Here is a 144,179-nt window from a genome sequence, read left to right on the forward strand (position 1 = left end):
CACATACTGGTTGGATCTGGCGCGAGGGTGAGTGTGTGTATATAAAATGTTATTAACAAGGGATTTCACAAAAATGAAATGCACTGTCAATGATTGAAAGGACAAAAAACTGAATCGGTGACTCACAGCTGCTGAGCTGTAAAGCTGTGTCAAGACCCCAACCTCTTTACAGGCTATTCATACCCCTTTCGAAGGTGTGACACATACAAAACCATTCACACTGCCAGCCACGGGCCCATCAAATTACAACACTCACACCAGCAGACAGCGCCATTCAAGAGCCCATCACTTTCACACACCCACATGCCTGACACAGCAACCACACTGGCTGACGGATTGTGTGGATTGGCGTTTGGCTACTCATGTGTGTAGTGACCAACAGCAAGTCACTACTCACACACCGCCAGCCAAGTGCAAGTCCATGCACACTGCCAGCTAAGTGCCAGTTCATGCACACCACCAGCCAAGCACCAGTCCATGCACACCGCCAGCCAAGTGCCAGTCCATGCACACTGGCAGCCAAGCGCCAGTACACGCACACCGCCAGCCAAGCGCCAGTCCATGCACACTGTCAGCCAAGTGCCAGGCCATGCACACTGGCAGCCAAGTGCCAGTCCACGCACACCGCCAGCCAAGCGCCAGTCCATGCACAATGCTAGCCAAGCACCAGTCCACACACACCGCCAGCCAAGCTCCAGTCCACGCACACCACCAGCCAAGCGCCAGTCCACACACACCACCAGCCAAGCGCCAGCCTCCACACACTACCATCAAATATAGGGCTTTTTATACAAAAAAAGGAAACACAAACAAATTGTGTGTAAGTAGATACAATCTTCTAACACAAAAGTTGGAACAAAATAAAGTGCACTAATGCCAGTCTTGAAACTGAAAAAAATACATAAAGCAATACAGACAAGGCAGTTCACTTTACCACTCACATATGGTCCCAAAAATTCTTTTGTGTGTGGTACTTTCTACAAACAAGCAGGCACACACAGCACAGGGTTAGAAGGACACTCGGGCAGTACATAGGAGTTTACTTCTGCGTACCTCTTTGTCAACAGACTCTACATCTCCTACTTGGAAAGTCTTTTGTGCGCGATCGTGCAGCAGAAATGCCCTGCAAAGAGACATCTGGGGAGAAGAAAATCTGTCTCCTCTCCCCCAATGCCTCGATACTCCATAACCCCCCTTCGCGCCCCGTCCCTGGGAGCCGGAAATACTCACCTCTCCTCTCCGACGCCTGGAAGCAAATGGCTTCCACTCCGTCCGGCTGCTCCTTATGTTGTCAGCGTGCGGTGTGTGCGCTGATGTCATAAGATTGCCAGGGGGGCATGGGTGGCAGCGGAAACTCTTCCGCTGCCATCCCTGCTTGGGGGTGTAGATGGGCTGCCCATGAGAGGAGTGCCAGAGCTTCATCCATTGTGGGTGCCATGACGGAATGCTTCCGTCATGAGCACACGCCCACCGCGACTCATAACGGAAATGTTCCGTCATGAGCATAGAAGGGGTTAAATATCTCATTTAAAAATAAATACACATAGAGAAATATGTTATTTATTACGATTGTCTTCAAGGTGCCTAGGTGTGGAGTAAAGAATAATAAATATACATGTATCTATATGTACGTTCCTCAATGATACAGTGGTAGCTAATATACTGCACTCAATAATATAGTCATTTGAATAGTGTGACATACAGCTCAACAAGTGTCCTGAGTGCAAGGGACCTACGTTTTGGTGAAATTGGCCATCACAAACAAGGGCTTTACTTGTGTCTATGGGTTTCTAACACGCCACAATTCACATTCGCTGGAAGCCCAAGGATATGCTGCATCTTTTAGTGGTTCTACACAAGGTTCTTACTGTTTCTGATTGTTTAGGTGTATCTGTTTTTATTTTTTAATAGAACATATTATCCTTGCTTGCCTTATTTCCTCACCAGGAGCAGTGGTGGCCCCTCCATTAGGGTGGAGGAGCACTGCCCTCCTGCCACCACCTGTACATAAAACGATAATAAAACAGGTTTTAAATCTTTTTTATTATTATTGTTTTATTTTAATCCCCCTAGACCGGCCCCCAGCACTCTGACAAGTCTGATCCCACAACTTTCCCCACACAGAAATTTGCGAAAATGTTTATTTTTTCAGCTAAATTTGAGGTTGGCGGGGGATTCTGTTAGGAAAACGTTTGGGGTCCACGCAAGCCTTACCTCCCTGAACTCCCCCAGGTGTCTAGTTTACAGAAATGTGTGGGTTTGGTAGGTTTCCCTAGATGGCCTCAAAGCACTGGGCCAAAAACCCAGGTGACCCCCCTTCCAAAACCAGGTCGTTTTGTGATAGGGAATTTTGATATCTCCACAATACGTTTTCGGCCTTTGCCTGTTGTGGGTACTTGATCCAGCCACATGAGTGAGGTACCATTTTTATTGGGAGACCTGGGGGAACGCTGGGTGGTAGGAAATTTGTGTCAGCCTAGTGTTCCCACAGCTTTCTCACACAGAAATTGTAGAAAATCCTATTTTTTCAGCTACATTTGAGGTTTGCAAGGGATTCTGGGTAGGACACGGGGGGTCCACGCAAGCCATACCTCCCTGGTCTTCCCCGGGTGACTAGTTTGCAGAAATGTGTGGGGTTGGTAGGTTTCCTCAGGTGGTCACCGAGCACAGGGCCAAAAGCTGAGGTGACCCACCTTCCAAAAACCAGGTTGTTTTGTGATAGGATTTTTGATGTCCCCATAATACATTTTGGGCCCTTGCCTGTTGCGGGACCTTGGCCCACCCACATAAGTGAGGTACCATTTTTATCAGGAGACCTGGGGGAACGCTGGGTGGTAGGACATTTGTGTCAGCCTATTGGTCCCATAACGTTTCTACACAGAAAAGTGAAAAAAATGTGTTTTTTAGCTAAATTTGAGGTATGCAGGGGATTCTGGGTAGGAAAACGTTGGGGGATCCACACAAGCCATACCTCCCTGGACTGCCCTGGCTGTCTAGTTTTCAGGAATGTCTGGGTTAGGTTGATTTCCCTAGGTGGCCGCTGAGCCTGGGACAAAAAACGCAGGTGACCCCCTTTCAAAAGCATATCGGTTTGTGATAGGTCATTTTGATGTCTCCACAATATGTTTTGGCCCTTCCTTGGCACGGGTACTTGGCCCACCCACACAAGTGAGGTACCATTTTTATCGGGAGACTTGGAGAAATGCTGGGTGGTAGGAAATTTGTTGTTTCTTTTTGAAGCGTGAACATTATGGCACAGTAATGCAAGGAAAATGTGACAGTCACATTTTGAGGTTTGCAGGACATCGTGGATAAGATAACTTGTTGGGATCCACGAGAGAGAGACATCAACATGTACTCCCCTGGATGTTTAGTTTATGAAAATATCCAGAGTTGGTAGGTTTTTATTTGATGAAATGTACACCATGGCAGAGAAAGACAGAAAAGACAAATAATACTGCACAACCATCTATTCCTCAAGCTCACACACATACTGGTTGGATCTGGCGCGAGGGTGATTGATGGTTAAGTATATAAAATGTAATTAACAAGAGATTTCACAAAAATGAAATGCACTGTCAATGATTGAAAGGACAAAAGACTGAACCAGTGACTCACAGCTGCTGAGCTGTAAAGCTGTGTCAAGACCCCAACCTCTTTACAGGCTATTCATACACCTTTCATATGTGTGACACATACAAAAGCATTCACACCGCCAGCCACGGGCCCATCAAATTACAACACTCACACCAGCAGACAGCGCCATTCCAGAGCCCATCACTTTCACACACCCACATGCCTGATACAGCAACCACACTGGCTGACGGATTGTGTGGCCTGGCGTTTGGCTACTGGTGTGTGTAGTGACCAATAAGCAAGTCACTACTAACACACCGCCAGCCAAGTACAAGTCCATGCACACCGGCAGCTAATTGCCAGTTCATGCACACCACCAGCCAAGCACCAGTCCATGCACAATGCTAGCCAAGCACCAGTCCACACACACCGCCAGCCAAGCTCCAGTCCACACACACCGTCAGCCAAGCTCCAGTCCACGCACACCACCAGCCAAGCGCCAGTCCACACACACCACCAGCCAAGCGCCAGTCCACACACACCACCAGCCAAGCGCCAGCCTCCACACACTACCATCAAATATAGGGCTTTTTATACAAAAAAGGAAACACAAACAAATTGTGTGTAAGTAGATACAATCTTCTAACACAAAAGTTGGAACAAAATACAGTGCACTAATGCCAATTGTGAAACTGAAAAAAATACATAAAGCAATACAGACAAGGCAGTTCACTTTACCACTCACATATGGTCCCAAAAATTCTTTTGTGTGTGGTACTTTCTACAAACAAGCAGGCACACACAGCACAGGGTTAGAAGAACACTCGGGCAGTACATAGGAGTTTACTTCTGCGTACCTCTTTGTCAACAGACTCTACATCTCCTACTTGGAAAGTCTTTTGTGCGCGATCGTGCAGCAGAAATGCCCTGCAAAGAGGCATCTGGGGAGAAGAAAATCTGTCTCCTCCCCCCCAATGCCTCGATACTCCATAACCTCCCTTCGCGCCCCGTCCCTGGGAGCCGGAAATACTCACCTCTCCTCTCCGACGCCTGGAAGCAAATTGCTTCCAGTCCGTCCGGCTGCTCCTTATGTTGTCAGCGTGCGGTGTGTGCGCTGATGTCATAGGATTGCCAGGGGGGCATGGGTGGCAGCGAAAACTCTTCCGCTGCCATCCCTGCTTCGGGGTGTAGATGAGCTGGCCATGAGAGGAGTGCCAGAGCTTCACCCATTGTGGGTGCCATGACGGAACGGTTCCGTCATGAGCACACGCCCACTGCGGCTCATAACGGAAATGTTCGGTCATGAGCATAGAAGGGGTTAAATACCTCATTTAAAAATAAATACACATAGAGAAATATGTTATTTATTACGATTGTCTTCAAGGTGCCCAGGAGTGGAGTAAAGAATAATAAATTTACATGTATCTATATGTACGTTCCTCAATGATACAGTGGTAGCTAATATCCTGAACTCAATAATATTGTCATTTGAATATTGTGACATACAGCTCAACAAGTGTCCTGAGTGCAAGGGACCTATGTTTTGGTGAAATTGGCCATCACAAACAAGGGCTTTACTTGTGTCTATGGGTTTCTAACACGCCACAATTCACATTCGCTTGAAGCCCAAGGATATGCTGCATCTTTTAGTGGTTCTACACAAGGTTCTTACTGTTTCTGATTGTTTGGGTGTATCTTTTTTTATTTTTTAATAGAACATCTTATCCTTGCTTGCCTCATTTCCTCACCAGGAGCAGTGGTGGCCCCTCCATTAGGGTGGAGGAGCACTGACCCCCTGCCACCACCTGTGCATAAAACGAAAATAAAACGGGTTTTAACACCTTAGCTGCTTCGTAAATATCCCTCTCCAGTGCTGCGCTGTCCATTGGAACTAGTGCTGAATGGACGTCCAATGGTCGTGCGCATCACTGGGGAGGTACCGCTCGTGACGACCGTTGGCCGTCAGCAGCACTTAAGAGGTTAAATCTTTTTTATTATTATTTTTTATTTAAATCCCCCTAGACCGGCCCCCAGGACTCTGACAAGTCTTGGGGGCAGGTCTAGGGGGATGACAATGTGGTAGGGGAGTGGTAGTGCACTCCCTTCCCCTTCACTGTAACTGAGGTGTTTGGCCGGCCGATTCAGGCCAGCCAAACCCTCATGCACAGTGAAGCTTTCTCCAGCCCTAGCTGAGTTGCTGGGGCTAGAGAAAGCAGGCACAGGCTCCAAGTCTGCCTGGGAGCGCAAAGTCCCAGCGCTTAAGCCAATCCTGACGCTTCTTTCATGTAGCATCTTGATTGGCCACAGTGCAGTCTGTGAGCTTGTCCCAGAAGCAGGAAAAGAGTGATGGAGTAGACGGCGGAGGTGATCAGATAAGTAATTATGTTTTTTGTATTATTATGTTGTCCCTGACCCCTTTCCTCCCTCTCCAGCTCTTTCCACTAGCCTGCCCCACCACTTTGGCCGGGGGCGGGCAGCGGCTGACCAGGAGCAAGGGCCAATCATAACCTGCATTACCTCCTCATCCGTTTTCATTGCCAAAGTAATGACGCAATGAGCTTTAGACTCACGCACAAACTCCAAAAATTAAAGTCAGCATACCAGCCTCCCATCCCTCCAATATGGCTGACTTCATCATCCACCAATGACATAAAAGGAACGCCACCCCCCAACGTAAAATTCAGTAACCAAAGCCACAAGAAAGGTGAAGCCCCACACAAAACTGTACAGGGAGGAATGCGAAACTATACTGTGGCGAGGAAGACTAGAACTCGAAGTAATGAAGATTACTGGTAAGTAACCGGGTCATTCCACAGCCTCTATCTGTCCACCCACCTTACTAGGAAACATCGGGCCTTAAATGCTGGTGTATCACTAGCAGGGGTCAGCGAAGCTCCCACATTACCCCCATTATTACAAACAGCCAACCTTGCACAACACACATCATTCACAGGAACTATAACAAGCATGCGCTGCTCTGTCAGGAGGGCCTGACGATAATGTAATTTGCCAACTGTACCTTAACAACCTTCATTCACAGGGCAAATGACTTGGATGGCGTCGCTGCAGTGCATGCTGTACGTGTGCTCCCCTAAGCTGCGCAGCCTGCAGGAGCTGGAGGAGCGCCAGATGCACCTCTCAGACATCGCGCAGCACGACACCACGCGGGATCTCATCCTGCTCAACCAGCAGCGTCTGGCTGAGATCGAACTGTCCAACCAGCTGGAGCGGAAGAAGGAAGAGCTCCGGATCCTCTCAAGGAATTTGGAGATCGAAAAAAAGAAAACCGAGACCTTGCTCTACGCCATGTTGCCCGAGCACGTGGCCAACCAGCTGAAGGAAGGCAAGAAAGTGGAAGCAGGTACAGAGCTTTGTTTACTTCCTCATTGTATTATCACAAGGGTTCTATTTGAAGATGGTAAGAACAGAAAAGTAAATTATTGCTATTGTAACAAGTACAGTACATTTATAAGTGTAGCCCGCAAGGTGGCTCTGTGATGTCTGCTGCTGCCCAGTGGCACAGCACGACTGTCACTGTCCCTAATGCAACCAAGTACAATGTTGTTGCTATGCTCCTGTTGGGTTTTAACAATGAGAAATTAGGTGCAAAGGGCCTCTCGCACCCATGGACTCTAACTGGTAGGTACTTGGTTCACTGCTGGACAGGGGCACAGCTTGGCATGCAGTGACATTCATTCATCCTTTTGATTATTTCTTTAGCATTTCTAGATTTTTGAATGGCATTGCATTTCAACATCGCTAGCTACTTTCTTGAACCCAGAACACTCTATGCTTTGTCCAACATCTTATGCATGTATGTAAGCAGAGCTGGACAGTTTTCTCTCCCTTGTTGCATGGCCCTGGGCGTCAGTCATACTTCTCCAAACGTATACCTCCCCACACCCGCAATGCACCACTGTGTACCTTTTGGCATGGATGTCTCGGTCAGAATCAGATGCCTGAAGTGGAGTGCAGGCCTTCAGGTCTGGCCCATGGCAGAGTCTGTTGTGGCCTCATACCTTTGGTGGGTTAGAGCTCACAGTGGCAACCATAGGTGCCAAACTTCCCAAATCCATGCATGATTCGTTAGGTCAGTCCCCTATTTTTCTTAGAATTATGAGACTTGTAGTCCTGGTTTTATACTGGTTGAATAGGACTACATTTTTTTAAAAACTTTTTTTAAACTGGGACTGATATAGCTAGTCACACATTGAACTGGGAATCTTGGCAGCTGTGGCAATTGGGAAGCAACATGGGGAGGTGGAGTTAGTTTATGTGTTGCAGGGGACTAAAGATTTGAACCTTGGGACACGGAAAGATGCATAAAAAAAATAATTCTATGTCAGGGATGCCGAATGTAAGACCTGTGTCTTAGAGCTGCGGCCAAGCAAGATATTCAAGATAGATAAAGACTATGCAAACTATTCTCATTTGCAAAAATTGTATATACATTTATCTCATGTGGATATCCTAAAAAAAAAATAGGCTTGAACCTGACCTCTGTACCATGTGTTCATGACTTCCTGGTTACCATTTGTCTTTATCCGCTCAGAGCAGGAGGCAACCAATGGCTGATTCCCAATGGTGACCCAATTTTAAAAAACAGTAACTTTCATCATAGGTTATTAAAGATGTGAGTGGGTCCTGCTTGTTATAGGGGCATCATGTGTATAACATGTAGTTATAATTTCAGAACTAGTACAGGGAATAACAATGAATGGATCAAATATTGTGAAACGCCTTAGAGCAGGATCAACATCTGGTGCAAAGATCAGGGTGGCAGTACAGGATGTAAGTACATTCATTATACAGTGCCAGAAAACGTTCCACTCTGTTTTCAGTGTACACAACCACATTTGGTGGGGGTGGCATAATACAGATAACATGCAGGGGTTTTCATTTTTAGTAATTGGCTGTGGGGCAGGTTAGAGCGATCACATTCCAGGTAAAGACAGACACTGTTTACACTCACTTTTGTGTGATAGCCTAATGCATTCTGGGTGTTGTAGTTTCGTTTTGTTTCCACTGAGCTAATTAGGCCAACACACCTGGAATCAAAAATGTATATGTGAAAAGTTCAGGACTGGAGACAGTGTCTGTAATTACGTGGATTGTGGTGGTCACTCTAGGGCAGTTAGACCAAAGCGTTACTTCTTTTAATTTCTGGAACAAACCTGGGCGATATAGGGTAACCATTGCATCTTTATCGGGATAACCAGGACAGCAACAATTGGAGCTACTAAAATGAGGCCGACCCCATCCTAAGAATTAAATAGACACTTTAATTTCTACATTTTATATTGCACCCCAAAGCAACCCTGCAGTATGTTGCGTGATGCGCTTATGTGACGTCATCTACACACACACCATGCACAATAAAACAGACCGTGAGACTTAGGTAACGGGTCAAGGTGCTCATACTGTACTACTTGCTAAATTGATATGAAAAGTGTTTAAAACGATTGTTTGCCACGACCTTAGATGGAAACAACAAGGTAGTGCGAGTTTGCAAAGTTACTTTCCTTCAACCATCACATATTTTGTGCACAAACTTTCAAAAAATACACAAAATATGCAACATTTAGATCTTTCATGTGAACATAAGGAACTTTACGACCTTGTAATATTGCATACTCTGCTTTTGCATAACAAAACGTCCCTGTATCTGATAAACGTCACAGGAACTCGCTTTAGGCCCCCTTTAAACATACTTTTCCTCAGTGTGGGACTGTAGTTTGGGGATGCTTTCCCTCACGATTCACTGGCAAGAAATACCTAACCAAAGACATCTTGCTTCACTGTACATTTGCAAAAAATAAGCACATCCTGTTTCAGTCCTATTCTAACATCACAAGAAAAATATTTGCACAGGCAAAGTCGAAGGGAAACACTGCCACCAAGGGAACAGTGGTGGCTGACACGGATCAGGGGTGGCAGGGCAGAGGGGGAAAAGGGGTAAACAAATGAAAAAAAATTACCTCCGCACCACGTCACTCCTCCGTCGTCTCCCTGCGTCCGGCCGGAACAGGAAGCACCCAGGCTCCCCTAAGCCATTGCAGCGTTGTGATTGGTCTGAGTGCCATGGTTCGTTGCTCAGACGGGGACTGGGAGCCTGGGCATGTTCTCCCCCAGGCTGTATTACAGCCTGGGGGAGAACATGTAAAGAGTGCATGACTGTTTGACCGGCCCAAGACAACCGGCCAAACATTCATGCGCACTTACAGAATGTCAACCACTCCTCCCCCTGCTCTGTGAGCAGAGCAGCCCCGCCCCGCAAAGCTGCCGCACCAGGAAAATAAAATGATAGTAACATTGAGTTATTATCATTTTATTTTTCCTTTACACTGCGAAAAGCAACGGGGCGACTCTCCTCCACCTTAGCAGAGGAGCCGCCACTGAAAGGGATGGGTAATAATCGTGAATATCGCTTTCCTTTCCTTGTAACCTACACAATATCTGTGCCGTGTCCAAAAGGTGAGGTGCAATTATTTAAGTTAAATATCATCCACAATAATAACGCATACCACTAGGACGCAAATAAGCTGATGGACTTCTCGCACCAAAGACTCAATTCATGAGGGTTGTATGACATTAAAACGCGGGCTTTAATCCCGCGGGCTTTTATCCCGTGCCATTACGACGCTGTTTTTACAACGCAAGTCGTTACAACGACTTGCGCTGTAAGCGCTGGATAGTGGAATGGTTTAATTTTCTATTCCAACTCCAGCCCACGTTACAGTAGGGAAGGTGTTGGGATAGAAAATTAAACTCTTCCTTTCCCCACAGCGCCCTCCAGCGCAAGTCCTTGAAATGACTTGCGTTGTAAAAGCAGCGTCGTAATGGCAGCGCGTGGTAATGCCCGCGTTGTGATGGCTGCTCACCCTTCATGAGTGGCAACATTTCATCCAGGGTGTTCCTTCTGGGTGGGACTCTGTCTCTGGGCCTGTGAGTGTCAGTGTAGAAAACTCTAGGCCTGATAATTCCAGGCAAGGAGACACTGGACACTTCTGCATTTTGCAGGGGCAGCCAGGGGCTGTGGTTATCAGTACCACCCTCCTGTCACAGCAAGCGGGAGCAGACAGTGCTCCTCTCTGGCGAGCCTCTCCCGAACCACGGCACCCACTTCCCACACCCCGTTTCCCCAGCAGTGGCCCGTGCAGGTAAGAGCGATTGGGCCGGGTGGGGTGGGGGATTTCGACAGACATAAAAAAATCATTTATTTAATTTTCCCTCGTGGTCGTCTGTTGAATCCTCCCCAACCTGGCACCACTGCCACACCGCTCTTACCTGCACAGGCCACTCCTGTGTTTCCCCCACAGGACCTCCACAGGCACTTTGGACATGTCTGACAAAGTTAAACTGCATTTTTATGTATGTTTTAATTCATTTTGGTATTCACAAATGACAATTTAATAGTAAGTTTACGACTGAGGAGACTCTACGATCGGGGCGCAGAACTCCACACATAAAAAGATAGGCCTGTCCTATCTTTTTAAGTGCAAGGTTCTCTGACCCGACTGTGGAGTCGCAACAGTCGTAAACTTATTATTAAAGTTTTTGAACTCCAAAACAAATGAAAACTTCTGCAAAAGTGTAAGTTTACCTTTGTGAATCAGGTCCTTTCTATCTGTTCTTAGAAGGTGGAAAATTACAGCAGTTTTCTCTCCAGTATTGGAATGAAACGCACAGAAAAGGGCCTGGCATTACCATTTTAAGGAGATAAGTTATAATTATCAGAATATGGTTCAGAGTTATAGCTGGAATCAGAGATTCCAGTCCCACTACATCCTCACACTAAGTTAAAGCAGACCAATAATGAGGGTCTTAGAAATACTCGCTGCAGGCTGCTGTTTGCAAGAAGCCGGTTCTGTCAATGCCCAAAGCTGCGTACAAAGGATTTTTAAATCCTTTTCTGTAGCGGTCGCTTCTCCTTTATGGCAGGGGAGCGTCGCCCGCCTGCCCGCAGACAAGATTTTTTTTTATTTCAACATGTTTTTTATTGTTTTCACATACACACAAAAAACATAAAACAAACAGTCATCTTTAGACTTCTCGTTATAGGGTTTCAGCCAAAGGTCGCTGGTATGGTGGCGCCACATTACAGATTTTACGTGCTAGGCTGACCCCCTTATCCAATTGCCCCCTTAGAGGGTAGGGGGAGGTGTGAAAAGGAAAGGAGGAAAAAAGGAGAAGAAGAATACAAGAAGTTTGCTGATACTTGCTACTGACTTGGGTGGGGTTATGCTGTGTTCAAGCTGGTTGCTTGTGTTGGTATAGTTTAAGGTGGGTCATATGCATCTAGATATTTGCCCAGGGCATCCCACATGCCCCTGTATGGTTGTTTCCACAGTGAGTGCTGGAGGGCGATTGTGTCAGCCCCCCTCATGTATGTCACCCAGTTGAGCCAGCCCTTGAAGGTTGCCTTAGAGGTGTCTTTCCATTTGGTGAGAATTATTTTTACCGCCGCTGTCAATAGCAGGTCCAATAGATCCCTATCCTGTTGTGAGTCTAGCTCTGTAGTTAGAAATGCAGTTGTGAGAGAGGTGAATTCTGGTTTGAGTGTACATCCTAGTGTATTGTTTATGAAGATGAAGATCTTATCCCAGAATTTTCTGACCTTGGGACAGTGGTATATTAGGTGTGCAAGGTCACCCTTCCCCTTGTGACAGTTCCAGTAAAGGTCGTTTTCTCTGAGCCCTAAGGTCGCCAAACGAGTTGTTGTCCAGTAGATCTTGTGTAGAAGCCAGCATTTTGTCTGTGCTAGTACCGGGGAGATTTTGTTCTGTGTGGGGGAAGACCATAAAAGGTGTTCTTTCTCGCTGAGTGTGGCCCCTAGTTCTTTCTCCCAGTATGAGGATGCTTTGTCGTTTAGCTTTGTGGAGCTGGGTCGTAGTAGCCGGTATAGGTGCGACACCTGGTGTCCTGTTCTGTTAATGTTAGTCATGTACTGAATGATTGAGGGTTTGTGCTTGTTGAGTTTCGCTTTCGTCAGGGCGGTTCTAATCTTAAGGAAGTTATAAAATTCTAGGTCAGGGAGGATAAGCTTTGTTCTTAGCATGTTAAAGGTGGATGGGTTATCTTCCTCATCTAACTGGATTAGGTAGGAGAGGCCCCTTCTTTTCCATATCTCTATGGATAATGATTTTCCCCTGTACCTTATCTTCCTGTTCCCCCAAAGAGCTTCCCATCTCGTGTTTTTTATACTGATGTCCATTTTCTGGTCCACCTTGAGCAGATGTGTATTTTTGAGTGTTGGATTTGTCGATTGTGTGCGTTTGTTGGCCGTGAGGAGGGTTATGGGCTCTAGGTTATCTAGTAAGCCCCTCTCAATCTTGAGCCAGACTGGCGTATAGTCTTGTTCGGGGAGAAACCAGTATGCCCCTTGTTTTGCCAGGAAGGCAGTTAGGAACGTTTTGAAGTCTGCCAGGTTAAGCCCTCTCAGATTCTTATGTAGCCTTAGCTTCTTCAGGCTTATCCTCGCTCGCTTGTCCCTCCACAAAAATGTGTTGATCAGCTTGTCTATTTTTTGGTGGAAATCGTCCGTTAATGTTAGGGGAAGGATGTTGGCTAAGTAGTTGACCATTGGCGTGATCATCATCTTTATTGTCTTAATGGATGGAGGTAGTCTCGTACGCAGACGACACTCAAATCCTCGTCTCTCTTCCCCGTTCAGATGACCTAATCGCCTCCAAGTTTAGATCCTGCATGGAGGCGGTTGGTCAATGGATGATCCGGAACTCTCTGAAACTGAATGGGGAGAAGACAGAGGTGATGGTGTTTGGGGGGAAAGAAAACATCTGGTCAGCCAATTGGTGGCCTGACTCCCTTGGAACTTGCCCTTCCCCCACATCCTCTGCTAAAAATCTCGGGGTGTTAATAGATCCCTCCTTTGACTTAGGCAACCAGGTGAGCAGAACTATTTCCACCTGTTGGGGCTTGATCCACACTCTGCGCAGGGTCAGGAAATATCTCTCTCTCCAGGCAAGAAAACAAATAGCTGTTGCTCTTATCGGCTCGCGTTTGGACTATTGTAATGCGCTGTATGCTGGACTTAATAAAGGTCAGCTGCAGCGCTTACAGGTAGTCCAAAACGCCATAGCTAGATTTGTCCTGGACTTACCCAGACGCTCTTCTGCCACTGCAGCCAGGAAAACACTGCACTGGCTGCCGATGGAATATCGAATCCGGTTCAAGGTCCTTTGTATGACCTATAGAGCCATTGCTAAAAAGAGTGACACTGGAATAGGATCCATCATCTTCCATTATGTCCCCCGAAGGAACTTGCGCTCCTCTGGTAAACTGCTTCTGACAGTCCCCCGTGTACGAAGAGCCAAGTGGGGAGGCAGAGCCTTCTCCACCCTTGCTCCTAAATGGTGGAACGAACTCCCTTTGGACTTGAGATCTCTCCCGTCCCTTCAGAACTTCCGCACTGCCTTAAAAACCCTTCTCTTCAAGCAAGCCTATGTCTAGGGTCCTAAGCTTTCTTGATCATTCTCTGATCTTCTGTTAGGCGCCTTGATACCTGCGGGTTATTGTTCTGCGCATTATAAATTATTTTTCAATTCAATTCAATTCAATTAATACTCCCCCACCATGTTATGTATCTGGGTGACCATGCTTCCAGGAGCCCCTTTTTTTTGTGCAACTAATTGACTCTCATTGTGATCTAGCATGCTCCTGAGGTCCCTGCCGAATTGTATTCCCAGGTATTTAATGAATCCGGTCTGCCAGGCAAGGCCCGAGTTCCCCAGTGTTTATTTGGTGATGCGGATGTTAAGGGGCTTACATTCCGATTTGTCCTTGTTTAGCTTGTATCCTGAGTGGTTGGAATACTTTCTTATGGTCTCCATTAGGGCATTGATAGATGATTGGGGACTCTCCATGATTATGAGGATGTCATCCGTGTATGCTGCTAGTTTAACCGTCAACTCATTGATGGTAAAGCCCCTCATCTCGTCATTGGCCCCGATATCTCTGATCAGTGGCTCTAAGGCCAGCAGGAACACTGAGGGTGACAACGGGCAGCCCTGTCTTGTACTCCGCTGCAGTTTGAAGGGTTCTGAGACCGCTCCGTTGATTACTATCCTTGCACTTGTGTTTTTGTATAGGGCCATTACTTTATTTATGAATGCCTCCCCCAGGTTGAATGTCCGCATGCACTGCTCCAGGAAGTGCCAGGATACCCTATCAAACGCTTTCTCTGCGTCTAATGTTATAGCCACCACAGGCTCATCAGTCACCGCAGCTCGCTCTAGTATGTGCACAGGAGTCTAGTATTGTCAAGTGGCATGCACGTCTTTAGGAATCCTACTTGTGCATTGCTTATTAACTTTGGCAGTACCTTGTTCAGTCTTGAGGCCAGTATTTTTGCATAGATTTTACAATCGACATTGATTAGTGAGATAGGCCTATAATTTTGGGGTAGTTGTGTGTTTTTGCCTTCTTTTGGGATGACTACTATATTTGCTTCCGCCATGGAATGTGTCACTGCTCCTGCCTTTTATTGGTGGTTGAACACTTTCTTCATGGTAGGGCTCAAGAGGCCTAGAAATTATTTATAAAATGTGGCTGTGTATCCATCCGGGCCCGGGGCCTTGTTGTCTTTAAGAGACATCACTGCCCCCTCAATTTTTGCTGCGCTTATCTTCTGCCCTAGGGTGCGTGCTTCCTCATCTGTTATCTTTGGTAGATTTAGTCTTTCTAGGTATCCTGTGCATCCCTCCACATCCAGGAACTGGTCTTTTTAGGTCTCGCCTGGAATAGCATCCGAAGGATGCGTCCAGCTGGAGACTTATAGCTGCCCGTCTCGGGGGAATGAGGGACAAGAGGGTGTTACGAGCTTTTCTGCCGGATTTGGGTGCGCGAATGCGCACGTCGGCTCCCTCCACCTTCTCAGCAACATGCGTGCGCATACACAGACAGACACTCGCTCGCTCACATGCGTGCGCATACACACACACACACAGACAGACACTCGCTCGCACCCCCCCACACAGTCATCGGCCTCTTTTAAACACACACACGCATACACACAGACTCCAAGACACATACACACATGCACGCTCACACACATACAGAGCCCCCCGCCGCCGCACGCGCACACACACATGCCCCCCGCCCTTGCAGCTCAGCAACAAGGCGAAGCTCCACTCACCGGCTTCCTTGGTGCGGCGGCTCTCCTCTCATCGGCAGCTGCAGGGCTCCTGCCTGCTCCGGTGCTCAAAACAGCCACGGCTCTTCCGTGGGAGGCGGGGTAGGCTCCCGCCCTCCTACTTCCGGTTTCCGGTTGTCCCGCCCGGCCTGCCTGACTTCCTGGTCGCAGGCTGGCGGCGATGTTCGGTTTGTCCCGGGCTGCGGCGGTGATGCGGGGGGGCACACGAGGGGTAGGCTCCCTCAGTGCTTAATTTGTTGACAGGGCCGGGTCTAAAGCATCTCGCACGAGCGCCATTGATGTTTTTAAAATTTACCTTAAGTAGTGTACTCAGCGTGTTCACTGAGCGTTTAACAATGACTGCGTGCCTGAGACGACTAACACACACTTGCTTCTCTTAATTAGCTGCCGGGCACGGTGCCGTCCAAGATAGAAGAATACATTATTATGTTGTGGTGGCGCTTGTGATCATGGCGGCCGCAGCCCTTCTTGGTCACTTATTCAGTCACAGTACACAGTGAGTGGGCTGTGCGTGTTCACTTTACTTGAAGGTGGGCGGGCGGGGACCAGTACACAACACACACTGGCAGCAGCAGTACTGTTTGTCGGACTGACACACTGGTGTATTGGAGCGCCAGGGACGGGCTGGATTTGGCTTCTTCTGACTGTTCTGATACGGGGGTAGGTAGGGGTCGCTGTACGTGCAGCGCGTGGAAGCGTGCGCAGATTTTTGTCACATGACCACGAGCGCGCCACGACCCAGCATAACTACCGCAGCCAGTATCACTGCTAACGGCTCTGGTAGCATTGTTGGATACTGCTGGGTAGAGCAATGAGCAGCAGCAGTACACCAGGTCCACCGCCTAATTGCATAAAAAATTCAGTTTCTCTGAGCCGGACCGTCCGCCCACCACACGAGTAACGGTAAGATTGTAGTTAGTTAATAAAACAGTGAGTTTGTTACTAACTTCTGAGTGAGCTAAGCAAGCACTGTAAGCGGCTAAGCAAACTGAACGAACTTCTTGCCATCCCAATACCGTCAGTACTGAATACCGTGCAAAATCAAACCAACCCTGTATTTTTATTTTTGGTATTGTGCGACTGAGGGTCCGGTTGTAAGATCACCGGTGTGGGGAGGGGGGGGGGGGGAGGGGGGATGAAGGAAGGGTGTGGGAAAGAGGCAGCTCCATAATACTGTTTATTTATTAGGAATAAAAATAGGATGCAAATGATGCAACAATTCAGATTCAATAAAGGCCCCCCGGCTGTAGCGGTGTATAGTTGTGCTGGCGCCGCAGTACTTACTGCTGTACTGACCTGCACAGGCTGCGGGTTTAAGTAAAACTACTCGGCCCTGCTGCCTTTATCTACCCACCCAGCCGCTCGCTGACTGTCTTGTCCAAACTGGTGCGATCCCGCTGGTAATGGTATCACTTTCTTTCTCGGGTGTGGTGTGGCGTTGTCGCAACGGATAGTGATGCAGGCAGCAATATATAACTTTTTAAATTGATTCCCGCAGGGTTCATTGTTCTTGTGTTTAGTCGTTGTCGACATCTGAGTGCAGAGTGCACATCCTGTTGATGGTATGAATATTACTTAAAGCTCTAAGCCATCGAAGTTGCCTGCCCTCATTTGCAAGGTTTGCATTACGGGATTCTGAGTCATGTGGTGGGGTGAAAGGGTGCAAGGCAGAATTGGTATTGAAACCTCTCCTCTTGAAGTATTTTTGTTTCCTTCTTGTCAGCCCCTCCCGGACCCGAAGCTCCAGGGAGCTCACATCTTTATAGCAGCCAGCAGGGGTTGCAGCTGTAGGTCTGGGCGTCTTATTCTCCGATTGCAGGTGTAAGGGGAGCAGGTGGGGGTTAAGGGGTGGGGGGGTTTAGGAATGCTGCATTTCCTTTCTTTAGTTGCTAGACTCTTAGAAAGCACACTTCCTGTCACACCCTTCCGGCTGGCATATTAAGCACAGCTGGGCTCCGGCAGGCACTGCTGGGGGCGCGAGGGTCTGGACCCAGGGCGCAGCCCCCCTCACCCATCTAGGAGGCAGGGTCCACGGGGAGATGCGTGGTATGCATTTATATAACCCGAAGTAGTCTACAAGGCACTACTGAAGATAGCAATCTACCAGGTCGATTCAAAAACTCCCAGAATTAAAGCTGCGCATTTTATCACGTGGTTTAAATCTATGTTTTGAGCGAATGTACAACTTTCATGGCATTTGAAGGATGTAAGGTGTGGTCTTGGTAGTAAGAATCTAATGCTAGCCTAACCCCTACCAAATTCCTAATATTTTGTAGTAGTATGTTTACCCACACTGCTTAGAACAAGCACACGTGACTGACACAAATTTCGATCAGCAGCTGAACGGCTTTCTCATGGGAATAAGGACATTGAAAAGTGAAATGCAAACTCCAAATGCAGAGCTGGTTTTCGGTGATTCCTTGCCAAGCACTAGGGGGCCAGACTAGAGACTTCAGAAGCCACTGAACTGACAATGTATAACATCGCACAATACAAAAATCAAAATGGTATCAAAGTAATATGACAGTGACATCAGTCAATATGGTCATTTTGAAAGCCATTTCCGTGCCAATCCGCACCAAGTTGTAAACGTCTTCTTTCAGGTCACCGTTATTTATCTGACCTCTTATTTTTGTTAAAGCAAAGTTTCAATCAAATGAGGTGTTCTTATTAGTGCAGTAATCGATCTGTTCAATATTTCAGCTTTACTCTAGTGATTACTTGGCTATGGCTTGATTGATATGTTCAAGACAGTCCATCTTTAGCTTGGGTAAAATCAGTACTGGGTAAAATGTCTAATTCAATGTACTGAGTGAGTCTGAGCGGCATGAATACTTTTAGTGTGGCTAGAATTGTTTTACAATTGCTCGCACGACGCACTCTGTCTTTTCGCAGTGCCAGTTGAGGATGTGAGTGGAGCTAATAGAGGAAGTGGGTGGGCCAATTGAGGAAGTGGGTGGAGCCAGATAAAAGTAGGTGTGGCCTCTGACAAAGATTTGAGCACCTGCACTTAATATTTTACAAATTAAGCACTGCTCCCTCCAGAATTTAATTATAAAGCGAGGTGACACTCGCTACAAGTGGAAATACGCTGCAATATGTGGCAAATGCCTGGTGGGCACCGGCTTGGAGCACCACGCGCTTCAACGGCAAACACAGCGCTCTCAAGCGCTAAGGAGGCAAATCCCACGGCCAATGCCAGGTGGGCACCGGCCTCCTGCAACAAAGCGCTCCCAGGCGCTTCAGGGAAATGAAGCGCTCCCAAGCGCTAGGCTGGTGAATACAGCGCTCCCAAGTGCTATAAAACTTGTCGCTTCAGAGCCCCCACATCCTAAAAATCTCACCACACACTGGAAGGGAGCAGGCTCTAGGGTCATCGGTCTAAAGCACTTTTCAAGTAAAAACATTATTCCACACAAACTGTCATCCAGAGACCCAGTACCCCTGGTACTCTCCTGCAGAACTCTCACCACAGTGAGACTCGTGTGAAACCAATGACGTGTCAGAGGGAGAATGACACCAAAGGATGAAAGGCAGAGGCTGCCAAGCAGAGATGTGAACCTATAATCTGCAGAGAAACACACACACACATACATACATACACACATACATACATACACACACACATACGCACACAAAGTCACTGAAAAAAAGGACAAATTAACACTAGGTATCAATTACACACACAAACAAACCCAAACACATAAACACACACACACACATACATATATGCACACACACGCATGCACACAAAGTCACTGAAAAAAAAGACAAATTAACACTAGGTATCAATTACATTAAACAATGTTCCATGTGCGCTTAACACAAAAAAGAATGAATAGCCCCTGACAACTATCAAACACTGCCAGCTCTTTCCTGTATACCCGACCATATTGTATAATGCTATTAAAACAGAGACTTTTTAGGTCGATCCTGAGCAGCGTATGTGCTGCTCTTCGAAGCACGCTGTATTCAGGTATGGACTTGCTAAGATAAGCTTGCAGTTTTGTCCTATAGCTGAAGGTTGGTAGGTTGGGGAAGAAGTATCTGGGGAGTCCTTTAAACAAGCATTTGCAATGCAATAGGTCTCACTTTTGCGAGAGTTTAAGCTATTAGCATTGTAAATGACAATGCCTTTTATTTATGTTTTAAAAGCAAAAACATAAATAAAAGGCATTGCCATTTACAATGCCAATAGCTCTAACTTTAATAATGCGAGACCTATTGCATTGCAAATGCTTGTTTGTATAGTTCTTGATAAAATTTGCTGACGGTTCTTAATATCTCCTTCTGCCTCGTGTGTGTATTGTTTTTGAGTCGGTGATTGAGGATATGGTGTGTTGCTTTTGTTTGTGCTTTAGATAAGAGGCTAGAATCTTCCCTGCTTTGTTTGCTTCGCAGAGGTTGAGTACCTTATACTTGTTTACCCACAGTCCTGCCCTTTGACTCAGGATATTGTTATACTCGTATTTCTTCCTTGTGATTATTGCTAAGGTGGAGCTGTTCTTTGTCCCTGTAATATGGGCTGTTTCTAGTCTTTTTATCTCTTCTTCTAGTTGATCTAGCTGTGCTTTTGCTCTCTTGTTCATTTTCCCTTTAATCTCTATTATTGTGCCCCTGATTGTTGCCTTCAGTGCGTCCCATACGGACCTAGGGTCCATGTCCTGTGTGTCGTTAAGTCTTATGTATTCTTTTATGTCTTCTTCTATTTTCCTTTTGTTACTCTCTTCTGCCAGGAGTCGCTGTTGAACCTCCATCTATGTGGTAGGTCCTCGTTATGCAGTCCGCTCAGCGATAGGCTGGTGCATGAGTGGTCTGAGATAGTCCTAGCCGCAATTTCTGTGTCGCCTATTAAGTGCGTGTGCGTGCTTGAGACTAAAATGTAATCTATGTTGTAGGAGTTGTGTGAGTTGGAGTAGAATGTGTAGTCTCTAGTGACTGGGTGTTGTAATCGGCAAGGGTCTTTGAAATTGTATTTGTTGCAAATGTTCCTTAAAATGCCTTGAGCTTTGGGCCGTATTGAGTGGCAGTGTGATTGTCTATCTAGGGTATGATCTAGTGCTGTTTGAAATCACCCGCCAATACTAGTAATTCGTTTTGGGGGATTACCTCCAGTCTCCTCTAGACGCCCTCGCAAAATTCTGGGCCATCTTTGTTCGGACCGTATAGGTTAGCGAGATGTATGGTCTCTTCCCCTCTTTTCAACTGAGTGATTAGAATCCTCCCTGTATCATCTTGTTGTTGGTCAACTATTTTAATGTTGGAGTACCTGGATACCAGCGTGATCACCCCCTGCTTCTTCCCAAATGCTGGGGAGCAGGCTATCTGACCGATCCACCTCGCTCTTACTCTATCTGCGTCACTTGTGGGACACCCCCGCGCCGCACGGCCACCAGCTGCTGCGTGTGCCCCTTGCCTGCCCCTGCCTCGCTGCTGCCTCGTTTGCCGGCCGCCGCCGCTGCGAGTGTTTTTGCCATTTGTTTTGACGGTTTTTTGTGCTTGTTAAGGTTTTACTGTCTTTTTTCCCCTGTTTTGTCGTTTCTTTGTGCCTGTTCCACTGTTTTGCATTTTCCCCGTGTTTGGCTCTCCTTCCTTGTTGTCCGCCTACCTCGCCGCCCCCCTCCCTCCCTTCCCGCCACCGCCGCTTGTCCCCGCCCCTTTTTTGCCTTCTGTAACCCTCCCCGCTCCCGCCTCCCAGCTGCTCCGCCCACCCGCGCACTTCGCCTTAAATGGCGACCGTGCGAACGCGCAGCGGTTACGCGCAGCGGGCGCGCCGATTGTGCGCCGAAGGCGCGCCAAAGGTAAGCCCGTCTGCGCCCGTCCGCGACCGGATCGCGACCAGCGCCAGGACCCCTGGTCCTCGAGCACCTCGACGCACCCGCCTGACGTACTCAGCCGCCACCCTCATCGCTCTCAACACCGGCCGACCCCCAGAATGCCACCAAGCCACTCCAAGACGCACCCACGGACCTTTCAGCTGCCACGCCTGCAAATTCTCCTGCATCCGGACCAGCCCCGCACCAGCACCCGCCAAGTCGAACACCAACAGCTCCCACCTCAAGTGCATCCTGCTCAACACCCGCTCCGTCCACAGACACGCCATCGAACTCTGGAACCTTCTAGACGCCACAGCCCCTGACGTTGCCTTCCTCACGGAGACCTGGATGAACGCCTCCTCAGCTCCCGACATCGCCATCGCTATCCCAGAGGGCTACAAGATCGTCCGGAGGGACCGAAACGCCAACCAGATGGGAGGAGGCATCGCCATCATCCACAGGAACACCATCCGTCTCACGACCAGCACCGACAACACCCTGACCAGCGCCGAACACCTGCATTTCCAGAACCACACCAACCCGAACACCACCCTCAGAGGCACCCTGATCTACCGACCCCCGGGACCACGCACGCAATTCAGCGAGGACATCGCCGACTTCGTCAGCCCGCACGCCCTCCCGTCCGCTGACTACATCCTCCTGGGGGACCTCAACTTCCATCTGGAGAACAACAACGACCGCAACACCAGCACCCTGCTCGACAACCTCGCCAACCTGGGACTCAAGCAACTGGTGTCCACCCCCACCCACCTCGCCGGACACACACTCGACGCCGTCTTCTCATCCAGCACAGACATCGACTTCAGCCACGCCACAGAGCTTCAATGGACGGACCACAGCTGCGTCCACTTCTCCTTCAAGAGAACGACGACCCACCAACACCATCAACAGACCGCCCGCAGAAGCTGGAACAAGATCACAGCAGACCAGCTCGCCACCTCCCTGAGCCAACACCCTCCTGCCAGCTCAGCGAACCCCAGCCAGGCCGCCGACAACCTCACGAAGTGGATCAGCAACTGCGCGGACGAACTCGCCCCGCTGAGGACCCCGCCCAGCAGACCCGGCAGCAAGAAGGCCCCATGGTTCACCGACGAACTCAAAAGCTCCAAGAAGAACTGCCGAGCCCTCGAGAAAGTCTGGAAAAGGGAACCGACACCGGACAACAGAACCTCCTACAAACTTGCCACCCGGAAACACCACCAGCTGATCCGCGCCGCCAAGAAAACTGCATTCAAGGACCGGTTGGACAACAACGCACACAACTGCAAGGAACTCTTCAACATCGTGAAAGAGCTTTCCAACCCCAGCGCAGGAAACAACGACATCACCCCATCGCAAGACCTCTGCAACTCCCTCGCCTCATACTTCCACAACAAGATCACGGACATACACAGCAGTTTCAACAACCAACCAACGCACACCACGACCGACCAGCCACCCCCCCCCACCACCACCCTCCACGCCTGGACCCCGATCAGCACCGAAGACACCATCCGCACGATGAACTCCATCCACTCCGGATCACCGACCGACCCCTGCCCTCACCACGTCTTCAACAAGGCCGACGCTGTCATCGCACCCCACCTGCGAGACACCATCAACACCTCCTTCGACACCGCCATCTTCCCTGAAAGCTGGAAACACGCCGAACTCAGCGCTCTACTCAAGAAACCAACAGCGGACCCCACCGACCTCAAGAATTACCGCCCCATCTCGCTTCTCCCGTTTCCAGCCAAAGTCATCGAGAAGACCGTCAACAAGCAGATGGCCGCCTTCCTCGAGACGAACGGATCCCTCGACCCCTCACAGTCCGGCTTCCGAGCCAAACACAGCACCGAGACCGCCCTCATCGCCGCCACCGATGACATCCGAGCCCTGATGGACAATGGAGAAACAGCGGCCCTCATCCTCCTAGACCTCTCCGCGGCATTCGACACGGTCTGCCACCGCACCCTAGTACAGCGCCTCAGCAACATCGGAATCCAGGACAAGGCGCTGGAATGGATCATCTCCTTCCTGGACGGAAGAACACAGAGAGTCCGCCTACCACCGTACAAGTCAGAAGCCTCCAAAGTCATCTGCGGCGTCCCCCAAGGATCATCCCTGAGCCCCACCCTCTTCAACGTCTACATGAGCCCCCTCGCGGCCATCGTACGCAAACACCACCTCAGCATAATCTCCTACGCCGACGACACCCAGCTGATCCTCTCCCTGACCAACGACCCCGCCGCCGCCAGAGCCAACCTGCACGAAGGGATGAAAGAGGTAGCCGAGTGGATGACGACCAGCCGCCTGAAACTGAACTCGGACAAGACGGAGGTCCTCATCCTGGGCTCCTCACCCTCCGCCTGGGACGACTCCTGGTGGCCTCCCGCCCTGGGCACCGCACCCAAACCGACAGACCATGCACGAAACCTGGGCTTCACCCTGGACTCCTCCCTCTCCATGACCAGGCAAGTCAACAGCGTCTCCTCGGCGTGCTTCAACATCCTACGCATGCTACGGAAGATCTTCTGGTGGATCCCCACAGAGACCAGGAAGACCGTCACCCAGGCCCTCGTCACCAGCCGACTGGACTACGGCAACGCCCTCTACGCCGGGACCACTGTCAAGCTCCAGAAGAGACTCCAGCGGATCCAAAACGCCTCAGCCAGACTCATCCTCGACATCCCACGTTCCAGCCACATCTCCGGACATCTGAGAGACCTTCACTGGCTCCCCGTCAACAAAAGAATCACCTTCCGCCTCCTCACCCACGCACACAAAGCCCTACACGACCAAGGCCCGAGCTACCTCAACAGCCGAGTCAACTTCTACGCTCCCAAACGCCACCTCCGATCAGCCAACCACGCCCTCGCCGCCGTCCCCCGCATCCGAAGAGCGACTACAGGAGGAAGGTCCTTCTCCTACCTGGCCGCCAAGACCTGGAACTCCCTCCCGTCCGACCTGCGCCTGACCCAAGACCACCTCTCCTTCAGGAAGAAGCTGAAGACCTGGCTGTTCGAGCAGTAGCGGCACCCCCCCCCCCCCCCCCCCCAGCGCCTTGAGACCCTACGGGTATGTAGCGCGCTTTATAAGTGTATTTGATTGATTGATTGATTCTAACGACAGCCTAGTTTCCTGCAGCAGGAGGACATAGCCTTTGGTCTTGGCCAGGTAGTCTAGGATCTTTTTTCTTTTTACTGGGTGGTTGAGGCCATTAACATTTAGGGACACTATTTTTAGATTAGCAGATAGATGGTTTGTGTTATCTTGCAATATACAAACAATAATATGTGATATGCACTCCTTATTTGTAACAGTTTTATATAACTTTCAACAATTATATCTGGTGCTGGCCCATATCTTGACTAGCCCCTAATCAAGTTAGTACAAATGAAAGAAATTCACAGAAGCCTGTGTTATGGGGAGCACTGTTCACTTATTCACAATTACGTGATTCGTTTTTTCTTATTTTGCATGCATTTTCAATCCAATTTAAACATAGTAAATTTGTTAACCTTACGCTTCATCAAAAGTTCAAACAAGATGTCTCCACAGTCTTATTGATCAGACTGCTAACATAAACCAGCAAAAAGGCAAAACAATAAATTCTCATCAAACGGGGATTGTATTTCCTTTCTTCAAGGTTGTTTTTATTCTTCTTTTTTCATCAGTAAATACGACAATTTGAGTTCTTCAAACAACTCTCCATCATTTAACAAGTGAAGACATATCCCAATGCATTTCGGTATGCACCTTCATCAGGGGAATGCACTATAAGTAACAAAAAATCTGTCATATATATACCAAAGGGGATACACTATTTACAATCACAAACCAACAGATTCATTATTTTGTGAACTAAACAATAACCAGAAGATCTCCTCATGTCATAAACACATCATATGTGTGATTAAAAATCATGCTCACAAAAGTTCACCTGTCACCTTATAAACCAAACCGAAAATCAAGTGAGCAACCCAATGTTGAACTCACCTCCTACTGACTGCATGCAAGAAAGTAACCTTGTTTCAACATAAAGCCATGCCAATCACCAAACATTCCGAAATTTCAGTAGTGCTGTGTCTGTGCACTCTTACCTTCAATTAAAACAATAAAGCCGGCAAAAATCAAAGTCCGTAATTTCCTTATTCTGAAACAACATAGTAGCAAGACACTTAACGCACTGACTTCATAATAACATAACTAGCTTGTACATTGCTGCTGGAACCGGTACTTACTCGGTCTTCCTGATCCCACTATTGAATCCTTATACCGCTACTCTAGTAGAGTCATACCATAGATCTGTAACACAACGGAAGAAAAACTCCTTAGTATTTACGTAGTTTGTGTTACACTGTATAGTTGTCCCTAATCTTTGCTGCTTAGCCTTACCTTTCTCTTTCTATTCAATCGCGCTCCGTGGAACTCTGAATTGCTCTCGCTATGTCGCTCTATCGCTAGAACGAACCGCGTTAGAACCGCCAGTATGTGGCGTCTGACGTCAAGTTGTAAGAAACATGGAAAACGGACTACTAGCTTTTTCGTACTCATCCAAAATGGCGTGCGTGTGTTTACTAATCGGGAAAATACGAATGAAAAGTCGCCTAATCCCATTCAAAATACTAAAAATGAAAAAAGAGCTATACTCACATTACAATAGAAAAATTCAAAAATAATAAATGAATATCCCAGTAAAATTCGTGTTATTCAGTTGTGTGAGATTTTATGAGCATGAATATCAATGACATCTGAATATAGTAGAAAAAACCATTAAAATACAATTACCAAGCATATCTATTACAACACAATTTTATAGGAAACAGATCATTTCGATCTTGTCATTGAGACCATAGGGGGTCAGCGTCCTAAGGGACTTTATCCAATAAGTTTCTCTTTGTGCCAACAGTCTAACTGTGTCAACATGTGGTTTTTCCACCAGTCTCTCTAGCACAGTAAATTTCAATTGAGGTATCGTATGCCCCCTCTCATACCAGTGCACAGCCAAACATGATTTCATGTTTTTTGTACGTATCATACTCTTATGTTCGGTCATCCGAACCTTCACCTTCCTTGTGGTACGTCCAACATATACAAGTCCACAAGGACATCTTATCGCATATACTAGAACACTTGAATTACAATCAGATGTATGTCTCAAGGTTATATGTCTTCCTGTTTGGGGGTGGGCAAATGAGTTTCCTACCAATACATTTCCGCAATGGCCACAGTTTTGACATTTCATCATACCTTTCTGACCCAGTTCTATACTTTCATGCCTGCAACCTTTCAAAACCTCCTTAATATTCCTTGATCTGGAGTGTGCAAATAGAGGTTTGTCTAGAAATACCTGCTTGAAATCGGGTTCTTGCTCAATTATCTCCCATCGTTTCCTTATACATTTATTTATAGCCGCTGTGGCTGTGGAAAATTTCAATACATAGACTTCCCTCCTATTTTTACCCCTTGCGCTTTTTTCCAACATAGTGGATCTGGGCATAGCTCTTACTCTGTTCTCTGCTTGGTCTAGAACTGTGTCTGGGTACCCCCTTGCTTTATACTCTCCACGCATTCTCATGATAGTATCAAACCCTTGCTCCTCATCTGAACAAATTCTTCTTGCCCTGATGAATTGTGACAGTGGTAGGTGTCTTTTTAGTGATTCTGAATGAAAACTATCAAAATGTAAAGCGTTATTTCTGTCTGTTGTCTTTTTGAATACACTTGTCACAAGTGTGTTCCCTTTTCTTGTGATCATGATATCAAGATAGCTTATCTGTTCTGAACTGATGGTATATGTGAATTTAATGAAGGCATGACAGTTGTTTAACTCATGAAGTTGTGCCCGTAACGTTTCTTCTGATCCTTTCCACACAACCAGTATATCGTCGATATACCTTAGGTATAGTGCTAAATGTGTTTGCCATTTTTCTTTCTGTAATATGTGCTGATCTTCAAATCTGGACATGAACATATTTGCATAGGTAGGTGCTCCAGTAAACCCCATAGAGGTACTCGTCTTTTGTAGAAAAAAACAATCCTGCCATTGAAAGTATCCATGATATAAACAAAATTGGAGTAGTTTGAGAAGAAAAATGTTACGACTCTCCTCATACTCATGTCTCAATAGCATCCACTCTGCTGCCTCTAGACCTTCCATATGTGGGATCGAGGTGTACAGGGCCGAAACATCAACCGTGCACAGCCACAGTTCCTCATTCTCACAGATTGGCACATTCTGTAATTTTCGTAGACAATCCGTGGTATCTTGTACGAAAGTTGACCATTGTTGCACCAAAGGTTGCATGAAATGGTCTAGGTATCTCCCTAGTGGTTCATGTAATGACCCACATCCCGCTACAATGGGTCGGAATGGTGGGTCTTCCGAATATTTGTGCATCTTAGGCAACATATATATATGTGGCCTGTTGGGATGTTCTGTAGTCAGGTACCTACTTGTTTGTTCATCAATTCTACCTAACTCAATGGCTCTTTTTAGGATTTCAGATAAAATCCTCTGGAACTCCATGGTGGGGTCTGTCTCTAACTGTATGTAGGTGTTGGTGTCCTTCACATGCTGATCTACCTTCTGATGGTAATAGGCAGAATTGAGCACAACTAGTGCTCCGCCTTTGTCCGCAGATACTATAGTCAGTGTCTCATTGGAAGCCAGTTCATTAAGTGCCAAGGTCTCTTGTCTAGTCAAATTCCTTTTCATTTTTCCATGATGTTTTAATTCAGCAAAATCTTTTTTACCAATGTTTCAAAAAGATCTAGATCTTTATGTGTCATAGGTGGCATAAATGTGCTTTTTGGTTTAAATACTTTGGTTCCTGAGGTGTCTGCCATAGGTTCAGGGTTCTCTGTGTTTATTTGATGAAAGAACCATCTAAGTCTCAACTTCCTCATAAACTTAAAAAAAGAGACTTCAGTCTCAAGATCATTGCTTTGATATGTTGGCACAAACGACATGCCCTTATTCAAAACTGCTATTTGTGTCGAGGTTAATACAGTGTCTGAGATTTTCATGATCAATTCCTCTTCGGGTTGCGTCTTACTCCGTCTTGTTTTTTTGCCTTGTCCCCTCCTTGTTCGTTTGTTTTGCTTAGTGTGTGTTGTGCTTGTTCGTCCGGTGGATGATTGGAACTGTGGCCCCCTTCTAAAAAAGGCTGCCTACTTTGATTGCTTGTCATGCTTTCTGCACATACACCTGCTGCTGTTGTCTCTACAGAGGGACGTGTGGGTAAAGTGTCTTGATCTGTGGCCAAGCTTTCTTCAGAGGTATTTTCAGTCGGTTTTCTAAATGCCCTTCTCTGTGCATAATTGTCGGCCCAGCTGTACACCTCATCCAGCTTATAATCTAAGGTATCGCGCTTAAATTTTCGCAATTTTCTTTCATGGACTTCCTTGGTATGTTCATCTAGTTTATCATTAATTTCTTTCAGAGTCTTGTCCATATCATCGGCAGACATACGTGTAGACAACTCGGTTTTCATATCATTAATCTCTACCTCTAACTCCTTCAAAACATTGGACAGCTCTTCTACTATAAGAAGTACTAAATCAAGTGAACATTTGTTCAATATCGCAAACCATCTTGCTAAAAATGGTTTATTAAATTTGAATAGCATTGGTCTTAATGAGATTCGCAGTCCCCTAGGGATGCGTTTAACCCTATGGTACTGTATCAGAGTTGTGGCATGAAGCCTCTGATTAATTTCTTTGCGTAAAGTGTATTGCAGTTGTTTAATTAATTGTGCAGTAGTGCCTGGTTTGGTTTTTAGATCTCTGGTTTCTTTAATGAGAGTGTAAATGTTCTCCGCTTCCTCAGCTGTGTAACCTTTTACATCCGCTTGGTTCTTTGTCATTTGAGCTATTTCATCAAAATCCATCTTTACACGTGGGTGCAACTCACAAACGGAGCTAAAACAGTACAATATTCAAACAATATTATGTGATATGCACTCCTTATTTTTAACAGTTTTATATAACTTTCAACAATTATATCTGGTGCTGGCCCATATCTTGACTAGCCCCTAATCAAGTTAGTACAAATTAAAGAAATTCACAGAAGCCTGTGTTATGGGGAGCACTGTTCACTTATTCACAATTACGTGATTCGTTTTTTCTTATTTTGCATGCATTTTCAATCCAATTTAAACATAGTAAATTTGTTAACCTTACGCTTCATCAAAAGTTCAAACAAGATGTCTCCACAGTCTTATTGATCAGACTGCTAACATAAAACAGCAAAAAGGCAAAACAATAAATTCTCATCAAACGGTGATTGTATTTCCTTTCTTCAAGGTTGTTTTTATTCTTCTTTTTTCATCAGTAAATACGACAATTTGAGTTCTTCAAACAACTCTCCATCATTTAACAAGTGAAGACATATCCCAATGCATTTCGGTATGCACCTTAATTTTTAGTATTTTGAATGGGATTAGGCGACTTTTCATTCGTATTTTCCCGATTAGTAAACACACGCACGCCATTTTGGATGAGTGCGAAAAAGCTAGTAGTCCGTTTTCCATGTTTCTTACAACTTGACGTCAGACGCCATATACTGGCGGTTCTAACGCGGTTCGTTCTAGCGATAGAGCGACATAGCGAGAGCAATTCAGAGTTCCACGGAGCACGATTGAATAGAAAGAGAAAGGTAAGGCTAAGCAGCAAAGATTAGGGACAACTATAAAGTGTAACACAAACTACGTAAATACTAAGGAGTTTTTCTTCCGTTGTGTTACAGATCTATGGTATGACTCTACTAGAGTCGCGGTATAAGGATTCAATAGTGGGATCAGGAAGACCGAGTAAGTACCGGTTCCAGCAGCAATGTACAAGCTAGTTATGTTATTATGAAGTCAGTGCGTTAAGTGTCTTGCTACTATGTTGTTTCAGAATAAGGAAATTACGGACTTTGATTTTTGCCGGCTTTATTGTTTTAATTGAAGGTAAGAGTGCACAGACACAGCACTACTGAAATTTCGGAATGTTTGGTGATTGGCATGGCTTTATGTTGAAACAAGGTTACTTTCTTGCATGCAGTCAGTAGGAGGTGAGGTCAACATTGGGTTGCTCACTTGATTTTCGGTTTGGTTTATAAGGTGACAGGTGAACTTTTGTGAGCATGATTTTTAATCACACATATGATGTGTTTATGACACGAGGAGATCTTCTGGTTATTGTTTAGTTCACAAAATAATGAATCTGTTGGTTTGTGATTGTAAATAGTGTATCCCCTTTGGTATATATATGACAGATTTTTTGTTACTTATAGTGCATCCCCTGACGAAGGTGCATACCGAAATGCATTGGGATATGTCTTCACTTGTTAAATGATGGAGAGTTGTTTGAAGAACTCAAATTGTCGTATTTACTGATGAAAAAAGAAGAATAAAAACAACCTTGAAGAAAGGAAATACAATCACCGTTTGATGAGAATTTATTGTTTTGCCTTTTTGCTGGTTTATGTTAGCAGTCTGATCAATAAGACTGTGGAGACATCTTGTTTGAACTTTTGATGAAGCGTAAGGTTAACAAATTTACTATGTTTAAATTGGATTGAAAATGCATGCAAAATAAGAAAAAACGAATCACGTAATTGTGAATAAGTGAACAGTGCTCCCCATAACACAGGCTTCTGTGAATTTCTTTCATTTGTGTTATCTTGCGTCATGTGTACTTGTGAGCAATCGCCTCTTCCTTTACGCTCTCTGTTTGTGTTTTGCTCGGCTCCCTCTTGTGTTATCAATGTGTGGGTCCTACTCTTCCATGTGCCGGATCTGCGCCAACCCCCCCTCCCCCGGCTTTGGGTCAATGTTCCTTCCTGTTTTTAGAGGTATAGTGTGTAGCAAAGTGAAAGGACAGGAGACAATGGATATCAGATATAGATTTAGACGAGACAGTCAATACAGGCAACCCCGACACCCCTCCCTTACCATCCCTCCTACCCCTCCCTACCCCCCTAGCCAACCATCGTACAATGGATGTGCGACGGCAATATCCCCACTCATGGGGAGATTCTAATTTTAGCGAATATGGATGCTATAAAACCTTCCCAGCATACACTGACCGTCTACCAGGCGGCTGTGCTATGACGGGTTCCCTTATGGTTCCTGTCTTTCCCTCCCCCCCTACCCCCCCCATTTTGCTGCCTTTAGTACTCCAGTTACTAGGGAGAGAATACATTTATCGGGTATAGATTGTTTGTTTCAGTGTCACTGGATGAACAACATCATATTGTCTCTGCCATCGTGGATGGTCTATTATATATTTCTCAAAGATTGGGTCCCCATGTGCCCTGCCCCACCTCCCTCTTCCCCCTTAGCTTTCCCTTAGGACCATGAAAAATGTAGGAAAAGGATATATTGCTCGGCAGAGATTGCCTAGTCCAGCGCCTCTGGGTAGGCAACATATACATGTCTCTGGTATCTTGGCTGATCTGTTGTTGCGGTTCCTTCATGTATGGTTGTCTGATTTGAGGTAGTTGCGCTGTAGGTTCTTGGTCTGAGGTAGATGATGCTGTTGGTTATCTGAGGTGGATATGGTTATATCTCGCGTAACTCGTAGTTTTGTTTCTTCCTTGCTGTTACTCTACCCTTAGTTCTGGTGATACTCTTATTTTGCTTGTTCCCACTTGCGAGGTTTACATCTCTTGTTGTGTAGACCCTTTTAGATATCTGGTCAGTTCTTCTGGCTCTTCAAAGATGAATGTCCTTCCTCTGTCAGTGATTTTGAATTTTGCTGGACCGGCAAAAGAGAATGTTATGTTCTCTTTCCTCAGCTTGTCTCTCAGGGCCAGGTAGCCTTTTCTGGTGTCTACTGTAGTCTTGGAATAGTCCTGTGTAAGGATTATTTTGTGTCCATTCCATAACAGGTTTTGTGTTTTTCTTGCAGCTCCAAAAATAGCATTTGTGTGTTGTGAGCGCAGCGGCTTGCAGATTATTGGGCTCAGGCCTTCCCGGTTCATCGATCTGACCGCTGGTACTCTGTATACTATGTCCATCTCCAGTGGTTGGGTAAATTTGATGCCCGTTATTTTGGGGATCAGCTCCTCAATTAGGGCCATGCATGATCCTGATTTGTCCTCCTCCCCCTCTGGGACACCTAGGATTCTTATGTTGCCTTTCCTGTTTTTATCTTCCAGCTCTGCCGTCTGCCTTAGTAGCACTGACGTCGTTTTGGATAGAGCTTTAAGGGTCGTATTTGTTCGTTGGTCCCTGTCTTCAATGTCGCTAACTCGCTGCTCCACTACTGACAGCCTGTTGTTTGCAGCATGGATGTCTGCTCTGACTGCCGCCAGTTCCAGCTAGAATGCGTCTGTGGTTTGTTTTGTTGATTTGGCTAGGTCATGGACCTCAGCCAGTTTCCTTAGGATCATGTCTAGAGTGGCGTTGATATCTTGCTTTTGTTTGATAGGGGAGTCAGTTTGCAATTCCCCTTTCTTCTTCTTTTCTTGCTGCTGGAATTTCCCCTCGGTGCCTGCCATGGTTATCAGGCCTCTTCTGGTTTGTTGGAGCCTGTATGTCTTGTCCTCTTTTTGTGTTGACTCTAGTTGTCTCTGCAGCGGCAAGAGGATGATGGTGCTCCGTTTATGTGTGGTGTTTCCCTGGTATGTGAATTTTGTCTCTTGTGTCTTCTCCTGCTCCTGGTTCCTACGCGAGGATCTTGTAGTAGCCACCTCCCTTTGTCTCTCTGTTCTGGGGTGTTCAATTTCTTGCCTTTGAGGTTTTCCTCTTCTTGGCCTCAGGTGTGATCATGCTGTGTATGTATCCTGTGGCACCCCCTAATCTCCGACCTGTCGTTGGTTGACGTCTTCTCTCTTTGGATTTGTTTATTATCTAGTTGCAGACTCTTGGTAGTCTCGGTGGAATGGTGAATGATGCCAGTGCTGTCTAACTCTCATTTTCTTTGTTACCAGCTGGTTCCTAGCAGGACCCTGCCTGTTAAAGACCCGCTCTTTAGTGTCTGTTTCTTGCTTGACGTCGTCGTGCTGATATGTTTGCTCCTTTTTCTTGCCTTATATTTCTGCACAGGCGCCTCCGTGGTTGCAGGCTTTTCTGGCTCTTCTTGATGTGCCTCATTTTTTTCTTTTTTCTAGCAATATCTGCCACTGGTTCAGTTGCACATAACTATTCTTCCTCTGTGCCGGTATTTCGGGGGTCTAGCTTCCCAGCGCTGTGACCTTCTTTGCGTACCAGTGTCAGCGCAAAAGGGGTCCCTCTCTCTTAGTGCCGCGTCTAGCCCTGTCACTAAGACCACCTTCTGGTTTTTTTTGTGATTGTTTTGGGCTTCTAGGCACCTTCTGAAGCGTCTTGGGTTATTTTCGGGTGCTTATCTCTGCGAGTCCTTACGTTGATCCCGTTTCCGCACCAATGGCCGCACAAAACAGCACTTTCAGTTTTGTATTGTCGCGTCGGGCCCCAGGTGCTAAGCCCACTTTCTGTTTTCCCAGTTTTTGTTGGTCTCAGAGCAATCGGCGGCCACGCACTCTCCTGCGACTCCCTTTGTATCGCCTTTGTTACTACAGCTGTTGATGGGACTCCATCTGTTTCCGATGCCTTTACTCTTTCCGCTCCTACCGCTCCTTCGGCAAGATGGCTGCCCCCTCATATAGTTGCGGTTTCGTTTCTTTTTTATACAGGTCTATGCAGCTGCCGCTTTTCTCTAGTTTTCTTGGGAAGCATGCAGGAGACAGTGAAAGCCGCCGTGCTTGTTACCTTGTCCCAGGCTGTTGCTTTCATTTTCCCAGGGTTCCCCTGAGGTTGTGCTCGCCCTTCTCGTATGGCTGATCACTTTCGGAGACTCTTTCAGATGTGCGCCATCTTGGTATCCCACCTCTTTCTTGTTTCTTCTACTTCTTCCGGGGATTACTCTCATTCATGACCCCTTCAGTATTCCGATGTCAGCCTCTCCACCACCGCCTCTTTCCGACGTCCTCTGCAGTAGTTCTTTCCCACTTTAGTTCGGTACTAGCAGCATAATTCTTGGTTCGCTCCCAGGGTACGGCGGATCGCTGATCTTAGGTGACTTTCACCATTGCCGTCCAAGTCCGCCCCCATGCCCCTGCAGACAAGCTAATCGGAAAATATTCTTAGCTTTGTCATAGTTGCTGAATGCTCCTTGGAAGGGGCTGTCCATTTTCACGTCGCCACCCAGCTGCCGAGTATTTGGGGAGGAGCCACACCACTGCATAGGTAGAGGAGTAGTGGTGGGCGCTGCTGTCAGTGCGCATGACTCATTGGCCGGCCGTCGTAGGGTGGCCAAACAGTCATGCGCACTGACAATTCTCCAACCCAGCTGTGTTGCTGGGTAGAGAGACCAGCAGGCAAAGGCTCCCAGGTCCAGATGGAGCGCAAAACAAGCACGCTTTTACCAATCCCTACACGGTATGAGAGCAGCATCTGGATTGGGCGTAGTGGAGTTTGGGAGCTTCAGCCTGTTCCCAGAGGAGCAGAAGAGCCGCGAGCCGATTGCCGGCAGGTGCATTTTTTTTCTTGCTTATTTTGTTTCAGCACCCCACCCCACGCACTGCCTTACCACATTTCCCTCACAGCAGCCGCTACTGCTTTTCTATGACATAAAGAATTATAAAGAAACTTTCCTTTACAGGTGTATTATATTACATTAAAGGGTTAATAAGTTCATTTTCGGTTTAGGCATTCATACAGAAAGTTATGACATTAAAATTGCTTTCAAATAAATATATACATTTTACGTTGCTTTAACACTGTTATTCTTTGCAGTGTAAGATCTGTTTATCTAAGTACACATTGTGGATTTCCTTTGCAGGGGAGTTCAGGCGGTGCACTATTTTATTCAGCGATGTTGTAACATTTACCAATATCTGTGCAGCCTGCGAGCCAATCCAAATTGTGAACATGCTGAATTCTATGTATTCAAAGTTTGATCGTCTCACCAGTGTTCACGATGTGTATAAGGTAAGTACTGCCCGCTCTGAACTTTGGAGCACATGAGCGAGCAGGTAATTGGACTTGTATTGAGTGGGGTATCGAGTAATGGTCAGTAGTCTTTGCCTGTATACTGTATAAGAGCACACAAGAGCTCGCGCTTCTAAAATAAATGGAGATCAATTTTCAGTGATCCCTAAATTGGTATGAACTATTACCATACTAACAGAAAGTGAAAGCTTGTTCCAAAGTGCGGAAGCTACAAAAGTGAGAATCAGCGACCTCTTTGTATTCAAAGTTCAGTACGCACTTTGGGACCGTACAAATGGTGTGAATGTATTACATACATCTGTGTATCGTATACCACACCATGACACTCAACACCACAGTATAACAAAACATATCACGTAACATAACATGACATAACATAATACTCTAAGATCAAAGAGTGAGTATCCTCTCATAAATGGATTTATAGCCTCTTGATGTATCGTAGCGTTCTATGATCTGCTCCAAATATGACAGGACTATTTTCCCTAGACCCACATGCATAAAGGGTAGACTCTGAATATGGTCTGCAGTGACCTGGTCTTATTTATTCTTCTTTCTCTTCATGGTTTTAAGGGAAGCTTTGGAGACATCTCTGATTCATAATCATGGGTATAGTCAATCCTTGGACTGAGAACCTATCCGATGATAATGCAACGAATTTTGGCTGAGATATCAAAATTAGAAGAAAAAAAAAATCTGGAACATATGTCATCTCACTTGAATATTCAGCAAGTTTGTGTACATGTAGGCTAAATTTACTTCTTCTAGAAAGTCTGGATACTGAAGAAAATAACGTTAGTTATTTCAGCATTGAGATACAGTCAACTCTGGGGCACATTTGAAAACGAAATTTGATTGACATAATACGGCTTTATAGCCTTTTACAGAGAGCTATAATGCTTCTTAAAGGCCTTGAGCCTAAATTGTCAGCCTGGGCTGCAGGAAAGGGCTTGTAACGAGGGCGAGATCCTTTAAAAAACAATATTACCCAAGAAGAAGGGCCTATTCAAACTTTACACCTACTGGGGGTCGAATGTTCTAAATTTAAAAGGGAGAAAAAGAAAGATAAACATTGCAATGCTGAAGCAGAAGTCTTATACCAGTCATTATCCACCCAGAGTCACTTCATGGTCATCAGTGGAGCTCCCAGCATTCCAATGTTCTAAATATTATTATGCCCAGTGTCTACAAAGTCATTCTAAGTACTGTTGATTCACATCAAGGGGTTCATTCACAAAGCATGTTTGTTCAAGTAAGTCATGAATTTGTCCATAAAAATTGATATCTGTGCTTGGAAGTAGGAGAATGCTAATTCACAAACATAGGATATGCTCATTGTTCTATATGGAGATTAAATCTATGACGGCAGAAAATCCACCACATATGTGGATTCCACAAAGAAGCAATTGGGTGGGGAAAATGATGTTCCCTTGAGAGTGTTAGGGAGTTGGTATGGCTAACTTGATGAACACTTAACTATGTGGATATTCAGAAATGCTTGCAATGCAGTTTGCACAATAGTTCCAGACAAGCGTTCCAAACTCCCCCATATTTCAAGTCTTAAGGGAAAATGTTTCCCTCATATGAGTAATGTTTTCTATGTGAAAAAACAGGATAACATAAATGTTTAAATGTATGCTTACCTTAATCTAAATCTGGGTGGCAGCGTCTTGTCACTGACAAGGTTTAATTTTGCTGGAGAAGTGAATGTGCAGTCTAGGCTTTCTTTTCACATCGTTGTTTCTTGAGGGGGAAAGAGCAATTACGTGCTTGCTCAAGTGCATAAAGCTCTCTGTGGTATCGACTCAACCAAATCGGCTCGCATTCTATATTCCAAAAGCAGCAAAAAAGCACACTCACTTGTTTGCCTCATTGTTTCGAACGAGTGGAGTTTCTATAATATCTTGCCTACAAAAAGTTCAGTTTGGAGCGAATACCATCCACTTCATTTTGAATATCACAAGCAGAAAAAAGAGTGACTTTGGATTTCCCATGATTGTTTGTACCAGTGCAAAATATCTGTGATAAAGTCTCTTGTTTTTAGAATTTAAAGTAAGATTTAGTTGGTCTTTGTAAACTTTGTAACAGTTATGTTTGTTGTGAACATGCGAGAAAGGAGTCTAAACTCAACTGTCCTCTCCCACCCTGGCAGGTGGAGACGATCGGTGATGCGTACATGGTGGTAGGAGGTGTGCCAATTCCCGTTGCAAGCCATGCTGAGCGAGTAGCCAACTTTGCCTTGGGAATGAGGATTGCTGCAAGGGAGGTGACGAACCCAGTAACTGGGGAACCAATCCAGGTCAGCAAGTCAAGCTTGGACATGTACCACTAAAATATCACTAAAAGGTGCATTTATGCATAGAAAATAAGCTCTGAATTTTAACAAATGCAAAGGGGAGGTGGGGGCGTATGAATTAGGGGTCATATCCTAAGGATATTCAAGTGTTTAAAATCCATAACCTGAGCGGATATTCATATATCAGTGAAATTATATTAGTGGCTGGAATTATATATCCCATTTAGTGCAGTAGAAATGGGAAATGAGAAAAAGGACCAGCCCTGATATCAGATTCACTCTTCAACCTTGGCCTCTGTGGATGTCAAATCATGGCAGTGACAAGGTCATTTGAGATCAGATGATTCTGACTCCTGTGCAATTGAGGTTGAGAGAACATCTGCAGTTTCTTCATTGTTGCGCATGACCATCATTCTTTGCTCTCTACATCTAACATGTCCTTTTTTAGGTCTCGGCATCGAGACCTATTGTCGCCGAGTTGCTCCTCAAGGGAGATAGAGCGGTGCACAAGCCGACCAGGGTCTGTGGACGCGCACGCACACACACAGGCACGCACACACACAGGCGCAGACACACAAACACACGCAGACACACACACTCACACACGCACAGACATACACACACACGCACAGACACACACGCGCAGACACACACACACACATGTGCCAAACCCCCCAAGCCCCACTTACCGCATCAGCCGCCACTCCTGACTTCTGCTGCCACCGCGCCTCTGGGCCATCCACTCCGTGGGCGCGGGCTTCTCGCAAAGACGGAAGTCCCGCCCCACGACAGCCGTGAGCGTGCACATCCCGAAACCGGAAGTTCGGGAGCGTGTTTGATTGGCTTTTATTTCCGTGTTTCAGCCACTGCTACTTGTGCTCCGACAGGTACCATCTGATAATTAATAGGCGCGCTCCCCTCGGAAGTGCGTGCGTGGTAGGCGGGCTCTTTCTGCACGTGCCATGGGCAGGGGACAAGTCAGGGCCTGCAGTTTACACAGGGCAAGATTTATCTAACGGAATCTGCAAACTCTTGGAGCAAGAGATTCATCTGAGAATTAATGAGCGCGCTCGCTTCTTGTTTAAAGCCTAACTCTCGGAGGGCGCAGAGAGTCCGCGGGCGGGATTTAAACCCCTGCAGCCGAAGGCGGCCCTTGCTTCCAGAAGCCGTGAACCCCGGCCATGCCACACTGCGTGTTGAAACCTCTGGCTTGCCCAACCCCTGCGGTGTGCCCTGCAGCGGGCCCGCTCCAGCACTATTTCCCATTTTAGAAGCCTTCGTCTCCGGGCGCCTCAGATCTTACGAGACTTTAGACGTGTGTCGGCGTGGGATGGAGGCAGCGGCCGCGGGCTGAGAGGTTGACCTCGGCGGGCTGAGGGGGTGACCTTGGCGGGTGCGGACTGCTCCGAAGGCCACGGCCGACTTCACCCCGGGTGCCTGGGCGTGTGAGAGCAGAGCGGGCCGATGGGAGGCTGTAAGTATGGCTGGCGCCTCGCAGCACTGTGTGTCCGTCACTAGGCGCTGCTGACATGCTTGTGCTCACAGAGGACTTGTGTGCTCGGTGGTGCTGTGTGCTACTGCATCGAAAGGTTTGGTTTGTTTGTTTTTCAATAGGAACTCATCTTATAAATGTAGTACGTTCTTTTTCTGTAATGTAAATGCCGATATTTGTTTCTCGTTGGCTTTACAAACAACAAATCATTGTGCCAAAAACGAGGAAGTGTGGGAACAGGAGGGGAGGTCAGTAAAATGCAAACGTCGTCTTGAAATATGTTTGGTAAAGCCTGGTGTGTGCTGTGGTGATTCTACACATGTTTCCCTGGAGTGATGGGGCCACCAGAAGCAGAGGGCGTGGTTTAAGTCATGTCGTGGTAATATTATCCATTGATTTGAAGCATTAGAAAACAAGCATTGGAAATGCAATAGGTCTCGGATTTATTTGAGTTTGAGCTAATGGCATTGTAAATGGCAATGTCTTTTAGCCATGTGGTATGGAGTGTATGCATGTGGTGCGTAGTGGAATTATGTGGGTTGGATTGGAATTGTAGCAATAGTGGCATGCTGCGCTTTAGATGAATATGTTTAAAAGTAAAGTGCACCATACTGCGATTGCTACAATAGTTAATTGTGGATGCGTTCACAATTGATGTGTGCACTGATCGCTGGTGGTGTGTGTGCCTGGTGGAAGCGTGCACTGCCGGCTGGAGGTGTGTGTGCCTGGTGGAAGCGTGCACTGACGGCTGGTGGTGTGTGTACCCTGTAAAAGCGTGCACTGATGGCTGGTGGTGTGTGTGCCTGGTGAAAGCATGCACTGACGGCTGGTGGTGTGTGTGTGCCTGGTGAAAGCGTGCATTGACGTCTGGTGGTGTGTGCCTGGTGGAAGCCTGCACAGACGACTTATGGTGTCTGTGTCTGGTGAAAGTTTGCACTGACGGTGTGGTTGTGTGTGTGTGTGTGCTTGCATGTGTGGTTGTGTGTGGTGGTGAGTGTGTGGTGGTGAGTGTGTGTACTGGTGGTGAGGACTGCATAATTTCAGTGGAGTTGTGTGTGGTGGTGAGTGTGTGGTGGTGAGTGTGTGTACTGGTGGTGAGGACTGCATAATTTCAGTGGAGTTGTGTGTGTGTGTGTGTGTGTGTGTGTGTGTGTGTGTGTGTGTGTGTGTGTGTGTGTGTGTGTGTGTGTGTGTGTGTGTGTGTGTGTGTGTGTGTGAAAAGTCCTGACCCTCCAAATCCGAGAAGGGATTACTCACAGGCACAGCCCACAACAGAATTCTCTTCAAAAAGCTACGCAAGCTGGTTTTAAAGTTCAATCGTGCAGTTTATTCATCACCCAAATTGAACAGACAAGTGTCCGCCTCAGACGCTTTTCGATCGCCTCCGTGATCACCTATATATATAATATATATACACACAGCAGTGTGTGTGAGAGAGACAGCAGTGTGTGTGTTCTAGGGAGAGCATGGTGTGTGAGAGAGACAGCAGTGTGAGAGACCTTTTATTTATGTTTTGGTTTTTGAAACATAAATAAAACGCATTGATATTTGCAATGTCAATAGCTCAAACTCGCGTAAATACGAGACCTATTGCATTGCAAATGCAATAGGTCTCGCATTTGCGAGAGATTAAGCTATTGGCATTGTAAATGACAATGCCATTTATTTATATGTTTTCCAAACCAACACATAAATAAAAAGTTTGTAATTTACAATGCCAATAGCTCTAACTTTTGCGAAGGCGAGACCGTTGCATTGTAAATGCTTGTTCTCTCTAGCTTCCCAGCAGCTTCTACCTCACCTGACACAATCATTGTTCCTGCCCTGCAAACTGTAACACCTGCTCTTTGGCCTCCAATTTCAGAGATAGTACAGTCTGTGCCTGATCAGCACAATACAGTAGACATTGAGATATCAGATTCCACAACTGATTCCACTATTTATATGTGAACATTCTGCACAGCCCCTTCCCTTCGATCACAAATATAAAAAATATGAGAAAATAAGGAAAACAGTTACATACAGATTCATAATCATTAAATGCAGAGCCATACACACATATTTATATTGTCCACCACTTGCCAGTAGCCCCTTATTGGATGTGGGATTCCAGGGTACCAGAATATCAGCTTCTCGCAAATATCCACACATCAAATAACAGCCGTCTTTGCCCTTATCCTTACTCACACCTGCACATGTTTTGCCACTGTCCTCTGTCCATACAGCAACTTTTACATCTGCTATGCTTTTTTTAATTTTTTCCTCTCATCTCCACAAAAGACCAATTTACAACCCCTGCCTGACTCATATACATAGTGACATTTTGGTGGTATTTCATAAGGTCCTATTTCGTAAGGTCACCGGTCATCGGTTTTCATAAAAAAAGAGAAATGACTCCTTAGCCAGGCATCAAAGATGCCACCTTTGATACTTTTAACCTTCCTATCATGATCCCAAATGAATAATAACTAAGGGTGTGTGTGATTTAGACAATGCAGGATGGGCTTTACTCTGTTAGGTGAAAATACTCCATCCCCTGATGGAGTACCTGTCCTCTAAATCTAAAGGTGTCTGCTGGTCTCTTACATTGGTAGAAACTGCCGTCATGTCACTGTCTATGTGCTACAGGTTTGACGGACTGCTCTGTCAAGATCATGATACCATTAGTCAATTTTTTTTATTTTCAAAAACAATATCCCAAACCAGGATTTTGTTTTTGAAAATAAGAAAACAAATGTCCGTCTACCCACACTCCGAGAGTTGTCTCCTATGGAGAGGGGGTCGTTTTGCAGTTTTAACTGCCTCTTGCCACCAGGCATTAGCTGGCGGGGATGGACAGTGAAAACTGTCAATTTGAACAGCCATACTAAATCAGGGGTGTGGTCAAATAGCCAAACCTTCAGCAGCCCGTACTCCGTCGGACCTTCGTAGGTGTATGTCAGTGGTGGAGTCAGAGTAGTTGCCTTTACTGACATGCTGACGTTCCGCCCAACTCTTAATGAGGCGAGCAGAGCTTCATTTGGGCGAAGAGGTTACTCCGTCGCTATTGCAAAAGAGAACCCTATCCACAAAACTGTACATCAGGGCCTTCGGCATCTCACTAGTTGCCACACAGTATGCTTTTCATTGGTAGATGTACAATTATTTTGGTTACTTGATTAGACAAGTCCATTTCTACCTGGATGATATGGTGATGTCAACTGATGTTCAATTTCTAACTTTTTCGAATATTCCTTCATTTTGATTTCACTCAAGAAAGCCCTTTCAATGAAACTCAAACCCGTTTCAGGGTCTGCTATTTCAACAGCCTTGTTGTTACCTTCCTCTGACTGAATATTTTTTTCTATTTCGACAGCTATATTTTCACAAGGCATCTTAAAATATGAAAAAGGGCACCAAGTTGTGCATAATGTTTAGTGTAGTTTGTCCACATATTCACACTATCGGGCCTATTAGGATGGCGGACGGACCTGCGTCCGTCCGCCACCCCAGAGTAAGAGGGATGGTCAGCAGGGGCAGCGGCGGTCCCTCCATGCAGATTAGGATGTGACCGCCACCCTGGCGGTCACATCCTGTATATTTAACATTGCGGCGGGTGCTGCTTAAAGCAGCACACGCCGCAATGTTAAAAAACCATTTTTTCCTTTGCGTGCACGAAGCTGCAGGCACCGCGTGGTGCCTGCCGCTTCGTGCACGCAAAGGCAGGGGGGTACCATAGGTACCCCCCATGTGCACCCCCCACCCCCCCTTCACCCCTGGGGGCCTACAACGGGCCCCCAAAGAAAAGTCCGTATGCCTTTCCACGGCGGAAATGCCGCTGTGGAAAGGCATAGGACCGCCGCCATCCTAATATGGCTGGCGGTGTGTGATAGACACCGCCAGCCATGTTAGAGCTTTTCTGCCGCGGTCGGAAGGCGACAGCAGCGGAAAAGCGGCAGAAGGAAAAAAGATCCCCCAGCCATCCTAATCTGGCAGGGGGTCTTTTTTCTGTCCGCAGCGGTTAATCCGCATCCTCCGGGCCGGCGCTGGCTTCCGCCGGCCCGGAGGATGCAGATTAACCGCAATTATAATGAGCCCCTTAGTTTGCACATTTCCTAACCACTTTCTTAATTTCCTGGTTTGTACCTGGCTATTAGTATGTGTCTCTGGCCATTGTTTTGGGCGCACTAACCCAATATGGCCTTAATCTGTAAGGCACATTTGTTTTCATGATCTTAGATTGGTATTTTAGGAGTGGAATATTTTTTCCCCTTCTCATTACAACCACTATTACATATATTTTCATCTTGATTTTAAAAGGGCCTTTTTTCTACCTCTCAATAATATTTCTAGCCTCTCATCATGTTCCTTTATTAGTTTGGAAGGATCGGAATAACCTTCACATAGTGTAAAACTCAGACAGTGAGGGACTAGTAGTATTAGTGATCGATGTGGTAACACTGGCAAGTGGACATATATTAGAGTAATTCCTGAAGGTTAGCAGCAGGAAAATTCGGCAACAAAGGAGCCATGAATAGAATAAGTGTCAAAGAGGATGCCATATCTAGAGTACACAATATGGGAAATATCTTAACCCTGAAGGATGAAGTTGGGGCAGAATTAGAAAAACTAAAGGAGCAGGCATTATTGAACCCTTAAATGTATCTTCATGGGTGGCTGTTTCTTTTTGGTTGCACAGCGGGACAATGGAAAGGCTAGTATGTGAACACCTGAGGCATAATGAAAGTGCCAATCTCATACTACAATATTCCACTGAAGTCCTTTAACAGTTCATGCATTGGTCTTTGGAAGACTGCAGTGGCAGATACCAATCCAAAGGGCATCTATCGCAATTGAATACAACCTACTATTGTTATGATTGCGGTGAGTTCCTAGGGTATGTTACCATTAATTCACAGGTGTTACATAGGGTGTCATTACATCACGGTCAGTACTTTGAGAGTCTTTACTTTGCTGGTAAGTTTTCAGTCTTTTACTTTGCAGGTAAGTTGCTTATTATTGTAACAACATATGTGTAAATATGGCTATCCATCTATATGATTATATGCAGGTTCATATACATAAATATGTATTGTTACCGTAAACAATAAAAGCAAAAATAGATTATTTTAATTTTAATTAAAAATATTACATATTAAATTAGTAAATATAATTAATAAAATAGAATTATTTAATGTGTTTACATTTTTTTATTAACATATTTTAAAAGAATAATCTATTATATGGTTTTAATTAATTTTACGTTTTATGTGCTTTGGAACGGTTGTAAGGACCTTTTAGGGTTCAGAGAGAGGCAGCAAGGTTTTTTGTAGATCTGAGATGGGGACTGTACAGCTGTAGTAAGAAGTTTTTAGAGCTCAGAGATGGATAGTGTATAAAATAGTAAGGAGGTTTAAGATTCAGGGATGGGTGTGTATAGATGTAGCGAGGAGATTTTAGTGTTTAGGGATAGGTAGTGTACAGAGGTAGTAAGGAGTTTTATGGTTCAAGGATGGGTACAGAGTAAGGTGTTAAGGAGTTTATTAGGGTTCAGAGATGATAGTGTATAGAGCAGTAAGGGTTTTTAGGGTTTGGATATGGGTAGTGTATAGGGGTAGGAAGGGTTTTTTAGAGTTCAGTGACAGATATCGTCTATGGGTAATAAGGAGTTTCCTGGATTAAAGTTTGGATAGTCCATAGGGGTAGTAAATGCTTCCTAGGGATCAGTTTGTATAGTTTAAAATAATGTTGATTTAAGTAAATGTAATAACATTTAATACAATTGAATTTAAAGTAATAGCAATATAAGTGTTTACTGATATTTTTGTTAAATATTTATTTACTTGTAAATTAAATTTAAAATTAGTTTAATTATTACAAATAAATAGAATTATAAATTGAACGTCTTTATATCTAAATAAATTAAGTTATATGAAAAAAATAATAAGGATAGATAAATAAATCTATATATATATATATATATATATATAGATTTATTTATATGCATGTGTTAAAAAATAAAGTTATCATCTTACCTGCAGAGTCAAGATGTAAAAGACAGTGATGTACTAACTCTGATTTTACGACTCCCGATGTACCTGTATATGGAGTAACAGCTGACATTTTTTGCCTGCGAGCAGTATGTAGTGATACTTTATGATAGGCGGCTGATAAATCAAAGGTTGAAAGCCAGTTTGCACCTTTAACAAGCTCAAGAATTTCTCCTACTTTACAAAATGCAAACCTCCTTATTACTAGGTTTTCCATTTTCATTAAAAAATCTCAGGTGTTCACCTCCTACCCTTTTCACTATTCATTTGGGCAAGATGAATCTATGGGTTCAATAATACCTCCTAACTTCAGTTTTTTCTGATTCTGCTACAACTTTATCCTTCAGGGTTAAAATATGTCTCATATTGTGTACCCTAGCTATGGCATCCCCTTTGACCCTTATTCTATGCATGCATCATGTGTTGCCCAATTTCCCTGCTAAAAGCTTTTAGGAATTTCTTTAACATTCACTCAACTGACAGTTTTACCTCATCGATCACCAATGCTGATCCCTCACTGTCTGAGTTTAACACTAGAGGGCATATTACGAGTATGGCGGTCCTCCTGTCGGACCATGACTGCTGCGCTCACAGAAGGACCACCAAGCTCATGGAGCACCCGCCCACCTGATTCCGAGTAGAATCCAGGGCGATGGGCAGTGTGGCAGCCTTCCCAATGGGGGCGGTATGCTTTGGCTGAGGATTATAGCCAGAAGCCATGGCCCCACTGTCGGACCACTGCCACGTTGTGTGCACTGTGTGGCATGCATCATGTTGCGCAAGCCACACAGTGCACACAGGAGCAGAGATTTGTCGGGGACACATCTTGCTCCCCTTGCTCCCACCCCCATGATTTGCCAGGTGACCCTATTGGGGGCCGCTTTCCCTACCTTTCAACCAAGCATTTCATGGTGCGATTACCACCATGAAATGCTTGGTGGAAAGGCAGGTGGCAATTCACTCAGTGGTGCAGATATTGTCACCGCCGCAAATACGTCTCCCAATCCACACCGCCACAGGATCCTGGATCCTGGCGGTGGCAGCGGTCCTGTGGCAGTCCGACCACCACACTAATCATAGAGTGGGCAGTCCCAGAGGGGTGAACAAAGCATACACAAGGAGATGATGGAAAGATCTCTAAAACGTTTCAGACACTCACCCCCAAGCACCGATCTGGGTTGAATCCACCATCGTATTTTAGCTCACTTTGCCACCCCAGTTCAAACACAGCCATATGCAAATCAGTATTGACCCTGTGCCTTATGTGAACAGTCCAGCCCGAACTGCCAATACATGTCTTCCCTGGACCGGAAACAAGCATCCTGGGACCAGTTTCGGGGCAACACCCCTCATCAGCCAGGCTAGCTTGAATCCAGTGGCAAAGTGAGCAAGGGACCTATGTCTTGGCATACCCGGCCAACTTAGGGTGAACAAAGCAAACACAAGGAAATGATGGACGGATCGGTGAAATGTTTCAGACACTCACCACCAGTCACAGATCTGGGTTGAAACCATCATCATTCTTTAGCTCACTTCACCACCCTAGTTCAAACACAGCCATATGCAAATCAGTCTTGACCCTGTGGCTCTTGGGAACCGTCCAGCCTGAACTGCCAAGCCATATCTTCCCTGGACCGGAAACAAGCATCCTGGGACCGGTTTCGGGGTAACACCCCTCATCGGCCAGGCTAGCTTAAATCCAGTGGCAAAGTGAGCAAGGGATCCACCTCTGGGCACACCCTGCCAACTTAGGGCGAACAAAGCAAACACAAGGAGATGATGATGGAAGGAGCGCTGAACTTTTCAGACACTCACCCCCAGTCACAGATCTGGGTTGAATCCATCATCGTTCTTTAGCTCACTTCACCACCCCAGTTCAAACACAGACATATGCAAATCAGTCTTGACCCTGTGCCTCATGGGAACAGCCCCACCCGAACTGCCAAGCCATGTCTTCCCTGGGCCGGAAACAAGCATCCTGGGACCAGTTTCGGGGTAACACCCCTCATTAGCCAGGCTAGCTTGAATCCAGTGGCAAAGTGAGCAAGGGACCCACGTCTGGGCATATCCTATAGACCTGGGTAGTAAACTCCATTCCGCTCACGGAATTTGGGTAATTTTGCGTTCCCAGGAGAACACGGAATTGCCCATAAATTCAGCGATCCGCTGCTTTGCTGTATTTTTTGCTTGTTCGCACTTTCAAAATGCGTGTTTGCGAGATATTTCCCCCAGAGCACTCAAACAGCGTTCGCGAACAGGAAAAAAGCATCACGAATGGGCAGAAGAAGCAATTCCTTGTGTTCATGGAACTCTGCTTGTTCGCTGAGATTTTTTTACCATTTTGCAGAGCTTTGCGTAGCATGACTACACAAATTTCATCCACCCCTAATACCCTGCCAACTTAGGGCGAACAAAGCAAACACAAAGAGGTGATGGACGGAGCGCTGTAACTTTTCAGACACTCATCCCCATTCACAGATCTGGGTTGACTTCATCATCGTTCTTTAGCTCACTTCGCCACCCTAGTTCAAACACAGCCATATGCCAATCAGTCTTGACCCAGTGCCTCATGGGAACAGTCCAGCCCGAACTACCAAGCCATGTCTTCCCTGCCCCAGAAACAAGCATGCTGTGACCGGTTTCAAGGTAACACCCCTCATCAGCCAGACTAGCTGGAATCTAGTGGCAAAGTGAGCAACGGACCCACGTCTAGGCATACCCTGCCAACTTAGGGCGAGCAAAGCAAATACAAGGAGAGGATGAACGAAGCGCTGGGGGTGACAGTAGTGGGACCACTACCGTGAGTATGGCGGTCCCATGACCACTGTACTCGTTATAAGGCTCTTTGTGAAGTTTACTTTAACCTTCCAAACCAACATGGACAGCACATTTTTGCCCTGTAATCTCTCTGTTTTTAAAATGAAAAATGAGTTTTCTGCATCCTATTGTATGTAAATAATCAGCAATTTACACATGTGGACTAATATCAGCCAGGATTAATGTGCCTTACATATTTTCTACACAACTCCTGTTCCACATGCTTACCATAAAAATTTGTGAGGGCTTATCTAGAATCTGCTAAATTATGTATTCCTGCAACATCAGTTGCCATGAAATGATTTCTCTTTTGCATCCACCACTTAAATATTAAGATATTTTTTAATTAAAACTTTAATTAATGGAAATACATTAAATTAAAATGATTTTTCTGAAGTTTAAGTTAAAAAATAAATTCCCACATACAGAAAAAATATTTTTTTAAATCTTCCTTATTAATTATTTAAAGTGATGGATGTATAGAAAGAATACAAATTATTGTAATTATGTTTCATTAAATGTATTGTTACATTATTCATTTATTTACATGTATTGTTACATTATTTTTTAAATTCAAAATACGTTATTAAAATATTTTTAGGTAAATAATAAATATGTACAATTTTTTATATATTTTCTAAATTTAATTTATATCTATTTACATTTTTAACTATTTTGAATAATTCAGTGTAATTTAATATTATTTTTCAAGGGTGTTTTTTTATTCAATATTTTATTTTCTTTATTGGGAAAGATAGCAGTGGCGAGCCTGTACATGTATCAGCACAAAGGAGACAGTTTACATTCAAATTCCCATGGTCCCTACCACAATGATGTTTAATGGGATGGTTCTGCAGTACCAGGGGTAGGCTATGTCTGGCACTGAACATACCACATTTTTTTTTGTAGTAACTTATACTCGGAGTTTGTGAATACTGAAAAGTAGTACACTTGCTCATAAACGTAATCTGTTTCTAAAGGTTTACTTACAGTCGCGGCTGGCATGACTTGCGGGTAGCGGGCTGTCTTTGCGCGGTGAGCGAGGTCTCGCTGGGAGGGGAATGGCACAGGGGGGTCAGGTCCGAGGTAGCTGGTTTAATTTAATATAAAAAAACGTACCTTCACGCTGGCCGGGTCCCGCGTAGTCTCTGCTCCTCTCCTGCCAAGAACAGGAAGCAATGCGTCAGTGGGTGCTACAGTCACCATTAAGCCATTTACGAAGAAAAAGAAAGAGAACACATATCCAATAGACTGTGAACACAAAACGTGAGTCCTATCCAGAAGCTGGTCGACAAGATCCAGACCATCTCGTAGTGGATAACCATCAAACAGACCAGGTGATCAGTCATATCATTTGGCCGTCCAACGTGTGAATTGGCAGGTCCCTTGATCATCGAGACCAAATGCCACACAGTAAGTTATCGATACTGGATCTGGTCCATAGAAAACTATGAACGGCCAAATGATATGACTGATCACCTGGTCTGTTTGATGGTTATGTCCTTCCAGTCATATCCCACATATCAGTAGGCCTTGGTATCTTACCAGCTATGTTATGCCCTGGTATTGTGGTGTTTGTTCTGTCACTATCTATTGTCTAATGAGTACCTCTGTGTTATTAGTTTTGGATGCTTATTGTTTGAATACAATGTACGGCAGCTGGTGAGCTGCATCTGTTTCCTGTGATGTAAATGTACAGGAATTTATATAGCGCAAATCACTGAGCAGTTTCTAAGCGCTTGCTTAGGGAACCCGTCCTGGTATTCCCCTGTGAGATAACCCCGGCAGGGTATCCGCAAGGTGAAAGCCAGGCATCCCACCGCGAGGGGCCGTTGTGGAGATTAAGCAAGCTATTGCCCAGAGTTGCAGAGTGTGAACTTGTGAATCGAGTAGGCACTGGAGCGAGAATTGTCGAGTCCCTGGACATTTTAGGACTCAAGACCCCACCGAACCGGGAATTGAACCCTGGTCCCGGCTGACCTCTGCTTCCAGGTCCGCCTCCTCTAACCAGTGAGACACACTTCTCCACTCAATGTCAATGTGGGCTTATAGTAAGGGGCATACAATAAGGAGAATTTGGTTTAGTTTGAGCCTCCTTTTTTTCATTTTCACATTATCAATTATCGGCTATGGTAATTCAAGAGAGTGAACACTAGCTGGAAGGTTTCAGGGGGAAGTGTAGATCTTGTATGTATGTATGTATGTATGTATGTATGCATATGGTAATTATATAGTAAGAACCTTGCCAAAATATTGAACTGGTCCATTCTTCTGGCTATCCAGGGCAGGATTGTGCAGTTGGAGAAATGTCCTCTCAGCGCAAAAACATAGTGTCATGGGGACATAAGCCAGGGCAAGAGAAGCATCTCAACCCCATAAAATCATAACAGGGCAAAACATTTTGCAAACAGGAGAGGCCCTACAAAGGGAGATTGGAGTACCAACCACAGAGGCAGCATCCTCCACTTAGGTACTTGATCTGAAGAGAAATAAAATGGTGCAACCACAGAGCATACATTTCCGAGCAGTGCTGTGTGCAGGTCATTCACTAACTCATAGAGTTACCATGTGTGTGTATGCACAGTAGGCAGAGCAATTTTGTTGAAAACATCTGCCTTCTGCGCAAAATGTCATCATCATAGGTACCCTGGTGACTAAAGCCTGCTTCGGGACTTGACCAAAGTTGTGTAATTCAGAACAAATCATGCTATTTTTTATGCCTGAAATAGCAAATACATGTAATGTAAAAAATAGTGCATTTTGGTCTTTTAGTCGTCCCCACGAACTAAATAATTAATTCTTAATGCTTACCCATCACATCTTTGCTTCCGTAATACTGTCTCGACTGGATTGGCCACAGCGTACTGTTCTATATACAGCAAATCATGCTGGAGACGAATCCTGTGGAAAGTGTTCTCTGTCAAGCATTCTATCGAGTTAGGTGTGCACTATATGAAATACCTAAAGCCGCATATAATAAGTGGAAGATGCTAACCTCCCTCTCACCTACTGATTATTTTTTGCAAACCTGTTTTGACTTCACAATGTGCATTTAGCAAGAAATGACACCACTGGTGGTTCAACATTACTTAGTACAAATGAATAGTGAGGCCCTTTTAGGACCATTTATTTATTTTCATTATTTATTTATAAGTTTTATATAGTGTTAGATAGACACGAAGGTGAGCGAGCACTTTACATGATCGTGAGCGAATCCACTAAATCAGGAACGCTATAACATATGAAGCGAGACTCAATAGATAATAGTTCACATCAAGGAACAATAACAAAAACCAAACCAAGAGAACAATTCGAGAGGATCAATAGACAACATAAGCAAACAGACAAACAGCTGACAGAGAGTCTAATCCTGTGCACGAGATAATAACCAAGGTCTGTAGTCTAAGAATAAAAGAATTTGTTGAGGAGGAGGAGTTTCCGGTCTCTTTTGAAGCAAAGGAAGGAGAAGTTGCATCGCAGATCGCTGGGTAGAAAGTTCCATATGCTGGATGCATTTCCAGAAAAAGAGCAAGACTTGGCAGATGAGTTTTTTTAGATTGGGAGGTAGGACCGAAAGTGCTTTGGAGCTTCTCAAAGATCTAGAAATCCCTGCTTTCGTAAGCTTGTTTTCTAAGTAGTTGGGTGTACGTGAGTGAAGGGCTTTGTGGATGATACAGGCAGTCTTGTAAGTGCATCTTCCGTCGATAGGCAGCCAGTTGAGGCTCTTGAGAGCAGGAGTGATGTGTTCAAACCATTTTACATCAGTAATGAGCCAGGCGCCCATGTTTAGAACTGATCTAAGGGGGCGAGGTTAGATTTTGCGATGGCATTTCCATAGTGCAGTCTGGAGAGGACCAAAGATTGCACCACAATCTTGAAATCATTGGAGGTGATGAATGGTTTAATTTTCTTGAGATGTTTTAGGGCGTAAAGCGCTCCTTTGGCCGAGTTTTTGAGGTGCTCTTTCACTGACATGTTGTTCTCCAAGAAGAAGCCAAGGGACTTAGTGGAGTTGGATATAATGAGAGAGCAATTTAAAGCATTCAGGTCACTGATCCATTCGTGAATAGGTTGGTGGTTGCATTTGGGGGAGAATAGAACTATTTCTGTTTTGTCATATTTGCAGCCGCTTTTGTCATATTTGCAACGGCTGAGAAGCCAAGCACACGGACACATTACCCTGGTGTTATGTTATGTTATTGTTTATTTGGAAAGAGCGCAAACACCAAAGATTCTTGGTGCAAAAGGCAAACTTGTTACTATGATGAAAATAGAAACAAAAAATGATAACTAATGAGAAAATGTTGTTAGTTAAAGCCAGGTTTTTACCTAAAGTCTAAAACAAAGTAGGTGTGCTTTGGCCTGGAGGCCCAAAGGATGGGAATTCCAGAGTTTGGCATCGGTGATTCAAAATTCACATTCCTTTAGATGATTGCTCTAGTTCTTGAGGAAAGCAAACACTAGAAGACTTGCAGATTGAAGGGAGTGAGTGGTTGGCAGAAAAATACTAGCCAAGAAATTGGATGATCTCAGGTGTTTGGCTATATTTACTAAACTCATTTACTCTTGTTAAAGCCCTTAGAGCTACCACGATCAAATGGGCAGCCAGAATTGGCAATACTGGTAAGATACCGCCTCTTCTAGCTGTTCCTGTAAATACCCAGTCAGCTGTGTTCTGAACAAGGCTTAACCAATGTAGGATTTTATCTGGAGATCCTAAGTAGATGGAATTTGTGTATTCAAGACATGACCGGATAATGGACTTGATAACTGAAATATGTGGAGTGGAACCAATGATGGGAAATATCTTCTTGAGGAAAAAAAGTTTGGTAGAGCAAGTGTGGGCCACTTTAGTTGAACTGGACTTGTAAAGAACAAATGTTGATAAGTAGGAACCCCTTTGATGTTGTGTGAGTGGCAATATATACAGCCATGTGATTGTATTCCATTCGATGACATCTGAAGCCAGTGTCACTAAATCTATGACTTGGTAAGGTTCAGTCTAAGGAAATGTTTAGCCATCCACTGCCGTAAAAGTTAAGGCGTACTTTTAATGAGCTCAGTCATTGGAAGAGTGAATCATTTGAATCTGATAGGCTGAGGGTGAACTGAATGTCATCAGCGCACATGTAGAATCAGGCCCCCATCTGATACATAATTGGGCTAGGGGTCCACATGGACATGGTGAAATATAATATGAAGAGAATGGAACCTTATGGTTCATGGTTGGTGGAGTTTGCCTTAGAAATGTTATGTGGTAGGGCAAAGGTCTGAGGACTCGCATAGATTAATTACTTTATCTACACACAGGTAGGGCCAGTGATACCAGATTCTTCCAGTGTATTGAACAAGATTTTAGGGTTTATAATATTGAGAGCAGCTGAGGGATCTAAGAGTGCTAGTATGCCTACTTTGCCCCATTGATGAGCTGCCAAACATCATCGACTGCCAATAAGACCACCAGTTCATTGCTGTGTTCCTGGTGAAAACCAGTGTGATATCCATCTATTAGACCATTTGTTTTAGCAATATCCTGAAGCCGATGCAAGATCTCTTTCTCCAGTGCTTCATCCTGATATGGGAGCTGTAGAATGGGGTGAAAATTGTTCATATATTTGATACTTTCTTATGCCTTTTTAACAGAGGTTTCACCAGTACAGTTATTCAGAGGCTTGGGAAAACACCTTTTCTTAAGGAGTGTCAGACCTGGCATCATTGGCGTGGGTTTCTCCTGTATTTTTGCATTTGCCTCCTGTGTTTTTACCGTGTGATAGATTGCGTTTTGCTAGTATAGATGCTTTGGGCAATTTGCCTCTGCTGGTCAGTGCCAAAAGTGCAAGTTCTCCCTTTGTAAATTGTTGTTATGGTTTGGTGATTTCATGATTGGCATATTTGATTTACTAGTCAGTCCCTAGTACAGGGCACTGTGTGTGCCCAGGGCCTGTAAATCGAATTCTGCAAGTAGGCTTGCAGCAATGATTTTGCCACCTACACAAGCAGCCTAGCAACAAGGTCTCAGGCCTGCCATTGCAGTGCCTGTGAGCAGTCTAGTACTGCCATGTCGACCTGGCAAGTGCACCCACTTGCCAGGTCCTAACTTTCACTTTTCTTACATGTTAGTCACCCCTAAGGTAGGCCCAAAGTTCCCCTCAGTGCAGGGTGCAGTGGATGTGAAAGGTAGGACATGCCCTGATGTGTGTGGCATGTCCTAATAGTGAAATACTGCCAATTTTGTTTTTCACTATTGTAAGGCTATCTCTCCCCATAGGATAGAATGGGGAGTTTGCTCATAACATCTTATGAACATTACTGCCCTTGGGAACCAGATAGGAAAATAAAGTTTGATATGCCTGAACTCAGAATGTTAAGATGCATCTTTTAGTGAGGGTGATTTTTACATTCTGAGTTTGAAAATACCACTTTTGTCAGTAAATAAATATCTTGGAAATGAAAAAAGGCGTGGAGAAAATTCTTCGGTTGTAATCTCAAAAGTAATAGAAATTGGATTGTGATCTGAAGTTACCCTTGGATAAATTTCCATTGAGCATTTATTAAGGTTGAGGATGGAATCTGAGACCCAAATCATATCGATGCGTGAGCATAATTTATGAGCGGCGAATAATATGAGTACCCTGCAAGTTTATGATTTAAGCATCTCCAAGAGTCTTTAAGAAAATGATTAGATGCTAGATCCAAAATTGCCGCTCTAGTTTTCCGCATTCTCTGAAAGGAGTTTTTCCTAGTTGTGTCCAAATCATAACTCATAATACATTTGAAATCACCCAATTTGTGAGTCAACTTAAAAAACATCTAAAACAATTTGTTGATATAAATATTCAGTCGAGCCAACCCCTGATAGTATGGCATGCTTGTAAAGCTAGTATACGTGGTTTTACACAGCAATATATATGGCGCCAAAATAAAGAACACCGAATATTGAATGAGAAAAGGCTTGGTGAAATACGTGATATTGAACTTCAGTTATCAATGGCTTTGTCTGATGGGGTACAGACTTCAGATATACTTATTCTTAAACTAATCGAACTCAAAGTTGCACTAAAAGACCTTCTTAGAACTAAAAGCATTAACAAATTAAAAAATATCAGCTTAATCAGTACGAAAACGCAGATAAAATTGGTAAACTTCTGGCTTATAGGGTTGCTGAAGATCGGGCACAGAATATAGTTAAGGAAATCAAAGGAGACAATGATCAACTGGTTAGCGATTCTAAATCAATATTGCTACAATTTGCTTCTTACTATCAAGCTTTATATACTCCAGAAAACGTAACTTCGGAAGATAGTATTAAAAAGTATATAGAACTTAACACAGTGAATGTCTTAAAATTAGAACAAACAAAATATCTAGAGGAAGACATTACAGACAGGGAAATTAGAGAGGCTATTAATTCCTTAGCAATAGGGAAAGCAGTAGGGGAGGATTCTATTCCTCTGGAACTATATAAATGTTGCGCTGAGGAATTAACACCTTTATTAATGGAAGTGATTTGGGCAATTGGTAATGGACAACAAGCACCTAAATCTTGGAATTTAACACAAATCATCTTTTTTCTAAAAAAGGGTAAAGTACCTCAAGAGAGGGGATCATATAGACCAATCTCACTTATTAACAGTGATGCCAAAATCTTTGCTAAAATATTGGCCATTAGGCTTGCGCCAGTTATGTCTCAATTAGTATCTTCCCAACAACACGGATTCATTCCAAAACGCGATACAACTGCGCATATTAATATGGCCATTTCTGCCTTTGATGCTGCACGGATTCAGTCCGCCCCACTCGGTATGATCTTACTAGATGCAGAAAAAGCATTTGACCGAGTGGGGTGGGGCTTCTTATGGCCAGCCTTACAGGCATTTGGCATCAATGGTCAATTTCTGAGATGGATTCAATCACTCTATGATAACCCAATGGGTAAAATATCTTACATGGGGAAATATTCTCCTATGTTTCCAATTAAGAGGGGGACAAGACAGGGGTGTCCTTTATCACCCCTGCTTTTTGCTTTGGGTATGGAACCTTTTTTAATTGCACTCCAACGTCAGACTTTAATTAGCCCATTCTTTAATGGTTTAAGTAAATTGGACATCACTGTATATGCTGATGATGTAGCAGTGTTTTCCTCGGATATACCACGAGCGTTGAAAGGCATTTTAATCAAAGCAGGTATATATGGATCAGTCTCTGGTTATAAACTTAATACCACTAAAACTCAAATTGTTGCGAATCATTATCTTCCTGCCTCGATTTCAGGTATTTGTGGGGTCGCAACATATCTTGGTGTCAAAGTCTCCTCAGATATTGACTCTGTTGTGGCATTAAATTATGAAATATTATTAAAAGACACTGCAATGCAATTTAAGAAATGGCACAAACTTCCTCTTAATATCATTGGACGTATAAATCTAATTAAAATGAAAATTCTGCCTAAATATTTATATTTATTTCGTGCAATTCCTTTGCGTGTTAATAACTCTTATTTTGTCAGATTAGAAGGGATCATTAGTAGCTTTATATGGGGTTATAAAAAAGCCCGACGGGCAATCTCCTCACTTAAATTTCCTTTTAGTCAAGGAGGCTTGGCTCTTCCAGATTTCAAACTTTATTACTGGTCGGCTTTTTTAACCCGCTTTCGTAGTTTAACAATTTTGGATAAATGTTTGTACTTTCATAAATTTTTGTTAGGACAAGATGTCAAAATGTTTATTTACAGATTAAATGACCCTAATTATTTCAAAAGGGTTAAATTTAAGACTATACGAGATACTGTTAATATCTGCCGCTCCATCATGATGAAATGTAATGTCTCTTATCTTCATTATAAAACACCTCTTTGGGGTAATCCTGGATTTCCTTCAATTTTTCATGAGCCAATATGCAGGATATATTTAGAATCTGGTATTAGATTACTGGGAGATCTGTACGATCATCAAGGATTTATGACATTTGAAAAATTAAAGCAATGCTATAATCTATCTGAACTGGCTAGGTTTAAATACTATCAAATTAAGGATTACTTAGTAAAAAAATTAGAACTTAATCTGGTAATAGATTCGGACTTCTGGAATTGTATTTACAGTGAATCAGATCAAGCTTTGATTAGTATAGGATATAAACTATTCTCGGAATTTAATACTAGCGATGTGATAAAATTAACCGAGGAATGGAATACAAGGCTAACCGCAAATGTACCACCCAATTTAATTAACTTATCTTTTAAGAGTTTAGATATGTCAGTTCACTCTTCTAGCCTTAAATTGCAAATGTTTAAAACTATATGCCAACTATATCATACCCCAGAGAGAATTCTTAAATGGGCAAGGAACAATAATTTTAGTGAACGCACGAAATGCCCTAAATGTGATCTAAATGGGGCGGATATCGCTCATATGTTTCTATTTTGTCCTATGCTTAAAGACTATTGGAATGGTATACTTAAAGTGGTCTCGGATAGACTTAATCAACCAATTTCTTTTTCTCCAACTGATGTATTGATTGGTACATGTGTGGGTCAAAACTCAGGTAATGACTTGTTGAACATTTTAATTTCGTGTGCTAGACTTATTATTGCCAGAGCTTGGATTCAGAAAAATACACCAACTGTTATGGAATGGTGGAGCTTTGTTAAAGAAATTTATGCTATGGAGACCACTCTTGCCAACTCAAAGGGCCTACGGGCTAAACAAAAAATGGACATAATTTGGGGAACATTTATGTCTTAACTATTGACATCTTTTCTTTCTTTTTCTCTCTTTTTTTTTTCTCTTCTTTTCACATGTCCGTAATTTTTGTCTGTGATTAATGTAATGCCTAAATGTGATTTTTGTATATTTTTGATTTATTTTTTTTGTTGTTGTGTACTTTTGATGCAAATAAAAAATACTTACAAAAAAAAAAATGAAAATACCACTTTTAGAAAGTATGTATTTTGTTGCCTAACCATCCAGAGCGCCTTTGCTAGGTTGTGTATTAACTGTCTGGCTTTGGAGTGACAGGGGCTGTGGATGTGCATTCTGTTCAGACAGCCACTTGGAGGGGTTAGGTGTGTCCTGCCTTTCCAGGGTGAGTCAGGGCTGGGCTGAATAGACCTGGGCTGCATTCAGAGTAGGGGGTGGATATTTCTTTCATACCTGAATGGGCCTGGTCTGCCAAGGACAATGCTGTCTCCATCTCCTGCCACATAGGCAATTATTGTTAATATGTATAGGTTACCAATATCCTACCTGATCCTTAAGCCCTGAAGAATGCTCCAGACTTGTTAGGCTATAATTTGTCGGCAGAAACATGTTGGCAGATGAGAGACAGGTCTAAGTCATTGTCCTCTGTGTTCCCGCCTGTCTTTGTTTTTAGGTATACCTGGGGTTCTCATCAATTAAGGTGAAATGCTGAGGAAACCGGAGGTATTTTTAGTTAGTCTAGATCCCTCCTTGTCTAGTAGTTTTTATCTAAGAACTCCCTTCATCCTTAAAGTCTTCAAGGAGGTTGAGTCTGGTCTGGTGGCACTGACCTACCAGGGTGGGTAGAGTATGCCGATGATGAAGCATGACACTATTATGTGTATGACGTTTCCTCTTCCATAAAGGATGACTTTCTTCAAAGCTTGGCAGAGATCCTGTGACAGCAAAATATTGGACTCTCATTTGTTTCTGTAAGGTTGGAAATTATCTATCTTCTATCTCTCTTTTCTCGTTCCTTGTGCTGCCAAACTCATTTCTTTGATTACACAGAAATAAGAATAACTTCTTTAGGGTACTATTACCGCAGGAGCACTTGGCATTAATCTATTACCATGATTCTTTTCAGCGACAACAATTAAAGCAACAGCTTATTCTCTCTCCTTGATTTGTAACACAGCTGCCTTCTGGTGAGATTCATAACTGACTAAATCTACAGGCTTGGCTGTCGGAGAAGGTTGCCGCAAGTACATTAGCTGCCATGTATTGCCTAACCGTAAGACAATGTGGCCTAGATTTTCTACTCTCACTATTCCACACAAATGTTAAAATATCACCATTGAAGTGAAGCTCTCCATACACTTGTGATAAAAAAGTAAACTCTTCTTTACTCAAGCTTCTAGCAGAGCCATGGAACCATCCATGCCTGTCCGAGTGCAACTGACCGAAAGCCCCGCACAACACAACTGTACTAGGCTGATGAAGTGCCATTAAATCTTAGCTTCTATGTTTATAAAATTACAGTGAACAAGGGTTTTTTAAATTGCTCTTCTTCTTCTTCTGACAGATCAGAGTTGGGATACACACTGGACCAGTCCTGGCTGGAGTAGTTGGTGTCAAGATGCCCAGATACTGCTTGTTTGGGGACACTGTCAACACAGCTTCTCGAATGGAAAGTCATGGGGTACCAGATAAAATACATCTCAGTCCAACTTCATTTAGGTACAAGAGTTAATAAAAATGTAAATGTATCTCAGCCATTAAAGCCTGGTGTTATCTATTTAAAAGTATGGCTTTGTAAAAGATCAGAGCTTTAAGTAAATCACCCATCTATGTTTAATTTATTTTGTGAACATAAAGACGAGATTCTTATTATAATTTTGCATCAATTGATAATTTGAAATATGACCTTCGGATCTGCCGTTGATTCGTCTTGAATAAGCACAATCAGTTTTGATAGCTTTAGAAGAAACTTATAAAATAATGCTCTTGAATCTTTCGAGGATTTTGAAATATTAAAGATCTTTCAAATACGTAATATAGTTATGTTCTTCTACCATACGGAAAACCCATGCTATTTCATTTACTAAGCCTTAATTTCAGACAAAATAGTTCCATATCTTGACTCAAGATCAGTTCTAATGTTGATGAAGCAGGTTGCAATAATGGTCTTCTGGAGAAAAAAAACATGACCTCCTAAACTCTCTAATTTGGGAGCTATAGCAAACATGTTGTTCCTTGAAAAATTACTAGATGGTGACAATATCTATTTGATTCAGGATTTCATGGAAATTAAACCTCTTTAAACCTTTTCAGACAGACTGTCACGCTTTCAGAGTAGTGGAATTGGTGTTGGTTTACATTTTGGAAGACCGATTGCGCCATTATTAGTATCTTAATTGTTTTGATGCTCAGTATCTGTTCTTTACCATGGACAACAAGTACTTCTTGGCTGCCTACATGAGATTGGAATTAGGGAATGTCTTCTCTTACCCTCATTCACCACCCTGCAGGGTGTCCCAAGACTTGGAACTTTTACCCTTTTTATTAACCAGCCTCTGAAGATATTTTCTTTTGGCAAGAATATTGCATGCTTTCAAAGAATAGCAATTCTTGTGAAGAGGGGCAGGTGTGGGTTACATTATGAGCCTGATAATAATAAGAAGAAAAAGAATAAGTATGAAATTACAATAATAATAACATAGATTACAATAATTAGTATTGTTATTCTTTTATTATTATTGTTATGGTTATTGTTATTATTATTTCAGTTTCAGTTTAAGCTTTATTTCGATATAAAAACATATCATAAAAGCTGCACATCACATCAGTAAAAACATTATTGGCACAGGCAGTAAGATAACCAACATAATTAACAATATACATTATAAAAACAGTCAAAATAGTTTTTAAGAGGGAGCAAAAAAGGGAAAAAAAGCATACTACTGTATCAACAACAATTTTTTTGCCATTCTTAGGCGCCAGGCCCAGCCTAAGAATTTTGCCAAACAGCAGGCAAAAAAGGGTCTCGCATCAGAGCACAATATGCGCAGGGCTTCCAGATGAGATCTTGTTCCCAAACTCCTACATAAGGGTCTCAGCCACATCTTTCTAGGAGCTACATAGGTATTACATTCGAACAACAGGTGTGCGACAGACTCACCCCTTATATCACAAAAAGGACAAAATGGCACAGTTTGTAAGGGCGGCTGCCAGGTTGAGGTAAATTGGCCAAGAGGGAGTACACCTAACCTGAATTTGATGTACAGTGCTCTGTCACCTGAATTGTGGATAGAATCCAAATAGGGTTCCCTAAAAGGGAGTTCTTTAATTAACAGAAACTGGGCGACTGATTTACAATGATTAGAGTTGCACATTCTTTCGTTGTCCACCCAAGACCAGTAAGCCTTTTTTAGTAATTGTTTTGGGGGAGCTGATTTATTGTCCCAAGCTTCTCCTAACCCCAATTTGTAGAGAAGGCACTTAACATCCCTAAGCCAGGTAATCTTGTAACATCCTGGAAGGGACAGAAGGTCTTCCAGTGCATCTGCGTAACTGTGGAGTTCAGGGACATTCCATATTCTGGACCATAGTAAAAGAGGGCGTAATTTTGCTTGGTCACATATTGGGCGGGAGCCCGCATCTAGCAAAATGGGGATTGTGGGAGTACTGTGGGGTAGCCTCATAAGATCTTTATGAAAATTATTATCAAGAGAGGCCAAGGTATCAATTTTCTGCAAACCCCACAGTTCCGCGCCATATAGTGCTGCGCTTACAACCCTTGCCCTATAGATATCTAGGACAGCCCCAATGGGTTTCAATGGTGAGGCACGCTGTTGTTTAAGCAGGGCTCCAGCTACCCTCTTGTGAGCAAGAAACACCTTCTGATGGTGTGCCCTCCAGCTCATAGAGTCGGATAATCGTATGCCCAAATAGTCGAATTCCTTGACTCTCTCTAGATGGACGGAGTCTAGAACGGGGGGAACAACTGCTTTTTTGGGGGGGTTGAGGACAAGGAACTTGGTCTTGCCTATATTTATGGCCAGACCTTTATCATCACAGAAGGACTTAAAGCTGGATAGCAATTTTTGGATGCCCACTGGGGACTTAGAAATTAGAAGGGTGTCATCCGCGAACAGGAGCGTCGGAATTTTCTTCCCCGCCAGGGTCGGTGCATCAGATGGATGTTGTAAAAGATGCTCCACCACTCCGTTAACATAAAGAGAAAACAGAGTGGGGGCAAGCACACAACCCTGGCGGACGCCCCTGTTCACCGGAATGCAAGGTGTTTTTTCGCCCTGAGAACCCCATCTAATTTGGGCAAAATTACTATCGTGGAATTTTATGAATAAGGCTAACAGGTAGGGTGGTAAGCCTAACTCATTAAGGACATTCCACAATAAAGCTCGTGGGACCAGGTCGAACGCTGTGCGTAGGTCTATGAAGACCAAGTACAAACTGCCCCCTCCCAGCACCACAACTTTCCAATAGAGCATGAGGAGGCGAAATGTCTGCTCAATGGTGCCAGTCCCCGTTCTAAAACCTGCTTGAAGGTTGGACAGGATCTGATTTTCCTCTGCCCACTGCAATATCCTGGTCAAAACAACTTTGCCCGCCACCTTTTGGGTTGAATCCAGCAAGCTGATGGGGCGATAATTTGCCGGATCGTCTCTGGAGCCTTTCTTAAAAATAGGAACCACTTCCGCACCCCTCCAAGAATCAGGGAAGGAGCCTCTCAACAGGGCCTCATTTAGGAGGGAAGTGATCAGTCTGCTCCACCACGCCGGATAGGTTTTCAGCAAATCGCCCGGAATCCCGTCAGGGCCAGCAGCCTTATTGGAAACAATGCCCTTAATTGCATTTTCTACCTCCTGCCTGGAAAATGGACCATCACTGCTTGTGAGATCAGCTGTAGGGCAAGGTAAAGGAGCTAAGATATAGTGGCAAGCCCCCAGTGGAATGGAGTACAATTTAGAAAAATGTTCCAACCATACAGCACCGGAGATGTTGCAGGTTAGTTGCTGATCAATAGGCTTTTCCCTGGCTCTTAACAGATCCCAGAACTCCTTGGCATTTTTCCTTTTGCTTGCTTCTGCTAAGTCCCGCCAGAAATTTAGATCATGTGCCTCTTTTGCTTCTGCCACAACTTTTTTATAAATCTTCCTTGCAGCTCTTATTTTGTCTGGCTCTTTATTTTTTACTGCAAAGATGAGAGCCCCCTTCGCTGCCCGGCATTTCGAGGAGTACCACTTGCCTCTGGTCATGGAAGCACCTTTTGGACCCACCTTGGTGCTTGATTGGGAGATAATAAACAAATCACTCAAAGCCACTATGGTCTCTGTAAACAGTGGTAAGGTCTTTTTACCAGTGGGGCTTAGTGTATCAAGCTTGGAATCAGCCTCTAGCAGAATAGACCCAGCTTGTACTAACCTCTCTTCGTCTGCCGCGACTCTTGCCCACTTCAAGCGCCTACTACAGTTAGAGGGAGCGATTTCACGTGAGGTTTTCCACTTATGGTCTGAGGTAACATGAATCCCATCTTGCCATGGAGAGGTGATCAGAAGAGAAAGTGGGTTATGGTCACTGTCACCAGATACAATGACCTCCATGTCTTGGTGGAAGGGCCAAAGATTAAAATTAAGCATGACAAAGTCAATTCTGGAGGTTCGCCCCGTCCTGTTATATGTATGGGCTCCCATAGAGTCTGATTTGGAACGGCCATTGGCTGGTCTCAGATTGTGTTCCAGACAAAGGGCATTAATGTCTATTGCGCTTTGCGTCCATTTAGGGATCGGGTCAATGGTTAAAATAGGGATACCTCTCCTTGAGTCCTCTTCAAAAGTATCCAGAATGTCTTCCCTGGACAATGGCTCAAAGCAACAATTAAAATCGCCCGCAAGAAGGACATAAGAATCAATGTTACAGGAGGCTAGAACACTGCTTAGACCTGTTGATGTTAGACGTGAAGCCCCACCATTAGAACCCCTCAAGTAGATGTTAAAGACTTCTAGGGTCCTCCCTCCTTTGCGTTGTAGTGATATCCATTGTAGGTCTGGTGATTTAGTGGACCTTTGGGTAACACCTAGCCTTAGAGCGATGCTGATCCAAATCAGAAGACCGCCAGAAGGGCGACCTTTAGAGCCAACTTGTTGAACGGCTGGGACAAAGTGGGTCGTAAACCCCACTCTGTGCCTTGGTTCTTGGCACCAGGTTTCCTGTAGAAGGCAGATACTGTAGGGTTCTAGGAAGGCAATCCATTCAGGATTCTCAAAGTTACGGGCAAGCCCAGCCACATTCCAACTCAGTATCTTCATTAACGGCGCGCCAGAGGTGGGCTGTGGGAAGGGATTAGTTGGTGGGGAAAATTTAGATGCAGCCCCTCTAAAAACATTACACAGGGGTCAGAATGCTGTGGTGTAGGAGCCTTGGTTGTATTAATCCGGTTCACCTCTGCTGCGCCCCATCGGATTAGTGGTCGGGGAGTCATACTAGGTGAAACTGAACAGCCTTCCAGAACAAGTAGGTCAGAAATAACAGGAGGCATCAACCCTTCCTCAGTATCTAGGTTATTTGCAAATCCTACTGGGACCAATGGGGGCTCTGGGGGTACATGCTCAGCTGGCCTTGGCGTATGCAGAGAAGAGGAATTTTCTAGATTATGTTGAGTGTGCTGGCTAGAAAGTCAATCCACCTCCTCCAGGCCACCATATCTATTTGAAATTGGGAAGCCGTTCCAATGTGGTTGGATTTGATTGTAGGTTTTAGGGTGGCTCTTCCATGGTTGGTGCTGAACTAAGGACCAATCGTCCGCCGGAGTATGTTGGAAACGCGGTGGATAGAAAAAAGACAGAGGTCTGGGTATGACCGGGGAACCTTCAGAGCCAGGCCAGGAGCAGATGAATTGTGCCGTATGTGGATCCTCAAAGGTCACCACTATACAGTCCCCAGGACTGGATTTCTTTGTAGGGCCCACCCAGCGAGTTCTACGAACCATCAGGACTCTGCTTCTCCGGCCATTAGGGATAGGTCTATTTATATTTAACCAATACATTATTTTATTTTTGAGCGACCAGTGGTTCTCATGCTGGTCTACACCAATCTGGGGAACACCCGTTAGTACCACCACATAGTCATTGGCCTCAGGGGGAAGGTCGATGTACCCCCCTCTAAAGTTATCCTTTATGGGTGGATCCTGTACGGTACTCGGGGTAGGTTTGGGCTGGGCGCCAGGTTTAGGCTTACCTAGTTGGGGGTTATTATTATTATTATTATTACTATTATTATTATTGTTGTTTTTGGTGGTTGTGGTGTTGTGGTTGTTAATAATAAGTCATCGCTGTGATAAATGGCACCAAAATCCAGCACTCTACTCCAAGCTGCATACTGAGTACAGCTAACAAAAGCTTTGTTCATGTCACACTTTTAGTACTGCTCCTTCCACACTGGCCTTCCCCGGAAGCTTATCATCAGACTTCAAAGTGTCTAATTATACAACAATATACAAAATAAACATCTATCCTGCTGTGAAAGCACTCCACTGGCTCCTGACAGAAGCCATAATCAATCCAGGGTTTTCTGCATCACCCACAAGCCCAAGTGAGCAAAGGTCCAAAACAGCATCAGAAAATGGTGCCACAGCATGCCCTCCCATTCAGAAAGCCCGGAATATAGTCTGAACACCTGATCCATAGAGTCATTCAAGAGCATGAACTGCAGGGGTCATCTCTAGGTTATAGGGTTCCATAGTGTGGAATACTCTCTACTCAAGAGTGAGATCTGAACTCAGGCACCTACAATTAAGAAAACACCTAAGAAACCAAACTTATCAGCGCTGCCATTCAGTTATAAACTCATTGTCCGGGATTGTGATGGGGGATATCAGATATGGATTCCAGCCTTGTAACTGGAGTCGCAGCCCCTGTTTCTTCACCGGAGCGTATGGCATCAACTTCTCTAGTGCTCTGAAGTAAGCAAAAAGCCTGGGCAGCAGGCTCCGGTGCTCTTCAGAGTCATACCCATCAGCATTAGAGCAAAAAGTCTGCGTGTGTGGGGGGGGGGAGGGGGGTACCAAACAAAAAGGGCACTTTCCTACAGTCATGGAGTAGGGATCCATCATGACTGCACACTTGAACAGAAGGGCTGCATTGGTTATGCAGTGTAGTATCACGATCGTTTTAAAAGTGTTAAATGGAAGCTTATTCTTGTGCATCCATGACTGAGCATGTACCAATTAGTAGGCAATGTATAGTTGAGCACCAAATTCTCTTTGGATTTATATATACCGATCTAGGTGTCGTTGACATGAATGTGGCAGGCATCTTGGTAATCAGCTTGGATATGGGGGTAGTGGGACAAAATTAACTTTGAACATTATCACTAATAGAGGAAATCTTGTACTCCACAATAAATCTTGAGTGCAAGGATGAGCAGGAGGACAGACAAGAAAAATGTTTAAATCAGGTCAAATTTGGCAGCCAAGCTAGTTGCAAAATCACCTGCACTGCAAGAGGGCATTGTTGTAAATATGATTGTACTTTGTTTGTCACGGAGTGTCTGTCTTCTATGTCTTTAGTAGTTACTATAATAGAATACTGTGAATATTCTGTTCTGATAGTGACCTGGCTAGTATTCTAGTGGTGGTCAGTTGGAGCCTAGCCAGATGGTGGGAGGCTCATTTGTTCCTGTGCTGAGAATAAACTCCTCAACTCTACAAGAAGTCTCTGCTTGATCCCTGACAACCTATGTACAACAATTTGGCGAAGAGGACGTGATTAATATCTGGCTTGGCAGTACGGTTGATGAGCAACACAGCGGTGTTAAATTACAGAGAACAAACGGTGCGATCACGTGAAACAGAACCACAGCGTGTTATTGTAAGTACTCTTATGTTTCATACCAGTTGGAAATGCAGCGTGGATGAAATTTAGCAATTTTGCTAAGCGGAAGGACAACATTTGTTCTAAAGCGACATTTAAACGCTAGCGTGAGCATCTAGCGCGAGCATTCCTTTGACATTACCGGCAACGTTGCTAGGTTACGGTGTCATTGTTGATTTCCGTGAAGCCAGTGACGCTTCTGCCAGCCAGCTTCAAGCGCCCTTCATAGTGAAGTATTCCAGCAACAGTGATGATCTGGAATCGTGCGAACATAGGGAGGTGACTTTTGACCCTTGCGTGAGCGCGTAGGACGTCGGTGGCCATCTTTGGTGAGAATCATCATTACTTACGGCACTTCGGTTTACAGATGGAGCTTTCAAACTTGTGCAACTCTTATTCGTCATCATAATTAAGAAGAGAGTCATCGTCGGAGGGTAATGTTTAATCGCTTATAACACGTTCTTCTTTATTTTCGTATCCAAATATTGGAAATACTCAAAGAGGAAATTAAAAAAAATTAAAAAAAGGAAAATAAATAAAGAGGAACATTAACTCATCTATTTTTATCCTGCATTTAAACATCAGAATTACTTGAGAACGGAAAAGGAACAGTAAGACTATTGTTTTATATGCTTGCATGGTTATTAATCTACAAATAACTGTCATACTGTAGCAAAATTAGTACAATCAGTTACTTTGAGTGTAACATTATTATTGTGTTTTTCTTGTAATTTGCTTTACTCCTTACCAGTAAAATGTCTCAACAAGTCAATGTAGCGTTGCCACCCCAATTCCTGAGTGAACCGGGAAACCCCAATATTTCATGGGAAGATTGGATAGCTATGTTTCATGTTAATACCATTTTGTTATGTTAATAACATTTATTAGGCGCAACAGCTGCCCCAGCAAAGGGGCGTCCTGGCGCCAGATCATGTACACAACACAACAGATCAGAGCTGAAAAGAGGGGAAATCAGATAACAGGGGAAAACAAGTGGGTTTTGATGGCCCGTCTAAAAAGAGTCAGACTATTAAGGGCGCGAATGTGCACAGGAAGGGAGTTCCACAAATCAGGCATTAGATGGGGAGGATTTTTCTCCTAAACACAAGAAGGCTTTGTTGATGACAGCGTTAGGGAAAGAAGGTCAGCGAATTTTCAAATATTTACCTCAAGTGCTACCTTCTGGCTCCCAATCTGCTCTGAATGAGTTTAAGGAGGCCATTGCCAGACTTGAAACAAGATTTGCGAAAGAGGAGAACCTGGTGATGAACAGGTACAAATTCTACAAGAATAAACAACATGAAGAGGAATCTATTGATGATTTTGTTGCTCGATTGTGCGAACTCTCAGTGAAATGTAATTTCGGCCAAATGACTGACGAGCTCATACGTGATCAACTCATCGTTCAATGCAACAATCGTAAAATACAGGAGAGATTGTGGGCAGCGAAAAACAAAACTCTGAAGGTTGCAATAGACTTGGCAAAAATTGTTGAGGAATCCGAAAAATGTATGAAGGAGGTACAAAAAAGTAGCTCTGAAATGAAAATAGGTGAATTGTCTCACAAATGTTTAACCAATAGCGACAATAGTGACAATGAGAGTGGAGCTGTAGCTCTTGTCAGAAAAAAAGGGTATGTTTTACAAAAGAAAAATTTCAGTCAGCAAAATAGCAAATAGCAAAGCAAAGTATGCTCAAGGTGTGGCAGTAACGCTCATACCTCTGACGCAAAGTTTTGCTTTGCAAACTACAAGGAGTGTTTGAAATGTGGCAAAATAGGGCATTTTGCTAAAATGTGTAAAAATAAGATTAATGCCAGAGTGACTGTTGTGAATAATCAGCAAGATTTAAAAAGAGATGTGAACAAAATTCTTGTCTTAGGTGACACCATGGTAGGTTCCTGCCAAGAAAAGAGGGAAAAGCGTCCTAAGGCAGATTTTGTCATTGATAAAAAGAAAATGAGTTTAATGGTTGATTCAGGATCCAAATGGACCATCATTCCTGAGTCATTATTGAAGCTAATTTGGGGCCATAGATCTCTTTTGAGTTGTGATATCTTCCCCACAGGCTACCAGGGTGAAAAGATAGATTTACTTGGCTATTTTGAGAGTGAGATATGTTTCAAAAACAGATCTAGGTTTGGGAAGGTTTACATTTCAGTCGATGGCCCAGCCATATTAGGTTGGATGCATCAATACGACCTTCACATTATTGTCAACCCCAGGGCTGAAGAACCAGTTATGGTCGTAGACGATTTTAGTATCAATGACATCTTATTGAACTTCAAACAGGTTTTCAGGGAAGAACTGGGTGAGTTGCAGGGGTATGTACATAACATTTTATTGAAAGAAGGTGCAATCCCAGTCCAACACAAAGCTAGAAGAGTGCCGCTTGCTGTCAGGGAGGATGTCAAGGGTGTACTGGAGGAGATGCTTCAAGGAGGGATAATTAAGCCAGTTGAGGCGTCTTCATGGGTTTCTCCAGTGGTTATTTCCCAGAAGGCTGAGATGAAAATTAGGTTTTGTGTGGACCTGAGATCTCTAAATAGATGTGTTGTGGCTGATGTCTTTCCGTTGCCAAATATTGGTGAACTGGTCTCTACTTTGAGAGGAGCTAAATTTTTAAGTAAACTGGATTTGAAACATGCATATAACCAGATACGACTTCACGATGAGTCAAAACATCTCACAGCTTTCATAACTGGTGAAGGGACATTTCAGTTTACAAGATTGCCATTTGGGCTGATATCCACAGCCAGTGTGTTTCAGAGAATGGTTTCGGAAATCTTCAAGGGTATAGGGAAGGTCATCTTCTTTCAGGATGACATACTGATTTTTGGTGACACTATGGAGGAACACAATGAGATTCTTAAACGTGTGTTACTTAGGATTGATGAGGCTGGTCTCACCCTGCGTAAAGAAAAATGCTCATTTTTAGTTAGTGAAATAGAATATTTAGGTTACGCTCTCTCCGCGGAAGGTGTTAAACCTAAAAGAAATCTGCTGTCAGCGATTGAGTTAGCACCCTATCCTGCTGATAAAGATCAGTTGAGGTCCTTCATGGGCTTAATTGAATTTTATTCCAAGTTCGTGAAAGATTTTTTAAGCAAGACTGCCGTCTTGAGGGCTTTGCTTAACAAGCATTTACAATGCAACGGTTTCGCCTTTGCAAAAGTTAGAGCTATTGGCATTGTGAATGACAACATTTTTATTTATGTGTTGGTTTTGAAAACAGATAAATAAATGGCATTGTCATTTACAATACCAATAGCACATGCATTTGAGGCACGGTCCCCGGCACAAATAAACCTAAGCTCACATAAGCGCCACGCTCTCATAGGCCCACGCATGCTACCTCATGTCAGTGATACACCCCATGGTCGGCTAGGGCACGTTAGGGCCTTGAAGGGCGTGCCTGGTTCTATGTGTACGGACCCAGACACAATGGTATTGCGTTCACATCCCCCATTCACACACTGCTTTTCAAGAGCCCGGTCACAAAGGTAACCAGCACGTTCAGGTCCCAAGCACAAATGCCTTGCCCCGGCTCAAGTGGACCCACACTCATATTACCATTCGCCTGCCCACTTCATTCTTTCATGCTGCCCACTAAACAGCTTGCTCCCCACGGGTCAGGGCACAAACCGTGGCCACGAGGCTCGAAGATATATACACACCCATTCCCCCAACAGGGCCCGGATGAACATCCTGTCATCACGGGACACAGCCACAGAGTGCAGTGTCTTACATCAGCCTTAAAAACATTTCAACCTTTTCCACAGCTGCCAGGCCGACCCAAACTTCCACCACCGAGAACTGAACGCCTAGTATCCGGGGCGAGCTCTGGTTACCCCCGCAAGCGGGATCACATAATGCCTTAAAATAGCAGGGAGCACTCACTGCAAACCCCACTAACAACACTTTAAGAGCGATTGCGGCAATTAGCGTCCTTGTGTGCATATTTTACAGCCCCGAAATGTGCACCTCGGTCATAAATCATCCATGAACAGAGGAACCCAGCAACACAGCCTGTGCTCACACCTGCAGATACTGAAATTCACCAAAGCCCTCTGTTAAACACAAGTGAAAGGGTATATCAACGCTGGTCACTTTCAGTGCACACCCACACCCGCCAAAAGAAGAGAAAGTGAGAACCTCAATTCACCTCTATTTGCCGCAACATTGGTTACGGCTGTGTCGAAACACTGCGGCGCTGTATTCACTGGTCCCACATCCAATCCAAGAATGTACCGTAACAGACACTGAGAAAATGCTGCTCGTGTCCGCTACTAAATTGCAATTCTAACATTAATTTCCCTGCATCTGTATAGTTCACAAACACCAACTAGTTAAATAACCAAGTACGGACAGAGCTTGCGAGGCAGCCATCCCCATCCAGCCATCTGTTACCCAGAAGAAGGCCCAGTGCAATGAAGGGAAACTGACTTTGTTTAGCTTCTGGTCGGATTTTAGCAATATTGATCCTGTATAAGATTAACCCTGGGCGTAGTGGGCGTAGTGGGGCTTCACGAAGCTACCCGAAGTGGGCGAGACACTACGTCCACCTACGCACTTCGCGTAGCCCCACTACGCGCCACCCGCCTCCCTCCCGCCCTCCCTAAATACTTAAATTACATTTTAGAAATGATTAAAAACCACTTACCTTCTCCGCCGTGTCCCCGGGGCTTCCTCTTGTCATCGCGCGATTCGCACCGCCGACTTGGATAGTAATGCGCATGTGCGGCCGCCCGCGCATGCGCATTTCTCGTGAGAAATGCGCATGCGCGGGCGGCCGCGCATTCGCATTACTATCCAAGACGGTGGCGCGAATCGCGCAATGACGAGAGGGAGCCCCGGGGACGCGGCGGACAAGGTAAGTGGTTTTTAATCATTTCTAAAATGTTATTTAAGTATTTAGGGAGGGCGGGAGGGAGGCGGGTGGCGGGCAGCTGGCGGGCAACTTCGCTACGCCCGCGGGGTGGGCGTAGTGTTGCCTGCTAGGCCTACTTCGCAAATGGCGAAGTAGGCAACACTACGAAGTGCTACGACCAGGGTTAGATAACATAATCAGCGGAAAGCCTCAGCTATTACAATCTGTTCCCCGCAAATTAGCCGAGGGGGAGCCATGCGTGGCCATTGGCTTCCTAATATTTTGCAGGCCAGCCTTATTACAGTTCTATATGCATGCATATCTCACTCAGTTGGCCTGCGCATGGCCGATACATTGTGGGTTTAAGTTGTCCCGCAGTGAACATTCCCAATCACTGTAACCTGCACCAAACACCCTCACATCCACAATGCACAGGCCTTGCGCACAGATACACCCGGACCCTCCCTCATCTGCGCCCAATAAACATTTCAGACACGATTACTGTGAGTAAATAACCCTGCTCGGAACTGATAATGTAGTGCAGTCAATATGAAACTGACGTTGTCGCTTAAAAAAAAAAAGTCTAAGGGAGTTGAAAGATTAATGTTTTTTTATTGTTTTTACCACAGTGGCTTGGTCAAGGTACAGTGTTCAGTTCAACCAATGCCAAAGGGGTCCTGGACAAACATACCGGGATTTAAATCAATTTCCACAAGGAAAGGCTAAACGTTCGCGGCTTCCCATGTTCCTGCAGATATAGCAAACTGGAAGGGTGAACTTTGAAACATGAGGCAAAAGTGACAATTGTGAGCAAACAAAATACACGACACCACACAGACTCTCACTAGCAGGCTGAAGTCACCAGTCAAACGACCCCCAGTACCTGCTTCAACTCCGATCAGCGTGAAGTCTTCATCCGAGTTCCGACTCGCTTCCAGGCCGTCCGTGCATGTCGAGTATCCGGCCCTCTCAGCGAGACCTTGCAGGACCACTAAAATCGCGCAGCCCATCCCGGAAACAGACACGTCAGAAATGACAATAACATGCCGAGAAAAAAAAAACATCCGCCCACCGCCGCAATGACGTTAACAAAGGAGCGGAGAGCGAAAAAATCACCGGAACGCCCACGAATCTGCAAGTAGCATTGGGTTAGGTGCAGTGCTTTTACAGAGACATGGTAATGAAGAAAAAACTATAGCGTTCGCTTCTCGACCTTTGACTTCACCTAAACGTAATTATTCTGTTATAGAGCGTGAAGCACTTGCTGCTGTCTGGGGCACCTACCATTTCAGGACATACTTGTGGGGAACCAGATTTGTGTTACATTCAGACCACAAACCATTAGTGAATGTGTTAGCGCCTGGGGGTGTGGGGAAAGGTTCACCCAGGTTAGCGAGGTTAGCTTCAAGGTTGCAGGACTTTCAATTTGAATTGCATTTTGTTCAGGGGTGGAAAAATATTCAGGCTGATTGTCTCTCCAGGCTCCCTGTTCAAGTAGAAGATGGTTCTAGGGTCTTGTTTGAGTCTCAGGAAGAAAGTGCTGTTGCATTTACTCAGGATGTTTTCTCTCTTAGTGGTGGTTCTTTCACCTTGGAAGAGTGGTCTTTAGGTATGGAGAATGATGTAGTTTTGAAAAAAGTTATTGATCTCATCAAGTTGGGGACCAGAAGAGAGAGTACTGTTGAGCCTTATGTCCGACCTTTCATCAAGGTGTTGGATGATTTATCCCTTTCAAATGGTGTCGTGTTGATGAGGGGTGATAGATTTGTTCCTCCTTATTCTTTAAGACACAGACTGCTTACCCTGGCTCATGAGGGGCTTTTGGGACAAACACTTACCCAAAGAAGAATTAAAGAGAATTTTTGGTGGCCATCCATTGATGCGGATGCTGTCGACTGTGTTGAACAATGTCGTTTTTGCAAAGAGGGAGAAAGGAGGCTAAAAATTGTGGGTGCTCAAAATGTTGGTGGAATTTCCTTTCTTAAGCAACCATGGCATAGTATTTGCTTGGACTTTATAGGTCCAATGGATGAATTGCCTGTTAACCAACGTTTTGCCATCGTTGTTGTAAACTGTTTCTCTAAATGGCTAATTGTCAATTTTGTTAAAGAGATCACAACTGATTCCACTATTAATTTTCTTAAGAGTGTTTTCAGTAGTGAGGGTTTCCCCTCTGTGATGATAACCGACAATGGTACCCAACTGACGTCCAATAAGATGAGATTGTTCTTAGAGAGTTGTGGAATAACTCATCATCGGACCAGTCTGTATATTCCACAGGGAAATGGTATATGTGAGAGGGTTAACAGACTAGTAAAGGGTATTATTCAAATGACGTGTGCGTTGGGTTGTTTTTCTGATGATCGAGTTCAAGAGATGGTGTGGGCCTATCGCTCCAGTCCCCACAAGCAGGACCTCAAATCTCCTTTTGAATTAATGAGAGGTAGATCTCCCAATTCAAAATTGACACCCTCTTGGTTAAAAAATGTTAATGAAAAGTGCTTCACTCAGGTAATTGCTGACAAGATTTATTTACCTATTGCTGTTGGTGATCTTGTCAAAGTTAAACCTGGTAGAATATCAAAAGGACTTTCTAAGTTTAGAGGTCTTTTTTCTGCAAAACAGTTTTTTCCTCATTTCGTACTTTTGGAAAATGGTGAGAAATGGAATTATCGCAGAGTTGCTCTATATCGCAAACACTCTAGTGCAAATTCTAATGATGTCACGTTTGACTCTTGTTAAAACAGTAGCGGTTATATGTTGTCTGCCCATAGCAATCCAAATTCATCTGCTCTGCCTGAGATAAGGACGGAAGAGGGTGGTGGTGATGCTTCTTGTTCTGGAGGCATACATGATCAAAGCTTCAGTTCTGATATCTACAATGATTCTACCAATAACAGTATGAGGAGTTCTCGTACTCGTCGTCCACCTGTATATCTTGATGATTATATTTGATAATTTTTCTGTTTTATTAGTTCTCTTTTGTTTATGTAATTCAAGGGAGGGAGATGTGTTGTAAATATGATTGTACTTTGTTTGTCACAGAGTGTTTGTCTTCTATGTCCTTAGTAGTTACTATATTAGAATACTGTGAATATTCTGTTCTGATAGTGGCCTGGCTAGTATTCTAGTGGTGGTCAGTTGGAGCCTAGCCAGATGGTGGGAGGCTCGTTTGTTCCTGTGCTGAGAATAAACGCCTCAACTCTACAAGAAGTCTCTGCTTGATTCCTGACAACCTATGTACAACAGGCATCATAGACCACATGCACATAAAGAGAGATTTGAAGGTGCGTGAGAACTGGGAAGGGTGGCTGCAAAGAGAGAAGACGAGGCCGAGCGAGAGCCTTTAGTAGAAAGCTTTGGCAAGCTCTGGAGTTGTAGATAGTGCAATGATACAATACCTATCTGTAAAGACGACAGCGTAAGCAGAGGTAAGCAAACTCGTCTTTATTAATTAATAAGCCCTGACACCAATAGGCTTCTGACAGTCTAGGTAGTTATCTTCCAACTGCCCCTCAACTGCCACCCTCGCCCAAGGTTCTAATATGGAACGGGAGAACGTCATAGTACCTTGGGCGAGGGCACGCGGAGAAGGGCAGCGCGACGCAGGTCGCGAGGACATCAAGAATCAAACACAACACATCTCATTACAGAATATTTTTTTTTTAACATGCAAAGAGGGAGGGGAAGGGGAGGAGAGGGACGAGGGAAAGGAAGAGCAAGGCAATGATATGCTAAATGTAATGACAGTATAATACACAGGATGAGCGAAGGTGCTAAAGGAAAAAATAGTTAATCGCAAACAAAATCTTCTAACTTTGTTGGTAGAATTATTTCTCTGTTTTGTCTACTAGTGGTAGGTTCCTTGGTCGTGGTTGCACCAACATGGAAACCATGAGGGGGGGAACCATCTTGTGTAAAGTCTGAAGTTCCAGCACCAACATGGGAACCATGAGAGGGGAACCATCTTGTGTAAAGTCTGAAGTTCCAGCACCAACATGGGAACCATGAGAGGGGAACCATCTTGTGTAAAGTCTGAAGTTCCAGCTTGGGTGGTGCCGTCAGCACCACCAGTGATGGAATCATGTGGAGTGCTAATATTAGTTTCCCCAGCTGAATTGTCAATAGTGAGGTCGTCTTTGGAAATGGTAAAGTGATCACTGAGTCTGGTGAAATTCTCCTCCAAGGTAGGGCTACCACTGGGGCCCTCCTCAGGATCGTTCAAGGGAGTGACTTCACTTCTTTCACGGCAACATCCCTGAAGGATGTCATCATCAAGAATCCAATCGTATCTAGGGGAGGTGAGGACACTTCTCTGCTCAGGGTGTTGCGGAGATGAGATACCATCTCCCCGGCACAATGATAAGGACGAAAAGTGCCATACCTTTCCATCACTTAAAAGCGCGGAATTACAAAAGATTTTCTTGACCGTAAGGGGTTGTGAATAACGGCTAAGTCCTTTTTTGACAAGACCACTGCTTTTGACTCGAAACCCACTCGCCTACGTGAATGTTGACATGTTTGCAGGCGTGTTTGAAGTTATAATAATTTTTACTCATTTGTTGAGCGTGTGAAATTTTGCTGTTGACAGTGTCTGTGGACCAGTTAACTTTCTTAGGAGTTGATCACCCGATAGTGTCTTTGGTGATAGGCGTTCTGCCTCTCAGTAATACAAATGGACTAGAGCAAGTAGACTCACAGGGTGTTACACGGAAAGCCCACAAGTTGTGAGTCAATTCTTTCCTCCAAGAGAGGTGGTTATGATTGGCAATTTGTATAATACCTTTCACAACGCGATTACATCTTTCCACTGCACCATTACCAGCTGGGTGGTACAGGGAGGTAGTTTTGTGGGAAATGCTATTGTCATTGATAATTTTTTTTTAAATATCAGAAATGAATTGTGGACCGTTGTCAATTACAATACATTTGGGCAATCCTTCCCTTAAGAATACATTTTTTAAGAACCTGATGATGGCTTTGGCATCAGCACTGTGTACAATTTCAACTTCTAGCTATTTCGAGAAATGGTCCACCAGGACGATGAGGAAAACTTGTTCACCGTTTTCCCAAATGGGACCAAAAATGTCAATACCCAATCTAGTCCATGGCATGCATGGATTTGATAGTGGTCGAAGTGGTGGTCTTAAAGTACACTGGGATTTGTCAGAGTTTTCACAAGCAAGACAGTTCCTCACCCTCCTCTCTATTTCCAAGTCCAACCCTGGCCACCAGTATGAGTTTTTAACTCTATTTTTTGTTTTTCCAATACCAAGATGCCCCTCATGGTAAATGTCTAGCAGTTTGGATCGAAGTGAAGTGGGTGGTATAACTTTACCATTTCTGAGGATAAGACCACCTTCTGATGACAATGTGTGCCTTAATTTCCAGAAAGTGCGTAAATGATGGGGCAAGTCTTTTTTTAATTGGCCAACCCTCTACAATATACATTCCCACCTGGCACAAAGTGGCATCTTTTTCTTGGGCAGATAACCAATCATGCTGTGAAATACAAGGAATTTCGTCCAGAATGTTAGCCACACAGAAAGACTCAATGTCTGCAATGGAATCATTGGCAAGAGGTAAGGGTAAACAACTTAAACAGTCTGCTACAACATTCTTGGATCCGGGAACATATTGTACATTGTAATTATAATCTAACATTTTTACTGAAATGGGTGCTAGACGGGGAGGGGTACTCTGTAGACCTTTAGTGGTCAGAACTTTAACCAGGGGTTTATGGTCACTTCTCAGGGTAATGTTTAATCCCCATATGTACTGTCTAAAGTGCTCTAAACCTAGGGTGACCAGATTCTCAAAACAAAAAACAGGGACAGGTCTTAGACATAGAAGTAGGACTATGTTTTGCAGTAACCATCAACATAATTGATTAGCTGTCAGACATAGAAAAAGGACTACGACAGCTCCCTCCACAGACCGAGATGAAGCATTACAGATACCAAATCTGAGGTCTATTATTGGCACCCCTCTCCTTTATGCAGCAGCATTAGTACTTTTTATTACAGTTACACTTTTAAGGACTATAGCATATAGTTGCAAAAAAAGAGAGCAAGGGTGCGCATGCTCAACCGGAACAATGAAAAACAGGGACATTTCTGTGTTTAACAGGGACACTGTTTGAAAACAGGAACATTTGAGTGACTTGGAGAAAAGTGTCTGGACACGGAGACAATTTTCCAAAAACGGTGACCGTCCTTGGAAAATGGGGACGTCTGGGATTCCTGCTGGACAATAAACATGTAGCATCCTAGACATAGATGAGGTTGGCTTGCCTGGTGCCGCTAACCATTGGGTGGTAATCAAGCCTCCCCAACCCTGTCAGGAATAAACCAATGAGGGCATGAGGGGTGTTAAATGCAGACCACCTATTACGAATGCTTAGAAGCTCAACACTGTGTGTCCTTCTTATGGGTCCATCATCCATCCCCCAAGAAATACTAAACCACGTTTCGCCACACACAACATATTCTGGAAGGACATGCACCCGACCCCTCCAAAAGATGGCTCAGAATTCACCTATAGAATAATGCACCCAGCAGGGAATTTACCTCTGTGTCCTAACTGTGTTTTGTTTAATATTAGACATTGACATTGGTTGCTTGTTGAACAGGGCAACTTGTAGGCATTGTGAATCCTGCAGTAGATCTTTAGAAAAATGTTTTAAAAACTGGTAAATGCATATATTGATCAAGGTGTTCTATCAGAAAGAGCTCTGTTTCAGATAATTCTTTTACCTGAGGTTGGGAAGTTGAAGAAGGTATTCTCACTCCAACCTAAACTGATCCTTGAGCTGATGCACCTCTTTCAGAAGCTTGAGTAGCAGCATAGAGTGCAATCATTATATTCCTTTTTTTATTTAATATTTTTATTAAAAGTTTTTGGTGTTACAGCACAACAAAGATCAAATTACAGTACATTACTTCATTGGAAGGTGGTGGCCATTGGCAAAGGCGGTCTTTATTTGGCATTCATTGACTTAAAGACCGCCTTTGACCTGGTTCCCAGAGACCGCCTGTGGTTAATCCTGGAGGAGATGGGGATCCCTGCACCAATTCTGAATCTTTTGGCCCACATGCATGATGGGACTTATGCTTGTATTAGATGGGGATCTCAAAGCCAAAAAACGGACCGAATACCAGTGATCCGGGGGGTACGCCAGGGTTGCGTGCTAGCCCAAACACTTTTTTCGCTATTTGTCAGTAAAGAATACATAAATACGACCCTACTCTGTGTTTAAAGTTCACAACTTATATTTCTAAAACCCAATCATTTTGCTGCCGTTAGGCAAAAAAGAAATTAATAATTATTAATTAAAACCCGGGTCTTTATTCATACCCCCCTTACTTCACGGTGGGTCATTTTGTGAGTTCCCAACAGCATCTTTCCATTTCTGGATAGGTTCCCATATCTTTTTGCCTAGTAGCCTTCCCCTTCTTCCCTTCCTTGCATATATCCCCTTTTCTAAATTGAAGACCGCCAGTAGATTAGCTAACCACTGATGTATCATTGGTGGTGCTTTGTCTAACCAGCCCCTTGCTATGCACATCCTTAGAACGGCCATCGCGACAAATTAAAACTGTGTATCCGGGCTCTGTTCGCCAACCCCGCTGACCCCGAGAATAATCCTAGCTGATGTAATCATTATATTCCTGTTGTGACAATGGACTTTCATTTTTTACTTCACAGAGCACTTGAAAACCAAAATTTTGAAATTGTTGAGCGGGGAGAAATCGAGGTAAAAGGCAAAGGAAAGATGACCACCTACTTTCTGATACAGAACTTGCAGGCAACAGAGAATGATATAATGGGGAGACCAGCTGATGATGGGTTTCAGCACCAGCTGGCGGATCAGAAAGGTATTTACAAAGGTACATCCTGTACAGAGCCTTAGCTACTATTTTGCAATACAATAAAATGGACTTTGTGTAAATTCATATCACAATGATTGCACTATACTAGTAATGACATCATCACAAAGAGGGGGCGTGGATTGATCCAACCTTTCAAATTATTGGTAGTAGTGAATAACTGCTGGAGTAGCTAAGATCTTTCAATTGAAAACCTGAGACATTTGCTGCAGCCTTGTATGGCAGGAGCTGGTATCTTAGGGACTAATGGACAGGCTTGGCCTTCCAGTGACGAATGTCACTTTACCTTTTCCCCTCCAGACACTACACTGGCTAGCCTCACCACCCGGGCTCATTAAGAGTATTTATTATACCTATCAAAACATCTGTTGTGCTCCTCCCTCTCGGTGAGGGGGTTGTAGCCTGCACCTGACTAGGCATCAAGGTCCAAGGAGGTTCCTGATGATGAAGCATGCCACCTAGGTTACTCTACCCTATATTCTTTTCTCGTCTAGGAAGGGGGAATACAAGGGGTAATTGAGAGGGATGCATGAGGAAAGGGAGGGAAGTAAGGTGGATAGCAGAGCTGGGGCCTTTGCAAGATTTGATTGCTTTTGAATGCTAAACTACCCAGGTGGTTCCAATTTGTTTAGAGATGCAACTCAACACCGACTTACACATTGTGTAGCTGAGTTAATTTGCTCTGTTACTGTCTGTTACTGTCAGTTATGTCCGAGTCAACCGAAATTCATATTTTGCTAATATAAAGAGATATTTATTAAGCATTAATTAGTGTTAGAATCAAGCGGGCTCCCCTTTCTGTTAGTCATAACATGGGTATAATGCGTGGAGGGTGCCAACCCCAGTATAAAACCTATCTCTAATTTCCTTATTACAGTCGAGTGTTGACAGAAAATCATGTGGCTGTTCAACCGTAATAACTTATTACGGCTGAGCTGTGATGTCATAATGTCTGCTGCCAGAGCCAGTGCTCGAGGTGAAATGCAGATTGAGGAGCATCATTAAAGTTACATTTTAAACAAGGAAAAGAGAACTAGGCAGTTTTTGTGATCTGCTTGTCTAAAAAGAATAGTAATCAGCAAAAAGGAAAGTTTATGGCAATACATTTGTGCACAAAGTTCATCAGAGGAAAGAAAGAATCTCTAGAATGCTACTACTCATTCTGATCTGCGGCCCCTTTTTAAATATGATTTACATTATATTGATCTTAATATATATTTGCAGAAAATTACTAACTGCATTTTGGAGCATTTATTTTCATTCGACAGATTCTGTTTTAATTCCTCCATGCAATCAGACGATTTCTTTCATATGAAGCAGCAAGACCCCAAGGGGCCTCATTTATGAGGAATGACGCATCGCTGCGTGAAAGCAGCGATGCGTCACTTCTCAGTGCGCACTCCTTGCAACATTCCTGATGCGTCATATTTAATGTATGACACATCATGTCGCAAGGAGTTACAGATACGTCAGTATTTCTGACGTATGCGCAAAAGTGACGCATTGCTGGAGTGTGTCACAAAAGTGACGCAACTCCAGCAATGCGTCCTTTCACATGGGGCAAGCCCCATGTGAAAGGACCTGTGTTAGTCTTACGACTGCTGTGAGGCAGGCGCAAGATTTTGACACAACGGCATCCTAAAAGTGACGCAGTAAAATCTCATAGATTTCACTGCGTCACTTCTACGACCCTTCCTTGCGTCAATACGCCCCCCTTGCATACATTATACCTGGCGCAGGTATAATGTGGCGCAGGGGTTTACAAAGTGACACATCTACCTAGATGCATCACTTTGTACATATGGCGCAACGAGGCGCATTTTTACGCCACTGGTACGTCACAAAAAGTGACGCACCGGCGGCGTAAAAGTGACGCACAGCCTCATAAAGGAGGCCCCAAGAATTTAAGATGCTTGTGGGAAGAATGAGGGTTTGGTCATGTATTATAAGGAATACAATACCTCCTGCTTCACTGTTCTGATATTTCAAATCACTTCGGAATTCCATGACCACATAAAGGAACCTGGCATTCCTCATTCCTCTATATGTTCATGCAACTCTTGTCACTTGCAATATCCTTGTAATGTATGGCAGGGGGTACTTTCGCCCATGTATGAAATATGCATGACAATTATCTACCTATCACATCCTGGTATTTATTGTCTTATCACAGGCACATTTTCACATCTGAACACACCTCTAATAAAAAAAGGTTGTTTATTACAGGGGACTAGTGTTTTCACAATGGAGCCAATTCTGATCTACTGCTCAGTAGTTTTTCATCTGAGTATGTGAAAGACGATGAAGTACAGCACTATGGGGCTTATTTACAAGCCCCTTGCGCCGCTGGTGCGTCACTTTTTCCCATATTAAAAGTGGCGCACTGGCGGGGCAAGGGGCTTGTAAATAAGCCCCTATGTATGTATACAAGGTAGAGTGACATAATCACCAGTGCTGCACAGACAAAGAGCTCAGGCACTTAGGTACCCACTTTCTTCTCACATACGGAGCGGTAGTGACAACAGAAATGCTGATGGAACTGTCAGAAATACATTACAGTGTCAGTACTGACAGTGTCTGGAAAGTCTGTGCATCATCTTTGGGAAAAAATGCTCATTTAAGACAGAAGCAATAGTTCTTGTGATGCATTTTCTTCCCAAATCTAACATTGCCTTTGTCACTACAGCCGACTATTAAAATATAGCATTTAAAAAGAACAGGTGTTTGAGAGGAAAGGTGGGAAGAGGGTGACATGGGAAGGGTATACCCCCAAAAAGGTAGATTAAGAGGGAGAAGACGGAGGCAGAAAAGAAGCAATTATGTATGAAAGGAAGTACATCATTACCAATCTGTTATCAAGACAGAGTTCCATAAAACATTTACAGTATAAAACATAAATAAACAGACCTAACAATAAAAAACAAATGTACATAATAAAATACGTAGATTTAAAATGAGTCCACCATTTGAGCATTCTTGGAATATAAACTCAAATCTCCGTACATATGAACTCAAATTTTCATTACAGAACATAAATAATGACATAAAAACATTGAGCTGAATGAACCCTAGGAAAGAACAGGAAGGGTGAAATCATACCTGATTTGTCAGCATGGGTGTGGGAAATACTATTTCTGTGGGAGGCAGGTGAGGAGTAGAAAGGGGGGCATTTTGGGGGGAAATGAGAGAGGAGGAGGGTGTTATCTCATATCATAAGGAACAGAGGGGCATATTATCAAAAACGGCGTTAAAATTATCGCCGCTTTATCGGCATGAAACTGCAGCTAAAGTGGCAATAATGGGCTTGATAATATGCCCTTGTGAATTCCCATAGAAGCCCATGTTCTGGTGTGAACCTGGACTTCTATGGGAATTCTCAAGGGCATATTATCAAGCCCATTATCGCCGCTTTAGCATTAGTTTCCTGCCGCTAAAGCGGCGATAATTTTACGCCGTTCTTGATAATATGTCCAAAATACTTCAACTGCACATTAAAACGACATTGCAAGTCAACTCGGTGTTCTGTGACTTTTTAAAAGAAAATTGGCCTTAGAACTCGTGCCTGTGGGTGGTCACATTCATTCTTGGTGAGTTGCCAGATCTTTATATTGTGCATTTGGGAGTAGTTTATCTCAAACATCGCTGGAATCAGAATGAGAGTACATACATATTAACGATTTACAGGGAATGTGGAAACCCTCGAGGAGCCTCACAAACAACACTGGACACCTCTGACATAAAGGGTTTCTTTTTAACCTGGTCCCTGTTTCTGGTCCATCATGCAAGAGTACAGTCCTGTCAGATACAGCCCTTCACTCCTGGCTTCCCTCTTAGATCTGCTGCACACTCTTCAGACTGAGAGTTACTGCAGAGGCAGCAGAGACCTAACAAACACTAAGCGCCCATGATACATGTGCTCAATGGTGTCATGGTGGAGTCCATCACACCCATGAAGGCCATTTCATTACCAGAGCTGTGGAGAAGTCCTTATTAAATGGAGTAAAGGAGGTGGAATTGCATGAGGAGTCTATGCACTTGACTAATAACTACTCTCTCCAGAGTCTTATTGAGAGGTAGAAGGGCTGCGATTGTTCCGTAAGTCTATAGAGTAGTCATATTCAGAGTTGTTTCATTTTGGTGACTAAAAAAAAAATTAATGGGTGCATTAAAGCCAGGGGAACCATCTCAACCCATGATGTTAGGCTAGGTTAAGTTAAGAATACTTCTATTGGGCACTAGTAAAGCAATGGTGGCTCTGAAGTAAGCAATGAATTCAATTTATAGGAAAAACAATCTTACCTTCTGACTATAAACATAAATATGCACACAACTCAATGCAGCAAGCCACCTGGATGTGCTGCACTGCGTGAAGTGAGAGCAGGAATGTGTGGTATTTAACATTTTATGGCGCAATCCTGCTTTCTGCCTGCACTGGCGCACAAACTGCTGCCTTGTGCCAATGCAGGCTCCCTTGCACCATGTCCTGCGTTGAAGGCAGGATCATTATCATGCAGGAAAGGCCACATTTCTGCACAAAAACAATTCTCTGAAGAATGCAGCACACCAGGGGCGGCCTTAGGCATGTGCAAGCTGTGCACCTGCACAGGGCCGCCAAACCCCAGGGGCCACCACACCAAAATATATCCTTAATATAATAATCTTCTGAGGATGGATACATATTTGCGTGGCGGCCCCTGGCAGGGATTTGGTGGCCTGCGGCTCTGTTCCACTTCCAAACACCCTGACCCCTACTCTTAACTGGCTTCCGCGCTCCGCCCCGCCCGGACCCCCTCTTCCGGGGCCCCCTACCTACGTCCCTGCCCAGGGCCACCATGAGCCTAGAGCCGCCCCTGAGCGCATACAAAGAGGAAAAGATTAGGCGCTATAAAGACATTTCTCCTTATTGCACCAACCCTGGAGGGCTTAGCATTTTGATGCATTCCCAGGTCTTCACTACTAATGGTAAATCTAGGAATGCACCAAAATCCACTGGGCAGAATCGCCTTCAAGCTCCTCACACATGCCTACAAAGCCCTGCACAACGCTGGACCAGCATACCTCAACCTCCACCTCACATTCCACACACCTACCAGATACCTGTGCTCTGCCCAACTAGCCCAGGCCACCATCCCACAAATCCGCAAGACCACGGCCGGAGGAGGAAGATCCTTCTTCTGCCTTGCAGCAAAGACCTGGAACACCCTACTTCTCCACCTCAAGCAATCACTGTCACTGCCTCAATTCAGGAAGGACCTCAAGACCTGGCTCTTCGACTGAACCACCGTGCCATCGACAGATCAGCAGCCACACCTGCCCCCCACCCCATCCGCCCAGCCCCGCAGAGCCTTGAGACCATTACAGGTGAGCAGTCACGGTTTACAAGACACCTGATTGATTTATTGATTGGTTGATTGATGATTGATTGATTGCAGAAAAGCATAATATAAGGAGCAAAGAAATCAGGGAGTGGTGGAAGCAACTACCCTGGAATGGGCTCTTGAATCAGCCCAGTAACGTAAAGCTGGCTGCTCCGGGGTGAATGTCTCAGTTTGGTGGTGATGGCAAAGCGCAATGAAGTGAAAGATGAGTTAATATCTTGAAGGCTGGTGACACTGATATTGGTCCTATAGGATTGTCCACATGACACTCCTTGGCAAGGACCTGGCTTAGAGGATATAATCATAGATAGAACGTATTGTATACTGAAAGCAAGTGGCCACAGTAGCAGTACTCCTTCAGGAGTGCAGAAGGGAGACAGTAATCTCACTCAAATATATTTTTTTGCCAGTCCCTTTGTTTAGGGTCCTTGAAAGTTAATGGTGCACCAACAGGCGGCTTTGTCAGATAGAAGATGCAGCTTAAAGCACAATCGAAGTGGCTTCTAAAACTAGTACAAATTCTCAAGTTGAGGCATAGAGAACTGGACACAATAAGTCAGATGGAATTTCAAGCACTTGGCACGATAATGCAGGTGAGCACTTCTGACCTGGACACAACACACCAGATTTGCGGGCAGATGTACAAGCCCCTTGTGACACTTTTTTACGCCAATGTTGCGTCACTTTTGTGATGCAGCGGCAACGTAAACAATGAGCCTTCTAGGGAGATGCGTCACATTGTAAAGCCCTGCGCCACATTATACCTGCGACAGGTATAATGTATGCAGGGTGGGCGTTCTGACTGCATCACTTTTACAACGCCACTGCATCAAAACCTTACGCCTGCTTGAAGCAGTGAAGCAGCATGATAGGAATAGGCATTCCTAAGCATTGCTAGAGTTGTGTCGTGTCTGCGACACGACTTCAGCAATGCGTTGCCTTTACGCCAACAGATGCGTCACCCATCTGTCAATCCTAGCCACGGTGCAGCGCATTGTAAATGCCATGCATCTATGCTGGCGCAAGGGTTTTTTTGTGTGACGCAAATTAACTGACGGCTCTTCTAATACGCAGAGATGCGTCAGTTCTTGTAAATCTACCCCATGGTCTTCAAAAGTAGTAGCAAAGCAATACAACTGATGATGCACTGGGAACTAGAGACCGTTCTAGATGAGTCCCTGAGAAGTCCAGATGAAGCCCCACATATCTGTATAATGTACTCTTGAAGCTCAACATTTGTTTGCTGCTGGTTTTATTATCTCTCTTTCAGAGCCCTCAAATTCATTGAACTTACAGTTGTGCTCTGTGTGTGTGTACGTAAGAGACTCTTGCACTGCAGTTGTCTGTGCTGTAACTGAGTTTGTATGTATTTAGGTTTGTATGCTTGCACTTCTGCTGCGCATGCTGTAACTGGTCTGTTCTGTGTGCATGTATCTGTACGTGTAGGATTTCGTTCTAGAAAGATTGTTCCTTCAATGGTCATGGAATTTATTTAGCAATATACATGAAATTATTTAAACAAGGTGACAGATTAATGTGACAGCGTTTACTTTTATCATAGTTTTTATTTTCATTTAATGCATTTTTTCATTTCTCTTTTTATAGGAAAGACATAGTTCATCATAAATACATTTTTAAAGTGAGTATTTTTTGTTTTTAAGAGCAAAGACAATTATTAACACACCAATAATTGAAAATATATACACAGTTATGGTACACAATTAATTTTTAAGACAACCACCTGATATCAAACATTCAACTCAATACACTAGCATACGCACATACATACACCAATCAACCCACACTACAAAAAAGGAAAAAGGGGGAGAGAAACTGAGTATTAATTGACAAGATCAAAATTTGTCAATACTAGGGTCTCAGAAAAGTTCGAGACCCCTGCACATGATCGGTCGACGCGCGTTTCGGTGGGTAAACCACCTTCCTCAGGACCTTTTTTCTCTTTTGATACAAGGATATCAGGGGACGGTAAAAAAACAAGAGGGTTTCTGTTACTTTAATACTCTTTTCCTACTAGTTGAGAGATTTTGAGACAGGATACATGTTAAGGGGCACCAATTTGCGATATAAGACAGGGTGTGGTTACTCCAATCTGTTGGGGGGATAGTTGTGTGATCTTCAGTAAATCCAATTGGCTTTTAATGGTTGACAATGCCCTCGGCAGTACGACACAGTTTGCGAAAGTCTCAACAATTGCGGTGTTTATTATTCCTGGGGCGATATTCATCTTCTTTGGAAATCGGCGACAATCGCCGATTTCCAAAGAAGATGAAAGCAGACTCCGTGATTTAAGACATTCGGATGTATGCAATATTATGAATGGCGCTACAAAACTCTACTAAGGAAGGATATACTTTTTAATATCGCCCCAGGAATAATAAACACCGCAATTGTTGAGACTTTCAAGAATCAATTGTTAATCTGTGTCGCACCGCTGAGGGCATTGTCAACCATTAAAAGCCAATTGGATTTATTGAAGATCACACAACTACCCCCCCAACAGATTGGAGTAACCACACCCTGTCTTATATCGCAAACTGTGTCGTACTGCCGAGGGCATTGTCAACCATTAAAAGCCAATTGGATTTACTGAAGATCACACAACTATCCCCCCAACAGATTGGAGTAACCACACCCTGTCTTATATCGCAAATTGGTGCCCCTTAACATGTATCCTGTCTCAAAATCTCTCAACTAGTAGGAAAAGAGTATTAAAGTAACAGAAACCCTCTTGTTTTTTTACCGTCCCCTGATATCCTTGTATCAAAAGAGAAAAAAGGTCCTGAGGAAGGTGGTTTACCCACCGAAACGCGCGTCGACCGATCATGTGCAGGGGTCTCGAACTCTTCTGAGACCCTAGTATTGACAAATTTTGATCTTGTCAATTAATACTCAGTTTCTCTCCCCCTTTTTCCTTTTTTGTAGTGTGGGTTGATTGTTGTATGTATGTGCGTATGCTAGTGTATTGAGTTGAATGTTTGATATCAGGTGGTTGTCTTAAAAAGTAATTGTGTACCATAACTGTGTATATATTTTCAATTATTGGTGTGTTAATAATTGTCTTTGCTCTTAAAAACAAAAAATACTCACTTTAAAAATGTATTTATGATGAACTATGTCTTTCCTATAAAAAGAGAAATGAAAAAATGCATTAAATGAAAATAAAAACTATGATCAAAGTAAACGCTGTCACATTAATCTGTCACCTTGTTTAAATAATTTCATGTATATTGCTAAATAAATTCCATGACCATTGAAGGAACAATCTTTCTAGAACGAAATCTTACTTTCCCCTCTGTTCCTTGGTCCCAACTTACTCATTGAGGGGGTCCCATCTTCCATGCTGTATCTGTACGTGTATGCATATATGTGTTATGGATCACTGAAACAATATCGATGGCAAAAATATAGAACTACAAAAATATCGAGTAAAAAATATAGAATGCCAAAATATCGACATCCTATCTCCAAACACATAGTATTAATAAAAAATATACACTATATTTACCATAGGATAGCGAGAGGGTTAAATTTACTATTACCACTCCAGTGAGTGTAACAGTAGAAAAAACATTGGATAGCGTAGCAGTAAAAATGACTATACCCACTCCAGTGAGTGCAACAGTAGGGAAAGCGTTGGATAGCGGGAGGGTAAAAATTACTATTCCCACTCCAGAGAGTGCAACAGTAGGGAAAGCGTTAGATAGCGTAGGGGTAAAAATTACTATTCCCACTCCAGAGAGTGTAACAGTAGGGAAAGCGTTGGATAGCGTAGGGGTAAAAATTACTATTCCCACTCCAGTGAGTGCAACAGTAGGGAAAGCGTTGGATAGCGGGAGGGTAAAAATTACTATTCCCACTCCAGTGAGTGCAACAGTAGGGAAAGCGTTGGATAGCGGGAGGGTAACATTTTACTATTCCCACTCCAGACGGTGCAACAGTAGGGAAAGCGTTGGATAGCGTAGGGGTAAAAATTACTATTCCAACTCCAGTGAGTGCAGCAGTAGGGAAAAAGTTGGTTAGCTTAGGCATAACATTTACCATTCCCACTCCAGTGAGTGCAACAGTAGGGAAAGCATTGGATACCGGGAAGGTAAAAATTACTATTCCCACTCCAAAGAGTGCAACAGTAGGGAAAGCGTTGGATAGCGTAGAGGTAAACATTACTATTCCTACTCCAGAGAGTGCAACAGTAAGGAGAGCGTTGGATAGCGTAGGGGTAAAAATTACTATTCCCACTCCAGTGAGTGCAACAGTAGGGAAAGCGTTGGATAGCGTAGGGGTAAAAATTACTATTCCCACTGCAGTGAGTGCAACAGTAGGGAAAGTGTTGGATAGCGGGAGGATAAAAATGACTATTCCCACTCCAGAAAGTGCGACAGTAGGGAAAGCGTTGGATAGGGGGGAGGGTAAAAATTACTATTCACAATCCAGTGAGTGCAATAGTAGAGAAATCGTTGGATAGCGTAGGGGTAAAAATTACTATTTCCACTCCAGTGAGTGCAACAGTAGGGAAAGCGTTGGATAGCGGGAGGGTAAAAATTACTATTCCCACTCCAGAGAGTGCAACAGTAGGGAAAGCGGATAGCATAGGGGTAAAAATTACTATTCCCACTTCAGAGATTGCAACAGTAAGGAAAGCGTTGGATAGTAGGAGGGTAAAAATGACTAATCCCACTCCAGAAAGTGCAACAGTAGGGAAAGCGTTGGATAGCGTAGGAGTAATAATTACTATTCCCACTCCAATGAGTGCAACAGTAGGGAAAGCGTTGGATAGCGGGAGGGTAAAAATTACTATTCCAACTCCAGAGAGTGCAACAGTAGGAAAAGCGTTGGATAGCGTAGGGGTAAAAATTACTATTCCCAATCCAGAGAGTGCAACAATAGGGAAAGCGTTGGATAGCGTAGGCATAATGCAATAGACAATTTCCACTCTGCTATGCGCCACATACTAGAGTGGATGAATTCCAACCAACTGAAGCTGAACCCCGGGAAAACTGAGCTCCTCCTCCCAGGCGCCAGTCTCTCTGCCTGGGGCACTCACTTCTGGCCGTCCGAATTGGGCCCCCCGCCGTCCCCTTCCACCTCTGTCAAAAGCCTCGGCGTTATAATTGACGCCGAGCTCTCCCTCCGATCCCACATTAGCTCCGTGATCTCATCCTGTTCCTTCCAGCTTAGGAAGATCCGGAAGGTCTGCCATCTCCTTCCCACGCCGGCCCTGACACAGGTCATCATTTCTCTTGTGCTCTCCCGTTTGGACTTCTCTAATAGCATCTACCATGGACTCCCCAAAACTCTCCTCCACCGTCTCCAGGTGGTTCAAAATCAGGCAGCCCGGATCATCTTCAAACTTCCCAAATGGCAATCTGCCAGACCCATGATACACAAACTGCACTGGCTACCCATCGAACAAAGGGTGGCCTTTAAGCTGGGCTGTCTCACGTACAAAGCCCTCAATTGCCCCAGTCCTGCCTTCCTGGTTTCTCTGATCACCCCCTACTGTCCAAATCGCAACCTCCGCTCTACCCATCTCAAATCACTCAGCATACCTAAAACCAGAACCAATAAATTCGGCGGACGAAGGTTCGCATTCTTGGCCCCAAAATTCTGGAACTCCCTTCCCCTGTGCATCAAATCTAGCAGCTCCCTCCTCCATTTTAGGAAGCTGCTAAAAACTTTTCTCTTCCCCCCACCCTGCTAACCCTGCACTAACCCTCAGTTCTGGAATTTGATGTCTCACAGCGCCAGGAAACCCACGGTGTCAGTGCGCTTTATAAATCCCATTTAATAATAATAATAATAATATTTACTATTCCCACTCCAGTGAGTGCAACAGTAGGGAAAGCATTGGATACCCGGAAGGTAAAAATTACTATTCCCACTCCAGAGATTGCAACAGTAGGGAAAGCGTTGGATAGTGTAGAGATAAAAATTACTATTCCCACTCCAGAGAGTGCAACAGTAGGGAAAGCGTTGGATAGCGTAGGGGTAAAAATTACTATTCCCACTCCAGTGAGTGCAACAGTAGGGAAAGTGTTGGATAGCAGGAGGGTAAAAACTACTATTCCCACTCCAGTGACTGCAACAGTAGGGAAAGTAAATACTTCATATATTAATAAAAATGAAATAAATATTAATACCAATTACAAATTAATTAAAATAATTAACACTTTTATATAATATATTAATTAATCAATTAAAAATACAAAGACAAATTAATTAACAAAAATAATGACCTACTAATACAAATTATTTACTAATTAACAATTAATTAGTTCACAATTAAAAAATACTTAAAAATTAGATTAAAAAAAGAATTAAAAAATGTAATTACTTACAATTAAATTACTTCCCACCCTATTCCCCTATAAACCCACAACCCACTATAGCAAATATATTAATAAAATTAACATCATTATCTATTAATAAATTAATTAAAATTAATTACCCATTGTATTTTAATTAATTACCAATTAATAATTAATTAACAATGAATTCAAAATAAATACAAATAAATAAATTAACATATTTAATTATTTATAATTAAATAACTTCCCTCCCTATAAATCCACAACCCGCTACAGAAAATAAATTACTAAAATTAACATATTTATCAATTAATCAATCAATTAAAATTAATTACCAATTATATTTTAATTAAATATCAATTATTAATAATTAACAATTAATTCAAAATAAATACCAATAAATGAATTAACATATTTAATTAATTATAATGAAATTACTTCCCACCCTATTTCCCTATAAACCCACAATCCACTACAGAAAATAAATTACTAAAATAACATATTTATCTATTAATAAATTATTTAAAATTAATTACCAATTATATTTTAATTAATTACCAATTAATAATTATTTAACAATGAATTCAAAATAAATACCAATGAATAAATTAACATATTTAATTAATTATAATTTAAATTACTTCCCACCCTATTCCCCTATAAACTCACAACCCGCTACAGAAAATAAATTACTAAAATTAACATAATTATCAATTAATCAATCAATTAAAATTAATTACCAATTATATTTTAATTTATTAACAATTAATAATTAATTAACAATTAATTCAAAATAAATACCAATAAATAAATTAGCATATTTAATTAATTGTAATTAAATTACTTCCCACCCTATTCCCCTGTAAACCCACAACCCGCTACAGAATGATATTACGCAAAAATTAAATACTATAAAAATATTAATTAATATAAATAATAAAATAAATATACACTTTTCAAACATATACTAACATAAAAAACACTTTAAAAATTGATGTTAACTTACCTCAAAATCGATATTTTTGTAGACTATTTTCTGTCCATTTTATATTTTTGTAGTCTCTTCTGTCCATTCTATATTTTTGTTGTCTATATTCTGTCCATTCTATATTTTTGTTGTCTATATTCTGTCCATTCGATGTTATGTCCATTCTATATTTTTGATTCAATATTAATGCTATCCTATTCGATATTTTTGTAGTCTATATTCTGTCCAGTCGATATTGTGTCCATTCTATATTTTTTAATCGATATTAATGCAAATCCATATTAAAAACTCAATATTTTGAGTGTATACCACGTGTTTGTATGTAAAAGAAGAGAGGGAGGCCTCCTTTTTAGTACAATCTGGGACAAGGAGCTAGGGAGTGAAAAAAACAAGGCGAAGTGCCAAGACACTCAGCTAAGAAGAACCCTTACGTGTATTTGCCTATTGTATCTCTGAATGCCTAATACCATCTACGGATGTACAATCTTATGCAGTTAACACCATATAATACATGAATCAAAAAATCTTCAACAGTGTGTGGGCTTCTAAAAAATTTACAATTTATTACAAATCAATAAAAACAATGTTACGCAACATGATAATAGTGCCAGAAAATCAAGTACAATTTCAGTGCAAACATAAAATCATTAAAATACACAGTTAAAAATGATCAAGAAATCACAGTTGTTGGAGTAGTCGACGCAGCGTTTCGCTGTGTATGGATACCGCCTTCTTCAGGACAAACAATTCTATATGAAAGAACATTGCAATTAGATACACATCATAGTTCACAAAGCCTAGTACTCTTAAAGATCACATAGTTACTACTTTTTTATGTTTAGGCACATTTCTAACACACACTAAAGTAGATAATTTCCCTTATTCAAAGAGGACTTCGCATTAATACATCTTACAAGCATTTGAGATATAACGGGTTACACACGTGGTTCTTAGCTTCGGTGACTGAAGGTCACCAACTAGGTAGCTTCAGGGGGGAATTTCAAAAAGCATACCTGTGAAATGAATATTTACTATTCCTCTTGTGTAAAATTTAAGAGGATGACTGAATCGATCTCACTCAGTTTTGTAGAGCAGCTGGTATGTTTAATTCCAGTGCGAGTTCCCTTTCTGTAAGGAATATAGGGACTCAAACATATGTTATTTTAAATTATGAACATAAAGCTTGTTTTGTCAAATTCAACCCAATGATATTAGTTGGCCCGACTCTCTTTACCTTATTTCCTCTGGAACTTTGTATTTGAAGAGGCTGATGCTGGAGGGGTGCCACCGTATTTATCAATATAAGATCACTGAAAGTGAAATGGATTGTGGTATTAAGTTACCAGGCAGAGAGTGTATTTTTTATTACTTTCTTTCGAACTCTGCGTGGTAATAACACAATGACTGGTTGAGCTGCTGATTTGTGAACTGTTACTATTGGCAAAAGTATATATTAATGCCGCAGTTCCTATTTTGGGCTCTTACTCTAAGCGCCTTAATGTTTATAGAGTTCGACTCACCCGTGATGTGGGGTTATATGTCCCACTCTGCAGTGCCACTGGATGCCTTTAATTCATCAAACAGCTTCAAAGTACCTTCAAACACGGTCTTTCTTCAATCTGACCTGTGGGGAGTTACATTCCGAGTGTTGATTAATGTATATCGATATAGCTATATACTTTATTTATAGGTCTCGTGTGTTTAAGATAGAGATTGGACTCCTCGCTGTTAGGGTTAAATAGGGAAACCTATGTTTCTAGCCGACCTATGATTACTTCGGTCGCCATAGGTTGTTGTTCTATTTTAATTGCCCATCGGGCTTCGGGTGTTTGTATACACTTATGTACTCATTTAAATATGCATGCCTGTATTTCTGCTGCACATGCTGTAACATGCTGGAACTGGTTTGCTCTGAATGCGAGTCTGTGTGTGTGTGTGCGCAGTGGTCTGGTCTCTGTGCAAGTGTTTCTATGGGTGTGTGGGTGGGTATGAATGTGTGTGCCTGCCTGTACACGTGTGCCTGAGTGTATGAAAGAGTGGGCTGCTGCTGCTTGTTCTGACCCTGTTAAAGAAGCTTAAAGGAATCTGCTCACTTTAGAAAAGTGGATGACATTTCCAAAGCTTGTTTTCCATGTAAGACATGTTATTTATTTGCATTAGTGCTACTGTATTACACCTATTGCCGCTAGACGCTCTTATCTATGAAGGTATGATTAAACTTCTTCATTACTATCAATAGCAATTACGTTGCAGAGTATAGTGAGGTCTGCAGATGGTTACCAGACTTTCGTTTTTTGTGTGTAAAGTCCAGTTGACGTTGACATTACAGCGGTGTTGAACTAGAACAACGATGTATTAAATAAGCCACCTCTGCTGTGGCTAGCCTTCGGGCTAGATGATGGCCCCACCAACTTCTGCTCTATCAATGTGGCCAGTCAAAATGAAGTCACATCCAACTCACATCTGCCTTCTGAATGCATGGATTCCAAGCCTCACATCCTCCTGTGATCTGAGTATATAACAAATAAAGACGCAATCGCTAACTTTGTCTGTCCGGTGTCTATTGTAATAACTATTGAGTAAATGCTACCAAGTGCTTTAATATGAAAATACTTTTTGGGAAATTTCACTCCCTTTAATGTTTCTAACTTTCAGATGCGATTCCACCTCCGCATTCAGATGGCCATCAGGTTGTATTTATGAAGTATGCTGACAACACACCACTGTCTAATCGTGAGACTTCGCTCCTTGGTAAAATATTATTTATTTATTTATTCAATTATTTTTTTTATGAAGATTTTTGTTGTGCAAACTATCCTCCATGTCTTTGATTAATTATAAAGTTACCTTCCTGGGAATCATTCCCAAATCTGAAATATTTCCAACCATGAAGAGGCTTGCTAGACAAACCTGTTCCATTAAAGCTTTTCTAGGCACCACCTCGAGCAAGCGTGCACGCATATGGGATATAAGCCACCAAGCCTGCTTAGCGGCATGATCTCGCAGGTTCATAATTTGCTGTCAGATTGAGTAGAGTTTTGCTGAAACTTGGAGAGAAGTTTGGCCTAGTCGCTCTAAAGGTAATTTTGGGAAAACAAGAATGGACACAAAAATTCGCCACATTCTCAGGCCCCCAATTCTCAATGTAGCTTGAGCTGGAGGGAGGACTGCCGGGGACAGGCACAGAGCCCCATCTGCACTGTGGGGGTTTGGGATTGGATATTTTAATGTTATCGTTCCAACTCCAAAATTGCAGCACAGACCTGTCCAGACCATGAGGGGTGATTAGATAGTGCTGGTTTCAGGTCCCCTTGCAGCTTCCATCCCCTCTCATCCTCCCCGCAGCACAAGCAGGACGAGTAGCACAATTCTGGATCCTTTCCTGTGACTGCCAGGATGCTGCAAATTAAGTTTTCCTCAGTGTGGACAAATGGCCACTACTGCCCACTTACCCATAATTGAAGAAAAGCAACTATCTATAACGCATTGAGGCTGAATAATTAAGCAGTCTTTGCCGACAAAGAGCAAGTGCAGGACCTATAAAGGTCTCTTGGTGAAGAAGCTAGAATGTGATTGTAGAACAAGAGACAGAGAAAATCATCTTTGCAGAAAAAGTATCTCAAAAGAGTACAAAACAACAGTCTAACGAGTATAACATATCAGCATTTCGACCCCTGGAGTTATTTTGCCGGGTCTCCATCAGGAAGAGGTCAGAGACATGTCAGTGAGTACCAACCCCTTTCACCAATAACAGAGAAATTGCAGCAACAACAAAAATGTGTAGATACAAAAATTTATTGACATTTTCGGTTGTCCTCAAGGTAAACGCTAACCTTGAAACAAAGGAAACAGGTAAGGAAAATCTACAAAAAAAAACTAATCAAGTGAGAGGAAGGTCTCAATTAGTCCAATTCAATCACCCAACAAGATATTTGATTGAATCACCGTATCAGTACGTTAGGGATGGGCTACACAGCAAAGGATTAAACCTTCATTACAAAGGTAAAACAATCCAAAACCAGTGATTTTCAAAATTGGAGAGAAAACTATGAATGCTAGTGATGTAATGAAATGGCTAAGGAAGATGCACTCTTGCGATGAGGATATGAACAAACAAAAAGAGAACGAACATCATTAAGGTAAGAAATTAGTTTACCAAATGGGGTACTACATGTCCACGATATAGGCAAATTTGCATAATTGCGAGGCTTGTAGAGTAAATTCATATATTTAAGAGTTCTGTGCAGGCAATGTATAAAAATTATTTTACTCAAGAGTTCAGTGCGTGGATCAAAAGGTGGATTCAATAAAAGGGCTTAATTGTCAGTCAATTGTTTTTGCACAGCACCATCACGGTCTGAGACCAAAAACTACTGCAAACGCACTGTTTAAGAGCTTGCCAGCTCACCGAGCAGTCAAGATGGCACTCCTATAAGTGAGCCTTCAAAGTGACAAAACAAATTGAAAAATAGAAAGAAAACAAAATAGATGTGATAAAAATGCACCTGAGATATTGATCAATCAATTATGTGCAAATCCCTTGAATTTATACTGGAAATGTAAAAAAGGTGGGGCCATAGAGAGATTTTAAAAAAGACTATATCAAGGATATAATCCCAAAGACAGACTAACCCAAAACTAGTGTGAGGTAGAAAAAGTGGTAAGAAAGAAAGAAGGGTACAAAGATACGGTGTACATACAACTTATGTGATATAATGTGCGACCTATGTTGGCTTTCATTTTACATTAAATGATCAGTGTATAGCACACCTGAACGTCAAAATTATTTGCAGGAAAAGACAAGCACAAAGTGAAAACTTACTATGTGCTTTCCCAAACAATCAAACTGGAAAATACAGGAGTGCTCTGAGTGAACCCAAAGAGTTTGCTAAGGAAATACTTTCCAGTGATTCGTTTAATCCCAGTTGGACCATCTGGAGGCGGTCTCTCCTCCATCTGCATTCATTAAGTAATGTTTTCTTGTTTATGTCTCCACCTGTAAGACTCAGGGTCACATGTTTAATGTCTTCTCATTCGATGTCTTCGGCGGAGTGATTGTAGACCCTGTAACGTTGATCCAAGGATGTCTTAGGGGTGGAACAAAGGATCTGACTCATGTGAAAGAACCCTTGATCATATTTCCTGTAAGGTCTGTCTGATATAAATCTAAGACCTGGGGCACCATATCACGTCATTTCCATTAATTATATTGCAGTTTTTATGGCTTTTTGAAGTCGAAGTCGGTGCTCATGCTTAAAGCTTTTTGTACTGAAGTACATTTAAAATACCCTTTGATTGTGGGACCCCCTTGTTTTGTGACAGTTATTGGTGGGGTTAGTTTTACTTACTCTCTCACTCTGTAATTTTTTGTATACCTCCTTCCCTTGAAAACAAATAGGGTTCTTTTATGGAGTTGATACTGGAAGTTAGTATAGCCCAAAGTCAGTTCACAATTGTTCTCCAGGTGTTGCTGCCAGGATTTAGCTGGGTTATTGGTGTACATCTGTTCTCACTATCTCTTTTATCTTTCACTCAGAGCACACTTGTCTATGTGTGAAAGTAACAGCACAGAGGGAAGAGATTAATGTGTGTGTATTTACACACAGGTTAGCCTTCTCAACCCACTCTCCCAATATACACACACCAAAACACCCCCATCACAAAAGGGGTCATCTCTGTGTGTAACCCGCACTTTGGGCCAGATGTATCAAAGGATTTTGCCCATTCTGTGTCTATGGGGAAATGTGTTGATACATATGGCCCTTAAGTCCTTAACCTGAACCCTGGGCCGGACTGGCCGTAGCAGGCAGGGGGGTTTTCCCTGAGAGACTGGGAGGGTGGGGACAGATTTGTCAGTGGTAGGGGGCGGTTTTGCAGTGATGCTGCTCTATTAGCCCCCAATAACAAAAGTAGCAGTGGGGATGTTCTGTCAAAATTGCCAGCGCTGGTTTGGGTTTCCAGTCTGGCCCAGCCTGAACCTCATCACACACAAAAACAATCAGAGGGATGTGAATAAACCAAGAATGCAAAATAGTTGTTTCATGACCATCTACCTCCCATGCTAGAACCTAATATGTCCTCACTTTCCCATGCCCATTGCCCATGGTTTTAAAAATATTTTTCAAGCTGGGCTAGAGACCTCAAAAAGCTCTTTGACGTTAAGTGCAGTTATGCAGTGGTTTCAAGATCCCTCTGAGGGAATTCAGAAAAATCTCAAACAGATGCAGCAGGCAACTTAAAAGATAAGATGATCCACAACAAAGTCACAAGTCCAAGTGATGTTGTAGAGCACAATGCGCCAGCCTGAGTTTGGCTCCTCTTTCTACTGAGAGCGATAATGTCACACTGAAAGCTCTACATACAGACAGAGGATGTAGACCTTCTTCAAATAAACTTGCTCAATGTCTGCAAAAGAACAAACCTCCCTTAAAAAACAGATCCCTTTGTCTATCCTCATAAGAGAGTATTGGAGTTGAATCTAGAAGTATATCCTCCCATATAAAGATCAGCACATCAAAAATACTTGAGGATAATCAAGTCATCACTGTTACTGATCAGTTCAGACTTCTTGGAGGAGAAGGTCATCAAAGATTTTTGAGAGGTCATCTAACCCTTAATGTATCAAGTCATGCTTCACCATTTGACGACCTCTCACACGGGAAGAGGAACAATGCCACTCCAGATTCGACCAGGGTAAAAATGCCAAAGAATTACCAATTCAATGATTTTTTATGGGAAGGTGACTGATTGTATTTCACCTTATGACCAATGTTAATGTTTTTAACGATACCAGAGATACTCACTAACAAAGGAAACCTTTGATTATACCACTAGGCATGCTTTAATTTCTTTTTGCCTGAAAGAGGATCCAGGTGACTGTCCTGAAAACAGATTTAAAAGAATTCCTATGCCATTTATTCCCCCGTAGTCTGGTGTTGCATTGTTCCGAACCCAGTGTGAGCGGTCGTCAAATGATGAAGCATGCCTTAATACATTAAGGGTGAGACAACCTCTCAAAAATCTTTTGACGACCTTCTCCAAGATGTCCGAACTGATAAGTAACAGTGGTTACCAGGAATCTCTCATACCACCTTGCCACCTCCATATTCCCATGCAAAATATCCTGGAGAAAGATACCAAGGGTCTTATCTGATGCTGTCAGTGGTTGGAACCTATTTGTAGTATCCCAAATCACACATACCGAGAGGTTATTTTAGAAATTGTAGAAGAGAAGAGAAGAGAATGAGAGTTTGAAAATAAGAGAAAAGTGTACCCATCAGCCCACATAGTAGCGGAACTTCGTCATCTGGGTTGTTGTTTAACAGTTGGTGTCCGATAAGCTCTTTCACAGGAGAACTCCTGAGGCTAGCTAATCTTGGACCCGCCGGTTGAACCATCAACCGAAAAGGATGAGAGTTTTGAGGCTGAAGGGGCAAGTTGCAGTGCTCAAACAAATGTGAAAGGTGTAAACAAAATAGAATAGAGTGGTGATCTAAAAATACCTGTCTTGATGTCTCAAAAACTTTATTAGGTGCGCCCATCAAGACGGCATGATTAAAAGCAGAGTGGAAATAGTATGAAAAGAATTACTATTCACCATGAAAGACATCATTCATGGTGAATAGTAATTCTTTTCATACTATTTCCACTCTGCTTTAATCATGCCGTCTTGATGGGCGCACCTAATAAAGTTTCTTGAGACATCAAGACAGGTATTTTCACATCACCACTCTATTCTATTTTGTTTACACCTTTCACATTTGTTTGAGCACTGCAACTTGCCCCTTCAGCCTCACAACTCTCATCCTTTTCGGTTGATGGTTCAACCGGCGGGTCCAAGATTAGCTAGCCTCAGGAGTTCTCCTGTGGAAGAGCTTATCGGACACCAACTGTTAAACAACAACCCAGATGACGAAGTTCCGCTACTATGTGGGCTGATGGGTACACTTTTCTCTTATTTTCAAACTCTCATTCTCTTCTCTTCTCCTCTACAATTTCTAAAATAACCTCTCGGTATGTGTGATTTGGGATACTACAAATAGGTTCCAACCACTGACAGCATCAGATAAGAACCTTGGTATCTTTCGTGTGGTATATTGTTCAGTTGGGGGACAAGATACAAGCAGGTCTATAAATACAGATTCCCCTAGGGCCCTTTCTCATCCTTTGTTTTCGGTAATATCCTGGAGAGACAACTCCAGCTCATAGTCACCCTGATCTACTTCTTTGATGCCACAAACCAGGAGGATAGTTGGATAAACATAAATCTAGACAACTCATTGCCAGTTTTAGCCTTTAATACTTCCAAAGGGTGCACATCCACCGGTGAGACCAAGCCTGACCAAGTTGTGTACCTGAGGAAAATTCAAGTCACCACTGATAAGTAACAGTGGTGACTTAATTTTTCCTCAGGTAGTTTTGTTTTGCTGATCCCCTTGTCTGTCAGTTGAGATGTTTAGAATGCAAGGTCAATGCATGTTGGTTCTTTCTTTGGTGCTTACAGACTGGTAAATATTGCCTGTTTGCTATGTTTTGGATATGTAAATTTATTATACCTTTGACATCATTTTCCTGAGGCTGTGCTTCCAGCTTTGTTTATCTGCTTTATTGTCACCATGTCAAGATCGTTTCGTTTTTTTTGTATGTGGTTGCTTTGATTTGATTTTTGCACATATAAGTCCTGATCTTTGCTACACACAGTCACAATGTCTGTAATACCATAAGAACATTCAGTTACACATGTTATAATGACTGCAGTGCTTTCTGGATGCGCATTACCTCATTGTGTTGGAAATATTATGTCTGCCTGTCTCTCAACTTTGTGTTTTTATCAAAAATAAAATTATGGAACATACAAACAACAACTAAATAAGTATGTCATCATCCATTTGGCAAGTGCATCAAAAAAACTATTTGGTAGTTTGACACAAACTCTATTCCAGAAGCAAATAAAATAATGCGGACCAGGGTATTAATACTGATAACCAACAAAACATTTTTGTTTTGTTTTCTGCTTCAGATTTTGATGCACCAGTAAATGACGGGACTCTACCCTCCATCGAGAATTTGAAAAATGAAGAATCTTGCCAGATTAATCCTATTGAGAGTGAAAATATACATTCAAAGTATTGCCTCTTGTTGTAAATAATGACATAGACATTATACCTCATTTATTTTGTCAAAATATATCTTTTTTTTTTATTTGAGCAAGATCAAAGTACATATATCAATACAACCAAAACAATCAGTTCATATATATTAGATCGTCAATAGTTAATGACCAATAAAAAACATCATAAGTAAAAGAGTCATATTCTTACATTATAGGGGAAAAAAAAAAACAAGAAGGAAGATCCGATCAAAGGTAATATCGTGATAAGAATATAAGGTTCATAGTTCTATCATTCGGGAAGCCAAAGGGCCTCTTTTATTATCATACCATTTTGTAATAGGAGCCCAAATCTGGGCCCCGATAGTTATTGATTTTCTTCCTCTAGTTTTATAAATAGCTAGTTCCTGTTTGTAAATCCCCAAAAACCGGCCTAACCACATTTGAAAGGTAGGTGCCTCAGGCTCTTTCCAGCGGACAGCCAGTATGATTCGGAGTACTGCCGTGCCTATAAACACAGACATTACTTCCTCCCTGCTGTACCCCAGAGATTCATCATGACTTAGAACATACACAGTCAATGAAGTTCTTAATTCGTGCCCAAAAATTTCCGTCCAATATTCAGAGATCATCTTTTTAATTAGGTCTAATTTAGGGCACTCAGCAAACATAAGCGTAAGATTCGCTGGGGGCCGACCACATCTTGGACAATCATCATTAGGCCGTAAGCCCCAAGTGAATAATTTTGAAGGTGTATAATAGAGATCGTATATCATTCTATAAACTGAGCTTTGAGGTTGGACGCTAAGAACAGTTTGGAGGACAATATCAATGAGGTGTCAATATCTATATTTGGATTGTCTAATTTTGTTGCCCATCCTCTCTCAACACGCTCCAGATCGTCACTAAGGTTTTTCATCAGTATTTCATATATAGTCCTTATCCTAGTGGTCCATCTATCAATAATTTCAAAGAAAGGAATACTTTCTAATTTAATTCTTGGTGAGCAGTGCCGAATGCTAGTATATACTTGGATATATTTTAGGTAATCAGTATGGGGGATCGAGAATTTTTGCTGTAAGCCCTCAAATGTCGCTGTAGGTCCATGGCCAAATAAATTACTCAGAGTGACAATCCCTGAGTTCTCCCATTTTCTAGAGGTGCTATCATTGAGATATGCTGGTAAAATCGAACTATGCCAGAGAGGAGTGTATTTAGTGTATTTTGGAATTGCTAGGTATTTTGATGTATGTTTCCAGATCTTCCATGCATCAATAATGACCTTAAATTTGTTTTTTTTTAAATACGACGGTTCTACCTGCCTTAATACCAACCCTCTGGCTTTGTCCCCTAATATCAATTCACAGATCTAGGGTATATACTGATCTGCTACGGGAACAATATTAGGTTCGGTATTAACCCCTTCGATGCTGATGACGAGCTCAACTCGTCATCAGCCACGGGGGCATGTGCGGATGACGAGCTGAGCTCATCATCTAACGCGGTTTTTGAAAAAAAGCCGCACAGCGCGAAAATCACAGCCGCAGCAATGCGGTTAAACAAGGGGGCCATTTGCTAAATAAGAGTTGCCCATAAATATAGTGTCAAATTTGGATTGGCCAGCCCTCCCCTGTCATGTGATAATGTCAGAAATGGCAATGCTCTCCTGATTTTCCCATAATTCCATATGAATTTAGACATACAAGAGTCTAAAACTTAAATAATATTGTCCTCAATCATTAGCGGAATCAATCGAAATAAATATAGTATTTTTGGAAAAATTTTCATTTTGAGATAATTCCCCTTACCCAATATTGACAAATGAAGGTTATTTACTCTAATGAGGTCCTTTTTAATTTTCTTAACCAGCAGATCATAATTAAGTTGGTTGATTTCCTTAACATTAGGAGATATAGACACCCCTAGATATGTAGCCTGGTTGCCTCTATAAGGGCTCTCAAATGAGATATTTCCTGTGCATAGCACCATTGTTTTATCCCTATTCAGGGAATACCCTGAGTAAGAGCCAAAGGTCTGGGTGATTTGCTCTATCTCCTGAATTGCCTCAGTGAGGTTAGGTGTTAGTACTGCCACGTCATCGGCGTAGGCTAGAATTTTAGTGTTAAATATGCCAACTTTCACCGGTTCTATTAAGGTGGAGGTAAGTAGTTTTGATATTAGTGGGTTAAGGTAAAGGGCGAATAAGATTGGGGAGCACGGGCACCCCTGTCTCGTGCCCTTTTGGATATTAATAAACTCTGACTCGATACCGCCGATTGCGAGTTTGGCCTTAGGTTCTGCATAAAGTGCTTTGATAGATTTAATTAGGCCCTCTCCGAAGTTGTTTAGTTCCAAAACTCCCCACAGGAACTGCCAAGACACTCGGTCAAAGGCCTTCTCGGCGTCGAGCAGGATCATTGACATCCGGCCCCCCATTGCTCCCATGATGTCAAAAAGGGAAATGGCTCTCCGGGTATGATCTGTTGTACCCTTGCCGGGAATGAAGCCATGCTGCCACGGGGAGACCAGATGCTCAATAGCCCTGCTGAGCCGGTTAGGGAGAATCTTGGCATAAAGTTTCGAATCAGAGTTTATAAGCGATATAGGACGGTATAAGGCTGGCAGCTCAAGAGACTTTCCTTTTTGGGAAAGATGGCTATATTTGTGCATTTCCAGGATTCAGGTGGAATGCCACGATATTGCACTTCAAGAAACAAATCTAATAAATAGGGCATAATCTGCTTCCCAAGTGTTTTATAGAGGTCCAACGGGATTTTATCTGGACCTGCGACTTTTCCATTAGCTAGCTCTAAAAGTGCCATTTCAAGCTCGATAATTGAGATTTCCTTTTCAAGATCTTCCCTAGTTAAATCATCAATCATCCTAGTTAACTCCGAGTGTAAAAGCCAGTTACTTAGAAAGTTTTTTATATCTGCTACCATCTGTTGATCTTCATTTTGATAGAGTTTTTGGTAGTAACGTTGGAAGGCCCCTGCAATGTCAACAGATGTTGTATATTTCTGCCCCTCAAAGTCAATAGTTTGTATAGCATTATGAGATTGTTTCTGGCGTGTTCGAAGGACAAGTTGTTTTCCCACCTTTTCCCTATTCTTATAGATGTTTGGTGGTTTGCCTGGAAAGTTTCGGCTGCTTTTTGTGTTAGGCCATTATTGATCTCTGTCTTGAGGACTAATATTTTTCGCAAAGTACTCTGACTTTCTTTCCCACGATGTACCTGAGTGGCGTGCTGCGCCTCTAAGCTTGCTAATTCCAAATTAAGTTGTAGATTTAAGCTGTCCTGGTTCTTTTTACGTTTAGCCACGTAGGTGATAGTCTTTCCCCTTAGGGCTGCTCAGGTATTGCAAACTTGGAGCACATGAATAGAAAGCTGGAGGATAAAACATAGTTTTGATGAGCCAGCTTAAGCAGCAGACGAATCTGTGGCCGTGCAGTACTGGCCAGTAGCTTGAATAAACACCAGTAACATTGAAATTGGGCCCAGTCGAGCCAGTTTGTAACATAATTTAAATAAATAAATGCTCCATAAGCAAGTGTGGGCGTCAATTTACTTTCGAGTACTCTCACCGTATAAATGTGGGACGAATATTTAGATGTGATTTTTGGCTTTTGCAAGACACAGGCATCCAATAACACCGAAAGGAATAATTGGGATTCACAGTGAAAATATTTTACAACGTGTTTTTCACAGACAGTGTCACTAAAATACAATGCTTGTATTTTTTTTATAAAAAGATAATGGTTTTTCATATATGAATGAAGATGTGTCTCAGTAGGAGCCAATTACATGTTTTTAGAAACCGACGCCCTCATTTAAAAAAAAGAAGGTGGAAGGAAATGTTTTTTTGGGTGAAAGTAATGTGCAACCCTGTATTTCCTGGCTCCCCAGGCATCTGTTTTAGTGTGGCAGGTTATTGGACCAACTCTATGAGGCCTGCAGATTTGTATGTTTTGCCATCTTTCGCTGTTACTCAAAAATGCACCTATGAGAATATTTACTCATATATGACCATATACAGCACTTGCATAATTGTAGGGCAGAGAGAATCCATTAATATGTTCAGCCCCATGTTGTGTGAATGGCAAAGTTGAATCTGGGCTCGTAAGAGATCCTGTTTTCATACCTAATTCAGGCGAGTGTGCACTAATGCCCAAGAACATGCCTGCGGACAGATGCATTTGAACTCCTATGCATCCGATTTAATCTAATTTGCCACAAAGTTCTCCTCTTGCCCTTCACTATCATGTAGCTTTTGATATTAGTGGAATGATGGCTTAGGGGTTTTGTCCTCTCCGGCTCACCAGGTAAATCTAAGATCCCACATGTCTGCCTTTAGTAGCATCACTTGGGCTGTGTCTCAAAAACTGGTCTACTAGTCATTTGTCTTCTGCAACCTTTTGGCACCTGTGGCAAACATCTTTGAAAACTGTAACTTGTGAATCCATATGCATGCATATAATACTCACATGTACCACAGAGGGCAAAAGGGGACGGTGGGACTAGGAGTCACATGCAAATTGTAGACTGCCTTAGACAGGTCCCACTCCTACACACAGAAAATGTTACCTCCCTGCCATTTGACTGGCCATCAACACTGGCTCGCCCTGAATACCCTTCATAGAAGGCACTTCTACAATTTCATAGTGAATTTCAGTGCAAAACTATTCCTCATACTCCAAGTCAGTGCAGTGACAGAAATGGTCTTCTTAATATTCTCCCACTGGCGTCCTAATTACTGGTTCCTCTCCATATTGCCCTGTGCACACTTGATCATGCTTGTCTCTATGGTGGTCCTTACCAGAACCTAGGGTTCTAGCAGCACCTAAGTGGGCCTCTCCTTGCTGACGTGTTACTCTATAAAGATAACAGACCCACACTTTACCTTAACATAATTAGCTAAGAACCACGTAAAGATCAATCATCATCTCCAACTATCAAAATGATCAATGTTTCTTTTTAAATAGGAAACATGACCCGGGGCTTCCATTTACATTTGAATTAGCTAACCACAGAAAAGAGTTCAACAGACTGACATTCTGGAATTCTTGATTGTAGAGGGAAAATATTTTTCAAACTGATTCCAGCAATTACAGTCACGTTCAAAATGTAGGGGTAAGACTACACCAGTAGGAGACCGAGAGGAGGTAAAAGACGATTGCTAGAAATGGCAAGAGGCAAGAGGTTCACGAAGACAACAGGGAAAGGAAAACATAAAAGTAGTATCCCAATCACGGGCCAATCAACGGAAGGACAGCCATCAAGCTGAAGCAATCAGTACTTGGTCCATGCTCCAGCCGAAAGATGAGGAAATTAAGCCAGCAGGCGCTGGCCAACTGTAAGGCAGCAAATAAAGAGTGGCAATGAAGCCAATGAATGTCAAGCAATAGGTGGGCTGCCATCCCCTATGTGTATAAAATATCTAAGTGACACAGAGTGGCCTGTCGCTGGCGAGTCCTTAAAAAAACCAAAAACAGCCCTTTCGGCCAATGAGAATCTCAGAACTCTGAAGAGTGTCCAGACCGTGAAAGTGCAACAAGACCATAAATACATTAGAAGTGCCCTTCGCTAATGCTAGTAACACAACATAACTGAATTCAGAGTAACTCCTTGGGTGATGTTCCTTTGAGATGGGTAGTTGGCAACCCATGCTTCAGTACTGTGTGAGACCCATCCGAGGTGCACTGGAGAGACCGTTCCAAGTATGAGACTGAAAAATACTCCCTGGCCCCACGTCACATGGAGAGAATGGCATTTAACGCTCAGCAAATGATGCCAGAGAAAAAATCATTGGTTGTTACGGTGAACAGCCTTTACAACAAAACTTTTACAACGCACTACCATTACGACGCAACTATTACAATGCAAACCCTTACAACGCATTGCGCTGGGGGGCGCTCTAGGATAGGGAATAGATTTAATTTACTATCCAACACCTTCCCTACTATCCACGGGGACTGGAGTTGGAATAGTAAATTAAACTATTCACTATCCAGCACCCCAAAGCGATATGCGTTGTAATGGTATGCGTTGTAAAAACTGCGTTGTAACGGCATGCGTGGTAAAAGCATGCGTTGTAACATCATACATCTGTTGTTACAGTCGAAGATGATTCGTTTGAAGGTGTGTAGTGCTCAAAAGACCAATACATGTGACAGGACTATGGGTCCCACGCATGTTGCCGGACACAGGTTAAATGCAGAGGTGTATATTTCACTTAATGGTGGGCTACCAAATGATACTCAGAATAACCCCCTACAGGGCTTGCAAGATACTGGACTAGCCCATGGCTGGGTCTTTTTCCGGGTCCAATTGATTTAGCATTTATCAAGTATCTGCACCCAGTGCAAAACAGTGGCACAGCCAGGTGTTTCTGTCGAAAGGCAATGAGAAGGCCCCGGTGGTACTTGCTGTTGAATCTTATCTGAGCAGAATGCAATTCACAGGTTTGTTTGCCCGCCGCGCCTGCTCAGCCTCTAGTCCTTCCAAGGTTAATAGAATGAGTAAACTACATTTAATTGAGCAATAGCAGGACATCCATTTCATTTCATATCAATGATTTTATCAATGTATGCCACTAGGTATTTATGTATGTACTGAGTTTCCAAACAGCCAAAAAGTGACAGCGCTGCAGAATGTGGTGATGATGCTCTACGAAAAAGCGTACAAAAAGCTTGATAGAAGATGGAGGGTGAATCACATCTGTGTGGAACCTGGGTGGGTGGAGCAGGTCGTGAAACCAATATTAATGATAGGTGAGGCCTTCTTCCAAGAGATGTGTCTTTCTTATCTGAATTGGATGAGTAAAGTTGCAAGGCTAATGTGCGCAGGTTTTTAGTGTATATTCTAGGAGCGTAGCTGGAGAAGGGTTGCCTTTGTGTTTTCGAGTGTATTGCACTTTTTCACCTCTCTTTTGCCATTTTCATGGTTCCTTCTGATGAATTTGTCCCTGCAGCGGTGTATTTTTAGATAGAGCAAGAGGTGTGCTGTTAGCTGCTTCATTGCATGTGATGCTCCATGCCTTTAGGAAGATGAAAGCTTGGTGGGGCTTGCAATGTAGAACTAACAGAGTTAGAAACAAGTCCAGTTTCTTTGATGAGACATGCAGTGGTGTGGAGGATAGGGTGACCATATTTGGGAAACCAAAAAGCAGTGCATTCCACAAACACAGAGGTAGGACTACAATGTTGCGTCAACTAAAGGGCACAGAATGACTTAATTGACAGTGCTCACCCACACAATGGAGATCTAAGTGGTATTTAAATGCAACTTTTACACATGGTGTCATCTGTGTTAATTTAATTTAATTGATTTCTGCTAGGGACTGCTAATAGATTCATCACTAGAAAACATGGAAGCTAATGTCTGCGTGTTCAGTCGGCCCTCTCTGCAAACCGAAACATATGCTGAATTTATTTGTTGGAATTAGCAAAAACAGTTGGTGAAATAAAAGGACTTTATCATCAAATTCGGGACACCTAATCACCCTAGCGTAGACTGCATTTCTGTTAGACTTTCTAGTATCAGGAACATCCAAGTGTCTGAGGAGCAGGGCTCTTTGCTGTCACACGCTTGGGTGAGGCCTGGGAAAAAATGTTTTGGTGGGCACCTATTGCAAGCCCTCTTTAAATGATGAAATACTGAATGAATCTCCAGGACTGAAATTAGAAACAGGCTTTTATACAGGGATTGAAGGCTTCCATCTATGCTATTCCTATTTTCATTTGTGGCACTTGGAAAGTGGCCCACTGACAAATCTAATTATTGCACTACAAATATGCAATGCACGATGCATTGACATTACCCCTATCCTCCAAAAATAGAGCCGTCACCTTCTCTGTCTTGTTTCTGTCCCAACACACCTCTGTTCCTTTGTGCACTTGTGTGTATGTGTAAAAACTGAAATGTTTTTGCTACAGAAAACAATTGACTTTATCGGTGTTTATTGAGCTAGAGGAGGAAAGAACACAGGGACATATTACCAAGGGGGGAGATAGGCAATTATCACCGGTTTAGCGGGCGTTTTCAGACGTTAAGCGGCGATAATTCTATCGCTATATTAGCAAGCTGTCGCTAACTGATGTTAGCAACAGCTTTTAGGCAATAGCGAGCGGTTTGGGGCCCACTCTGCATGTCAGCGATATTTATCGCTAATGACATGCAAAGTGGGCGTACCCAACCTGTTAGCGACTGAAAGCAGTCGCTAACGTCGCTATCGCCTATTACCTCCTCGTAAGTCTTCCTCGCCCCCTGAGTTACATAGTGAGCTTTAGCTCCACAACAGAACCCTCCAAAGCAAAAAGAAACCACCTCCCACCCCCTCCCAACATGGCCGACCAGTCCCACCTGACCTCTATAAGAGGCGGACCGGCCCAACCAACAGCCTGTTTTTTTTGTTCTGCGCATTCTACTCCAGAGCGCCGTAAGGTAAGGATGGGACCTGCTCTAGCTGGTCCGTGGCTCTTGGGTTGGAGGTCCTGCCCTAGCGGACCCTAGGACCTGGGACCTTGCCCCCTCCCCCTCCCCCGTCCCCCGTCCTTATTTGGCGGGTGAGGTGCTGCTCTAGCGTGCCTGGGCTCTTGGGGGGATTGGGGGGGGGGGGCGGTGGGGGGGGTTAAGGTCTCGCCCTTTTCCCTGTACCTGCCGCTTGGGGGTGTCCCTCGCCCGTTTCTAGGGCTCTGGGACACATCTCTGCCTCTACAAGACGCGGCGCCGGTCGCTTGATGATGCGGCTGCCGTGTGGCCGCCTGGGTATACCGGGTGTGGTGATTACCGATGTCTCCCCTGTTGGGCCGGTCGGCGGTGGCTGGGGCTGCCGCGTCTGGCCTGGGATCTCGCTCGCGGGATTCCGCGCTCCCCGCTCGGGGCTGGGGATATTCTTACCGACTTCACTGCAGCATGTACGCCGGGCCGGGGGTTGACTCTCCTCGCGCCTCGGCGGTTCCGGGTCTGCCTTACCGACCGGGGACTCCTGGACACAGGCAGGTGTGGCGGATGTCAGTGCTGGACGCTGCCGCCATACGGGATGGTCTTCAGCTGCGGCACGCGAACGGTCCCGTGCCCTGATTGGCCGAGGTCGCGTCCCGCCTTTTGGGGGCGGGGCTTCTCGCCAGGTGCAGCGGGTATGTTGAGGACTTACAGCTGTGTCCTCGGGCGGATTAAAAAGGCCCACTAAACCTGGGGTCATTGAGTTTCTCCGCTGGCTTGGGTTGGTGGTGTTTTTCTCTGACTATGGAGCAGGAGGATGTCACGGCGGGTCAGGGACCTGGCCCCTGTTCTGCTTTGCCCATTTCGGCTCAGTCCTTACAGCTGATGATCCAGTCGGCGGTCGCCGATGCCCTGGCGATGCGAGATGCGCAGGGTCCTTCCTCGCCGAAACGTCCACGCAGGGACCCCTCTCCTGTCTCGGAGGCGGAGGGGGAGGAGGAGGATCTCCGGGGTCGATACATACAGGGCCAGGAACTGCGTGAGGTCCTGGCGCACATTAGAGATAACTTGGCCTTCCCGCCACCTGCAACGGAGGAGGCGTCCGAGGACTTCTTTGTCCAATATCAGCGCAAGGCGCCGGACTCCCTGCCGCTGCATGCCTCCATCAAGAGGGTCATCGAGGGGGAGTGGCTGGACATTGATAAACAGGCTTTTCCACGTTATCTGACGAAACGTTATGCTGTGGAGGAGTTTACCAAGGACTTCCCTCCGATTGTGAAGGTGGACTCCCTGGTAGTGGGTCTGTCGTCCCAGGGTTCCATCATTTCGGAGGACGCCTCACCATCTGACCCTGTGGACAAACGCGTGGAGGCTGCCGCGAAGCGCTCTTATGCGGCTGCAAATTTCTCCATCCGGGCCTCGGCCTATTTGTCGTGCACGGTCCAGTCTCTGTTAAAAGACTTCCAGTCCTTGGGGGAACTCCTGGATCAAGGGGCTGATGTGGTGCCCACGCTAGCCCTGATGGAACAGCAGACTCGCCTACTATCGGACATTTCCTTTGACACCCTGGGTGCGGCGGCTGCCGCGGGGGGTGCAGCGATCCAGGCCCGACGACAGATCTGGCTGCGGCATTGGAAGTCGGAGGCGGCCCAGAAGACTCTGCTCATGAAAATTCCATTTACAGGGGCTAAGTTGTTTGGTCCTCCTCTGGAGGCGATGATTAAAAAGTCGGCTGAGGACCGCAAATTACTGGCACCCATCAGGTCATCAGGGCCCCGCTTCCCGGGTCGCGGCCGTATTTTCCCCTCAACTTCCAGGGGTAGGGGCGGCGCGCCCTTTCGTGGAAGGGGTCGCGGCCGGGGCGCACCTTACTTCGGAAAATCCCGGTCTCAGCCGGCGGCTGCCGCTTCCTCTGCCACCCAAAAGTCCTGACTTTCGGCCATCTCCCTCCGGGGTGCTCCCTGTGGGGGGCCGTCTCCGCCACTTCATCCAGGCGTGGGAGTCTTCGGTCACGGATCTTTGGGCTCTGCGGATTGTGAGGGAAGGATTATCCATCTCCTTCTCATCCCCTCCTCCGGATTTTTTCCGCGCTACGCCCCTTCCTTCCTCCCTGGTCAAGAGACAGGCATTGCTGGCCGGAGTTCAGGACTTGCTGGAAAAACAGGCCATCCACCCGGTCCCTCCGTCACAGCGGGGTCGGGGCGTCTACTCCATCCTGTTTCTGGTAAGGAAGGTGTCTGGGGATTTCCGCCCTGTGTTGGATTTGAAGGGGGTGAATGTTTATATTCCTCATACTAAGTTCAAAATGATCTCCCTACAGGAGATTCTGCCTCTTCTGGTGCAGGGCGAGGTGGTGGCTTCGCTGGATCTCCTCGACGCCTACCTCCATGTCCCGGTTCATCCGAATTCCCAGTCCTTCCTCAGATTCTGCGTGGCAGGCTCCCACTATCAGTTCCAGGTACTTCCGTTTGGCTTGTCATCTGCCCCGCGGGTTTTTACTAAGATCCTGGCCCCCCTGGTGGGTATTCTGCACCAGGAGGGGATCAGGGTGTTTCCTTACCTGGACGATTGGCTAATTTCTGCCTCTTCTTTTTCCAAGGGGATGCTGCACGTCAGAAGGGTCTGCGAGGTCCTGTCCACCCACGGCTTCCTGATCAACGAGCGGAAGTCTCATCTGTTGCCCGCTCAGGACTTGGCATTTATTGGGGGTCGTCTGGACATGGTGCTGGGGAAGGTGTTTTTACCTCTAGGGCGCCGGGACACTTTGTGGCGTGATCTGGGGTCCCTGCTGGATCAGGGGTCTGCTCCGGTTCGCCTTTGGTTGCGTGTTCAGGGCCTAATGTCGGCGACCATCAATGTGCTCCCCTGGGCTCGCCTCCACCTCTATCCTTTGGTCAACCACCTGCTGTCCTTCTGGGACCCCCGCTCGGAGGATTACGAGCTTCTGGTCCCGGTCTTCCCTCGGCTCCGGACGGAGTTGGGGTGGTGGTTGGTGGAGGCTCACCTCGCGGAGGGGCTTCCCTTCTTGGTATCCCCATCCAGGGTGCTCACGACCGATGCCAGTCTCCTCGGCTGGGGGGCAACCTTGGGCGGGGAGTCGATTCAGGGTCGTTGGAATCCCCTTCAGTCTCGCTGCTCCTCGAACTATCGGGAGTTGAAGGCGGTCCTCCTGGCCTGCCATCGTTTTGCTCCGTCACTGCTGGGTCACCATGTCTTGGTGCGGACGGACAACCAGGTGGTGAGATGCTATGTCAACCATCAGGGAGGGTGCAGGGTACGCTCCCTCTGGTTGCTGACTCAGGAGTTGTGCTCATGGGCGGAGACTTCGGTCCTGTCTCTTCGGGCTGTCTGTCTCCCGGGGTCCGACAACGTGGAGGCGGATCGGCTAAGTCGGATCTTTCCCGCGCTTCCGTGTCTCTCCCTGTCCCCGAGGGTGTTTCAACGCCTGGTGTCTCGTTTCGGTCTTCCTCTGGTAGATCTGTTTGCGGACGGGGACTCGGCCCTTCTGCCCAAGTTCTGCTCTCTCCTCCCGGGTCCGGGGGTATGGCGAGTGGATGCCCTGTCGTTCGCTTGGCCTTCCGGACTGCTGTACGCATTCCCCCCGTTCCCCCTGATCCCCCGGGTCCTCTGCAAGATTCGCTTGGACAAGGCCAGGGTGCTCCTGGTGGTGCCCGGCTGGGTCCGCCGCCCCTGGTATCCTCTCCTTTGCGATCTGGCGGTTCAGGCCTTCTGGCCGATCCCGGATCTGCCCTTCCCCTTGAGGGGCCCCCCGCTCCCGGAGTCGGTTTTGCGCCGGCTCCATCTGCAGGCCTGGCTCTTGAGCGGGTGACGCTGCTGGCTCGGGGGTGTTCTCCTGGGGTGGTGGATTTGCTGCAGGGCTCCCGCAGGTCTTCCACCTTGTCGTCCTATGCCCGGCACTGGGCTTCTTTCACACGCTGGTGCGGTCTGCGGGGTTCTGACCCCGCCACCGTTGTTCCCCTGCGGGTCTTGGATTTCCTGGCGGAGGGGTTTTCCTTGGGCTTGGCCCCTTCTTCCCTGAGGGCCCAGTGGGCGGCCTTGCGGGCCTTCCGCAGTCCGGATTTCGACGGGCTGGATCCCCTGGTGGCCCGCTTGCTCCGGAGTTGTTTTCTCCGTCGCCCGCGGTCACTCTGCCTGTCCCCTCCGTGGGATCTGCCTCTCGTGCTGCGGGCGCTTCAGGGTCCTCCTTTTGAACCCCTGGCCTCGGTGGCTTTGCGGTTTCTCACCTTCAAGGTGGTTTTCCTGGTTGCCGTGGTGTCTGCTGGGCGGATGGGCGAGCTGGGGTCGTTCCTCCGCTCCCCGCCCTTCTTGCGGGTGTTGCCGGACCGGTTGCTGCTCCGGCATGACCCACGGTTCCTACCCAAGGTTCCTTCCCTGGTGAACCGGGCTCGGGAAGTGTCCTTACCTTCTTTCCCCCCCGACATGGATCCGGCCTTAGCCTTGCTGGATGTCCGGCGGGCAGTGTTGGTGTACCTTGAACGCACATCTCCCCTGGCCCGGTGTGATAGCCTGTTCGTTACTTTCGGTCCAGTCCGATCAGGCCACAAGCCCTCTCTCTCCACCTTGAGTCGCTGGCTTAAACAGGCTATCATCCTTTCCTATGCTTCGCTGGGTTCGGGGGTTCCGGTGGGGGTCCAGGGGCGGTCCACGAGGAGCGTCGCTGTGTCCTGGGCCTCCTTCAAGGGTGTCTCCACGGAGGAGAGTTGTCGGGCGGCGACGTGGTCGTCCCCCCACATGTTCATGGAACACTATCGCGTTGTCTTGGGGGGTTCTGTCCATGGGGACTTTGCGGGGGCCGTTCTCAGTGCGGGTGCGGTGGCTCCTTGAGGTGTGTTTCTGTTAGGTCTAGATTCAGGTTTGCTGCAATTCCTGTTTGCTTTACTTTATGCTGATTAAAACCTTATGTTGGTTTACCTGCATCACCGTGTGGTGTGGTTCTTCTGGTGGTCAATGAAGCCTTGTTGGCTTGGGTATTTGCTCACTATGTAACTCAGGGGGCGAGGAAGACTTACGAGGAGGTAATGCCCCGGTTACTTACCGGTAATCTTCATTACTCCGAGTATAGTCTTCCTCGCCACATGAGTTCCCTCCCCCCCTCCCTGTCTGGCTATCGGCTTCATTGTTTGCTTGGTAGATCAGGCTGTCGGTGGGGCCGGTCCGCCTCTTATAGAGGTCAGGTGGGACTGGTCGGCCATGTTGGGAGGGGGTGGGAGGTGGTTTCTTTTTGCTTTGGAGGGTTCTGTTGTGGAGCTAAAGCTCACTTTGTAACTCATGTGGCGAGGAAGACTATACTCGGAGTAATGAAGATTACCGGTAAGTAACCGGGGCATTAGCAAGGCAGGCGTAGCGCTAGAAATATTCCGGCTATTGCCAAAAACGAACGCCTGCTCAGACCAGTTCTTAGCCATGTTATCCAGTGGGAGGTGGATAACAAGGCTAAGAGCATTTCGTCGCTAATGCATGAATATCGCCGTATTCTCAGCGATATTCACGCTATCGCCGGAAAAATTAATGCTTTGGAGATAAACGTTGCTAATAGCACGTTATCTCAGCGATAATTTCCGGCGATGCTTAGCGATAAAAAAATTGTTGCACAGCCTAGTTAGCGATAAATATCACTACTCGTTGGTAATATGCCCCACAGTGTCAATCTTAGGACAGTGAGCACATACTTTAGTGTTTCTTTTTGTACGAAAAACCTTCTTTCCTCCTCCACCTACCACCACCCCCACAAAACAAAGGTTGGCTGGAGTTCTCAGGTCAATCCTACTGCAGAGCCTGAAACACAAGGACACAGTTAGACCATGTTATCTCATGTTACTATGAGCCACTAGCCACATATGTTGTCAGCTGAAGTGCTGGGCTCTGCCAAGAGCGAAGTCCAGGGCATTTGTGTTTGATACACCCTATGCCCCTGTGACGTTCTTGCTTGGGGCTTCAACAGTAGTTTGCTTTGTGGGTATTGTGTAGGAGTGAGTTATTATTTGGCAGTCTGTGTTTTTTCTTGAAGATGTCGCACTATGTCCAAATGATTTGTAGTTCATAGTGAGTTGTGGTGAGTATCCTTCCAGGATATATATTGCACAACTTCACCTAGATTTTGACATTTGTCGTGTCGTTGTCGATGATGATGTTATTGTCTATGGTTTTTACTGAGTTTTAAAAAACTTTCTCAGAAAGTGTTCTGTAAAATCAAATAAATAGCTATCGTAAATATTATAGAAAGAGTGTGGTGTGACGTGGCAGTTTGAAAGCCTCCCCATAGGAGAGCGGAATGGCACTACGTCATCAGTTCCTATAATAAGTTCCACATTTTTGAATGTTTAATTTGATTTTTCTTTGTCGAATGTTAGTTTTGAATAAGTGAACACAAGATGGCGCTGCAATGCCATTGATTCTTTCGGCAAAGCTTTTCTTAACTGCTTCCATTTTAAACTTAAGGTTGAACTGAAAGGCAGAACGTTCGAAACTCTGGAGCTCGGGAAATATGTATGATATGCAGGCTAGCAAGTGTTTGAGGGACTCGGGCCCAAATGCTCTGGTGCCCTTGGTTCTGGGGAATAGCAGCATTGCTTTTACTGATAGCCGTGTGCTCACCAGGGTAGTAGCATAGATCTCTGCAGCTCCCTGCTTGTGCCCAGGGGCCTACCTTCCTGGAAGGGGCATGGTCAGGGCTTTAAGTGGGATAAAAAAACTTGGGGGGTCTCTAATGGCGCGTGGCTTAAAAACACTTAAGCTAAAAACCTGTGCTTAGCATAGTGTTCCGCCCAACTGGTATTTTGTTGCGCCTGTCATTGCAACCAGATATATAATACAAGGAGTAACATTATACCTACAACAAGCCAGGGCTATTGGCTTTGTCAATGGCTATTAGTTGTATAAGCTAAATAAGCAACAACTATGGCTTCGTTGTATAGAATATGGAAAATGCTTCAGTTCTGAAATGATGAGGATGTAAAGAACTATAGCGAGTCACTTTGAAGTTACATCAAAGGCAGTGAAGGGTGGCACCGCTGCAGAGTTAAAAAAAAATTCACAGAGGATGGGTGCTAAAATAGAGAGCCAGATAGGGACCCGTCTCGGCACCTGCTTTATAGAACTGCTGTGGGGGAGCCACTGGCAGGACCCGGCCCACTTAAAGCCCTGGGCAGGGTTATTCAGCCCAAGGCCTGTCGCCTACAGTGTCACTGAGATATCGGAGACTCAGGGGGCCATAACCACAATTTTAAGCGGGTGGGTGGCATCATTTTGCTTCACGCTCCTGGTAGTGAACATCTCATTAGCACCGGGGCACCTCAGTACAGCGACAGCGCTACACAAATTATTTAATTCAGTACGCTAGCTAAAAATTTAATTTTAGAAAACATTGGAAGACTTGATTAATTAGGGTAGCATGTTTCGATAGTATGCATAAAATCATGTTATTTGGTATATGTGCGGTACACATTACATACAACTTCACCTTCATGTTGTACGTTTTTTTTCAGTACCAACCGCAGTTAGTGGTGAGAATGAGTGGAAGGCAGCATTTGTGTATCATAACATTAGTTCCTTCCAGTGCCTAACTTGAACCCGTGGTTTCCGGTGCTAGGCACAAGCACTTAATTTTCAACACCAGCACTTTTGAAAGTATGCCATGTGGTGGCGCTGTTTGTCTGCTTTTGAGATGAACCAAGCAATGGTTATTTTTTCACCAAATGTACTTTAAAAGTGACTAATACCTGCCGCCCAAGCCATTCTCACAGCACTGGCTCCTTCCATGGAAGAGCTACCTTCAAATATTGAACAGAAGCTATCCATGATATATATGTTACATGATATTGCATTGTATAGGCTGAATACATAGAGCATGACATACAGGACACGGGGGACATATTCACAAGAAAATGTCAGTGCGCGGAGCTGCGCCAAACTTAGCAGGGCTGCACTCCAACATTATCAAACCGCAGGGATGCGCTGCATTCACAAGAATATGGCGCACCTCTGTATATCCTCTAGCACTGGAACCAAAAAAGCTACCTAGTGGTAGCGTAGCACCCTGCCGCTATGTTGCAAGGGTACCTGCGCTGCAGGGACAATTGTTTATGTGTAGGAAGGGACAACTTCCTGTGCATTAAAAATCATTAATGGTGATTTGCACCGTCTATGTGTGCAGCACACATGGAAACAGCAAAAGACAATTATTTGTCCTCGTTAATGCCTACTATTCCATGGCGTTATTTTTTGGTGCTGCCTCAGCCTTGTAAATCTGGGGCAGCCTAAAAAAGCAATGGGTGATGCAGTGGAACGCCCACAGCAGCACCCATTGCACGCAAGGGACATATTTACAAGGTGGCATAAACCACGTAAAGTGGCTTAGGGCCACATTGTACATATGGGAAATGGCCCTGCGCCACCAGCGCACCAAAAAATGTGACGCTATGGTGGCCCTGAGAGCTTGTAAACATGCCCCGGGGTTTTGTAACAGCCTATTGATTTATCCCGCAACTGCTGCAGAAAGCAACAGGCGGAAGGTACTATAGTGCCGCTCATGCGCAGCACTGCAGATAGAGGTTAGTTCTCCTCTGTTACAACATTTATTTATTGGTCTTATCCTGCCCTTGTAAGTAAACTAACAAAAGGCGACTTTACCCACGTCTCGGCAATTAGGGGCCACCAAAGCTAGGATTTGGGTATCAATGTGTTCGTTGCCATCAGAACCTGCTGTCTGACCCCACAGTGACTGTGAGTCAATACGTTTTGATGCCCTTTTCTACATACCCCCTGAGTAGGACGTGTATTTGTGAAGGAGCTTTATAACTTCAAACATAGCAAAGCCAGACAAAAAGCATGCGCATGAGGACGATAGGTTACTGTGCCGTGATATCAGCGGGGCCTGCCTACCTTTCAACCAGGCGTGCAACGTCCATTGGGCTGGGAGGGCTTCGGTCCCACCCCTATCGTGTGTGGAAGCTCGGGCTGAGACAGCTTCCCAGGCACACACACAGCCGCACCTGAGTACTTCACAGGTTTTTAACCCATTCGCTGCGGCAGCAATTCTGCCCCAGCGCTAAGGGGCGGGGGGGCGTGCGGCGCTCCAACGCTGGTGATGGAACCGCGCGGCGCTGATTTCGCACCTGCGCAGCGCGTTCTATTGAGCGAGCGGGGCCATGACGGAACCGCTCCGTCACAAGCACAGCTCACCCGAGGGGCGTGACGGAGCGGTTCTGTCATGGCCCCGCCCGCTCAATAGAACGAGCTGCGCAGGTGCAAAATTAGCGCCGCGCAGGAGCGGCGAGCGGGCCGTGACGGAACCGTTCCGTCACCAGCACAGCCCACCCGAGGGGCGTGACGGAGCGGTTCCGTCACCCGCGTGGGAGGGGTTAAAAGACTATTTACTTGCTAACAAGGCTTTGTTGTGTTTTTCACCCCTTCTTAGAGCCCCTGCATCACTACTCTGACTATGGCCGGAAGAATTAGCCCCCCCACCAAAACTGTTGGTACTCCTCCCCCCTCTCCCACCCCCCAAAGAAATGTGGCTCTAGTTGCGCCTCTGATTTCCACAGTGCATGTAGCAGGTGCAGTCGACCCATGTACCCCAATTAGGACTTATACCCAACCAGGGAGAAAAGGGATTTTTTCTAGCTTTCTTGAGGACCCGTTATAGCTATGCCAGGCCGCGCCATTGCAACCGTGAAGAAGGACATTATTATAATGGGATAAGGCTGTCCGTATGGTGTTTGCGCGGTATGATTATGAAAAGAGCCTTTACGCACGAGAAAGGGCGCCTGTGAGCACGCCGGTTCAGGTACCGCCCAAGATGGCGCAGCGAAGCCTTGTTTATCCCCGTGATAACGGCGCGCTTGTTCCCATGGCGGGCTCACAGCCACACGAGTAAACAGAAGGGTGTGAAGTGGTGCCTGGGAATAACGCCCTCCGCGCCGCAGCGCTATTTCAAGCGGCTTGGGAGACACCTCCTTGGAGACATTTCAGCCGAGGCCTGAGGTGAGTAAACAAGGACGTGCAGCTGCAAACACATTTCCAGCTCTTCACATCTGCTCCCCTGCTGCATTCAGCTCGGTGGTGCCGGGGAGGTGTTAGATTTGGCACCTTCAGAGGCATCTTTAGAAAGATGACCTAAGTGCAAGCGCCTGGAGGCCGGCTCACCCAGCGCGTCTGGACAAGTCATCTCTCCGTCCGTGAGATGTGTGGGCGCCAGTGCAGTACAATACCCTTATCTTCTGCCTCTCCCCCGAAACCTGAATACCCTCCAAGATTGAACAATTGTAAAAGGTTTCTAGTGGATCAAGTGGACAGCAAATATTTTTTGTTGTCATATCAGGAGCAGGCGTTGATAAAATTCCAGTTGCTGACTGCAGGCGGTTTTGCTAAAGAAATCTAATGCTCTGTGTGTTTTTACCAGTAAGTAGAATGTCCATGTCTGTTGTACTTGGAAAATATAATCCAGTGGCTTAAAAACCCATATATTTTAGCTGGACCTGGTAATAACCATTTACAACTGGTCAACTGGAATATTCACCAGGGCTCAAAAATGTGTCTTATAGTGCGTGTTTATCTTCTTGCGGAGTTGAGAAGTGTAGCTTGAGCCAACAGCAGACACATAGTAGGGATTTATGCACCTTAACATGACAGGCAAGGAAAAAAATAACAAAAACTGTACTTGTCTATGTAGTATTTGCTTATTGACATTTGACATGCTTAAAGACTTCAAGCCATACAGCGCTTCCTTTTGAGGCCTGGTGTTGCATGAACAGTAACCCTGGCACTACCCATGTGGAGAGGTTCGCAGTCCAGAAATACTTTTAATAAGGAAATAAAACGCAGATGTACAGTTGGACACCAGGGTGAAGTCACCCATGAATTTTAAAAATAGTGAGCAGACGCAGGAGACGCGGCATTCACACAAGATGGTGATTTTCTACTTTCACCCCTTCGCTGCTGGTATGGTAAGGCAAAAAGGCATCACATTTTCACGAAGTCAGTAATTTACAATCACTGAACTCCTCTTAAGTTGGTGTATCATATCCCTGTCTTAGATGTGAAATACTCCTGAATTTCCAGGCCTGTTTGACAAAGCATTTTCAGTGAGTAGTTATATCTTACTCCAAGTTTAGATATGACCTTCTCAGGAACTTTCAGGAGTAAGATATACTTACTTATTTAATGAATTTTGTTAAAAAAATAATTTTGCATTAGTTCGCCTGACAAGCCAGTTGTCATAAAAATGTAAAGGTTAAAGAGTGAAACATTTTAATTAATTTTGTAGAAACTAATCAAACCAAGGACAACCAATTGGTTACAAAACCACGATGAAGGCAGGTGTGCTCTTCAGGTATGAAAACTGATTTGCAATTCCCAACTGTTGACGGAACTGGCTCAGTTATGAAGAACCATTTGCACTCTATGGGATAAAGTGGACGAGTCAGCATTGGATGTACGTTGTTACGGCGAGTGGTATTACCACACGTACCATTACAACGCGTATTTTACAACGCAAGTCGTTACCACGACTTGCGCTGTAGGGGTGCGGACTTAGGAATAGTTTAATTTACTATTCCAACACTAGCCTACGTACAGTAGGGAAGGTGTTGGAATAGTAAATCTTCTATTCCTTGTCCTTTAGCGCCCTCCAGCAAAAGTCGTGGTTACGACTTGCGTTCTAAAATACGCGTTGTTACGGTACTGCGGAGTAACATCCGCGTCGTAAAGGATGTTCCCCGTCAGCATTACATGATAGGCAGTTTCCACAATATGCCTCTTATGTATGTGTGCATTTTCACAGACCAGAATCACACAGTTTCTTCCAAGAGTAAGCATGCAAGCATCACTAGGGCGCACCGCCAGGGCGCACTTCCATAGCGCTTGAGGAGCTTCTGGGGCCTGGAGATGAGGCAAATGTAATGCAAGGTATGATAAGAGACAGGTTCAGTTCGTTTACAGTCTGCATTTCCTGCAGCCCAGAATCGCATCCCCACCCTCCATTCAATGCCTGCTGCTTTCTGTCATATGTAACTATGCAACAAAGGGAGAAAGCATAGAGCGGAGATAGGTTTGGAAGTGATAAGTCATCATAAGAAAACTCACTGGCCCTGGCTTACTTAGCAGGATGCAAGTTGAGGAAAGGAGAGTTGTCGCTAATGCATCTGCCATCCACATGTGTCTCATGTAACAGCCAATAACAAAGTTATTGCCTGACCCGCCGTGTACCCATCGACTTACTTAGCGTGACAGTGGTGACTTAAATAATAGGCGGCGTACAGCATCACAGCTCTTCTTGGGCCAGCTCCCACTGGCAACAAGCCCAGAAAATAACCAGCGTTCATTTTTGATGGGGAGGAGCTGTACCCAACCCCACTTACAGTTCTAAGGGCTCTGACACCTGGTCTGCCCAGCCTTTTGTCACCCCCAGTTTGGAGTCTTGACAGAGCCATTCACAGTCATGTGACCCAAGACACTGGCAGAAGGCACAGATAGTTGGAACAAGAAAATGGCAACTTAGTAAAGTGGCATTTTAAGATGTTTTACTCAAAATCCAACTTCACCATCAAAGAGGATTTTAAATTACAATCCATTTGAGTGTAAATGGCATATCTATAACTGCTCCCAATCTAAAGTTAGCACTTATTTAATGTAATAAGGTAACTCAGTGTTAATCAATGGGAGGTAGTCCCTACCACAGTGAAAAACAGCTTTAGTAGTTTTCATTGCCAGGACATGTAAAACTTAAACACACATGTCCTGTGTTTTAAATACAATGCACCCGGTTCTATGAGCCTTTAAGGCCTTTCTTATGGATGACTTATAAGTAATACAAGCATTGGATATGCAATAGGGCTCGCATTAGGAAAGTTTGAGCTATTGGTCTTATAAATGATTTTTTTTTATTTATGTGTTATTCTATAAACTAGCTAAATTAATAGCTTTGTCATTTACAATGCCAATAATTATAACTTTCGCAAACACCTATAGCATTTGTAATGCAACATGTTTTGTATTTACGTGACTTAGATGTATTGATATTACAAATAACACTGGCTTTTAATTTTTTTAAATAATTAATACTTAAATAAGTTATTTAATTTGTAATGGCAATAGCTTAAACTTTTGTAAATAACTTTTGTCAAGATTATGTTCAGTGTTTTATATTGTGACGAAAATCCAAGAACAGAAGTGAAATATTAACATTTTTTTGTGATTTGTAATAAAGCATGAAAGCTTGAAAACAGCTTGAAACATTGGAAGAACATATTTGAACCAGTGATGCTGTGGTTGCGCTGAGTGATGCTGTGGTTGCGTGGTGGAGCTGGGTGCATCGGTGGAGCTGTGTGGTGGCTGCATCGGTGGAGCTGTGTGGTGGGTGCATCGGTGGAGCTGTGTGGTGGGTGCATCGGTGGAGCTGTGTGGTGGGGCCTTGGTGGAGCTGTATGGTGGGTGCCTCGGTGGAGCTGTGTGGTGGGTGCATCAGTGGAGCTGTGTGGTGGGTGCATCAGTGGAGCTATGTCGGTGGAGCTGTGTGGTGGCTGCATCGGTGGAGCTGTGTGGTGGGTGCATCGGTGGAGCTGTGTGGTGGGTGCATCAGTGTAGCTGTGTGGTGGGTGCCTCGGTGGAGCTGTGTGGTGGGTGCCTCGGTGGGGCTGTGTGGTGGGTGCATCGGTGGAGCTGTGTAGGTGGAGCTGTGTGGTGGGTGCATCGGTGGAGCTGTGTGGTGGGTGCATTGGTGGAGCTGGGTGCATCGGTGGAGCTGTGTGGTGGGTGCATCGGTGGAGCTGTGTGGTGGGTGCATCAGTGGAACTGTGTGGTGGGTTGTTTGGTGGAGCTGTGTGGTGGGTGCCTCGGTGGAGCTGTGTGGTGGGTGCATCTGTGGAGCTGTGTGGTGGGTGCATCTGTTGAGCTTTGTGGTGGGTGCCTCGGTATAGCTGTGTGGTGGGTGCATCGGTGGAGCTGTGTGGTGGGTGCCTTGGTGGAGCTGTATGGTGGGTGGCTCGGTGAAGCTGTGTGTTGGGTGCATCGGTGGAGCTGTGTGGTGGGTGCATCGGTGGAGCTGTGTGGTGGGTGCATCGGTGGTGCTGTGTCGGTGGAGCTGTGTGGTGGCTGCATCGGTGGAGCTGTGTGGTGGGTGCATCGGTGGAGCTGTGTGGTGGGTCGTTCGGTGGAGCTGTGTGGTTGGTGCATCGGTGGTGCTGGGTGCTGGGTGCATCGGTGGAGCTTTGTGGTGGGTGCATCAGTGGAGCTGTGTAGGTGGAGCTGTGTGGTGGGTGCATCTGTAGAGCTGTGTGGGGTGCCTCGGTGGAGCTGTGTGGTGGGTGCATAGGTGGAGCTGTGTGGTGGGTGCATCGGTGGAGCTATGTGGTAGGTGCCTCGGTGGAGCTGTGTGGTGGGTGCCTCGGTGGAGCTGTGTGGTGGGTGCATCTGTGGAGCTGTGTGGTGGGGGCATCTGTTGAGCTCTGTGGTGGGTGCATCGGTGCATTCTGGGTATTGATGAATTTCACTGAACGCAAAACACCTGAGACCCAATAAAAAAAGTCTAAGGTCCATTCCATTCCAAGCTAGGTATGTTTTTTAAAACCGAGGTCTGAAGGTTGAAAGTAAATCCTGCAAAAGGAGCAAAAGTTGGCTCCATTTTAAGTAGGCGCTACGTCCATGAAACCTGCATTTTGCAATTACAGAACTTTCCCAGTTCGCAAGATACCTGGAGCCATTTTCACATGCGCCGCTAATGATGTTTTTGATGTTAGATGTGCTAATTCGACTGTTCCCGAAGAGTACATGCATTTGTCCATTAAACACGACCTTGATCTCTTTTAGGAAACTGATGTTAATATATCTGAGTGGCATCAAGCAGAGAAAAGTATTTCTATAAACAAGTAGAGGCCTAGTCCAATGCATATGGAGATGGGTATCAAATACAATTAATTAATCAAATCTGGCATTATTGGCATAAAAGTATTTTGTAAAATAAAACCACACAATGTATTGCATCAAGGAGCAGCCGTCGGGCCTGCGTTGACACACAGCTTTCTTAGTCATGTTTAAAGAAAAAAAAGCACACACTCCTCCCTCCCCCCCCCCCTCCCAGATCACCCGGTGTTCCTCTAAGAGACGGTTAGATTTGGTTCAACTATAATAGTGCGCTATATGTGTATGTCACAATAATTTATTTTACCATAAAAAATAAGTTCTTTGTCAAGACGACTGTAACCTTTCTTTTCTTTACAATTAAAACAGAGCATCCGGGAATGCATCTTTTGTTTTACGCTATTAAATAAAAAAATGATATTTTTGTCCATTTCCCCCCTATATGTTTTAATTAAAATGCCGCGATTTTGGCAAAGTATAGAAGAGTTACTCTTTAACATTCGTCTAATTTCATGTTGTCCTTAATAATTGCACTTCTTAACAATTGGATGAAAAGAGCACTTTGCAGCATCGAGTCGAGCCAGCCAGGAGTCGAACCTGGAATCTTCTGCTCCGTAGGCAGACGTGTTATCCACTGCACCACAGGCCCACTGCTATCTGGAAACGGCGGGGCGGAGTACTAGACCAGTGCATATGCGCTCTGGTATATGGTCGGTACTGTGCACGCTACAAAGGTTGAATAAGCTGGAAAAATTATAGCTCTTTCACATTAAGTAGTGAAGAGTCAAATACTGAGGTGTATGAAGGGATCACTTAAGGAGCTCACCAAATGTACATGCAATAAAAGTCACAACAACTTTAACAGCCACTGCTCTCTTGGGCGAAGAGTAGTGATGTCACTTTGTATATTTTGTCCCTTGCTCTGATTAGATCAAAGTCTTTTCGATTTGGTCAGGCAGCCATTCAGAACTCGCGACTTAACTAGTTCTTTTCCGCTGCAGTGCAAGTGCAGAGGGCGGTGTGGCGGGAAATACAACTGTTTGAGCACATTATACATCGCAACTGGAAAGAACGACTGTTCCGCAGACACAATACATTTGTTATTTATTTCTCTAGAACCGTGGCCAATGGCCATGCACTAGCAGCGCAGATGCCACGTTATTTTGACCAGTTTAAATGGAAAAAGTCACTAGCAGCTGCATCCGTGAAAGCCATTATGAAGGTCCGTGCCTTCGAGACCACGCTTGTAAAGGTGTTTTTTTTTTAAATTCACTAGCATTTATTGTTCGATGAAAATACTAGAAAAGTATGTAACTTAATTGAAATGCGTAGCTGTTTATGTAACGAAGTTTACAGATCAGTTTATTATAAAATCACACAGGACGGAACTTCATGGTCTAACAGGCGTGATGTAAAGTACGGCCGGCCGGCCGTGAATAATTAGAGAAGCTGTGGGAGGGAGGCTGGCCTGCCTTTGATGTGGTAATGCGAGGCAGGCAGGAAGGCGGCTGGTGGCATTGTGCACGCGCTTTTTAGGGCTTGCGCTTGCGCAATCGCCTAAAAAGCACATGCACTCCATGCAATCGCCAGTGGAACCGCCAGTGGTGGTTAACCTCTGGATAAGCCACATTAGAGCTTCGCCAGCTATGCGCATGCGCACAGCAGGCGAGCCCTAAAAAAGGAAGGTTTAGGCCTAGCAAAAGGTTTATTTCACCAGGTCAAAATGGCAGTAGAAAACTGCACACAGGCTGCAGTAAAATGCCTGACACGTTTTACATGTTGCTACTTTAGTGAGTGGCGCAATGAGGGCTGCAGTCCACTGTAATTTAAAGGTCCTGGGTACATGTAGTACCATTTACTAGGGATATACAAGTAAATTAAATGTACTAATCAGGTGTAAGACAATTGTACCATGTTTTAGGGAAAGGGCACTAGTACTCTACCACTGGTTAGCAGGGAAAAAGTGCACAGAGTCCTAATGCCAATAAAAATTGGTTCAGCAACGGAAGGCAAGAATCTGCAAGTGACCCTGCAAAAAGGATCAGGTCCAACAGTGCACATAAGCAGAGCAGTGATAAAAAGTATTAAACATCCTGAGTCATGGTACCTGGTTGTGCCTTTGCTTACTGGTGTTTGGGGCAAGGAACTGGGGTGGCAGAGTGGGCTAAAGAACGGTGATGGATCAAACCCAGATCTTTTGACTGGGTGTGAGTGTTTGATTGATTCAGATGCTCCGTCCATCACCACCCCCTTTTGTACCGCTTTTGGCCGCCATACGTGTGGCAGGGTATGCTCAGACGTGAGTCCCTTGCTCACTTTGCCACTGGATTCAAGCAAGCCGGGCTGAAGAGGGCTGGAATGCCAGAAACCGGTCCTCGGAAGCTTGTTTCCGGTCCAGTGAAGGCATGGCTTGGCAGTTCGGGCTGGACTGTTCCCATGAGGCACAGGGTCAGACTGATTTGCATATAGCCATGTCTGAACTGGGGTGGCAGAGTGGGCTAAAGAACGGTGATGGATTAAACCCAGATCTTTTGACTGGGTGTGAGTGTTTGATTGATTCAGATGCTCCGTCCATCACCACCTCCTTTTGTACCGCTTGGGGCAAGGAACTGGCACCTTGAATCACTTTAAATGCTACTTTAGTGGTATTTGGCAATTGAAAAGCTGTTATTTTAAGGGCAGCCTGTGCTCCCACAGCTCACTGCGTGGCACCAACTGCTGTGCCTCTCCCTTTTTGAGCTGGGGTTGGCTGTGGCCTGCTGTTTTTTGTGTGCTTACATTGACTAGAAGAAACCCCTTATGCCCCTACACCAGCGGAGCCACCCACCTGCCCTCCCCCAAGAGCTGGGACACAAAGAGGTAAGAAGAAGAGGATGGGGCCAACGATTGCTGGAGCTGTAACTATTTTCCCAGGGCATAAGTACTGTGTTTTGATTGTGTTACTGTCGATGAGTTTTCCATTAAAAATTCCTCTAAAGTCCAGTATGAGGGCAGTGAGCCACTCTACTAGTGATTGAGACATGGATTTAGCTATGTACAGGGTGGATTCCATGGGGGAATTGTTGGCATTGCTCCAACAAGAGATATTTGCTAGGGAGGGAGTTGAAGCTCCAGCACCTGCAGAGGTTCTACAGCGGCCAAGGAGATCAGGTTTGCTCCCAAGGTATGCCTTTCTGTCAGTACCAAAGAAGCATACGCGAGGGCATGCATCCCAGCCCTACAGGGCATACAGAGGCACTTGGTGTTTCAAGCATTGGTCAAATGGGGGCAAATGGGCAACCCTTGGTGGTTCCTGTGGGTGGAGGCGCAGTTACTAATAGTATATTGCGGAGTGGAAACAATTGCATGGCAATAGCAGTAAGTGGGGCTGTCCCTCTCCATGTGGCAGGGTTTACCACGGGTGGCCAGCAGCCAGACCTGGTAAGTAATGTAGCTAGTGTCCTGCCATTGCTGGCCAAGATTGGGGTGTTTTCTACAATACTTAGAGATACTATTGCTTCAGGAGTCTCAGAAACAAATCAAAATGAGGGAGAGAGAACCAGAGACGTGGGGTACACTGCTTCCTTAATTAACATACAAAATATCAGAGAGAGTGAACCCACACAATTCTCAAAGGTTAGAGTCTGTTCTTAAAATAGTATTGAGACTGTCAACCACTATTTTCCTTCAGTGGTATGTGTTCTCCACTAAAGTACTAGCAATCAGTAGTGTCATCATAAGGTCTTTCCTCCACCATGAGGTGTAGTTTTTTTGATAACAGACACAGTGGGATCTGTGCAGAAAGTTAAGAGAGTTACATTTGTCCATGACTCCAGAGAGATGCTATTTTAAAATGTGTTGGATGTGATGGAGACTTTTAATGTATCCTTCACATCTAGTGGGTGATCAAATAAAAGGTTGACATATTTCAGCCTACTTGCACCAAGAAGGTTGTCGGCTTTCTTCAGGACTGGCTAAGTAACAGATACCTGTGGTATCTGGTGTGACATTATCCTCCTGGAAGTCTGATCATGGGTACAGATACTCAATCAAATTGGGACGTCTACTGTTATCCTCTAGAAACATAAATAGACATAAATGTATAGAAAGAGAACAGTTAATGCAATCACAATTTGTTGTATATTGTTTATAATGTTAGCATATCTACACATCTGAATACTGCAATTAATTGATGTGCCTTATGACGATTTAGCTTCAGGAGTGCTTGAGGAAGACAGCATGGCAAGAGTGAAGAGTTTGGTAGCCCTGTTTCAGAGTGGTGAGCAGAGTCAGGGGGTCTCAGCCCCAATGGTACCCCCAAATTGTACCACACCAGAGGCACGGATGGCTCCAGTGCCAGTACCACAGCCAGTACCATAGCCATACCACTATTAGCGCAGACCGCTCAGCCGTCAGCACACAGCACTGGAAGATTAGCCAGTTAGCAGGCCCAATCAACCGTTGCACATTTAGTTGGGAGGGGTGATGTTAGCCTAAAAAGCTATAATTGGTTTCTAATGAATTGTTTAACCTTGTATAGTATGGAGCTGAGATCTGTGCCGTTTGAGGAAGATCAATTGGGCTTACACATGTCAGTGTCTTACAGAAAAGAATTGGAAGTGCACTTTTGTTGAAATATTTGTTCTGACCCAACAAGGGCTGAGGCAAAGAACTACAAGAATACTCACAATCTAGGGACTGCTCCCACACTCAGTGCAGGTAGAAGATAGATGAAACCCTGGTGACTTGGGTAAAGGAAATTATAATTTTCCATGCAGTGTAAGTGTATGCACATGATGAGTTTGCGGGTAATTTCTGGACAGAATATGATGCAGCAGTTCTTCCTATACTTTTTAGAACCATGGCTCAATTTGTAAAATGACAAACATTTCCAACCCACCTAGCTTTAATGGACTTCATGAGCTGGACAATATTTAATGTAACTAAAGGTTTGTGTGGTACAGTGTCATTTACAGACAGCACATTTTCCATTGAAATTGGCACTAACGTCCCACAGACATACAGTTTTACTGATAAAACTATATTGCACACCAATGCTAATGTGTGGAAATTGGGTTACAGGGAATATTTATAATGTGTGCATCATCAAGTAAAGTGTCTTGATATGTTTTGATCTTGTTAAACAATTTGGGGCTTATTTACAAGTCCCTTGCGTCATTTTTAACATGGGAAAAGTGATGCAAAAGTGGCGCAAGGGCCTTGTAAATTTGCCCCTTTGTATCCATCACTCATCAGAATATCAAAAAAATACATCATTTTTGCTGCTGAATATGAACAATTCTTTAACAAGTATTTACATTTTGTTGTGTGTTACATAAATTACCCACCACAGCCTTTCCTTTCAAACACCCTGTACCATAGCAGTTTTGTCACTTATTTACCTTTACTTTTCTTTCTCTGACTGCAAAGTGAGAGGAGTTTGTAAACACCAACCCTCATGTTAAAAAACATAATCAGCAATTTGTCAGAAGACATAGCCTGATCTTTGCCCACTGCATATGCGACAAGATAAATACAGAATTTAAAAGCATTTTTTTATTGCTTGGACTTTTGCGACCCACTGAAAATAGTTTAAAGACCCACCACTGGGTTGCCACCCACAGTTTGGGAAATGCTGTGATAAGTAGAGCATGCAGGTGGAAGAATGTCACTTGTCAGGCCTTGTTTTGGATCAGAAATATGTTATTGGATGGGTGTGCAATGTGATTCTTAAGAAACCTGAGGCCAACATACACCAGCTCTCCTTTCCAGTGGTGGGAAAAGGGAAGGAGGAAGCATGTTGAGCATACAATAAAAGCACATGCAGCAGGCCCCCAATGACCTGTAAGTTTAGGCATAACTGCTCCTTCTGCGGCATGCCCTCTCATCCTGAATTCAAATGTTACAAAAAAGGAAGAGTCAAGGGTCAACAGAAGCAAGGATGCACCTTTTGCCTTTGAAAAGGATCATTCCCCGGTTAATTTACATGTCCTGACACTTTGGCTGTGTAGTTATGACAACAGCGAAACTGCTATGTAAATCTGTAGCTAGCACACCTAAATAGTCCTATTCAACGTATCTTTATAAGTTTAAATCTGGTATTTGGAGCTTCCCGGTATGAGTGGTTGTGCCCACAACCCTTAATTAATACTGCGCTGTAGAGGCCTAGTGCACACTAGGTCTGCCCGGGAGCTCACTGTGTGTCCATAGGGTTTCAAATTTTTAGCTAGTTAATCAATAGTACGAAAATTATTCAACATGAAATAGTGCACAAAGTTTTTGTAGGTATAACTTGCTTTAGTGATACTCAATTCATATATATGCACTCAAAACATAAACAATAGCATAAACACAAAATGCTGTTAGACAGTTTTCATGGAATAAACCAAGTGAACCTTTAGCATAATGTTGCTTGAACAAATGATACTTGTGAAACATAAATTATAACATATCCCAATGCATTTCGGGTCAACTGTGACCCTTCTTCAGGGGGATACAATTATAAATAACTCATCCAGTTATGATTCTGTTTGAACACAAGATTCGTCACATCAGTTCCGTTTTCAGAGCACTGTGAAAAAAATGAGATATTCCAATGTATTTACATGGTATGCACAAGATCTAAAAAAATAGAGTTAACATGATAGTCCATAGGTATGAGTCCAAGCCATGTGTTGACTAGTAAGAGCAAGAAACGATACATGGGTGATAGCCTAGCGTGATGGTTTAGAAATTTCTACAAACACCACCAAGTGTGCAGAGAAACCCGATAAAAAAGGAGTGATAGTACATGTAAGTACCGCTTAAACCATAACCAGAAACAAAAGTTAATCTAGCGTGAAAGGAAGACATCTACCTGATGTTGACCTTATGGTGTTAATCTGCGTGTTAAATAACAGTCCTCGAGTAACGTGGTGGGTCTCTAAGGAGAATATGGTAAATAGGTTCACGTTACTATTAAGTGTGAACATATTAGAATCGGACCTGTAAGGGGGATGCATGCGTCCATGGCTTACCCTACAAGAGGAGTATGTGCGTCTCCGATGTATATGGAGGGAAAGGTATAAGATCCGGTAGTTACTGCCGCTAAAGAAGTAAAAGGTGCACATCAGCTGTCGAGGTACATTAATGACCGTTAAATGTTAACTGGAGTGTCCCTACAAAGGAGGCATGCCTTACCTCGCCAAATACGCGTGTAGGACAAATGTTCCAATGCGCTAGACGGGCAGAAATTATGTTGCGGTTGCCGATGCAGCTGTAAGACGATAAATGTACATAAGCTGCCGATCTTGGAAATTACATATAAACCCCATGAAATTTATCCGAGCGATTCTTACCTCGCCGAACTAGCGTATCTCGGCCTCTGACCTCACGATTACTTCCGGTATCAACATCCGGTATGCGAGCGTGTCGCTTAAATAACAGGACGTACGCGGTGCTGGGTTTTAAACTATGAGAGTGCGTGGCGACATATTGAAATGTTCTAAATCAGCATACAGCCATGTGTATGACCGTAAATTTGTATTGAAAACTGTGCCTATCCGTTGCTAAGTCAACACGAGTGTTCTACACTGTTATGTAAAGTGAGTGTGAAAAATCAAAATTAAAACATATAATAAAACCAGAAGTGATAAATAATCACAAGTGAGTTAGTGAATATGGACTGCATGTCAATTCTTTACAAAGAGTGAAATTTAAAACAAACATAAACTCTGTGATGCAGAGTATATCAAGCGAAGATCCTCTGGCTATGTACTAATAAGTGCACTCTAACCAAAATAAGTATTCAGATATTCACATGTGGGAAAAAAACACTCAGAATGATCATCTATAGAACACATGCCATTTCATATTGATCATTAAGCCCGCCCGGGGTCAATGTGCCCAATTTTTTAATCCAAAAGGTTTCCCTCTGGGATAGCGCTGTATGGTGGTCCTTACCCATGTGTTTCTCTACTACTTCCAATACTGTGAATCTCAGTTGTGGAAAAGTATGGGGTGCTTGAGACCAATGTGTGGCTAAACTGGATGTGGTGGATCTGTTGCGTATGGTACTCTTATGTTCGATTATGCGAGTCTTGATTTTGCGTGATGTTCTGCCAACATAAGTTAATCCACATGGGCAAAGAATAGCATAAATCACCCCTGCTGTGTTACAGTCAGCGCTGTGTTTGAGCTGTATGTTTTTACCAGTTTGAGGGTGAGCAAAGACCTTGCTGACCACCGCATTGTTGCATTGGCCACAATTATGACATCTTCGCATGCCTCTGTAGGTGATTGTTTGATTGTTCCGTGAATGCTTTAGTATTTCTCTGAGATTTTTGGAACGAGTATGTGCCATGATGGGAAGGTTCTTGAAGATGTTAGAAAAATCCGGTTCACTGGCGATCATTTCCCAGCGTTTCCTGATGATCTGTTTGATTCTTTGCGATTGCGTAGAGTGTTTCATTACGAATACTATTCGTTCATTGGCTGATTTTTCTGTTTTCTTCAATAGTTGTGTTCTATCTATCCTCGAGACCTTCTGTACTGAAGCTTCCAGTATGCTTGCGGGATAACCCCTTTCTCTGTATCGTATGACTTGTTCTTGCATCAAGGTCTTACATTCATTCAAGTCAGACGTGATTCTTTTAATTCTAATCAGCTGTGAAGTGGGTAGGTGATCCTTGAGATTTTTAGGGTGAGCGCTCATATAATGTAGCGCATTATTGACATCCGTTGGTTTGCCTCCATATACATCGGAGACGCACATACTCCTCTTGTAGGGTAAGCCATGGACGCATGCATCCCCCTTACAGGTCCGATTCTAATATGTTCACACTTAATAGTAACGTGAACCTATTTACCAAATTCTCCTTAGAGACCACCACGTTACTCGAGGACTGTTATTTAACACGCAGATTAACACCATAAGGTCAACATCAGGTAGATGTCTTCCTTTCACGCTAGATTAACTTTTGTTTCTGGTTATGGTTTAAGCGGTACTTACATGTACTATCACTCCTTTTTTATCGGGTTTCTCTGCACACTTGGTGGTGTTTGTAGAAATTTCTAAACCATCACGCTAGGCTATCACCCATGTATCGTTTCTTGCTCTTACTAGTCAACACATGGCTTGGACTCATACCTATGGACTATCATGTTAACTCTATTTTTAGATCTTGTACATACCATGTAAATACATTGGAATATCTCATTTTTTTCACAGTGCTCTGAAAACGGAACTGATGTGACGAATCTTGTGTTCAAACAGAATCATAACTGGATGAGTTATTTATAATTTTATTCCCCTGAAGAAGGGTCACAGTTGACCCGAAATGCATTGGGATATGTTATAATTTATGTTTCACAAGTATCATTTGTTCAAGCAACATTATGCTAAAGGTTCACTTGGTTTATTCCATGAAAACTGTCTAACGGCATTTTGTGTTTATGATATTGTTTATGTTTTGAGTGCATATATATGAATTGAGTATCACTAAAGCAAGTTATACCTACAAAAACTTTGTGCACTATTTCATGTTGAATAATTTTCGTACTATTGATTAACTAGCTAAAAATTTGAAACCCTATGGACACACAGTGAGCTCCCGGGCAGACCTAGTGTGCACTAGGCCTCTACAGCGCAGTATTAATTAAGGGTTGTGGGCACAACCACTCATACCGGGAAGCTCCAAATACCAGATTTAAACTTATAAAGATACGTTGAATAGGACTATTTAGGTGTGCTAGCTACAGATTTATATAGCAGTTTCGCTCCAGCCCCACACTAGACTAGCATCCACTGAAGAATTCACAATGGCTTCTTTTCAAGAAATAGCAAACCTTACTCTCAATCAGGCTGAAATTAAGGTATATGGCACAGATGAGGCAGCATCTATATATTCACTAATTGAACAAGTACGCACATTCAGCACGTCTAAGGGCACCACAACTCAAATGTTGAAACAATTAGAGTATACCATGCGAAGAGAGGTAAACCAACGGCTCCACGCAACGACATTAATTGAATATATAGAAATTTGTAAAACACAACAAGGCATTTCAACGAAAGTGTTCCGCAAACCAACGGATGTCAATAATGCGCTACATTATATGAGCGCTCACCCTAAAAATCTCAAGGATCACCTACCCACTTCACAGCTGATTAGAATTAAAAGAATCACGTCTGACTTGAATGAGTGTAAGACCTTGATGCAAGAACAAGTCATACGATACAGAGAAAGGGATTATCCCGCAAGCATACTGGAAGCTTCAGTACAGAAGGTCTCGAGGATGGATAGAACACAACTATTGAAGAAAACAGAAAAATCAGCCAATGAACGAATAGTATTCGTAATGAAACACTCTACGCAATCGCAAAGAATCAAACAGATCATCAGGAAACGCTGGGAAATGATCGCCAGTGAACCGGATTTTTCTAACATCTTCAAGAACTTTCCCATCATGGCACATACTCGTTCCAAAAATCTCAGAGAAATACTAAAGCATTCACGGAACAATCAAACAATCCCCTACAGAGGCATGCGAAGATGTCATAATTGTGGCCAATGCAACAATGCGGTGGTCAGCAAGGTCTTTGCTCACTCTCAAACTGGTAAAAACATACAGCTCAAACACAGCGCTGACTGTAACACAGCAGGGGTGATTTATGCTATTCTTTGCCCATGTGGATTAACTTATGTTGGCAGAACATCACGCAAAATCAAGACTCGCATAATCGAACATAAGAGTACCATACGCAACAGATCCACCACATCCAGTTTAGCCACACATTGATCTCAAGCACCCCACACCATTCCACAACTGAGATTCACAGTATTGGAAGTAGTAGAGAAACACATGGGTAAGGACCACCATACAGCGCTATCCCAGAGGGAAACCTTTTGGATTAACAAATTGGGCACATTGACCCCGGGCGGGCTTAATGATCAATATGAAATGGCATGTTTTCTATAGATGATCATTCTGAGTGTTTTTTCCCTCATGTGAATATCTGAATACTTATTTTGGTTAGAGTGCACTTATTAGTACATAGCCAGAGGATCTTCGCTTGATATACTCTGCATCACAGAGTTTATGTTTGTTTTAAATTTCACTCTTTGTAAAGAATTGACATGCAGTCCATATTCACTAACTCACTTGTGATTATTTATCACTTCTGGTTTTATTATATGTTTTAATTTTGATTTTTCACACTCACTTTACATAACAGTGTAGAACACTCGTGTTGACTTAGCAACGGATAGGCACAGTTTTCAATACAAATTTACGGTCATACACATGGCTGTATGCTGATTTAGAACATTTCAATATGTCGCCACGCACTCTCATAGTTTAAAACCCAGCACCGCGTACGTCCTGTTATTTAAGCGACACGCTCGCATACCGGATGTTGATACCGGAAGTAATCGTGAGGTCAGAGGCCGAGATACGCTAGTTCGGCGAGGTAAGAATCGCTCGGATAAATTTCATGGGGTTTATACGTAATTTCCAAGATCGTCAGCTTATGTACATTTATCGTCTTACAGCTGCATCGGCAACCGCAACATAAATTCTGCCCGTCTAGCGCATTGGAACATTTGCGGCTACACGCGTATTTGGCGAGGTAAGGCATGCCTCCTTTGTAGGGACACTCCAGTTAACATTTAACGGTCATTAATGTACCTCAACAGCTGATGTGCACCTTTTACTTCTTTAGCAGCAGTAACTACCGGATCTTATACCTTTCCCTCCATATACATCGGAGACGCACATACTCCTCTTGTAGGGTAAGCCATGGACGCATGCATCCCCCTTACAGGTCCGATTCTAATATGTTCACACTTAATAGTAACGTGAACCTATTTACCATATTCTCCTTAGAGACCCACCACGTTACTTGAGGACTGTTATTTAACACGCAGATTAACACCATAAGGTCAACATCAGGTAGATGTCTTCCTTTCACGCTAGATTAACTTTTGTTTCTGGTTATGGTTTAAGCGGTACTTACATGTACTATCACTCCTTTTTTATCGGGTTTCTCTGCACACTTGGTGGTGTTTGTAGAAATTTCTAAACCATCACGCTAGGCTATCACCCATGTATCGTTTCTTGCTCTTACTAGTCAACACATGGCTTGGACTCATACCTATGGACTATCATGTTAACTCTATTTTTTAGATCTTGTGCATACCATGTAAATACATTGGAATATCTCATTTTTTTCACAGTGCTCTGAAAACGGAACTGATGTGACGAATCTTGTGTTCAAACAGAATCATAACTGGATGAGTTATTTATAATTGTATCCCCCTGAAGAAGGGTCACAGTTGACCCGAAATGCATTGGGATATGTTATAATTTATGTTTCACAAGTATCATTTGTTCAAGCAACATTATGCTAAAGGTTCACTTGGTTTATTCCATGAAAACTGTCTAACGGCATTTTGTGTTTATGATATTGTTTATGTTTTGAGTGCATATATATGAATTGAGTATCACTAAAGCAAGTTATACCTACAAAAACTTTGTGCACTATTTCATGTTGAATAATTTTCGTACTATTGATTAACTAGCTAAAAATTTGAAACTCTATGGACACACAGTGAGCTCCCGGGCAGACCTAGTGTGCACTAGGCCTCTACAGCGCAGTAGTTATGACAACAAGCATGCAGCTGAAGGATTCCAGCACAGTGCGGTGGGGGTCAAATTTTCCCAATATCAGAAGTCCCTCAAAGCAAACCAGGGAGTATCCTAATAAAAATTGGCAGGGAAAGGAACTTGGGTTGGGTAGCAGGCCTCTTCAGCACGCTGCCACTGGATTGCTTTCTTTGTTCACCACTGGTGATTGTACCCAAGAAGGAACATGGGGAATGTTGTCTTATACACAACTTATCTGCTTCATGGGGGAGTTCTATGAATGAAGAAATTGATCATCCTTTATGCTTGGTGAAATATCCTTCCCTGGATCAGGCTATCAATATACTTCAGGATTTAGGCCAAGGGTCATTCATTTCAAAGGCTGATAATGAGACAGCTTTTAGGTTATCTGTCAACTAAAAGGAAATCCACTTGCTAGGTTTCCAATTCAAGGGGTCATTCTACTTTGATAAGTGTAGGCCAATAGGTTGCTCAGTCTCTTGTGCATACTTTGAGAAGTTTAATTAATGCCTGGAATGTTTATTTAAGAAAGTTTCAGGTTCCCCATGGGGTTTGCACGATCTTTATGAACTGGTTGCGAGTTCCAAAAAAGGCGTCCATTGGGGTCTGCTTTGAGGGAGTGATCTGGCCTGACAGGTCATTGGCAGTGACCTAGCCCTTCTCAAAGACAGACCGTGAGTGAGGGGAGCAGAGGGATTACAGTGCTCTCCAGTTCATGTAGTGGAGCAGTAAATTGCAGTTCACCCACAGGGGCAGACAAGGGCATTGCTCATCCATGTGGATGGAACCCAATACTGCAGATTTCAGTTCACTGGAGTGTTGAAATTGGTCTTGGAGCTGGCAGGGATTGACCTGTCCAATTTTAAGTCTCACTCTTTTAGCCTAGGAGCCGCCACATCTGTGGCTGGGTCGAGTTTAAATGGCTGCACAGTGAAAAGGACTGGGAGGTGAGGATCAGGGTGCTGTATCCTTTAGGTCTGTCTTCACATGAGTTAGTGGTCAGCCCTGAGTGATGCGCTGTTCTTCCTTTCATAGATCTCTTTGAATACATTAGTTATTCTGCCTACTCGTGAAGTGCTGGTGTTGGGCCCCTCTTACATACAGAGGGTCCTCATGGTGTATCGTATGGGTGGCTTTCCTGAGCGTGCCAGGAATGCAGGTTTCATCATGAGGTGGTTTGGTCCAGGAGATCTGCATATCAAGAGCACAAGGACAGCGGTAGGAGAAATAGTACCAAGGGGGCTTCCTCTTCCAATTCTTTTCATATTGCGTTTGGAGGAACTAGGGCAACCAGAGTGGTATGATGCACTGGTTGCAGAGCTAAAGTGGTTACTGAGGTATTGATTACAAGTTTACACATTGTACTCAGGCAGCCAATGAGAGGTGGGCTCTTTTTTCAGGTGCTTAACAAATTAGTGTAGCTCTTGAATAGAAAGATCTCTAATCTCCTGAAGCTACCTAGGTTATGGTGCATCCCACATAGTTGTATCGAGGGGAAAAGCTTTTCCTACCTGATTGGTTTCACCTGGCATCAGATGGTAAAGATATTTTTTGGGAACAATGTATTGTCATTTGATTGCTAGAATCTGTTGCCGCCATTAGGGTAGACAGAGATGGTAGGTGAACAATGCTGGCATGTGCCGTTGTGCGTTCATGGTTGGTGGGGACACTTCAGGTCCTCAACATAGCACAAGTATTATAGATACAACATAGAACACCAGTGCCTCGAGGACCTTAATGGGGGTGCTTCCAGCATTGGCCCTGTGTTGGTTGGAGTGTCCCGTCTGCCCCAGGGGATCAAGACATGTCCCGGATGCCCAGACTGGCAAATGTTGGGTCTGCCCGGGTAGTGTTGCTTTGAGATCTACGGGCCTTCTGTACCAGTATAGAGAACAAGGATTCACACAAGGGCCAATGTCCTGTTCCTGCATTGGGAGGACTTTTTAAAGGACCATCTAAATGGTCCCGGAAGGTCAGAAGTGCCGGAGGGACGGGGTTGAAGGACAAACCATGGGTTCACAGAATGTTTTTCATGCACGGGGATGTACTGAGTTGTAGGTGACTCAATGTCTAGCAGTCTGTGTACTGCTGGGCAAAATTAAGTTACAATCATGTAAATAGGGGTGCTGTGTAGTGTTTTTTACGGCCTGAGTTGTGACATCTCTAACCAAACAACATGCAGTCATTGCAAGGGGGTGGGTAGCCACTGTTGCAACTTTTTGTAAAAGGGTAAAGTCGCAGGGGCCATCCACGTGTCCCAAACATATGACCTCCTGTAGAACACATCAGTTTGCCACGGTCGGTAGCAGTGATTGTTGGCACTCCTTGCTGTTTACAAGGCTGGTGTGGTGATGGAGCAGACAGAAATATAAGGGAGGGAGAGTATTTATAAAAATACACAGGAGAAGTGGGTAAACTGGTGACTCAGTCCTGGCACGTGGGCATCCACCTGCTTCAGAAACGAGGGCACAGTTTAATCAGCGCAGGGGTTCTTCCCTGACTGAGCGAACATGTTGTTCAGGAGGCACGGCATACAAAGCCTGCAAGAAATGTTAAGCTTTTCATAGAGGGAGATTGTTCACAGACAAGCAGTGTGTTGTCTCGGGCAGGCATTAACACCTATTAATGGTGTCAGTGCTGGGGCTGGCGTGGTGCTGTTATATCATGCTCTGTGCGTGTTGCCGGCTCGCTCCACCTCATGATTGATGGCCTCAGCCAATTAATACCAGCCTCGGTCTTTAATTCTGTTACGGGTATTAAGAAGGATTTAACTGATCATCCGATATTGCTTGAGCCTTGTAAATCTATCTGAAGGACTAATGTTCAGTATTTCTGCAATGGAGGGGGCGAGGGACCCTGTAGGCCTTTTGGCCTTCTGGAAATGATGCAGGCCAGATCCTGTAAACAGCAACTCAGTGCTTAATTTGAGATGGTGGTTGCCGGAGGGGCCCACCAGGACTCTTTTTCGGAATGCAAGATTCAAATTTTATTAATCCTCTGATTTTGACCAAGAACAAGAACGAGAGAAGCAGCTAAGGGGGAATCAGGAAGGAAGAGAGAGACGGAGCAGTAAGTTGCACAGAGAGAACGGAGGGATGAAAAGGCGCCTACAAGAGTGATGTACAGGGGCAGGGAGAGTATACTGGTGGCAGGCGGGCAACTAGAGCCAAATTTCGGGGGGGGTATGGGGGACTAATTCTTCGAACCATAGACAGAGTGGCTGTAAAATGGGGTGAAAGCACAACAAAAGCCTCATTTACAAGAAGATGGTCTTTTAAAGACCTGTGCGGGGAATGAGATTTTGATACCTTTTCTGATCACTTAGATACCTATCTCATTCTTCTATTTGGATCGATTATTTTCTGTCATTGAGTAAAAGACAAAACCCCGCATAGGTTAAATAAACCCCATAAACTGACGCAACTCTGAAGAACCACTTACGACTGATGAAGTTTAAAAGTTTAATATAAAATCAGAATAAGTTGCATATACAATCCTCTCAGGATAAGATTCAACAAGTATACAGGAACTAAAAGGAACATAAATTCCCTAAAGAACCTCAGTCTACAAAAGAATACAATTAAAATCAATTCCAATATCAGCAGATTAAAAGCATAGACACAAAGTGGTTCCGTTGCGTCATCTATAAAAAGAGAATAAACAAGTTAATTCTGTCCCTACTCTGTACTAGGTGACATCCCTACTTCGCAAGTTCCTTACCTAAAAAGGTGTCAGCAGTTTGACTTCCAAAGAAGTTCAAACTCTCTTAGCCTCTAATGGTAACTTATGTCGAGAAGCAGTATCCTCTCTGCCTACCCATCCGCTCTCTAAGGGTCCTCGGCCTACTGCTCTCTTGCGCTCTGTTCTTTCTCTCTGCGCTCTGAGCTCTTCGCTAACTTCTCTCCAGGGTGCTGTCCCTAAATACACAATCACAGTATGGGTGGAACGCCCCTTTGACGCCCACCACGTACACATACATATGATGTCATTTCTGGTTCTTTCCATAGCTTCATCTCTTCGCGTCGTCCGTTAAGTTGACCTTGCTTCGTAGGCACCATCTTCGTCTTCTTGCTGGTGACTTCATTGACATTCCAATTGACACTTTCAGAGCAAAGTCTAACACCTCAACAGACCTTTATTCTTTACGACTGTATTAGTAACCTCGTTTGGTCCTGTGAACGGTCATTTCTAAACAAGACCCAAATTCCAAGCGTCTCTTATCTCACTTAGGCCATAAACTTCGTCCAACATTGTCACCTTAAATCTAGCAAGACCTTTGACTTTTGTCTCGCACATTCAGATCAAGGCTATCCCCTGTTCCTGTGAGCCCACTAAATTACATACAGCAGACTACACTCCTGCGAACTCTTGGTCAGTTAGGTTAAAATCACACATGACCAAACCTTTCTAACATTCCTACAAACTCTTCTACACAGTATAACCTTTAACACACATTTATATATAATTGAATTTAGCAAAGCAATGATTATGCGCAAATGCATTCTACATAGAATACAACATTATATTCTCGTGCTTACATAGTGCTATACATACTTTGCACATTTCTTCGCTTTATGTTTCGTCTTCTTTCTCCGCTTAATAATTGCACACGTATATTCAGTTTTGCACATTCTACTGTTCTTAAGCATTTCTATACACTTCTATATTAGCCCACTATGTATACGGGCCTTCTAATGCATATTCTAAAGTGAATACAAATACATTTCCTATTACATTGGTTACATCGGCTACCTTTACGCTACAAGTGTTAACTTCATGTTATAGATTCTACGTTTGCGTTATATGCTTGTGAATATGGTACATACATACTTTTTATTCAAATTGCGCTCTCTCAGTTCCCCCCTTTGATGACCTCTAGTGGTCATCACTAAATGCAATTTGAATAACACCTTACACAGAACTAGTTACCAGATTCCCTCTTTTTATTGTTTCGAGAGCTCTCAAACTTTTATACTGTTGATCTTGTAAAGCAGCTAATCTCCTTTCTTGCTCTCTCATGGATCTTTGTAACCGGTTCGACCTATACCATTTGTACAATTTCACTAACCCTAACAATGTAATTATGCAAATCAATACTATTAATACAGGTTTTAATATATACCACAAAACGCTTTTACCAAGGTTGGCAAACCAACTTCCAACTTTTCCTACTCCATGACCTACTTTCTCCCAAACATTTACTTTTGTTAAATCTTCGATTTCTTTATGTATCTGTGTAATGTTTCGTATGACTTTCTCAAGTGGTTTTGAATTATCTGGAATGTAAGTACAACATTCTTGGACCTTCAAAGCCTTGCAGACTCCGCCCTCTTTTGCTAGCAGTACATCTAAAGCAAGACGGTTCTGAAGAACCATTGCTCTAATCGACTGCATCTCTCCTTCTACTAGCATCAATGACCTTGCAGTACTTGCAGATAATCTATCTACAACTGTAGCTAGTCTCCTGATCTTAACATCGTTAAGTATTAAACCTAACATAGGAAACATTGCTCCAAATATGTCTCCAACTACTTCAGCGTCTCCTATTTCCCTTTTCGTTCTTGTCGAAGCCTTTCCTTCTATGATCGCTAAATCCTTTGCATGATATATTTTGGGGAAGACAATTGCCAAGTAACACGAACCATACCAATTGTCAGGCAGTTTTACATAGGCATTTCTTCCACATACAAAATATACATTAGGAATCGCTTGCATCCCTTTCATAAAATCTTTCGTATAGTACTCTAACCTAAAAGCATGTTCGCAATTTACTTCACCTACAAATACACTCTCATAATACGTCTTGCTTCGAGTTAAACATAACTTTCCTTTTTGCGTTCTATCCAAAGCTATTGGACCATTGCTACCCTTCTTCTTGTGTGCTTTTTCTTCTTCGGTCCAATCAGTTTTCCACTGTCCTGACATTTTTAGAATCTTCTGCCTTCTGTATCGGTCATCTACTTGTCCTATGAACTTTTTCTCAACTTCTGATACTTTGCAAGTCAGATTATTTCTGCGTGCATATGAAGTATCTAGTGTATCCCAAGGGAGAAAGAACTTTGCTAGTCTATCTTCCTTTTTGTAATAGTCCCACTTATTCATTTGTTTATAATTCGGGACTTCAGGCAGTACCGAATCATAATTTGAAAAGTAGTACTCGAACCCTTCTCTACCATAAAATATACTGAGCAATAAACTACATGTTATCCCATAAGTCAGTGGGAGATGATGATATCTGATGCCTTCGTCTACGGAAGCCGGCAATTGCATGCATACATAACATTCTTTGGCCTCCATGGCATCGATATACTCATACAATAGCTTGGCATATGCATTTGACCTAAAATTTCCCTGTGACTCGTCTACGTGTAACCTACGAGCTTCATTTGCCAGTAATGCCTTTTCACGGATGACATTGCTCTCCTCCTTCTTCCCAACAAGAGCAGGTTTCAAAGCCGTTACAGGCTTTACATCTGTTGTTTCTTTTTCACTTGCATGTCCTACCATGTATGATGTGGTAACTACTGTAATAATAAGAAAAATTACTACCGCTATTAGTGTGCCTATTATGCATTTTGCTTTTCGGTTTGGGTTGCCATTCTCCATGTTATCAAAACAGCGTAGCTCTTTCCCTTACGAAGAAAAGTTTTTCTTTCCAAGTCTTTGTCTTGCTTTATTTGCTTTCTCAGTCTGTAAAGTGCTCTTTATAAACAAAAGTCTCTTTTCACAACAATGTCTTTTTATTCAACAATAGACAACCCTAACCCTTCTCCGTCCTCTAAATGCAATCCCTAATTTTATTCTTCTTTCCACTCGGCGCTAGGTTATCTTCTTCTTTATAGCTTAAATACAAAAGTCTTTATGCATCTACAATGATTCTCGTACCTGCAGCTCTAATAACATGTTCCAATAATTCTAAACGAATGACTTTTTCTTCTTGTTCTGG

The 144,179-nt window shown here is 44.0% G+C and overlaps 1 protein-coding gene and 1 non-coding gene across 2 annotated transcripts; one reads left to right on the forward strand and one right to left on the reverse strand.

Moving 5' to 3' along the window:
• Positions 1-6,616: 6,616 nt before the first annotated feature.
• On the forward strand, positions 6,617-101,327 carry LOC147659637 (guanylate cyclase soluble subunit beta-2-like; the record flags this gene model as incomplete). Its single annotated transcript, XM_086951583.1, has 6 exons — positions 6,617-6,937; positions 35,362-35,510; positions 37,684-37,830; positions 59,425-59,579; positions 79,310-79,479; positions 101,203-101,327. Coding segments are annotated over 6 exons (1,067 nt in total), but the record flags the coding sequence as incomplete, so codon positions are not given.
• A 23,858-nt stretch (positions 101,328-125,185) lies between these two features.
• Positions 125,186-125,258, reverse strand: TRNAR-ACG (transfer RNA arginine (anticodon ACG)). The gene has a single exon. It is a non-coding gene; the product is annotated as a tRNA-Arg (tRNA).
• Between the last annotated feature and the right edge of the window lie 18,921 nt (positions 125,259-144,179).

The sequence above is a fragment of the Lissotriton vulgaris genome, unplaced genomic scaffold, assembly GCF_964263255.1.
Source record: "Lissotriton vulgaris unplaced genomic scaffold, aLisVul1.2 SCAFFOLD_293, whole genome shotgun sequence".
Taxonomy (NCBI): domain Eukaryota; kingdom Metazoa; phylum Chordata; class Amphibia; order Caudata; family Salamandridae; genus Lissotriton; species Lissotriton vulgaris.